We start from the raw sequence: 144,179 nt of genomic DNA, 5'->3' as shown, positions 1-144,179 counted from the left end.
GCGGTACAAACAAATGGATTAATTTCAGATTATTTTACTCTGGATTATTTATTTTAGGGGCACTCGGCAGGGTTGCCCTCTTTCCCATTATTGTTCTGTCTTGCCCTGGAACCATTAGCAGCTGCGATAAGAAAGGAGGATGATTTTCCAGGGGTGGTTGCAAGAGGTGTGGCGCATAAACTTCTGCTTTACGCAGATGATATTTTATTATTTGTCTCTGAACCTACTAGATCTATGCCTTGCCTCCAAAGAATTATTAATTCCTTTTCCAAGTTCTCAGGATACAAAGTCAGTTGGTCTAAATCCGAAGCTTTGGCTCTAACAGTATACTGTCCAGTAGCGGCTTTTCAGCCGGGCGCCTTCCAGTGGCCCAAACAAGGCATTAAGTATTTGGGGATTTTATTACCAGCAAATTTGTCTGATTTAGTTAGTGTTAATTTTGACCCTTTAATAAAAAGGTTTTTGAGCGATGTGGGCAGGTGGGCTTCATTACATTTATCGATGATTGGGAAAGTTAATGTTATTAAAATGAATTGTATTCCAAAATTTAACTACCTGCTACAATCTCTCCCCGTAGATGTCCCCCTCTCTTATTTCAAGCAATTTGATAGCATAGCGAAGTCCTTCATTTGGAATGGTAAACGTCCATATTGCATTTTAATAAGTTACATAGGCTGATAGACAAAGGTGGGCTAGGCCTAAGCAAGATTTTGTTTTATTACTATGCAATCAGTCTCAGATATTTGGCTCATTGGTCACTTCCACCTGAGAGAGGCCCTCCCTGGTTTGTTATTGAACACGCAGTTCTTGCCCCTATTTCGCCATTACAAAGGATCTCTATCAAACTAATCGGAAAAGTTAAGTTACACCCCGTTATTTCGCATTACATTCAGTATGGACTAAAGTGTCCAGATTGTTTAAATTGGACACTTATTTAAATGTTGCCTCGAGCATATGGCAGAACCCAAGATTGTGTATTGGCAAGTCCCCTTTCTGCTGGCCAGAGTGGATTGTGAGGGGGGGTTGCTACACTCGGTGACCTATATGAAAGTGGAGTGTTGAGATCGTTTGAAAACTTGGTCCAACATTTTGGGATCCCCAGACCTCAGTTTTCGATGTGGGGGGGGGGGGATGGCCATATAGAGAACTGGGTTTTGACCTGTGTGATGATCGCCAGGCAGGTTATTTTGAGGGGTTGGAGGTCAGCTGGTGCACCCCCATATCCGGAGTTGTGCACGGAGGCGGGGAGGGTGGCAGCTTATAAGGAGGTGTCATCAGGAAGACGTGGTGGCTTGGATGTGTTTATACGGAAATGGGGCAGGTATTTGGAGTTTTTGGAGGGCTCTCGGGTGGGGTGTGGAGAGAGTAGTATAATATAGTTAGTATGATTATTATGTGTGTATATGTATGTATGTATGTATGTTTGTATATGTATGTATATGTATATTTTTATATATGTATATATGTGTGTCTGTTTGATTTTTATTTCTATATATTTACTTATATTTGACCACAGGGTTGTTTTTTTTTTGGGGGGGGGGGGGTTGTGGGGTTTAAATGTTGATTTATATATATATATATATATATATATATATATATATATATATATATATATATATATATATATATATATATGTGTGTGTTTTGCATTTCATTGTTATTGTATGATTTAATAAAAAAATTGTAATTACAAAAAAATTAAACATAGGGGAATTATAGGGGGATCATCCTTCAACACTAACCTAAGGAGAAACATAGGGGGAACAGACTTTGACACTAACCTAAGGAGAATCATAGGGGAACAGACTTCGACACTAACCTAAAGAGAAACATAGGGGGAACAGACTTCGACACTAACCTAAGGAGAAACATAGGGGGAACAGACTTCGACACTAACCTAAGGAGAAACATAGGGGGAACAGACTTCGACACTAACCTAAGGGGAAACATAGGAGGAACAGATTTAGACACTAACCTAAGGAGAAACATAGAAGGAACAGACTTCGACACTAACCTAAGGAGAAACATAGGAGGAACAGACTAGACACTAACCTAAGTGGAAACATAGGGGGAACAGACTTCAACACTAACCTAAGGGGAAACATAGGGAGAACAGACTTTGACACTAACCTAAGGAGAAACATAGGGGGAACATAGGAGGAACTGATTTCGACACTAACCTAAGGGGAAACTTAGGGGGAACTGACTTCGACACTAACCTTAGGGGAAACATAGGAAGAACAGACTAGACACTAACCTAAGGAGAAACATAGGAGGAACAGACTTCGACACTAACCTAAGGAGAAACATAGGAGGAACAGACTAGACACTAACCTAAGGAGAAACATAGGGGGAACAGACTTCGACACTAACCTAAGGAGAAACATAGGGGGAACATAGGGGGAACTGATTTTGAATGATATAACATATAAAATATTACTTTTTATGTAATTCTATCCCTGTGCAATAATTTTTTATGAAAAATTCAATATTTTTTAAAGCCTTAAAAGTAATCATATAGTCCCATTTTATTATATGATTTCTTGTTAAATATCAATAAATGACTAGTTAAGGTGTAGTAATATGTAGTATCTATAATGAGCATACGTGAACCTTAAGAAGTATGACAATTTGTATGACAATTGCTTACCATAATAATCGCAATTATTTATGAAAAATTACTGTCAACCAAATTTCATAATCATGACAGCCCTAGCTGCAATGCAGTCTGAGTTCTTAAGGTGCTGTGGTGTGAACAACAAGGGGTCTGAGACCACATTAATGTGAAGAGGAACAAAAAAGAAAATGGGTCCTCTTAAGTCCACTTACATTGTGAACAACAAAAGCACTGAGGTAATTTGCGGCTGGTTCCCTTTCTGGTTCACCTTAACTGAACTGGGTTTGGTTAACTTAAATCATACTATATGTGAAACCACCCTAAGTTTTAGATTTGCATATTACTTTGTACTCTATTTCAAAAATGTAAAACAATGCCCTTTTGCTTTTGAGGTAACTTTTGACACCGTTATTTTACTTCACCAAAATAAACTGCCACAAGCTTCGAGTCAAACTGTGATGCACCTACCTGATCTCTGCCTGCATCACCTTGGTCAAAGGATGAACTACACTCTTAAAATAGAATACATATACTTCATGAATTGCCAACTTAAGCCTTCATCAACCAAATAACAAAAAACACTGCATCTAGGCACTTCTGCAGTTAATTCAGGATGGACTTCACAATCTAAAGTCATTAATCTTACAGTTAATATGAAATATATTTGTTTAAACACTGGCCCTTAACACTTAATTAGTTTACTAATTTTAAACCATGACTTGTACTACACATAAATAACTAATACTGGCATTATATTCATGCTGTTTAGCCAGAGGGGAACTGGCCCCCACAGTGAGCCTGGTTTCTTCCAAGGTTATTTTTCTCTATTAACCAACATCTTATGGAGTTTTGTGTTCTTTGCAACAGTCGCCTTTAGCTTGCTCACTTGGGATCTAAATACACATTTTATTTACTAATTTTGTTAAATGAACAATCTACAATCCCATTTTTGTCTAACCACACAATAATGACTCTAAGATATTACAGCTTCATTTTCTGTTAAAGCATAATTTTCTGAAAAGCTGCTTTGAAACGATGTGTGTTGTGAAAAGAGCTATACAAATACAAATGACTTTACCATGTAAAATACATTGCGGTCTATGCTTCTGAATTTATGGACAAAAGCAGCACTCAAATGATTAGTCCATGCCTTCTCATGATGAATAATTATGCAAGTTACTAAACAGGGTGTATAGCTGTGAAATAATATGTCTACATCATATCTAGTGACCTTCAATAATTATTAATTCTGGAAGTCTGGACCAAAAACCCATTTTCTTTAACATTTGGAAAGACAAAACTTTCAATACATCACTGGCTCAATTTGTTATTAATGCACTTCAGTCTGGAAACAAATACTGCATCCATACATATTAACAAAGAATCCTTCAAACACACCTGGTCCATATTTCTTCAATGCTTACAGAACCGATTCCTCCTTCTTTATGTATCAACATACTCCCATGACTATACTGTAACTATGCTGTGCTTCTTTATACAGGAATAGACTACTTGCTTCACCACCCCCCCCCCCCGCTTGCATTGTTTATTTTATTAAGCTGATCTGTTTGTTGCTTGTATTTTGTATTTGCATCATACTTGAGAAAAAAAACAAAAAAAGAGAAAATAAAATTCAACTTTGCATCCCTTTTACTTAACTAATCTGTAAGTAGTATCGACTACTGCAAAGTAGCATTTCTCCAGTAGTAGATGGTTACAATACAACATCAGGAAGGTAAAGCGTATTAAAGTTGTACATGTGCAGTAGAACACAGAGCCATCCTGTCAGTCGCTGTTGTTTCAATCTTCCTTGCGCTCTCTCTCTGACTAGTAATTGTGTTCAGGCTGGTGTTCTGTGTATTGAAGGCATTTTTTAGTCAGTTACCTTATATGAAAGAGGAAGATGTACAACAAGTGTACATGGCTGGGAAGTGTAAGAAGCTGTCACCCTTGAAATTTCCTGATGATGAGATGTCCTTGACCTCATGTATTGATTGAGGTCAATGTTATTCAGAGACACCTCTGAATCATTCAGGTAAGATTCTGCTTTATGCAGCTTGCATGGTTTATAATGTTGTTATCATTAATATTTCTATTTATTAATGTAATTATCAATGTTTGTATTGATGCTAATATGCTAATGGTAATTGTTACAGTTTTGCTGGAGCATCTTTGTGATTAGAAAAGCAGAATAGCTCTATTTGTCTGTGAAAACTCTGTGGGGAAAAAATAGACTATAGCCAGAATCAACCCTCTCAAATTTCTTTTCTACACCACACTAGCAATAACATATGCCAAGGATGTACCATTTTTCCTCAAAATTGGAAAAACAAATATTCTTAAAAAAAAAAAAAAAAACATTTTTAAAAGAACATGGAGATCTAGAGACATTTTGTCAAAGTCTGTTAGCTAGAGGACAAATTAAATTATTCAATTGTAGGGATCGAAGTACCTTAAGCCGGCGCCACACTAGCTGATTTTTCAAGCAATTTTCAGGTGTAAGCTTAATTTACATAATCGCCGGCCAGTAGGAGAGAGGTGAATCGCGCATTAGTGTCTGCCAATGGTTCCAGAATCTGGAAAATCAAAATGGTTAGAAAAAAATCTTTCTGTCGCCAGGGCGGGCTCTTGTGTTCTCATCAAGTGATCAATGAGAACTGACAAGATGTCAAGCTGTTCTGAATATTTTCATCATAGTTGCATCACAAATGCAGATTGTAATCCATTATGATTCAGTCAAAAAGCATTTTTTCTGTGGTTCGTCTACAATAAATTGACTAATGAAATCAGAAAGCAGAGGCACTACAGTCTGTTTTTATGGAAAGTAATTTCTTTATTCACTGAAAGCTGCATTTAGACACACACAATCTTCGGCAAGCCTGGAGGGGATAAATACACAATCACACACATTCACAAGGTAAAGGTACTCCATGAATCAAATTCTAAATCTCTCTATTACAATGACTTGTGTTCATGCGGTACTCATTTTGTTATTTTTGCGAGCTCCACGTGACAGGGAATCAGAGAGAGAGAGTTGTGGTGAGTCAGTATGTCTGTCACACCTTCACCATGCTTAATCGGCAAGTGTGTCATACCTCCACTGAAGAGAGTAATATTTCAGCAATGCATCCTCAGCCAAGACTGAGCTGATTGGAGTCTGCAAGTGTGGTGCTGGCTTAAACAAATCATGTGACAAAATACAAAAGGTTTCTATGTGGTAAATGCATCTTCTAAGAGATGGTGAAATGAATAAAGCGGCACTGGAGCGGTGGGTTCATCTCTCTCTGGTGTGTTATATCTCCTCCAGTGAGTCACTCGGCACCAGACCTCTCTTCTTACCACTGCTCACCTTCAGAAAACCATCTGTGTCTTCACTCTTACCAACACATATCTATTGTGAAAGATTGAAACAATTGAAAAGATGACAAGAACAGTCAACCACTGTAGATTGAATCAGGGAAAATGTTTTGCCATTAAATGATCCAATGTAATGTGAAAAGATATACAATACAAATAAATTCTGTAAAAAAGTATTTCACTTGATATTTTCAAAGTACTTAAATGTACTTAAGTGACCCCCCCCACACACACACACAAAAGATAAACATTTAAAATGAGTTAATTTAGAAGTGATGTTACCTGAGCCTCTTTAACAGTCATGTGACCCAGCTCTTTGTTGCCATGGACACCTTGCATCACCTTCCAGACTCTCTCACCTGGACGCACTCGCTGCACAAAATTAGCTGGGAAGAATCCAACTCTATCACCACATTTACCCTGCACACAAGAGCACAATATGTACATACATATCCCTCTTAAAGGTGCTGTAAGTGATTTTTTTTTTTTATGAAATGACATGAAGAGAACACCTCTATTAGCTGTCAGATATCACTGAAATACAGTAAGTGCCATGAAATATCACACCTGTCTCTATAACAGCCCTAGGCTTGGTAAACAGCAGGGGAAAAGATGTCCACAGGCTGCAGTCTGATCCTTTGTTTAGCAAATTTAGGAGACCATCTGCCTCTCAATCACTGTACGGGTTCACAGGCCAGCACATACAGTACATATGCTCGTATAAGTGCCCATACAGTGCCCTGCTCCTACGAAGCGCACAGGATCAGAAGGCGAAATGCTCGGGGAGACCCTCCGCACACAACAGTCTCTAGTGTGTTTGTGTGTGTGTGTGTGTGTGTGTGTGTGTGTGTGTGTGTGCGCGCGCATGTATCTGAAATGCGGGGTTTTGGAAAGAGGGTCATGACTAATTCAACGGCTACTCTGGTGGAAGTTCCAGAATGGCTAAAATCATTTACAGCACCTTTAATCACCTAAATGTTTAACATTAAGAGAGATTTATTGGTAATTGTTCAGTTTAACTGTGCTGTCTTTTCAATTTGAAAACAGCTACTCCAGGTTTAGGGCACTCTCTGCTTACAAAAGTTACTGAACAGGATGATGTGGACATTCAAGATCATTGCGGAGTGTGAAGGCTGGGTACAAGAAGAGTGGGCAATGATCACCTATTACTCTCTCCTGCCTGACTCCGCAGCTGACTATGAGGCTTTGAAAGCAGAGATTTTAGCGCATATTGGCTTGTCACTCGTCCGAGCAGCACAGCAGTTTCACACCTGGGTGTTTGAACACTGTGAGTCTATTAGAGCCCAGGAATCCAAGCTGGCTCGTATCACTCACTGCTGGCTTCTCTCGGGGCAGGCCACCGCAGAGAATGTAGCTGAAAATGTCCTGGTTGATAAAATGCTCCGAAGCTTGCCCCTCAACTACAGGAAGGCTGGCCGAGGCCACACAGGAGAGAGAATATGGGGAGTGGGCTCTGTCATTTCCCCAAAGGGTCAACCTAGAGCGGCGCAAGCCAGAGAGCACCTCAAGGCCAAAGCGTCTGGGCGCAGCACCAGGACCCTTGGATGAACCCATGTCGACCGACCCATGGGTAGTGGATGAAAAGGTATGGCTGGTCGGCTGCACCCTGCATGAAGACCCTCCTCCCCGTGCCATGACAAAAGAAGTTTGTGTGAATGGCAAACGTGTCACTGCACTCTTGGACTCCAGCAGCTCCATTACCTTAGCTCAACCTGCTGTCCTCCCCACAATTCCGACCCGTGGTTGGCTAGCCATCACCTGTGAGCATGGGTACACTCACTCCTTTCCATCTGTTTAGGTAAGGGTTGCCGCTGAACCTGGAGAGTGGAAGGTAGGATTATAGGAATTGTCCCTGAGCTGCCGGTACCCCGATCCTCGGACAGGATTGGCCCGGTCTGGATGTTCTGATGGACACATTGCTGCAAAGGAGGCCCATGAAGCGGAATCAGGTGTTCTGGAAAAAGAAACCGAAACCACGCCCAGTGCTCCTGGCTTTGGAGACCTCATACTAACCTTTACATCTTTCCAACCTGTTCATACAGATTACGGAAGGGGGTTATTTTGGTAATAATAATAATTATAATAATAATAATTTGTTACATTTATGTAGTGATTTTCTAGACAGTTAAAGCACTTTACATAGTATAGGGGGAATCTCCTCAACCAACACCAGTGTGCAGCATCCACCTGGATGATGTGATGGCAGCCATAGTGCACCAGAATGCCCACCAAACACCAGCTTTTGGTGGAGTGGAGAGTACAATGATGTAGCAACTTCATATTTACTGTATATTGGGGATTATTAGGAAGCCATGATGAAGAGAGGCCACTGGGGTTACACCCCTACTCTTTAACGAAAAGTGCTTGATTTTTAATGACCACAGAGAGTCAGGACCTTGGTTTAACGTCTCATTAGAAGGACTATGCTTTTTTTACAGTATAGTGTCCCCAGCACTGTACTGGGGCATTAAGACCCACACAGACCGCAGGGTGAGCACCCCCTGCTGGCCTCACTAACACCTCTTCCAGCAGCAATTGTAGTTTTCCCCTGAGGTCTTCCATCCAGGTACTAGCTAGGCTCAACCTTGCAGGGTGATATGCTGTTGGTAGGGAACAGTGGGACGACTGCCTCAGACACTGCTGGGCTCAGGTCAAGGAAATCGAAGGTAAACCCCAACAACCGGGCCAACTCCCCTCTCTTTATTTTATAATTAAAAATGATCTCCTCTTTGTGTGGCACCTAGGCAAGGCAATACGATTAAGGAAGGCCATATCAAGAACATTGCTAAAGAGCTGTTTCTCTTGTTCAGCAGGGCTGGGCTACCGAGAAGATCCTCACCGACCAGGGTACTCCGTTCGTCTCTTTGCTGATGGAGGACCTGTGCTCAATGCTAATTGTAAGTTCTTAGCATCTTGGCAGGGACCCAACACGTTTGCTGAGAGGGTGGGTCCTGTGACTTATCATGTCTGCCAGCATGGCCAACGAAGGACGGAGCAGCTGTTTCTCTTGTTCAGCGGGGTTGGGCTACCGAGAAGATCCTCACTGACAAGGGTACTCCGTTCGTCCCTTTGCTGTTGGAGGACCTGTGCTTAATGCTAATTGTAAGGTCTTTGCTTCTTGGCAGAGACCCTACACGTTTGCTGAGAGGGTGGGCCCTGTGACCTATCGTATCTGCCAGCATGGCTAACGAAGGACGGAGCAGCTTTTATCATGTTCACCTCCTTAAAAAGTGGGTTGATACGAATCCTCAGCTCTCTGACTTCATGATGGAGTCCGTGGCCGAGGTCTCCCTAGGAGATAAGCTTTTCCCTGCCCAGAGGTAGCAGCTGATGGAGCTAGTAGAATAACACAGAGATGTGTTTACTTAAGAGCCAGGATGGACCTCCATCACTGAACATGAGATCCTCACGCCATCTGGGGCCATCGTCAGGCAGTGGCCCTACAGAGTACCGAGACGTAACATACCGGTTTTGCAATTATTTTAGGAAACTAAATGACATCTCGAAATTTGATGGATACCCCATGCCCTGGGTCAACAAGCTCATGTACCATCTAGGGAAGGTCCATTTTATGTCAATGCTGAACCTGACAAAGGAGAACTGGCAGGTGCCTCTTAGACCCCGTTTCCACCTGGTATTAAGATGCTAAACGGGGTCTAAACAGTTTTGTGATCGGATAACAAAAACCACATATGCTAATCCATTCTGTATGCATCACAGCAGCAGTGAAGTGCCACCCCTCACCTGTCAATCAACTGCTGCACTAAAACAACAGTTTAAAGTTTGCCGGTAACAAGCGGCTTTAAAAGGAAATAACCATCTGATTGGAAAATTTAAAAAAGCGGATACATACACAATCACAAGAGCTTCATGGATCTTCTTTAGTATGTCTGATATCAACACAGATGACAAGCATGAAAACCTGAAGCTCTTTTAGGCAATCCACTAAAATAATGGATAATTCTGCTTGACGTTGCGTTTGTGCTTGGATTAAATTTCAACCACATCTGGGAAAAACAGCATGCCATTTTTTTCGTGCTTTCTTTGTCTTTTCTGAATTTGTTGTGCTTTATTATCATCCAGTAACACGCTGACATAGTGATTTATGTATGTCGTCATGAAACAGAGACCCTCCCCTCCAAATCCAAACACAGGAAACACATTTAAGTGACCAGGTGTAAACAGCGATGTGTCTCACCTGACCACATGTGATTGGATCACCTGAGATGCATCTTTATACCAGGTGAAAACGGGGCCTTACTCCAGCACCAAAAGAAAAAAACGGCCTTTAATAACCCTACTGGGCACTGGCAGTACTATGTCCTATTGTTTGGACTGCATGGGGCACCTGCCACATTTCAGCAGATGATGGACATCATCTTAAGACCTCACCAACAGTATGCAGTGGCTTACCTAGACGATGTCGTGATTCATTCTGAGACCTGGTAAGACCACCTCCTGTTACTCCGGAAGGTGCTGGGTGACCTCCATAAGTCTGGACTCAATGCCAACCCAAAATCACTATCTACCTAAAATCACGCTAACTTTCTTAACTTTTTAACAAAGTTCCTGATCATGTCAGTGCTTCATTATACAGTATGTTTAAACAGCACAAATCACAATACGATGCAGGCTTTGCAAAGAAATTTTACTGAAAGATCAGGCAGTGCCATCAATTCTGAACCTGACAGAAATGCAGCAACTAAATATCCCATTTCATTAGAATGTTATTGTTGCATCTGTTAATGACTGATGAAGCACACATTAGCGTCTGCCAGTGGGACTCCCTGCTGAGTTAATGGTTCCAGCAATGGAAAAAAAGGTCCAACATGACAGAAAAAATCATTTTGTTGCCGACGTGGGCTCTTGTTTTCTCTTCAAGTGACACATGAGCTTCTTTTACTGAAGAACTGACAAGACATCAAGCTGATCTGAACGTCTTAATCACACTCAGCTGCCTATCATCATAAACGCTGATTGTAATCCATAGTGGTTCTGTCACCAAGCGTTTTTTCCCTACAAAAATGACTAATGAAATCAGAAAGTGGATGCACAACTGTCTGTTTTTATGTGTCACACCCTTTGGCCAAAACAAGTTGTTTTGAGTCTGCCAGTGTGGCACCAGCTTAATTTTACCTACAGTTTGATACAGATTTATCAACCCTTTACATTCACAGTATTTTTAGTCTGGACTATTTTCACTGTTGTCAGCTTTACATTACATTATTTTATCACCAAATCTTGGCTGTATGTAACTATTGGGGAGCAACAGTATGCCAACTTTGTTCAGTTTTTGATTGTTATTTCAGTCGAACAAATGTAGTATGTGAAAATGTTCTTAGTTCGGGGCAATGGAGGAGTCAGGAGACAATGAAGCAGGTTCAAGGTCGGTTCTTTAATTGGCAGTTTTTCTGACACACACGACGGTAACCGTCGTTATAAATAAACAATGTTAAATAAATGTGGCACACTCCCAGATGCTCTGGCTGTTGTGCTTAAGGTCACTCTCTCCTTTCTCTGATGCTCTGGCATGCCTTATAAGTCTCCCTCTGCCATCACTATAATGAGAGACAGGTGTTAGAGATAATTATGAGCCAGGTGACGAGCCTTACCACTCTCTCTCTCCCGCAGACTGACACATGACCACACTCCCCATGCCACATAGTAGTTTGATTGTGTGCTTCATATAAATTGGGACATATAGCTATCAATGACTGCCTCAACTGAATGCTTTTAGAATTCTTTTTGTTGGGCCTCAAGTATTCATATATAAGACAAAGGCAGGCCTACATACAGTCATAAAGCCTAACTACAACAATCGCACCAAAATCAAACAAAAGGATTCCAAAACAGACTACAAATCCCATGAAGGCTTGCTCACTTTACACCTATGTGTGAAATTCTGAAGGATCGACCTCTCAACTCCTATTGGATGAGGCGCACGACAGAACGTGCCCTCAACCATGACATCATCGGGAGTAGAAAAACCTCTGAGATCTTTCCGGGCGTTGCTTCCAGCGACATTACGTGCCGTGCCTAGACGCAGCTCTGCTGCTCTCAGGTATAGCCTCGTTGCACAAGGAAGTAATGTACGACTTGAAACTTTGGCCATACAATCTCCATCTCGCTGGACGAGTTGAGATTTCTCCGTGTTCCACCGAACACGCTAACGGATCCGAAATTGACCGCTGAGCAATCCACGTCTTCACCTGTTTGCCTGCAGAAGTGAAGAAAGAAGATTTCTCTTCCCTCTTCAACCGAGTCGACTTCGCTGTTTTCTCTGCCAGCCTGCCAAGAATCAGCCATCATACCGCCTGCCGACAGAGTGAGGAAACGGCCTCCCATCATCACCCATGCTTCAAGGAACCGAGTCGGAGTCAAACAACAGATTAACTCATTCTGCCCACGTCCTCACGTGATTCAAGTAAGAGGTTTACATCTGGACAGAGATAGATTATTATCGTGTGCAATTCTTGTATATCAAAGTTATTGCTTGTACAGTTTACAGACTGCCGAGTCTGCTCATTGCTTCTAATAATACTCAAGGTATTATTGTAATGTACTGTTATCACAAATGAGATTTGCTGTATTGTAGTCCAACCACATTGGACTGTTGTGTATTTCCGCCATCGCGGGTGAAACCGGCACACTGAGTTTATCCATTAAAGAACCAAAGACCGCGGGACGGTTTACTCTTCTCTCTCTCTCGTGTACTAACTGCACACACACACGACCCCTCACAAACATACACGCACACACATTTGGCTAGTAGATAACTTGGCGATAAAGCTCAACTTTGTCCCTAAGTTATCGTACAAGTGGAGACGTGCTGAACGGGCAGACACAATTAACCAGCCTCTCCCCACCCACATTCGTGGCCATATTCTCTGGCTGGAAACCTCGCATTATGTACTCTCCACGAGAGCCACGTCCGCCATTTTGTGCACGTCACTCCTTACACACGCACACACACACACGCACACAGCCATTCACACACACACACAATACTTTCCTCTCATGTATTATAGGCTTATTAAGTGCTCAGATTCAAGCTTTCATTGTTTTCCTTTTGAATGTCGATGTTCTCCAGACGTTGACTTTCCTAAGAGAACAATCCTATATTGAGACTGCTATACTGTCTGGTTATTAGTCCCTGATTCCAGGGTTGTGCCCAGGCGATATTAATCCTTATTAATATTCTATTGAATTTGATAATTGATGGTTATCTGTGATGATTGTTGATTAAAAGGATTAAAAAGCTAACACTGATTCTAATCAATGTTCTATTGATTTTAATAATTAATAATTATCTTTGATAATTATTAATTATTGCTAATTACCAAACCCGCTCCTGAATGTAGCACACATCATTTTATTCTTGGAAAAAATACAAGATTATAGTGGGGGTGTTTGCGATGCAAAGAAGTTGGCCAATCATAACACAGTGGCCGTGTATGTCTTATAGGGGTAGTACACAGAAACCAAGCTGTCCCTTGTAATTAAACATGCTCAGGGTGCCAACCTGATTCAAGTTTCTGAGTTGGGAAAAGATGTAAACCCTCAACATGGTGGAAGAGAGAATGCTTTCTGTGTCGGTGTCAAAATAAGAGTTCCTCAAGAAATACAGTGCATCCGGAAAGTATTCACAGTGCTTCACTTTTTCCACATTTTGTTATGTTACAGCCTTATTCCAAAATGGATTAAATTCATTATTTTCCTCAAAATTCTACAAACAATACCCCATAATGGCAATGGGAAAGAAGTTTTTTGAAATCTTTGCAAATTTATTAAAAATAAAACAACGAAAAAAATCACATGTACATAAATATTCACAGCCTTTGCTCAATACTTTGTTGAAGCACCTTTGGCACCAATTACAGCCTCAAGTCTTTTTGAGTATGATGCTACAAGCTTGGCACACCTATTTTTGGGCAGTTTCTTCTTCTTCTTTGCAGGACCTCTCAAGCTCCATCAGGTTGGATGGGGAGTGTCGGTGCACAGCCATTTTCAGATCTCTCCAGAGATGTTCAATCGGGTTCAAGTCTGGGCTCTGGCTGGGCCACTCAAGGACATTCACAGAGTAGTCCCGTAGCCACTCCTTTGTTATCTTGGCTGTGTGCTTAGGGTCGTTGTCCTATTGGAAGATGAACCTTCGCCCCAGTCTGAGGTCCAGAGCGCTCTGGAGCAGGTTTTCATCAAGGATGTCTCTGTACATTGCTGCATTCATCTTTCCCTCGATCCTGACTAGTCTCCCAGTTCCTGCCGCTGAAAAACATCCCCACAGCATGATGCTGCCACCACCATGCTTCACTGTAGGGATGGTATTGGCCAGGTGATGAGCGGTGCCTGGTTTCCTCCAGACATGATGCTTGCCATTCAGGCCAAAGAGTTCAATCTTTGTTTCTCATGGTCTGAGAGTCCTTCAGGTGCCTTTTGGCAAACTCCAGGTGGGCTGTCATGTGCCTTTTACAGAGGAGTGGCTTCCGTCTGGCCACTCTACCATACAGGCCTGATTGGTGGAGTGCTGCAGAGATGGTTGTTCTTCTGGAAGATTCTCCTCTCTCCACAGAGAAATGCTGGAGCTCTGTCAGAGTGACCATCGGGTTCTTGGTCACCTCCCTGACTAAGGCCCTTCTCCCCCGATCACTCAGTTTGGCCGGGCGGCCAGCTCTAGGAAGAGTCCTGATGGTTCCAAACTTCTTCCATTTACGGATGATGGAGGCCACTGTGCTCATTGGGACCTTCAATGCTGCAGAAATTTTTCTGTACCCTTCCCCAGATCTGTGCCTCGATACAATCCTGTCTCGGAGGTCTACAGACAAATTCCTTGGACTTCATGGCTTGGTTTGTGCTCTGACATGCACTGTTAACTGTGGGACCTTATATAGACAGGTGTGTGCCTTTCCAAATCATGTCCAATCAACTGAATTTACCACAGGTGGACTCCTATCAAGTTGTAGAAACATCTCAAGGATGATCAGTGGAAACAGGATGCACCTGAGCTCAATTTTGAGTGTCATGGCAAAGGCTGTGAATACTTATGTACATGTGATTTTTTTCGTTTTTTATTTTTAATAAATTTGCAAAGATTTCAAACAGACTTCTTTCACGTTGTCATTATGGGGTATTGTTTGTAGAATTTTGAGGAAAATAATGAATTTTTATCCATTTTGGAATAAGGCTGTAACATAACAAAATGTGGAAAAAGTGAAGCACTGTGAATACTTTCCAGATGCACTGTATATATGAATGGGGAGAGTCACGTGATGCCATGCGAGGATCGGACATGTGAACGGCGAGCTCTGCGCACTTTGCTAGTTTTAATACTTTTTATGACATAAACCGGTGAGATTCGATATACTCTGTTCCATAACTGTTCTAGGAGGACAATATGTCAAAGAATTCAAAATTCTCGGGAGACATTAAAAGACACTTACATGCTCAAGTTGACGCCCCTGAGCAGGCCGCGGGTCTGTGAGTTGATTTGGTTGGAGAGGTGCGGGAAATGCGGTGAGAGATGCTGAATATGTCAGCAATGCTGACGAAGGTCATTGCTGACTTGGAGGATCTTGCTGTGGATACATTGATCGATCACTGCCTTGGAAGCGGAGTTCACTGATGTGGTTACAAGAGTGGGGGATGTCGAGAAATGGATCGATTACCTGGAGTCATCGGAGAGGGAATTGTCTGCTAATCCGCTAGCAACCAAGGTGGATTTGGAGCATGTCTTGGAGAAGTTGGAGGACATGGAAAACCGTAGCCGGCGGAATAACATCCATATCGTTGGAGTCCCGGAGGGAGAAGAGGGACAGTATATGGTGAAATTCCTGGATGGGCTCTTTCCAAATCTGCTTGACATAGCAGGCCATAAGCTGGAAATCGGCCGAGCTCACAGGGTTCCTGCTCGACAATCCACAGAGGGAGACAGGCCCCGATCAATTTTGCCCAATTTCTGAGATCATCCGATAAAGATCTTGTGTTACACGAGGCAAGGAGTAAAGGAAGGCTTTCTTGGAAGAACCACAGCTTTTTCTTGTTCCCAGACTTTGCGAACTCGACAAGAGAGAAACGTTATCAATTCAAGGAATGCAAACTTTTACATCAACGGAAGGTTGCTTTTGCACTGATATTCCCAGCCAAATTGAGAATAGATGCTAAGGATGGCCATAAAACATTCATATGTCCTCAGCAAGTGATGTCCTCCATAAAGTCAATGGAGTAAGTCGTTTGCTTGCACTCATTTTGCAGCCGAGTGGACTGGCACACTGAACACTTGCTTGACTGTTTGAAGAATCAGCGCTTTTTTTGTGCTGGTTCCGCCTATTGGCTGGAGTTTATTTTATTGATTATCTTTTGCTGTGTAATTCTTTCTCACAAAATTTTTATAAAAACACCGGACTTGAGCAATCTGACGGTAAAGTTGTCGACTGGTCCTCAGTGTCCTCTGTGGGCGTGGCTTGGGAGGCATTTAAGGCGGTTCTTAGGGGCCGGATCATACAGTATGCCTCATTCACCAAAACATTCAAAGCACAAGAACTCGTGGAATTGGAAGGGAATATTAAAAGTGCCGAGGCAGATCTGAAGCGTCGAATGTCGCCTAATGGCCTCAGGAAATTGACCCGATTGAAACAGATATAATACTATTTTGTTGCAGAAGGTGGAGTTTTGGCTATTCAGGGCAAGACAGTCATACAAGGCAGGGAAACTTCTGGCTAGATATATATAACAAGAGTCTTTTTCTACCATTCCCTCAGTGAAATCTGCTGGTGGTGAAATATTTACCTAGGCCATTGATATTAATAATGCTTTTAAAGAATTCTATCTCGATCTCTATAGTTCCACATCTTCGTCTACTGGTGAGGATATTAGAAACTTTGTGGAACTATTAGAACTTCCTAAACTGATAACTGAGCAAAGGAATTCTCTTGATTCTGAGATAACCTTGGAGGAGCTTGGTGAGGTAATTAAGGCCTTGCCTATAGGCAAGGCTCCAGAGCCAGACGGTTTGCCACTGAATTATTCTTTTGCTAGAAGTTTATACGGAATTATTATAGAATGGAAAGCTTCCTCCAACCATGACACAAGCCCGGATCAGTCTGATTCTTAAAAAGGACAAAGATCCAAGGGACTGTAAGAGTTACCGTCCAATTTCCCTGATCCAGCTAGACATTAAAATACTTTCAAAAATGTTGGCTAACCGATTAAGTAAAGTTATGACATCTCTTATAGATATAGATCAGGTGGGGTTTATTCAGGGCCGTAACTCTTCTGATAACATTAGGCATTTCATTAATGTCAGGTGGGCAGTGGCAAATGACTCCAGTTGCTGCCATTCACTTGATGCTGAAAAGGCATTTGATATGGTAGAATGGGATTATCTTTTTAAGATTTTGGAAATGTATGGGTTCGGGAATACTTTTACTGGTTGGATTAAGTTACTTTATAGACACTCGGTAGCGGCGGTTCAAAACAATTTAATAATTTCAGATTATTTTACTCTGGATAGGGGCACCCGGTAGGGTTGACCTCTTTCCCATTATTGTTCTGTCTTGCCCTGGAAACATTAGCAGCCGCGATAAGAAAAGAGGATGATTTTCCAGGGGTGGTGGCAGGGGGTATGGTGCATAAGCTTTTGCTTTACACAGATGATATTTTATTATCTGTCTCCGAACCAACTAGACTAGGCCTTACCTCCACAGAATTATTAATTCCTTTTCTAAATTCTCAGGATACAGAGTCAGTTGGTCTAAATCCGAAACTTTGGCTCTGACAGTGTACTGCCCAGTATCGGTTTTTCAGCTGGGCGCATTCTAGTGGCCCAAACAGGGCATTAAAGGGGTCATGAACTGAGAAATCAAAATTCCCTTGATCTTTTGACATATAAGAGATCATTGTACTATAAAAACATCCTGTAAGTTTCAGAACTCAAAACTTTCTCATTAGTCTAAAAACAGCTTATATTGAAGCCAATCTGCCAAAACGACAGGATGTGGAATGTGCCACTTTATTACGTAATAGTGTGGCTAAACACCACTTCCACAGAAGAAGATCAATGCCTGCTTCTACATTACTGCCTGTCTAGCCCCGCCCACCGATTCACGCATGTTGTAGGTAAATAACAAGAGAGGCAAACGCAGGTCTACACAGAAACCAAGCGATAAAGATGGCTCCGAAGACAACACGACGCTGTGCATTGCCAAGTTGTGGAAAAACACAGTCTTTGCATTGCCTTACATCTGATTACAACATTAGGAAAGAGTGGATGACCTTTATTTTTAATGAAGTTCCAGACCGCGTCAGTAAGAACTTGGTCCTTTGTTCACTTCATTTTACCGCGGATTCATTTACAAACAAGGCACAATTCGACGCAGGATTTTCAGAAAGACTGAAACTAAAAGACGATGCTGTGCCAACTATATTGGATCCAACAGTAATGTCGCACCACACAAGTGTGAGTAACTGTTTTTATTACGTGGTCACTATTGCTTTGTCTGTTATTACAGATCGTTTGATTTGTACTGAGTATTATGCGTTTTTAACCTAAATCACAGCAGCGTCCATCTATGAAGGATGTAGGCTGTCAAACATGCAGAAGTTTACATCGGTGGGCACACAGCTGTCCTTTGGAACAAGTTTATTTCAAGCAATTTGTTAGCATAGTGAAGTCCTTCATTTGGAATGGTAAGCATCCCAGATTACATTCCAGTAAGTTACATAGGCCGATTGACAAAGGTGGGCTAGGTCTACCCAAGATTTTGTTTTATTATCATGCATTCAGGCTCAGACATTTGGCTCATTGGTCGCTTCCACCTGAGAGAGCCCTCCCTGGTTTTGTATTGAACAGGAATTTCTTGCCCCTATTTCGCCATTGCAAAGCCTTTCTATAAAACTAACCGGAGAAGTTACACCCTGTTATCTCGCATTTGCACTCGGTATGGACAAAAGTGTCCAGAGTGTTTAATTCGGACATTTATTTAAATGTTGCTTCGAGCATATGGCTGCACCCAAAATTATGTATTAATAAGTCCCCTTTCTGCTGGACAGAATAGATTGGGAGGAAGGTTAATACGCTTGGTGACCTATATGAAAGTGGAGTGTTGAAGTCCTTTGAAAATATGGTTCAACATTTTGGGATTCCCAGGTCTCAATTCTTTAGGTATTTACAGCTGCGCCATCTGATTTGTACTATTTTTGGGAGTAGCATACACCCCGCTAAAGCAGCAGATACTTTGGGAGTGGTGATTACTGCTTTTGGAAAAAGTATTACTCCCTGCTAATTCAGAGTCTGGGGGACGGAGCTTCAGCTTCTCTCAAGAGATTATGGGAGAAAGATTTAAACTTGGTATTGGAGGAGGGAGTGTGGGCTAATATTCTAAAAAATGTCAAGTCTACATCTAGAGATGCAAGGGTGCGCCTTATGCAATTTAAGATTTTACATCGATTCTACTGGACCCTTTCTAGATTGTATAGGCTTAGTCTTAAAGACACGGCCACCTGCTGTTGATGCCAGTCAGAAGATGGGGACACAACCCATGTTTTTTGGTGGTGTGTTAAGATCCAAGAATTTTGGTTGAGGGTTCAGAGTTTTATGTGTGACGTATTGGGCACTCAAATTTCATTTTGCCCCAGACTCTGTATTTTAGGCAATGGGGCGGTCATTAATATATGGGATAAATACATAAAAAATTGGGTCCTAGCCAGTGTTATGATCGGCAGACAGATCATTTTTAGGGATGGAAGTCGGCTGGAGCGCCCTTGTTTCATGAGTGGCACACAGAGATGGGCATTTAAAAGAATGTCATATAGAAGGCTAGGTAACATGGATTTATTTAATAAAAAAAGGGGCAACTATTTAGCCTTTTTATAAGGTTCTCAGGGAGGGGCAGTGGAGGGAGATTTGTAGTTTTAAATGTATGATTTTATTTTTTTTATTTATTCTTAAGTGTTTCCCGTTGTCTGGTTAAATTTTTTTTTTTACATTTTTTATTTTTGTTATTTTTTTTACATGTGTATACTTTCATTTTGTGTTGGACCACTGGATGTTAGTAGTGTGTGGGGGAAGGGTGGAGGTTCACGGGGAGGGACATATAATTTGATATAATTTGATTCTGTGTATGTTCTATTTTTTCAATCCTGTTTTTTGAACCAATAAAATGTTAATATATAAAAAAAATAATTGTTATGTACTTATTAAATATTTTGATTCCAGAAAAAAAAAAAAAGAAAAATACAAGAATGAAACTGGCGTCCAACATTAGGAAGATTAGGCCCTTCCTATGACAGCATGCTACACAACTCCTCGTCCAAGCTCTTGTTCTATCCAGGCTGGACTATTGAAATGTTCTTCTGGCAGGCCTTCCAGCATGTACTGTCAAACCTCTGCAATTAATCCAGAATGCGGCAGCGAGAGTAGTCTTCAACGAGCCAAAGAGAGTGCACGGCACGCCTCTCTTCATCAAATTGCAATGGCTGCCAATGGTTGCTCACGTTAAGTTCAAGGCACTGATGCTTGCTTGTAGAACAACCACTAGCTCCGCACCCCACTATCTAAACTCACAACTTCAGACTTATGTGCCCTCCAGAAGCCTGCATTCTGCTGGTGAATGGCGCCTTGTGGTGCCATCTCATAGAGGCACAAAATCACTGTCCCAGACCTTTACCTTGACTATTCCCCACTGGTGGAATGACCTGCCTAATTCCACCCAAGCAGCTGTATCTTTATCCCAAAAAACAGCATCTTTTTCGTGAACACCTACCCATTCATACTAACGCACTACCTTCATGTCCTTAAAAAAAAAAAAGAAGCCTTTCCTTGCTATCTGTACTGCTCTAAGCTATGTGAGACTTGTATTACAGCACTTATTATATTGTTGCCCCTTTTGTTGGATGAATCGCTTCTGTTGTTAACCTCATTTGAAAGTCACTTTGGATAAAAGTGTCTACTAAATGAATAAATGTAAATGTCCTCCATGTTTTCTCTCCCACAATAAAACACTTGAACGTGAGTGAAATACTTGTAGGATAATTCAGATAGCATGTATGGCAGTATCACTCCACGATCAGAGCGGATTACTACCACACTACAGCTGAGGAACAGAGTTAAACTAACAGCTGTAGCATTACTGTTCATCACTGTAAGGTAATCACTTGCTCAGTCTCTCGCTCTCTCTGTCATTCTCTCTCTCTCTCTCTCTCATACACACATGTCCTTGTTACTCCAATAACTTGTTAGAAACAGAACAAGCTGTCATTACTAGTGTGGTTTTCGAATGAGTAACAGAGGTTTGGGCGTATCTTTCGAACTAGCAACGGCAAATCCTTAATCTGTGGAGTAAGAAAGTAGGTCCACACACAAAAGTGTTTTTTGGGACAGTCCTTTGTTTGTCCCTTCTTATTTATTTACTTGTTCATTGAACTGCTGTATAAAAGTAATATCACAGAATTGCAGTCATGCTGTATTTGTCCATCTATCAGCATGGCTATGGGTTAGGGTTCTGGGTTACTTTCGGCACTTGGCCTACGGCCGAATCACTGCCATGCCGAGAGCTTGACATACAGCACACTTGCTCATATGATACTGCTTTAGCGTGTATTTAGGATACATATAATGTTAGCTGTGAAATTAGCCTTAACAAGACAAAGAAGTCGGCCATTTTATTTCATGAATGTTTAAAAGGTAATTTCCATCAGCAGCATTTCAACCATTGATAGAATTCTATTAAACACAATACAGAATTTGAGATGTGCTGGAAATGACAGTGGTGGGAATTTTCATAACTTTCAGAAGACATTATTCTCCTGTGATGCATGTACATACACTGTTGGACATTGTTAGTAGACAAATTAAATAACCTAGTGAGAGTGTGTAAATTGTTTTAACAAGAAATAAAGTGCCCGAGGTCGAAGAAAAACCCATCTGACATACTATTTCTTAAAAAGATTACTGCTGTGATATTGCTGAGAATAAACTACTTACCTTCCACCACTCTTCATTAGAATCGTCAATCACCTGAACTCTGTCACCTGGACTGTGTTTAAAAGAGACACAAAATTATATATGTATGTGTGTTCCAAACCATCTGACACACATCACATGGACTTGTCTACTTGTGTGTGTATTTGCAGAATTACTGTTCCCTTCCCATTTGTAAAGAATGTGTGGTCTGGTGCTTGGAGACTTGTCACAGACACGCATATACACACACACACATACACATACACACACACAATGGACTCACTGTAATTCGAGGTCATTTTGCTCTTGAGGGAGGAACTTGTAAAGCGCAACATAGGTATGAAAAGAGTGAACTTTAGGAACCTGAATAGAGAACACAGAGAGCGCTTTTAAGGTCTGTTTTCATATATTTGCAGGATGATCAGATCATGAAATTAAGAAATAATGCAAAAGCTAGTGAGGCATGAGTGTTATTTCAGTTTATCTCCATTGAACAATTTGTGCCATAATTGCTGAAAGACTATTACAGATTGAACACAGAAATGTCACTGTACCTTTGATATCTCCTCCAGCTCAGAGTTCACATTCTCAGGAACACACACATCTGTACATTAAACAGACACGGTGTCATAATGTTTGGAACTGTATTACCATATCTCTATTGGAATTTGGTATGGTAGCATAGTTGCTCTCTGTGTTGTGTCTTGCTCTGTTCAATGTTTCTTGTGCCACCATATTTAATGTGCTGCTGTTCTGCAGATCGACTCAAGGATCAATAATTCTTCAATATCACAATTGATCTTTACAATCTAAAATCTAATTAGTAAAATCTAATGCATTAATTTAGGTCTTAAGTTATGATTTAGTATTTACATTTTCATGAAAAATGTGTTTGCCTATGGACCTTAGTTAGAGTAGTGCTATGTTTAATTTTTGATGGGAATGAAAATGAGGCTGTAAGCAATAGAAGTACAGTCTGTTCAATAGGCTGAATGGTTGTTTAAAGTGTTGTTGATCGTTCAGCTGACAAAACATTGAAAATACATCTTTCCAAAAGAACTGTGGTAAACAAATACCTCCAGAAAACCGAGTTGTGAAAATTAGATGTGATCTAGGACCTTTATACAGATTTATAAAGTGTGTGCCATTGTACAGACTATAAGTCTCTGTTTTCATCAGCACAAAATTTAATTTGGCATCTACCCTGACTAAGAGAAACTATCATCTAAAGAATGAAAAACTAGAATAATCTATAGAATACCAATCTTTACAAGGAGTGAGCTCAAAATAAAACAAAAAACAAAATATGTGTTATCTACTATTTAGCTGTGTCATATAAATCTTTCAATTTATAATGATCATTGTGTTGATTCTCTCACAGTTCTCTGTGTTTTCAGTCAGTTTCTCCTCCTCAGATACAAATTCATTCTTCTGCTGAGGCTCCTCTTCATCCTTAAAAACACAAACAATGTTTCACACAATAATGAAATAAAATATGAGATATTCAGGGAAAAAAAGCTATTGTTTAGAAACAGAATTAGACAAACAAATACAATCATACAGAAATGCCTCAATAATGAATCAATTAAGAATTTATTTAAAGAGGTTAAAGTTTAAGCTACCATTCAATATCGAAATGTATTTAATCTGTTGTTGATTAATATTAATATTTAATATAGCTGAGGATCTCTGAGGAGCTTTCCAACGACACATATGGACAAACACATGGTGAGTACTCAGCTGCATTAAAGGTGCACTCAGTTATTTTTTTCTATTTAAAAAGTTTAACTCCTAAAGACATGAATTGTCATTTTGCAATATACGTATTTAGGAAATCATGAGCACTCACATTAAAGGGGTCATGAACTGCCTTTTTTTTTTTTTTTTTACTGTTCTCTGTGGTCCACTTATAATGTTATCAAGATTTTTACATAAAAAAACATCATAATTTAGTTTGAATAGGCGTGGCGGATTGTAGACTTGGAAGTATACGCCCACTGGTATGATTGGCTAACAGTTTTGCATATTTAAAAATTTTCAACGCCCCCGTCAGTACACCTGTGGAATTGTTTTGAAAACTTCCGATGTTGAGAAATGGCAGCTGGTGAAATTCAGCCATACATGTTTGAGCCAGAGTCTGATCCCGAATCAGAAAACAACGAACCTGTACCTCAAATGGCAAGGATACTACAGCCTGCGACAGCATGGTAAATAATCATCTTTATTTATATTTATACTTTATGTATTTGTGAGGTAGTTAGCCTATTACATTATATTAGAGTTTAGCCGAAGACGCTACAGAAAGCTGTTTGTGTCGTTATGTTGTTAACATTGATGCATATTACACGTTTTATATTTCATTGGTTGTTGCATATAAATTTTAGATACTAGGTGTTAATACAGTTATAGCTGACAAAGGATAATTCGTGCTGCTTCATGTAAACTTAGTATAAATGATTGTACCATCGTTTGTCAAGCTGTTGTTCTTATATTCATCGTCCTTAATTTTCATTAAAGTAAAAAACTTTTTCCAAAGGACAGCTGTGTGCCCACCGATGTATACTTCTGCATGTATGTTTGACAGCCTACATCCTTCATAGATGGACTCACACTTGTGTGGTGCGACATTACTGTCGGATCCAATATAGTCAGCACAGCATCGTGTTTTAGTTTCAATCTTTCTGAAAATCCTGCGTCGCATTGTGCCTTGTTTGTAAACGAATCCGCAGTTAAATGAAGTGAACAAAGGACCAAGATCTTACTGACGCGGTCTGGAACTTCATTAAAAATAAAGTATATCCACTCTTTCCTAAAGTTGGGATCAGAAGGAAGGCAATGCAAAGACTGTGTTTTTCCACAACTTGGCTATGCACAGCGTCTTGTTGTCTTCGGAGCCATCTTTATCGTTTGGTTTTCTGCGTAGACCTGTGTTTGCCTCTCTCGTTATTTACCTACTACGTTCGTGAATCGGTGGGCGGGGCTAAACAGGCAGTGATGTAGAAGCAGTCGTTTATCTTCTTCTGCTGAGGTGGTGTTTAGCCACACTATTATGGAATAAAGTGGCACATTCCACATTCTGTGGTTTTGGCAGATTGGCTTCAATATAAGCTGTTTTTAGACTAACGAGAAAGTTTTGAGTTCTGAAACTTACAGGATATTTTTATAGTACAATGACCTCTTATATGTCAAAAGATCAAGGGAATTTTGATTTCTCAGTTCATGACCCCTTTAATGCCCTGTTTGGGCCACTGGAAGGTGCCCGGCTGAAAAGCCGATACCGGGCAGTACGCTAACCCTTTAAAATGAAGACTCCAGTCATATCAGTAACCTTATAAAAGCTGTTTTATTCTACATGGTGAGGGTCCGCACATGGGGGCTGCCATGTTAGAATCACATGACCACCCAAATACTTCTCACTTAATCTCAGTAATCATCCTGTTATTGGACACTTTCACTCATTGATTAAAGTAATCATGGCTTACTGTGAATACTAAATTTCTACAATGGCATCAGAAACTGAAAACTATTGATTTTAAATGATGCAGCATCCAAGCCACTAGGTGTCAGTGTAAGTCCAAGATGATACAAAGACAAAAGTTACTGAGTGTACCTTTAAAGAGACATCAGCATTTCAGATCTGTATTGGTACACACGCATACACACACACACACACACACACACACACACACACATACTCATGGTATATACACACCAGGCTTTGGGTTGGAGATTCACAAAAACTCCCAAAACTGGATTGGCCGGTCTGGGACAGAGAGGTTCCAAAGCGCAGTGTAGCGTACACTGGATCAACCTGAACTCTCGACTCTAACACATCACGCACACACAAAATAATGAGCACTGTACTTACACACTAAATCTATTCACACACATAGGCTTACACAGAACTGCATTCATAGCTGTGAGTAGGTAGAATATATAATATAAACAATCCTTTCCTTGAGAAAAATGCTGTTCTTTATTCTATATTCCAAATCAGACATTGGGCCTCATTCATGAAACTTTTGTAAATATATGAGTAAATTCGGAGTAATTTGTGCATAAAATTCCAAAAACTTTCCACCGGATTCACAAGTGCTTTGAACCCCGTAGATTTGTTAGTAAAACGTGTGTATGTTATTGAATTTCAAACATTCGTAAAGAGGAGGCATGTGCATGTTCATTCACAATTATAATAATTCACGCCCATGAAAACGCGACATAAGGAGCCTTACTTTTTAGCGATTAACATTTTTTATTGATTCAACCATTAAATATAAATAGCAGAACACACATATACAGAATCAATACTACTAATGCTTTTAACATCAATGCAAAACAGTCATAAAATCGTTTTTATGAATGAAGTGCATTCACATCATAAAATGTTGATATAGCAAGCACAATAGCATCTCAAAGAAAATGAGGACTTACTGTCATTGCGTGTTTTTGCTGTCATTGGAGGCTCTTTTGTGAATCAAACAGTCAATAACCAAGTCAATAAAAATGGTTTGACATGACTGTAAAAACAAATTTCAGTTCAAGCCAGCAGGAGGACGTCCAACACCATTAACCTGGTTCATTTCGCAGTGCATCACCAGCATCATCTGTGAAACTTCTCAGGTAAATCATGATGGTAACAGTGAAATACAGTACTAGCAACTGGAAGAATCTTCAGAGAAAAGCTGTAAGATTACAGATTTGCAAGCTATACGACAGTGTGCAGGCTTTTTCTATATTTTCCCCGTTGTATTGTGTACGCACCTGCCCATGACAAGCGTTTATTTAGGGGTTTAACAGCATTAGCACTGACCATACTTTATCAACTAAATGCGATATACCGATGCCTATACTAAATTATGACACCTAAATTATAGAGCTCATATCAAATAATAACAATAATAATAATAATAATAATAATAAAACTGTCCAACCAGTCACGTTAAGAGGGCATTCATTTCTTCAAGAAATATCAAACACTTCTGCTGAAATTTTTTTTGTAATTATACTTTGGAAAAAAAAATAAAAAATTCAAGCAGTAATGAAACATTTCTAATCATGTATAGGCTATGGTTTAAAAAGAAGCCTTTTTTCTTCTAATTTGTTATTTTTTAAGGTTAATTTCACTAATTTTATTATTAGTTAATTTTTCATTACTTATTTAAATACACTTCTATCAAAATGAATTTATGACAATTTGTCTGAAAGAACACAACACGTTTAGATGTCTTACGCACAGTTTACACATGGTTGGGAGCAGGTGTACGTTTCGTTCATTCCAACTAAAGTTTTGAAAATAAGAAATCCAAGAATTTATGTCAGAACGGCTTTACGAACAATTTACACAGATATTCGTTCTGCTTGTGTTCAATAAATTAGGCCCATTGTTTTGCTGGTGTCCCACACATACTGTACCTTGTGTGTTAACCACACATATTCGATCACTGGTCAGTAAAGGTGAGCTCACGTTTCTTTTGAACATACCAGACTGAGAAAAAACACAAAAGAAAAGATTCATCTTACCATAAATATAAATACTTAAGTATACAGTATGCTATACCATACTAGAAACTAAAACCTAAACATATACACAAATCCCACAATGATTATGTTTTTATAGATACTGATTTAACAAGTGTTTTCATAGAGCACTTCCAGTATGTCAGTAAGTAAATTAACTGAATATTGGCTCCTCTCAAGCTTTCTTCCTCAACTACACTATACTTTGTAAGGCTGCTTTGAAACATTATGTACTGTATTGTGAAAAGCACTATTCCTTTGAATTGAATGGAATTGAACTGTAACAACAAGTTTTACTTACAAGGTCACTTGAAATATATGAGTACATGAATACTGTAATATATTTGCATACTGTTATTTGTTAACATACTATCATGTCCCACGAACATACTGTGGTACCTGTAACACTGCATTACCTGTAAGTAATCCTTGTAATTTTTACTTGTATGTGCAGTGTATATATTGACGCATACACTTTTTTATCATAGTTTTACAGACTATCACAAAGGAAACATACCTTGCCTTGACATGGCTGTTGTGAGAGTTCAGAGAGGCACCAAAGATGAACTCCCATCTTACATGTTTTACAGCGCAGTCCCTGTTTAGAGTTGCCTAAAAACAGACATAGGAAAGGGTATATACTGTATATAAGTATATAGGCTTCAAAGTAATTAAACTATTTCATTAAGCATGAGCCTCCTCTGTACTCCACCTCTGCTTTAATGACAATTCTCAACATTGCAAATTCCCACCATCCACCTGCTATTCTCTGCTCTCCTTTTTCTCTCCTCTCTCAGAGGCTGAAATCTCTAAACTTCTCCTCTCTAACCCTCCTACCTCATCAACAAATTTTTCTGCACCAACCCCCTCGGGGGCACCATCATACCCCAAAGGGGCACCAAAAAGTTGACCAGATGCCATTCCTTGCACATTATGCATTTTCAAGGTCCCAATAGCAGTCGTGGAACACTCTTCCCATCAAACGATCGCCTCACACCCCACCCCCGAAAATCCAAGTCTCACTTTAAGAGGCAACAGCAATGCTAAGTTTGGAGTCCCCATACCAGGGAGACAACAACAGAAACACCAGCAAAAAGGTTAAGCTCTTGAGAGCAACCCTTCTCTTCAAGTTTCCTTTATCTGTGTGTTCCAGATTGAAAAAGAACTTCTGCACCAGTATCAGTGCTTCATCTGCATGTTCCAGATTGTAAGGACCCTCTCGGTGCTGTAGGAGATCAGCATTCCTCAGCACTTCATGTTCAAGGCTGTTGAAATTGAATCCAGCTTCTTTCCCACTGAAGACGTCACCTCCACCAAGCTATATCACTATCCAAACTTTTTCCAGAGACATTGGCATTAGTGTATATTTTCAGTCTATGACTTTCTAATGTTATATAGATTACATAATCTGTGTAACAAATCTTTTACAAATAATCTGAGTTATTTGTTAAATTAGATATAAAGTCTTCACCTTATTAGTGTATAAAATAAGTTTATAAAATAACAATAACAGCCATAATCTGCCATAGCTACATCTAACTCAACCACTTGCATCTTTCCATCATATGCACTTTATTTTCTCATACATTTGTAGTCTCCTTTAGCATATTAGTACAATTTAGTAGTTGTTGTTAGTTATTTTGTTTATCTATTTGTAAATAAAATTAATTTTATTACAACTTCATTGTATTACGGATCTTTTTCTTTCTTCTGCTCTAACTTCTGTCCTACTCCAGCAATGAATAGAACTAAGCAGTGCAACACTTCAGAGATTGTATGACAAATTGAATGTTCCTCATTTTGTAAGTTGCTTTGGATAAAAGATTCTGCTAAATGACTAAATGTATATGTAAATGTGTCTTCCTTGTGTTTATAATAGAATAAGAGGCTCTAAATGTTAGGCAGAATTGGGGGCCTGGGTAGCTCAGCAAGTACTGACGCTGACTACCACCCCTGGAGTCACGAGTTCGAATCCAGGGTGTGCTGAGTGACTGCAGCCAGGTCTCCAAAGCAACCAAATTGGCCCGGTTGCTAGGGAGGGTAGAGTCACATGGGGTGACCTCCTCGTGGTCCTGATTAAGTGGTTCTTGCTCTCAATGGGGCACGTGGTAATTGTGCGTGGATCGCCAAGAGTAGCATGAGCCTCCACACGCTGTGAGTCTCCGTGTTGTCATGCATAGCATGATAAGATGTGCGGACTGACTGTCTCAGAAGCGGAGGCAACTGAGAATTGTCCTCCGCCACCCGGATTGAGGTGAGTAACCGCGCCACCACGAGGACCTAGAAAGTAGTGGGAATTGAGCATTCCAAAATTGGGGAGAAAAGGGGATAAAAAAAAATTTAAAAAAAAGGCCGGTAATGCCTCATCTCTGAGCTCGCTCGTGAAGGTTCTTGAGGTTCCTATCTTGGCCACCCCAGAGCCTGCTGCAGCACCTCCGGTGGCTTCTGTTGCTTCAGCACCCCAGTGGCTCCTGTTGTTGCATTTCTCCCTGAAGCCGGTCTTGCCATAACTGAGGCAACATCTGTGGCTGAGTCTGCTCCCCTGTCTGCTCAAGTTCTCCTGTAAGCCCTGCCAGGCCTTAATCCGCTGTCAGTCCCGCCAGACCATTATCTCCTTTCAGCTCTGCCTGGTCCCCTGTACCAGCCAAAGTTTCTCCACCTTAGTCCCCAGCTCTGCTGGCTCCCCCTTGTTCTCCATGTTCTCTGTGGCCTCCAGATCTGCTGGTTCCCCTGTGTTCTCTAGGTCTAATAGCTCCTCTGTGCTTTCCAGACCTGCCACCTTCCCCTTGGGCTTCAGGTTCCCTGTGGTCCCCAGATCCACCTAATGTGTAATATATGTTATTTTCTAATAATGTTTGATATTAGGAAACAAACTGGACTAGTTTACCTTAAAATATTCCTAGATATGATGTAAATTATTCAGAGCCTGATGAAAGGAGTACAATATCTGTGAAGGACTAGGAAACAAATGCTTTTACTAGAAGAACAATCCCAACTCAATAAAGTGGTCTACACATTTACAGTCAAAATATTATAACGAGCCATATAGAAATAAGGTGTTAATTAGCACCTTGAAGTAAAAAATCTGTTGAATTCAGAAGGTTCCAGATGCTTTGATCAAAATTAACTAATATTTAATACAAAGATGAAATGGAACTACGAAATTACATTATGTACATTAATACCTTAATGTAATAAACCAAATTCATGTGTGTGCATGACAGTATACATCGGCCACCACCAAAGACAATTTTTTTCCCCAGGAAAAACCCTGGTTCTCTCTGTTTGGAGTTTGTGTTTTCTGTGCCTGTAAGGTATTCTGAGCATTTGTCAGATTTCTTTCCTGTCAATTTGTTGTTGTTGTTTTGTTTAGGGATGCTCTGATCATTTAACCTTTAATCAGGAGCTTTGTGATAACTGGTTATATGTAAGCTTTCTGCTCTCTGACACTGTTGATTGAATTTCCCTGTTGGTAATATAATTGTTGCCTAGTTTTTGCTGACTAAATATTGTAGGTTGGATAATTGAGAATCAAATAAACACCTAAATATTTTTAAAATTAATTTTTAAATAGGCCTTTAAAACAACTAGGCTTATACAAAATATTCTCTATATTAAGATAGATAGCCCAATAAAGGGCTATCATATTACAATTATCATAAATACCAGTTTCTTACTCAGAAGATGCACATAAACAACCTCTTAATTCGTAATTACAAGTGGGAAACTTGAAGATAATTTTGATACCCGAGTTTCCGAGATGAGAGGAGTCGTAAACTTTCAACATGGCGGAGGAGAGTACATCATGGTTACTTTTGTAAGCTCCGTTCCCTGATGGAGGGAACGAGACGTTGTGTCGATGTAGTGACACTAGGGGTCACTCTTGGGAGCCCGAGACACCTCTGGTCTTTGATAAAAGGCCAATGAAAATTGGTGAGTGGTATTTGCATGCCACTCCCCCGGACATACGGGTATAAAAGGAGCTGGTATGCAACCACTCATTCAGGCTTTATGCTGAGGAGCCGAGACAAGGTCCGGCCATTTCAGCAGGTAGTTCAGCGTTGTGGCAGGAGGGACACAACGTCTCGTTACCTCCATCAGGGAATGGAGGTTACACAAGTAACCATGACGTTCCCTATCTGTCACTAACTCGACGTTGTGTCGATGTAGTAACACTAGGGGTCCCTATACGAAATGCCACAACTGGCTGAACTGTGTTACATGAACTGGCGGTGTGTGGTGGGCAGACCACTGTGTGCCTCATAGCCAGCACACCAGGTCGACACGTAACCTCCCCCAACATAGTTATGAGTGTCGAACGGCCCTTTGGGGACAAGTCGACTACCCAAAAGATAGAGACAGGCTAACCCAGTCGTGTCCTCTTTTCCCCTTCTTTATTTTTCCACTCCCTAAAAAAGAAGGGGGATTATCCGACTGTACTGCCAGGTCTAGTCGGGGGGTGTCCCTCCCAAGGGGAAGACACCACGGAGACCACACCTCGCCCAAAGAGAGGGGGGGATATTTAAGTGGAAAAATACGTCACATGGTCTTTCTGACCATGTGGAGAGTCTTCAAGGTAGATCCTACCCAACGGGGGAGGAGTTACTACAAATATGGAGACTGGGGCAAAGGGGCTCTGCCCAAGGAAGACACAGTTTGCCAACAGGGAAACGAATTAGCGGAAGATATACATCGCATGGGGTTAGCCTTACAGAGAACCGCCACATGCAGAGCACCTACCCCAGAACAGGACTCTTAGTTAGCACGTGTACTGGGCCGGCAGCGAGTCTCTCCGAAAACTCGACTGCCACAGGGCTCGGAGGAAGTCAACCAGGGAACAAAGTTTGTGAACACTACTGGGAATTAATGGCGCACGTCTTCAGCTCAAAAGGAGGTGGAAGGCACTATGTGCAAGCGATACACCCGGCTGGCTATCCCGAGCTTATCCACTTGTGTTGCGTGCTACTACCTGGGATGAAACCGGTTCCACCCGGAGGTTTGCTGCTCTGCAAATGTCTGTTAGAGAGACACCTCTGGCCAGGGCCCAGGAAGCCGCTACACCCCTGGTAGAATGGGCTCATAGCCCTACCGGGGGTGGCATGTCCTGGGCGAGATATGCCATAGTTATGGCATCAATGAGACAGTGGGCGATCCTCTGCTTGGAGACAGCGCTTCCTTTCCGCTGTGCACCAAAGCAGACAAAGAGCTGCTCAGAGATTCTAAAGCTCTGCATGCGACCCAAATAGATGCGTAAAGCGCGCACCGGACACAGCAACGACAGGGCTGGGTCTGCCTCCTCCTCCTGGGGCAGCGCTTGCAGGTTCACCACCTGGTCCCTAAAAGGGGTGGTGGGAACCTTGGGCACATAGCCCGGTTGGGGTCTCAGGATCACGTGAGAGTAACCTGGACCAAACTCCAGGCACGTTTCGCTGACAGAGAACGCTTGCAGGTCACCTACCCTCTTGATGGAAGTGAGCACAGTCAGGAGGGGAGTCTTCAAGGAGAGTGCCTTAAGCTCGGCTGACTGCAAAGGCTCAAAGGGGGCTCAATGTAGACCCTGAAGAACTACAGAGAGGTCCCATGAGGGAATGAGGCGCGGTCTGGAGGGATTCAGCCTCCTGGTGCCTCTTAGGAACCTGATGATCAGGTCATGCTTCCCTAAGGACTTGCCGTCGACTGCGTCGTGGTGTGCTGCTATGGCGGCAACGTACACCCTCAAGGTGGAAGGGGACAGCCTCCCTTCCAACCTCTCCTGCAGGAAGGAAAGCACTGATCCGACTGCGCATCTCTGGGGGTCTTCGCATCGGGAAGAGCACCACTTAGTGAACAGACGCCACTTAAAGCCATACAGGCGCCTCATAGAGGGGGCCCTAGCCTGAGTGATCGTGTCTACCACCGCAGGTCCAGGGGCCAGACATGGAGATTCCAGAGGTCTGGTCACGGGTGCCAGAGGGTGCCCCGTCCCTGAGAAAGAAGGTCCTTTCTCAGGGGAATTTGCCAGGGGGGAGCTGTCGTGAGGAGCGTGAGGTCCGAGAACTACGTCTGGGTGGGCCAGTAGGGTGCTACCAGGACGACCTGCTCCTCCCTGACCTTGCACAGGGTCTGTGCAAGTAGGCTCACTGGGGTAAACGCATATTTGCATAGGCCAAGGGGCCAGCTGTGTGCCAGCGCGTCTATGCCGAGGGGAGCTTTGGTGAGGGCGTACCAGAGCGGGCAGTGGGAGGACTCTTGGGAGGCGAACAGGTCCACCTGTGCCCATCCGAATCGACTCCAAATCAGCTGGACCACCTGAGGGTGGAGCCTCCACTCTCCCCTGAGGGTAACCTGCCATGACAGCACGTCCACTGTAGTGTTGAGGCTGCCCGGGATGTGAGTGGCTCGCAGCTAATTGAAGTGCTGCTGACTCCAGAGGAGGAGACGGTGGGCGAGTTGTGACATACAACGAGAGCGCAGACCCCCTTGGCGGTTGACATATGCTACCGTTGCCATGTTGTCTGTCCGAACTAACACGTGCTTGCCCTGGATCAATGGCCGGAACCTCCGCAGGGCGGGCAGAATTGCCAACAACTTGAGGCAGTTGATGTGCCAATGCAGTCGCGGACCCATCCAGAGGCCCGTTTTGGAGGCGTCTGTCATGACCACGACGCGCCTGGAGACCAGTTCTCAAGGGCTGAAAAGACGGTGACAGACAATTTTAAAGTATATGGACTTTAAGCACTTTTAAAAATTAATGTATTTAATTACTGTCAGTAACAGAATCCAAAGGTAAAAAACAAAAAAAACAAACAAAAAAAACAAGCCAGTAAAACAAAGGGACAGAGAATGCAGCACTGTATATTGCGAGTAATTCACTCGCATATGCAACCAAATTTTGCACTGTGACTAAAAAAAATTTATTAGCCTCTGGCTAGTAAATATTCAGATTTCACTCACCAGTGATTGAGTTGTATAGTGGTGAGGTGAGAAGTGTAGTACCGAGATCCTTTCACTGCATTCCGTGTCTCATGAGCGCCATAATATACCATAGTTGAGCCATAATATGCCATAATTACATTTATATTGCATTTAACAATGTCAACTCTGATTTTTAAACTTTTCCACAAACTGTTTTTAAAACATTCCCCATTTTACAGCATGGATACAGAGAAGTGTATTAATTCTAATCACACATTGCATGGATGAGGTAATGCCTGTACTCTTAAAGAGACAGTTCCACTTTAGCGCTTGTTATGCATATAAATGTAAACTGTAAATCGTACAAATTATGCCACCGTGGATCAGACTTGTTGGTCCAGCACATCCTACAGATACTCAATCAGATTGAGATCTGGGGAATTTGGAGGCCAGGGCAACACCTTGAACTCTTCATCATGTTCCTCAAACCATTCCCGAACAATGTGTGCAGTGTGGCAGGGCACATTATCCTGCTGAAAGAGGCATTGCCATGAAGGGGTGTACCAAGTCTGCAACGATGTTTAGGTAGGTGGCACATGTCAAATTGACGTCCACATGAATGGTTGGACCCAGGGTTTCCAAGCAGAACATTGCCCAGAGCATCACACTCCCTCCACCAGCTTGTCGCCTTCCCACAATTGCATCCTTGTACCATCACTTCCCCAGGTAAACGACACACACATACATGGCCATCCACATGATGTAAAAGAAAACGGGACTCACTGGACCAGACGACCTTCTTCCACTGCTCCAAGGTCCAGTTCAGACGCTCACGTGCCCATTGTAGGTGCTTTCAACAGTGGACAGGGGTCCTCATGGGCACTCTGCGGCTACACAGTCCCATACGAAGCAGGGTGCGATGCACTCTTTGTTGTGATGCATTCCTCCCGTAACCATCATTAAAATGTTCTGTGAACTGTGCCAAAGTAGACCTTCTGTCAATATGGATCAGACGGGATAGCCTTCGTTGCCCTTGTACATCGATTAGCTTTGGTTGCCCAACACCCTGTCGCCGGTTTGTGGTTTGTCCCTACTCGGACAACTGTCGGTAGGTACACACCACTGTTGACTAGGAGCACCCCACAAGCCTTGCCATTTCAGAAATGCTCTGACCTAATCATCTGGCCATAACAATTTGGCCCTTGTTAAATTCGCTCAGGTCTTTACTCCTGCATTCAACACGTTGACTATGAGAAATGTAAGTGCAGCATAGTTCTAGTGGGAAGAATTGCAGCTGTACATCATTGCACCATTAGCTAGGTAACTCCTAGCCAATCATGTGTCAGCCATCGCTTTAAGTCTGCTTACAATCTATCACATTACTGTTTCTGTGTGCCAACACAGCAACCTCCACCACCCCAACGCCACCAGTTGAGTCCCGTCCTGCACGGGGGTAGGCTCCTTGCCCCTGCCTCCTATCTCCGGCAGGATCTGACGGTTCTGAGTTCAACTTCTTCGGGCCGCCAGACGGCGCTTACGCCAAGGAGAGACATTACATTCCTGTTTCATATTCATCAAATAAATGTCATCTTTTTTATTTTTTTATTTGGTTGCTTAGGAAGCCTGACTGGAGTCACTCAGCACGCCCTGGATTCAAACTTGCGACTCCAGGTGTGGTAGTCAGCGTCTTTACTTGCTGAGCTACCCAGGCCCAAATAAATGTCATCTTAAACTTTACTCAAGGCTGCAAGTCTTCCTGATAGAACTGATTGTTCACTTACCACCTAATCTACTCAGATCTTGGCATGTGGCCTTGATAGGAGATTATTAACATTATTTGCTTCACCTGTGAGTGGTCATAATGTTTTGGCTTATCAGTGTAAACTCTTACATACTACAGCGTGTGAAGTCATATATATATAAATTCTATATACACTGATAAGCCAAAACATTATGACCACTCACAGTTGAAGCAAATAACATTGATCATCTCCTAATAAGGCCACATGTCAAGGTCTGAGTAGATAAGATGGTATGCAAACAATCAGTTCTAGTAGTTCTAGGAGGACCAACAGCATATTAGGCAGGTGGTCATAATGTTTTGGCTCATCTGTGTATATGTGTACATGCCCCCTTCTTGGTTTGCTTAAGTTGCATTACACTTGCGTCAAAATTCTGGCGAGTAAAAACTAAAGTTTACCAGTTAATGAAGATTTTTTTTCTCCAATGTGTCCTTAGAGGGTTGGAAATAGTAAGGTACTTAAACATCATTGTTTGAAATTGTTCGAGAGAATTTGTGTGAGTGTGTCTGGTGTTCTAATAAAAAAAGACTTCTGTATAGGATGCACCTGTGTTTTCTCACTAATGAGGAATAATCAATTAGAATATTGAGAAGCACACATGATCTCGTTACAAATCCATGTAATTGTACCGCTACAAATCAATGTAAGTTCAATGTCACTGTCAGCACCTACATGTGCTGTTGGCTTTCATCAAAATTTCAATGTTGATCTAATATACTTATAACACTGAAATTCCGAACTCAACCAAAATGATGATTCGGTGATTGCAACTTTACCTTGCAATCTGGGGCACATCTTTTGCGATATGGGCAATGGGTTTATGTGATTGGCCAAATTATGCAACCACAGATTGAGTCAGGACATGAATATCGGCCAATACCGATCAGTGGCCAATCGATCAGAGAATCCCTAATTTTGTTTTGATGGCTCCCCTGTAGCTTCCAGGTAAGTCACCTAAAATAAATAACTAGCCAATGGTGGTTCTTTTTCCAATGTGTCCATAGAGGGTTAAACACAATGGAGCATTTTTGGCAAGACATTTTATATAGAATAAAAAAAAGAACACCATGTCAATGAAGTCTACTATATCTTACATTCTCTGCTTACCTACAATAATGTTTTTGCACAGATGACAGCTGGTTGGTCGACGGAACACATGCTCCAGGAAGCAGTGCATGAGTAGTGGCCGCAGCTGCAGGGACATGGAGGCAGGGCCTGAGGAGGGATTGGAGCTGATGCAGGGTGAGTGTATAGCAGCACTGTTACTGGGGCATGCAGACCCAGTAAACAGGGATGGGGATGAAGGCAGGGCACCAGAAAAGAGTTCTGATGGCAGACAGGTATCATTCTGAGAGCGCTGGAAGAAGTTCTCCACACTCTTACTCCGCATAAACGTGAGCGAGCGCTTCAGACGCAGCAGCTACAAAAACAAAACAAAAACAAAAACAAAAAACAAGTCATATAAACACATATAAACACGGGTCTTGTAACACTCTGAAATGGTTTACATTGTCTTCTTTAACATTCAGAATAAAAAATTATGGTTTTATATTGTTACCATTTTTATAAATTTAAAAAACAATCCAACTCAGAAGTGCATAAAATGGTCATCTTTTGCCTAAATTGGCAACATAATTGATATTTGTTCTTTGTGAGGCTGTAAATGGATTGGAATTTCAAAGCATTCCCAGATCAAGGAAGCTACATGGATGTGTTACAAAAATTTAAAAATAGCAAGCAACATTATTTGAGTGTAGTTAATAGTTTAAGATCATTTTACATTTGTTTTGTGTTTGTTGTTGTTTCTGAATCCAATAACCTATTTTAGATAATGGATGTGATATTTATTAACTGTAATTCAAATACTTTTTGAATAGTTTGAATCTTTGTGTTATCTCCTATAAATACTTGGCAACACAATTGATATTCATTTGAATTTGCAATTATGAATAATAACCACACAAACTTTAATTTGTCCTTTGTGCATCCAAAAGCACCCAAATACAAGCAGACTAAAATTTTCATATACATAAAGAAGTCAGATTTCAACACATAATCCATTTATCTGGGAGAATCATTTGCTACACTAATATAAAACACAATGTGCTCCTTATCACAACGTCTCTAAGATATTCTGGTCTCTAGATATGGCTCAGGTTCCTCCAGTGTATGAATGGGAATTTTTTTTAAATTTTTATTTTTATTTTTATTTTTTCACTTGAAAAAGGGTTGATTGCTTTCCTCTTCTGCTTGGCTCCAATGTTTGCTGCTGTCCATGGTGCTGAAGCCCAGAAGTCTGCCTTCACATTCCATTTACATGACCTGTTGCAGTTTATGGGAACTTTAGTTGTTATTCAATTAAAAACTCCTTTTGTTTTCCATGGAAGGAAAAAAGCTTGCTGCTGCATCAGTGTTGGGAACTCACTACCTAGCTTCTAACTTAATACAGTAGGCCAGCAAACCGAAGCAGCAATCTCTCTCTCTCTCGTGGGAAGTCCACAGTGAATTGATTCGTTTTGGACAATTTATTTAAGTTTTTATGTTAAAACAAATGATTCACCAATCCGCATATGTAGCTTTGGAAAGTAATGTTGGTGAATCGTTTTGTTTGAATTGTACATACAGTATAAATGAACCAGTTCAAGTAAATTATTCTCCAATTCACTTGAGCCCATGAATAAGTCACTCAGTTTATAAAATATTTATTTAATTGCAGCTGTTTATCACAGTTTTTTTCCCTCCCCTTTTCTCCCCAATCTGGAATGCTCAATTCCCAGTGCGCTCTAAGTCCTCGTGGTGGCGTAGTGACTCTGGGTGGCGGAGGACGAATCTCAGTTGCCTCTGTGTCTGAGACCGTCCATCCATGCATCTTATCACGTGGCTTGTTGAGCGCATTACTGTGGAGACATAACATGTGTGAGGCTTCACGCTATTCTCCGCGGCATCCATGCACAACTCACCACGCGCCCCACCGAGAGCGAGAACCACATTATAGCGACCATGAGGAGGTTAACCCAACGTGACTCTACCCTCCCTAGCAACCGGTCCATTTGGTTGCTTAGGAGACCTGGCTTGAGTCACTCAGCATGCCCTGGATTGGAACTCACGACTGCAGGAGTGGTAGTTAGCGTATTTACTCTGAGCTACCCAGGACCCCACTGTTTTTTTTTTTTTTTTTCAGTTAACATAAAAGTGTTTTATTTGGTATTCAGTATATTGACCAAAACAGGTTCAGTTTAGTATGTATGAATTTATTGGTACAATTTAATGTTGCCAGTGCCACCTAATTGGTTTAATGTCACCATAATTTAAATGTCCTTGTTTTTATGCCAGATAAATTCTGTAAAATTTATAGATTTATAGTAGAAATAAATAATAGGCCTATCAATGCATTTAATTTGCACTATGAACTAACAATGAGCAACTGTATTTTTTATTAACTAACATTAACAAAGATGAATAAATGTTGTAAACAATATATTGTTAATTGTTTGTTCATGATACCTAATGCATTAACTGATGTTAACGAATGGAACCTTATTGTAAATTGTTACCAAAAAGACAATCCAAAAAGTGGCTTTAGAAGTCAATAAATTATTTTTTCCATATTATTGAACATAAGCCTATCATTGGCCAACAGTCCACAGCAATCCATTTAGCAATTTATCTTGATATCTCTGCATTGGGATTTGCACTCCTTCAAACTGTGTTTGCACGCAAGAATGTGTTCTCATCTTATGTTGTCTGCTTTCGGTAAGTGTGGTTTGTTCTCTGTATCAGCTGTGTATACAGTGAGTTTCGCTTACTTCACCCTGGAGAAAACAGGTGGTACTTCAAGCTTGAATTGCTGCAATGGAAGGAATATTCCTTATTACGGTCCGGGGACATGATTAACTGAGTACATTTTTTTTAACACATTATTTTTTTATATAATTAATCGCACTGAATTAAATCGCCAGCTCTAACAAATATACATTACAAAACAACAAACAATACTATAGAAGCAAAGTATATTTCAAGCAGGTGAGACACGGGCGAGCAGGATAAGAGCCAATAGTCCCATAGAGGCCGATAGAGAACATACCACACATACAATGCAGTCCGGAGAAGCACAGGCGACAACACAGTCACAGAGCAGGGGATGCATTACATAGACAGCCCATTTCCACTACCAAATTCTTATGAATGGGCTGTCTTCGTTTATATTGACATTGCTTGACCTGAAATGGAATATACAGTAGGTATTCAACCAGAATGACCCTTAATATTGTGGGGATTAACGAGGCGAAAAAACTTTCAATTCTCACACATGAGACTCATTTGTAAAATGGTATACATATAAATGAATTAATTCACAATATGGGCTAGCCTATCAGCATGGGTTTAGAGTCTTGTCAGTTTTTGGAAGTTATAATTGTTTGAATATGCTGCCTAATGATGCTCATAATGTCTGTGCATATGTAGAAAAAAAATACTCACAAATGATAATTCTCTAATGAAATGTAAATTAATAAATGAAAACAAATAATTCTCTGATGTGTGGGTGTCTTCGTGAACACTGAATGTTGCAGGAAAGTGTTTGTCATGCGTCTCCACTGCAACGTTCAGCCAGCAAATCAATGTTCATTTGTTCTTCTTCTTTTTCTTCCTTTTCTTCTTCTCTTTTATGACAGTTGGCAAAACAAGCTTTACTTGCCTTACTGCCACAGACTGAATGGTTGGCAGAAAGAGATTTGAGGTGTTCGGCTCTGGCCTGTTGAAATTCTATGGTTACAGCACTCCTTAGCGGTTTAGAGCTGCTGATGACTAATTCACGCAGTGATCGCAGTGGTAGAAAGCCTATTCTGGTTGAATACCTACTGTATAATAGGACGCAGATGGTGCAATAACTGGAGAAGAACCTCAGAATTAAATTGTGCTTGACCCAGCTCATTAGTGTTTTGTGTGAACGGTTTCACTAACCCAATTGCCCCTAGACTTGGTGCATGCTTACATGAAAATATAAAAACTTCATGGCCACGCCCACTAACTTTGTGCTTACGACATATCGCAGAGCACTGCGCTTAAGACATAGTGGTCTTAAAATAGGGCCCAAGGTGACAAAGTAAAGTTCTGTTTTTGCTAACTAAATGTTAACTAAATATTGATATTTGTGAGATTAAATTGCATATTGCTAACTAGTTATAGTATAGCTGGAATGTAATTAACTAGATTACAGTACTATCCTACCTCCTTATGAGTACGTTTTATTTTATTTTTACAGTCCCTCTTAGCCCAGCAATGCAAAATGGTCTGCTTTTTATTACAACTGTGAAAGTTGTAGTTAAAGGTTTCTAAATGTGTTTAGGCTATTTTTTTTATATTTTATAGAAAGACTATATACATTAATCTTACCACAGTAATGAGGAGTAGAGGTCGACCAATATATCGCAGAGGCCAATACAATTTTCTGTTTGGCTGATTTGTTTCTTATGGCCACGAGGGCACTGAGAATCACCTGCTTGCACGTGAAGCATCTGAGACATATAAACGACCAATCACAGTTAGTTTTAAATAACTTTTAAATAATATTTTTAAATAATATGTTCAAAAAATGCATGCAGTTACAGTCTCCCGTTACCTTTATAACTCTTTGTGGAGGGGGGAATTCTGGCCAGGAGTGGATTTACGAATTCTGGAATTCTTTCCAGTTTTTTCGACAATACAATGATAAAAAAAAAAAAGCAATATTTACCTACATATATTTTAACAAAACACTTTTTTTTAATGAACAGTGTGCAAAACCTACTACTTCACTCACTAACATTTTGGAATTAAGTTATTTATTATTATTATAACCCACAAATAATTCATTGTTGTCCAGTTTTTCATTATAATAAAGTATGATACAGTATTATTATTACTTTGAGGATTTGTTGTATGTAATAGTAATATATTTCTGTCTTAATTACTTTACTTTCACCTGGAGCTTATATTCTAATGCTGCAGTGTATTGTTCATCATGTTGCAAAAGGCTGTATTTTTTTGTAAGCATCGTAGGCAACATTCGTAACAGTCATAGTAAACATACAAGTCATGGCAGCCCCTCAACACACTAGAGCAGAAGGGGAAAAACATTGTCGTTTATCAAGCGCTAAAACTTTGCTTGGTGCAGAAAAATCTGGAATAATCTTAAACATTGTAACAGTCACCTCTTTGCAACCTGAATTTCAGAACGTTAAATCTTTGTGACAATCTAGATGCAGCGCATGAATGAAACAGAACGCAGGTGTCTCGACGTGCGTTTTTGAAACCTTAAGTTCTTATTAACTTGACACAGTGTCTAAAAATATCCTGCGTGAGACACTGAAGAAACAGCGAGACACGGTGCAGCAGTCAAGGACGTTAGTCCAGCGCATGTTTACATAGGAAAACAATGGAAAAACAGAGCAGACGCACGCAAAAACGCTTTTGATATAAACGGCCCCTAACTCATGGGCGAAACAAGTTCAGATGTCCTGTATATTTTTTCACTGACCCCGAACCCAGCGGACCTCTAACGTGAACCACTCTAAGAGCGCTGACAACAGCGTATCCGCTACCCAGAACAACATGGCTGCGTCCAAAACCAGGAAAATACTGACTCCGCTGTATGCGGAGGTAGGGTGAAAATAAGGTGCTTTTCAAACTGTTTGGAGAACAGAAATGTCCATTTATTCAAAACAAGGCAGCAAGTCATCTGCCTACGTTTTCGGATGCAGCCCATGTCACCCCTCAAGCGGTTTTTGCTGAGATTTCCTACGGGGGCGGGCCGTTATGCGGTCAAGAGCTGGAACTACTTGATACAGTAGCCCTGTGTTCACTTGAAAAACAATTGCACATTTTAGAACGTCATTCAACAGATACCTGGTATAACTAAGTTTATTCAAGTCAAAAATGTTATCATTAATACCTGACAAATTCGGTTATACCTATGCAATGGCGTAGATTTGGTTTGAACATTGAGGGGGACCAAATGTGGGTCTGTGGGGTGGGGGGAGCCTTTAATTACAACACATTACATAATGCATATAACAGTTCAAATTAATACACAGATAAATAAAAATTCTTACCTGCTCATCTGAAATGCCTGTCTGCTTTTCTCACCATGAAAAACAACAAATCATTTCTATGGATGCCTTTAACATCTTCACTGACTCCACATATGACTCATGTGATATATTTCATGTTTTCTAAATTCAAGTTTTGTGTGGGTTACAGACCTACAGACTGAAATTGCACGTTGTCGGCCACTGACTGTCTTGAGAGTTTTATTCCTGCAGGGTGTGCTTGACACTCTGAACACCGAATCCTCTATGCACCCACATTTAAATCTAAGAACACTTTATATGATGATAAAAACTGATAATTGCAAGGATTCATACCTATGAATGAAAATCCACCTCAGCATAATCTATAAAAGCATTTTTCTAGATAAAAACAGGTACCACGTGACTGCCATCTAGTTGGACGATACTAACTCGTACAACGGAGGGGGGACTTCAGTTTTTTGTCTGAATATGACAGACTCACAGCCAGGTATCTCATTCTAAATTATTTTCAGCGCTGATAAAAATATACTGTATAAACAAGGACAGATGCATGATTGGGGGGGACAAATCACCCCCTTCACAGCATTGGGGGTGACGTGTCCCCATCTCCCCCAATTCTACGCCAATGCACAAATGAATGTAATTTTTGTGCACAGTAAACTGCATATAGCGGAATATTCAAGGTAAAGCACAATTGTAGACTTGCTAGCTGACAGTATTTGTGTTTAAATAAATAGTTTTAGCAGTAGCCAAATGTCTTCTTAGTGCGTTTTTTGGTTCAGGTGAGTTCTGAAGCCTAGCCCATCATGAAAGTTCCTTCATAAACGTGTCTTACCTTCATCGGTGAAAGTTACCTTCAAGAAACAATATTGTGTTATACATTGCTATAATGAAAGTGTCTTACCTTCACCGCGGGAGTTCCACTAGTGTCTGCGGTACACGGGCGCTCATGGATCCGCAGCTCGCGGTCCTTCCCGTTACTGCAACTCATCCACGATCCCTCAATACTTCTGACGAGTGAAAATTTAGTAAACAGTTGAGCTGACACTTTAAGTCAATGTTTGTCTCACTTTAATATCAGAAATGACATTGGTCTGTACACATTCATCACAAACACGTCAAAGAAAGCATTTCTCTATACTCTCAGTATCTCACAGAGCACATCCTGACACTGAATATAATGTCATTTCAAGGGAGACTTTAAGTGATCTAGTTTTCATTAGACCACTCCTCCTCGAGCTATTCTTATACCTGCTGCTAAAGCAGGGGTGGGTTAAGTTTTTGGTACAGGGACACATAGTGTTCAATTGGGGAGGGGTGGGGGTTTGGGGGGGGGGGGGGTTTGGTGTTTCTTAAAAAAATTCTAAACATGCTTGAGTGTACCACGTTCTGTTTTCTGAAGGAATTTACAGACAGCGAATGAGTGACACTGAGTACATCCAAAGACTTTCTAGCATGTCAGTCCACTGTCAGTCATCTTTGGAACGCTCTCAGGACAGTCGTGCCAGTGCAGCTCCTATCTACTTTAATGGGAAAAGACCAAAATCTCCTAAACAGTTCGTCAAGATTATGATCAAAGAACATATTTCAAATCAGCAGTAAAATCTGACAACAATGGTATCATAAATTGTGATTCTTTACCTCATATTACAAAAAAAAAAAAAAAAAAAAGCTAATGCACCTGCGCATTGTCCAGCTGATTGACAGGCGATGTCTGTATCTAAAAGGTGATTGGATCTTTTACCTGTAAGGTGGGACTTCCTTTCTACATCCATGGACTGTTGGCTGCCATTGGACATTCCAATTTCTCCCATTCATTTTAACAGAAGTGGCCCATCTCTGCTAAATAATCTCTGATAGATCCTCATTTTCACCTCACAATAATGGTAAAATATAATTGTTCTTTGATATATGATTGTTGGTATGCCTAAATTACTAACATTAAGTCATCTTGCATCTTAGAACTAAACCGTCGCTAGAACTTAATTCATATGCGTGCAATTAATGTTTGCATTTTTGCCAGTATTTATCTAACACTTTGTGTTAACTTTACAAAGTTTGATAGTGAGCTATTACATGAATGCTACCTGGAAAAATAGCCCTGGGCTGCAAGGTCTCGCAGCCCATTAACTTTGACAATAAATGTTTATATACGCTTGAATATGTGGGCCCCACAGCTTAAACAAGGACGCCTCAATAGGGCCCTGTGACTATGAGGGCCCCTTGCCCTCTTATAGGACCCTTTTGCCTTCTTGTTTCTAATAAAAATATTTTGGGCCACTCTTTAACCCCATAATGCCACAAGTATCATATTTGATACATGACTTTCTAAAGCCTTTACATCATCATCAAAACTTAGCTGAAAATTCTGTTATATTCAGTGTACTAGATGTCTACTGCCTCCTGGTGAAAGTTTACATGTTCTTCTGGAAGTAGAAGACCGTGTAATATAATTTCCAATATGGCTACCTTCATATCGTAATGCACTCGTCTTTTGGATGTGAAAACTTTGCTGATTTTGATAAAGTTAAATTAACAGTAATGTTTATTTTGTTACTGATATTTCAAAATTAGTTTTTATTGAATTGAAGCAACATTAAAGATTATGCTTACTTTAAATTTCATTATAGGAAAATCGTGTTGAAAATGTGCATATCAAATATGATACAACAGGCTTTTGAGGTATATGTATATGACATATGTGATCATCTAATGGCTGGACAGGCTCCTGAACACTATTTTTTTCTTATTTGTAACCTCATGCATTCATTCCTCAAGACTGGTCATTACTGAGGTGTGTGTGTGCATGTCAGAGCGCACACACTTACTCACGCACCCCCAAATGCCATTTGGAATCCCAGGCATCCTCTGAACCTTTGCTGCATTGGTAAAAAAACATTAAAAATTTCAGAGCTTGCCTCATTTTTGACCATGAACACAACAGGTGTAACAATGTGAAATAAAACCAATAAAATGTCATGAAAATTGTCAATTTTTTTGTGTGTGTTTTCAGATACCATATGTGAACAAAGTCAAGGAATTTTATCCCAGCTGGATTAAAGGAGCTGTAAGTGATTTTAGCCATTCTAGAATTTCAACAAGCTGAACAGGTCAACACAGACACAAGCAGAAACAGTTGTCGAAAACAACAGCAACAAAATAAAGCCCTCAACTGACAACTGTTATGAGCAACATGGAGTTGTAACATTTTTTGCATACCTTTCCATGAAAAAAACAGAACACAACATAAGGGTTAAAAAAAATAATAATATTGAATTTGATGTGCTGAATTGTAATGTAATACATTTCTTTTGAGCAAGAAGAGGAATTTGTCATGGCCAAATTTTGAAACATTTGGCATCCCTAAAAAGCCCAGGGTGTCCTCTTAAGATACACAGCATTTACTACTGTGACATGTATGGGCTAAGAGAAACTTAAAAAACAAAGGTCCAATACAAAAATGAATTGTTAGGTTCTCAGGAGGATAATGACATTCAAATCCTGATATATATATATATATATATATATATATATATATATATATATGATTGCAAGTGTGATATTGCTTATATACAACAGTTCAATGAACAAGTACATACAAAAAAATAAGGAAAACTGTGTACGGTCATAAAAAAACGCATCTGTACATGAAACTACTTTCTTACGCGACGGATCAGAATCTGCCGTTGTTGGTTCAAACCAAATGATGCGTCCAAGCCTTCGTTAGTAATTTAAAAATATCACTTTAGAACTACATAGTGCTGTTTCTAACATGTTATTGGAGAAACATGGATGGATGGATGTGTGTGTGTGTGTGTGTGTGAGAAAGAGAGAAGGACAGAGATGGAGTGTGTGCGATCACGTGTTGATGATGCTGTAGTGTGTTAGCTTTCTGAAGATAATGTAATTTTGGTCAAATTCATCCTATTATCTCAGTGGAAAAATAGCCATCCAAGCGGGGGGTATTCCTTCCTATTTCGCGGTAGCCGGTGCGGAGTCTTTCACTATAGAAACCGCAATGTCCTCCATTTTGAACAGTATTTCCTCTCCAATGTGGAAACTCCGGTAAGAGGTATGCGCCATGTTTGTGTAATTAATCCATCTGTTGTGTCTCTCAGCTGTGATGAGCCTTAATGCTGAAGTTGTTAGTTTAAAGCCGTTTAAAGCTATTTCCTAGCTTTAGTAGTGTAGTCGTAATACGAGCGATCACGGAGTGCTGTTGAATGTAAACACTGACTGATGCTGAATTGCCTCACATCACCAAATGGCTCATGGTGCACACAAAAATGGTCTTTTGCCTCCACCTGCTGGCTAAAATATGTAATGTCAAAGAATTAAATGAGAAAAGAGAGATAGTTCTTAACACATCTGCACTGCTCTTACACTTTAGTTTGGAACAGCACAAACACAAACAGAGTGATACACACAGTGAAGCGTCCCAGTGCTGATGGTGTGAGACACAAGTAAGGCTTTTAATTAACAAAACTTGCAGCGTTACAGCAACTCAACAGTTTCACAAACAGTCATCAACTTCTCAATGGCTTGTCAGCATCACAATAGCTCTATCAGCATCACAATAATTTTATCAGCAACACCATAACTTTTATCAGTGTCACAGCAGTTCTCTTGTCCCTGACTCTCTCTGACTCCCCATCGGTGGCGTGGTCCTTTTATACCACTCTCCCCAAGTTCACTGCAATTAGAAACAGGTGTTAAACATAATCTGGCTCAGGTGTATGCACCCTTACCACTTTCACTCTCACCGGGCGGACACTCGACCACGCCCCCGCTGCCACATATCCCCACCACCCGACTCGGGCCGGGGAGACATCCGGCCTGCCTACCACTCCCCCCCCATTTCTGGAAAGGAAGTCTGTGACAGCCATCTGCGCTCCCGGTCTGTGGACCACCTTGAACTTAAAAGGCTGAAGAGCCAGATACCAACGGGTGATCCGCACGTTGGTATCCTTCATGCGGTGGAGCCATTGGAGTGGGGCGTGATCTGAGAAGAGGGTGAAGGCCCGCCCCAACAGGTAGTACCGGAGAGTGAGGACCGCCCACTTGATGGCAAGACACTCCTTTTCAACGGTGCTGTACTTCAGCGAGAGCTTGTGTCTAATATACAACACCAGGCGCTCCTCCCCCTCCACCACCTGCGAGAGCACCACCCCTAGCCCTTTGTCTGAAGCGTCCGTCTGTAACACAAAAGGGAGAGAGAAATCAGCTGAATGAAAAAGCTGCCGCCCCCCCCCCCCGCTAAGTGCGGCTTTAACTCGCGTAAACGCCTGCTGACACTGCTGGGTCTGGAGCTCCCTTTTTAGTGAGGTCAGTCAGTGGGCTGGTGACGTCCGAATAATTAGGCACAAACCTCCTATAATAGCCAGCCAGCCCCAGGAACTGTCTCACCCCCTTTTTGGTCTTGGGTCTCGGTCAGGTCGCAATCGCCGCAGTCTTGTCAATTTGGGGACGCACCTGCCCATGGCCCAAGTGGAACTCCAAATACCGTACCTCCACCCGTCCAATTGCGCACTTCTTGGGGTTTGCTGTGAGTCCTGCCCATCGCAGCGACTTCAGAACTACCCTCAGATGCTGCAGATGCCGCTGCCAATCATTACTGTAAATTATGATGTCATCTAAATAGGCAGCAGCGTAAGCCGAATGCGGTCTGAGGATTTGGTCCATGAGATGCTGAAACGTAGCCCCAAACAAACCGAATGGAAGTGTCACAAATTGATGTAAACCAAACGGTGTGGAGAAGGCCATTTTTTCACAGGACATTGGTGTCAAGGGGATCTGCCAATAACCTTTTGTTAAATCCAGTGTTGAATAAAATCAAGCAGTGCCCAACCGATCAAGCAACTCATCAACACGAGGCATTGGGTAGGCGTCAAATTTAAACACCACGTTGACTTATCTATATTCCACACAGAATCGTACTGACCTGTCGCTCTTAGGAACCAGAACAACTGGGCTGGACCAATCACTGTGGGATTCTTCTATTACCCCCATATCGAGCATTGCATCCAATTCTTCCCGAACAATCTTTTTTTTGTGTTCGGGCAGTCGGTAGGGACGGCTATGTACCACTACCCCTGGCTCAGTCTCGATGTGGTGCTGGATGAGGTTAGTAAAACCCGGCAGAGGGGAAAACACATCTGCAAATTCCTGCTGCAACCTGGCAACCTCTGTGACTTTATACGGTGAGAGGTGGTCTCCACAATTGACCGGGGCGATATGATTGGGTTTTGAATTCACCTACGGCCCAAGCTCCGCCCTCTCCGGAATGCCTCCCTCCATAATTTCAGGAGGTTGAGATGGTATATTTGATGTGTCTCTATCGGTTTGCTTCACCTCATAATCAAGATCACGTACTCGATGTGTGACCTCAAATGGTCCTTGCCACTTAGCGAGTAATTTGGAGCTCGATGTGGGGAGTAATACGAGCATTTTATTTCCCAGTGCAAATTCCCGTATCCAAGCACCCCGGTTATACACTCTGTCGTTCTTTTGTTATTAACATTTTTATTGATTCCATACACAAAAACCAATAAACACAATGTAAAATATGGAATCAGTTATATAAATTAAAACCCCTCCCCCCGAACACCCCCCCCCCCCATCCACACAAACACACATTACAGTGGTCTCTTACAACTATAACAAAAAATTAGAAACAAACTAAAAAAATACTTTCAAAAAACAATAGTGCACATACACATCAAACTAAAAATAAAAAATAAAAAAATCCCTCTCCACTGCCCCTCCCCGAGAACCCTCCAAGAAATCCAAATATCCACCCCACTTCCTATTAAACAAATCCCACTTTCCCAACCTTCTGTAAATTGCCTCCTCAAATGCTGCAACCTCACTCATCTCCCCACACCACTCCCAAAACGAGGGTGTCCCAGCCGTCTTCCACCCCCTGAGGATTATTCTCCTTGACACCATAACTCTGGCCAGGACCCAACCTCTCAAGTGACTATCCCCAAAATTAATGACCTCCCCATCACCCAGAATGCAGAGTCTGGGGCAAAATGAAAACCATGTGTCCAACACATCACACATAAATCCCTGAATCTTCAACCAGAATTCCTGTATTTTAACACATCCCCAAAAAACATGGGTTATGTCCCCGTCTTCTGATTGGCATCGCCAACAGGTGGGTGTGTCTTTAAGACCAAGTCTATACAATCTAGAGGGGTCCAATATAATCGATTCAAAATCTTAAATTGCATCAGACGCACCCTTGAATCTCTAGATGCAGACTTGGCATTTTTTAGAATCTTAGCCCACACTCCCTCCTCCAATACCAAATTTAAATCTCTCTCCCATAATCTCTTGAGAGAAGTTGAAGCTCCATCCCCCAGACTCTGAATTAACAGGGAGGAATACACTGATGCTTCATGGCCTTTTCCAAAAGCAGCAATCACCTCTCCCAAAGCACCTGCCGCTTTAGGGGGGTGCGTGCCACTCCCAAAAATAGTGCAGAGTAGGTGGCGAAGCTGTAAATACTTATAAAACTGAGATCTGGGAATGCCAAAATGTTGAACCAAATTTTCAAAAGATCTCAATACTCCACCCTCATATAGGTCACCAAGTGCATTAACCCCCCTCACAATCCAATCTGACCAACAAAAAGGGGACTTATTAATACATAGTTTAGGGTTCTGCCATATGCTCGAGGCAACATTTAAATAAATATCAGAATTAAACACTCTGGACACTTTTGTCCATATCGAGTGCAAATGCAAAATAACGGGATGCGACTTAACCTCTCCGGCTAGTTTAATCGAAAGGCTATGCAGTGGCGAGATAGGGGCAAGAACTTCCTTTTCAATACAAAACCAAGGAGGGGCCCTCTCAGGTGGAAGTGACCAATGAGCCAAATGTCTAAGACCGAATGCATAATAATAAAACAAAATCTTGGGTAGGCCTAGCCCTCCTCTGTCAATTGGCCTATGTAACTTATTGAAATTTAACCTGGGGCGCTTACCATTCCAAATAAAGGACTTCGCTATGCTATCAAATTGCTTGAAATAAGAGAGGGGGACATCTACAGGGAGAGACTGAAGCAGGTAGTTAAATTTTGGAATACAATTCATTTTAATTACATTAACCTTCCCAATCATCGATAAATGTAATGAAGCCCACCTGCTGACATTGCTCGAAAACCTTTTTATTAAAGGGTCAAAATTAACTAACTAAATCAGACAAATTTGCTGGGAATAAAATCCCCAAACACTTAATGCCCTGTTTGGGCCACTGGAAGGCGCCCGGCTGGAAAGCTGTTTCTGGGCAGTATGCTGTCAGCGCCAAAGCTTCGGATTTAGACCAATTGACTTTGTATCCTGAGAACTTGGAAAAGGAATTAATAATTCTGTGGAGGCAAGGCATAGATCTAGTAGGTTCAGAGACAAATAATAAAATATCATCTGCGTAAAGCAGAAGCTTATGCGCTGCACCTCCCGCTGTCACCCCTGGAAAATCATCCTCCTTTCTTATCGCAGCTGCTAATGGTTCCAGGGCAAGACAGAACAATAACGGGGAAAGAGGGCAACCCTGTTGAGTGCCCCTATCCAGAGTAAAATAATCTGAAATTAATCCATTTGTTTGTACCGCTGCTACAGGGTGTTTATAAAGTAACTTAATCCAACCAATAAATGTACTTTTCGGCGTCAAGTGAGATGGAAGCGACCGGAGATTGTTCATTCGCCACTGACCACATGATATTGATGAGACGCCTGATGTTATCAGAAGAGCTATGGCCCCGAATAAATCCCACCTGATCTCTATGTATAAGAGATGTCATAACCTTACTTAATCGGTTAGCCAAAATTTTTGACAATATTTTTACATCTAGTTGGATCAGGGAGATTGGATGGTAACTTTTACACTCGCTTGGATCTTTGTCCTTTTTAAGAATCAGACTGATCCGGGCTTGTGTCATGGTTGGAGGAAGTTTTCCCTTCTTTAATGATCCAGTATAAACTTCTAACAAAAGTGGGGCCAGTTCTGTAGCATAGGATCTAAAAAATTCTGCGGCAAAACCATCTGGCCCCGGAGCCTTGCCAGTAGGTAGGGACTTAATTACCTCGTTAAGCTCCTCCAAATTTATCTCAGAATCAAGAGAGTTTTTTTGCTCAGTCATCAGTTTAGGAAGATCTAATGGTTCCACAAAGTTTCTAATATTTTCATCAGTAGATGAAGACGTGGAACTATAAAGATCAATATAGAATTCTTTAAAAGCATTATTAATATCAATGGCTGAGGTAAATATTTCACCACCAGCAGATTTCACTGAGGGAATGGTAGAAAAAAACTCTCTCTGCTTTATATATCTAGCCAAAAGCTTCCCTGCTTTGTCACCCGACTCAAAGTATGACTGTCTTGCCCTGAATAACCAAAACTCCACTTTCCGTGACAAAATAGTATTATATCTATATTTCAATCAGGTCAATTCTCTGAGGCCATCAGATGACATTCAGCGCTTCAGCTCTGCCTCTGCACTTTTAATATTTCCTTCCAACTCCACAAGTTCTCGTGCTTTGGATTTTTTGATGAATGAGGCATACTGTATGATCCGGCCCCTAAGAACCGCCTTAAGTGCCTCCCAAGCCACGCCCACAGAGGATACTGAGGACCAGTTGGTTTCCATATAAACATTTATTTCAGTCTTTAACATTTGTTGGAAATCAGGATTTTGCAAAAGGGACACATTAAGGCGCCAACTATATGATTTCTTTCTCTCTATGTGTGGCATCACCTCTAAACTCACCAGGGCGTGATCTGAGACTAAAATGTTTCCAATTGAGCAATCAACGACAGAAGAAATAAGGGATTTGGATATAAAAAAAAAAATCTATTCTAGAATAAATCTTATGGACTGATGAAAAAAATGTATAGTCCCTACCAGATGGGTTCAAAAGTCTCCAAATATCCAAAAGACCAAGATTTTTACACATCCTGTAAAGCATCAATGTTGCTCTAGGGGGTTTACACACTTTAGCTTCACTATGATCAAGGACTGAATCCATCAAAAGATTGAAATCTCCTCCCAATATTATATCATGAGGGGTGCCAGCGGTTTGCAACATCCCTTCAAGATCTATAAAAAAGCTCTGATCATCAGCGTTAGGTGCGTAATTATTAGCCAAAATCAGACTTTGCCCTTGAATTTCAGCTAAAACAATAATTACTCTTCCTAATTTATCTTTAATCTGTTTGAGAAATTTGAATTGTAAATGTTTATTAATCAATATAATGACTCCCTTGCTCTTACTTGAGCCAACACTAAAGAAAATATGTCCACCCCATATCTTCCCAAATTTTTCAGCTTCCTGTGGGGAGAGATGTGTTTCTTGAAGAAACACTATATCATATTTCTTACGTTTAAGAAAAGTAATAACCTTCCTTCTTTTTATGGGGTGCCCCAACCCATTTACATTCCATGTGGAGAGAGATAGTACACTCATATTAACATTTGACATTTTGATATAATAAAAATAAAAAATTGTGTGTGAAAAACAAAATTATGAAGACCACATTCCCCATTAGTGAAACAATTAACCCCTGAACATCCCCCGGAACAAAACAAATAGAAAAAAGAAAAACGTGCACATTAACCCCACGCACGACAGCGCCAACCGGCGACAATCCCTCTAAACTCAAAAGGTCCATGAACGCACACGAGTCCCACGACAACTTTGCCATCGGATTGCTCAATTTTGCCTCACAAATTTGTGAGGCAAAATTACATAACAGAAAATACTTTGTGAAATAAACCCAGTTTATAGGAAGAATGAACACAAAAAATGTGTAGATTCATTCACAGAACTGTCTCAAAGGTGTGATCTTCCACAAAACAAATTCCAGCTGATATAAACCCGTTCAGATTCCTCGGACAGACAAACGAATGTTCCGTGAGCCAGCTGTTATGAGTTCAGCGAATGACGTAATCATTCCAATGTCCCATGAAAAAAAAAACTCAACAAAACAAACTCCAGCCAGCAGGAAGAATAAGCACGAAGAACGAACAGATTAATCCACAGCTGTTCCAAAGGAGTGTTATTCAACAGAACAAGCTCCAGCCGCTAGGCGGAGCCAACACAAAAAGAAACAAAACCGGCATCCCGGTTCCCTGGATGGTCGAGTCAATTCACTCGGAGGCTGCATAAAAGTATATACCATGACTTACATAATCCGTCAGCTTTATAAAAGACATCCTTTGTGTGAGCATGTAAATATTTTGCTGTCATCCGTAGTGTCCACTCTCAAACTGGCCGGGAACTTCAATGCAAATGTAATCTTCCATCAATGCAAAAGTTTCTTTAAGGAAAAGTGTTATTCACAAAACAAGATCCAGCAGCACGGTGGAGCCAACGCAAAAAAAAAACAAATTTCACCCAGTTTCCTCAAGAGTTAGGTACAGCGAGTCAGGCCCACTCACATGAGAAACATCCAATGGTTTACTCAGTCATTGATTCTATAAAAGACATTGCCAGTTTTGGACATGTGAATACTTTGCGACAGTTTTTCGTTTCTATTCTCAGTTTGGCAGGAAACATCAGAGCAAACGAGATGTTTTTCTGATGTAAGAGTTTCTTACATTCCTTGAACCGATCGCGTTTCTCTCTTGTCGAACTCGCAAAGTCCGGGAACAAGAAAATATTATGGTTCTTCCAAGAAAGCTTCCCTTTGCTCCTCGCCTGGCGCAACACAAGATCTTTATCGGATGATCTCAGAAATCTGGCCAGAATCGATCTGGGCCTATCTCCCTCAGCAAATCTGTGAGCAGGCACTCTGTGAGCTCGCTCGATTTCCAGCTTGTGGCCTGTTATGTCGAGCAGACTTGGGAAGAGCTCGTCCAGGAATTTCACCATATCTCTGCCCTCCTCATGCTCAGGAATTCCAACAATTCGAACATTATTCCTGCAGCTTCTATTTTCAAGATCTTCAAGCTTTTCAAGGAGATGTTCCAAATCAACTTTGGTCGCGGGCGGATTAGTGGATAATTCTCTCTCCGAAGATTCCAGAAAATCGATTCGTTTTTCAACATCAGACACTCTTGTACCTAACTCAGAGAATTTTATGTCCATCGCCGTGATCGATCGACGTATTACAGCTAGATCCTCCAAGTCAGCAAGAATCTTCGTCAACGTCACCGACATGTTGGACAACTGACGCTGGATCTCCTCTCCCGCCGCGCCATCCATATCGAGTCCCCGGTCTGTAGGCCTGTCGGGGCTTTCATCCTGAACACGTAAGTGTCTTTTAATGTCTCCAGAGCCCGAGGATTTTGACTTGTTTGCCATTTTTTTGCAACAAAAGGCAAATGTGTAACTGGGTGTATCAAAATTATCCATATTATAACATGAAAATAATCGAAAATTCAGCAAAGTGTGCAGAGCTCGTCGCTCACACGTCTGCTCCTTGCATGGCGTCACGTGACTCACCAAAATGATATTTTAACATTTTAAATGTTGTAGTAACTTTTTAGAGGATATACAGACTTACAACAGGTCAGATTATTACAGTATGTTCTATTATATGAATACAGAAATCAATTATTTTAGAAACAATTCTATAAATTTCTGTTAATACTGTATCTGCTTCCTGTTATATAAGCTTAATAGGAGAGATGGCATAATAAAGTCTGATTGCTGACAGCAAGAGAGATCTCCACTATCGCTTCCTTAGAGCACGGTGCTCATAAAATCGCTGTTGTGGAGAGGATGCTTTTACATCTGACTTCAGTAAATGTATATCAAGTCTAGTATAGCTGTCCTTTCTGATAATTTCCTTTACATATTTTTAGTCATCTGCTCTGATATACTGTTGCGTCCTGTGCCTCAATGATAGTCAGACTCAGGTGTTCCTTCAAAGTCCACCACCAGCTTTTTTATGTTTGTGATATTCAGCTGCAGTTGTTTTCTGCAATACAAGACAAAGTCATCCACCAGCTTTTTGTAATCAGAGTGTTCTCCATTTTCAATGCAACATCCAGTTGAAGTTTCGACTGCAAACTTAATGCAAGGAAACTGTTTGTATGTGTATTTCTCCAACTGGATGTTTCATCAAATATTTCATTTTATATGAAGTGAGATAAGACCTGATATAAAAGTAATTGTAACGTTGAGACAGGCTGAAGACAGGAACAGATGATGACGAGTGAACCCAAGTGCAGTACTTATTAACAACGTGAAATCCAAAACAAAACAAACATAAGCAACTTGACAACGTTACACCAAAACAATACTTGACAAAAGACAATGGCAAATATGAGGGCTTAAATACATGAACATGGGTAACCACATGGCAGACAACCAATGATGAGACTAAACTAATGAACATGATAACAAGGCAATGAAACAAAAACAATGATAAAACAGAACTGATAACAAGACTCATAAACATAGACCAATGAAGAGACAGGACTAATAAACATGGTGGAAAATGTTTAAAACACATTCAAACATGACAATAATATTACTGTGATAATTCCTAGTAACAAATAAGTAGGACATCTGTGGTATTTATTTTTTGAAAAACTCTTTTATAATGATCCCCAAGTTATGTTAATGCTGTTATAAATTGTTTTCTAAACTTAGGTATATTCACTACATTTCCATTAACAAAATTTATAACAAATTCATAACAAATTTTCCACCAAAGAAGTTTATTGCTATTATTCTATATTTTTATTCCTTCTGTAAGACTATTTTGAATTTGTAGTGAAAGTCCAATCAGAGGGCAAATTCATTAAATCAGGGCACGAAAAACGTAAAGTAGCATTGGTCACAACAGGCAGGGAGGCAGAAAACCAGATGAAAAAAGCCTTAATTCAGAGACACACAAGGAACATACAAAGCTCCCTGAACAAGTAACAGGAACAGACAGAAAGCAGATGATCTAACACATGATGATCTAGCAAATAGCTAAATAACAGGCAGAGTATAAATTCATAGGGGAAAAGAAGACGCTAGCACAATAATTATGTGGGTGGAGGTGGAAAAGCACAACTATTTATTTTTTTCTAAAATAATTAATTATTGTACTCATATTGTTATAAATACTGTAATAATCGCACCTGTATGAAGTCCGTCTATCCTCTGGGAATTTACTACAACCTTTAGAATGTTAAAATATCATTTTGGTGAATTTTAGTGAATATTTTTCTAAAATAATTGATTACTGTACTTATGTAATTGATCATACTGTAATAGTCAGAATAAGCTTTATTGCCAAGTATGCTTACACATACAAGGAATTTGTCTTGGTGACAGGAGCTTCCAGTGTACAACAATACAAAAACAATACAAAAACAGCAGCAAGACATAGATAATAATAAAAAATAGTTATACGTACATACACACACAGACACACACATACATACATACACATACGTAGTGCAATCTAATACAAATCTGTTATCTGTTATGTACAGTGCAAATGTTTTTTTTTTTTTTTTGGTTTGTTTGTTTGTTTGTTTGTAATCACACCTGTAGTAAGTCCATCTATCCTCTAGGACGTTACTACAACCTTTAGAATATGAAAATATAATTTTGGTATATTTTAGTGAATATTTTTCTAAAATAATTTATTACTGTACTTATATAATTGATCATACTGTAATAATATCACCTGTAGTAAGTCCATGTATCCTCTGGGAAGTTACTACAACCTTTAGATTGTTAAAATATCATTTTGGTGAATTTTAGTGAATATTTTTCTAAAATAATTGATTACTGTACTTATATAATTGATCATACTGTAATAATATCACCTGTAGTAAGTCCATAAATCCTCTGGGAAGTTACTACAACCTTTAGAATGTTAAAATATCATTTTGGTGAATTTTAGTGACTATTTTTCTAAAATAATTGATTACTGTACTTATATAATTGATCATACTGTAATAATCTCACCTGTAGTAAGTCAGTCTATCCTCTGGGAAGTTACTACAACATTCTGAATGTGAAAATGTATTTTACCGGGGTTTTTTTAAAAAAAAAAAATTTTCCCTCTCCATTGCACCTCAATTGAATGAATGAGTGGACATCTCCTATGTTTTAGCGTAGTGGGTGGAGTTTTCAGACGGTCCCTTAAATCTGCTAGGCAGTCAAAGCGCATCGGAGCATTTCAGGCATAATTTTGCAGCCACACCAAACGTTGACTGTTCTGAATCCAATTTTTATGCCCATATATTATGGTTGTACTCCCTTTAAACCAAGTATGCTAATGACATCTTTGTAAGATTGTCGACTGAAGAGAGCGCGAGTAAGCGAAACCGAATATCCAACGACTGTCGAACCTCAAACTAACTTTACCGCGCATGTTTGAAGTTAAAACTTGAGAGTCTTGTAGTGATGTTTGTCAGGTGGTGAGACAGGCCCACTAATCCCCCACGGTTCCGCCGCAGCCCGTTCCTCCGCTCGGGCAGACGCTGCAGCATTATCTGCGGGCTCTGGAGCTACACTTACCGGACGACAAGCTCGAACACACCCGCAAGCTCGTGCAGAAGTTCGGCTGCCCCGGAGGTCTGGGCGAAAAACTGCAGAGAGAACTCATTAAACGAGCGAAGCATTCACACAACTGTGTAAGTTAAGCACAACAGAGAACCGATCTCAATGCCCGCCCGCTTTTCTACTGACTTGAGAACCGAACCGAATCTAACTGACAACATTACAGCACATCGCGGTCTTTGCTTACGACAAGGCTGGAGCACTTGTGTCTAACAGTGTTGCCTTCCATTTAGAAGTGATCATCCCTATGCCCAAGTCCACTGCAGATAAATAAGAAACAAGCCAGTAAAAGATAACAATATTTCAAAGTTTTGAAACATGATACCCTAAATATAAAGAACACTTTCCTGCTGTTCATCCCAAGATACCTCCGAAAAATGTTATTGGTACAATAAGAGACAGAAACTTTAAACTGTTTTTTTAGTTTTGTATTATGGTATTTTGTGATATTTTACAAATAGCTTAATTTCTATTCCGTATTCAATTATGCACTTTTTAAAGTTTAATCCACAATAAACACGCAATTTGCGCACGCCCTCTCCCCCGCCCTCTAACCACTGTGACACACCGTTCACATTAAAAATAAATATGCCACCGCAACATCCCTAATATCAGTTTAACTAATCTCATTCCATAGCTTCATGTCATTCACCCACTCTTTAAACTTTGACAGGTGGGGCACTGTAAAAACAAAACAAAACAAAAACAGACATCATGACTCTATAAAGTATTGGCACTAGGTCTGAAGGAGTAATCAAAATAAAACCGAAATCGCGATATTCAAACCACAAGGGCTGCAATTTAATTTAATACAAAAATAGTCTTTATGTGCTGCTGGCTGCACTTACTGTATGTGCGCAGCTCTGTTCTCTGTACACAAAGGCTAACGAACTGAGCATTTCAAATTTACAATGCTCTAGATTCACTAATTTCACATTAGTATAACCAAATCTAAAGTAACCTTATAACACTGGGGTTTTATGAACAGAAGAGTGGATGAAAGCATTTCTCTGCATTACAAAGACATTGTGAACTCGACCACAAACAGAAATGTCTTCCTTCAAGTGTTCCGCCAAAATAAAGGCTTTAGGGTTTAACCGAAACACATAGCAATGCCGCATGCAAGTTAAGAAATTATTACATAAATATGGTACTGTTTTATAACAACAGTAATAATAACTATTATTATTGTTGTTTGTTAATATTATACAAAAATATATTACCATAAAAAATTCTTAACTTAATAAAAACTTATTATTGGGTTCCAAAAATAATGATGAGAAGTGTGCTGAGACACTATCACAAAGTGAACAGGTACGCGGTGAATAGATACAATGTGAAGATGTTTTTTTTTGTTTTTTTTTCATGTTTCAATGTATGTTTTATTTATTTAGTCTGGTTCTTTTTAAGAGGACACAAGTGTGGACACCCTTTCTTAAACAGTATTTTTATTGGTAGTAGAGCATGTTCGCCCATGACTTAATTGTGGTCAAAAGGAAACAGTTCTCTCTATCGCAGTTCAATTAGAAAATTGCAATATTTTTCAAAATAAATTTTGTCCAAATCATTCAGCCCTAATCGGCACTATGGGCCAAATGCTTTTTTTTTTTGTTTTTTTTATATGCTTAACATCACATCATCACACAAAGAACACAGAACAATGAAAGTAAAACAGGCATCCATTATGAATCGTGGAACACTTCTGCTTTCAGGAAAGCATATTTTTAACCAATGTGGAATTATTTTAGAAGAATTAGAAGCCTTTATTTTATGGCGTCAGAGTGCGGGGTCAGCCAAGATATGTCACCCCTGGAGCAGATAGGGTCAAGGGCCCAACAGTGGCATCTTGGCCGACCTTCTGGTCAGTAACCAAGAGCCTTAACCGCTGAGCCGCCACTGCCCTCTATTTTGAGAGTTGCAGCATGTCAAACCACCAATATCGCCAGGGTTCTCCCCTATAAACAGGGAATAATTTTGAGAGTGTTACTGGTTTTTGGTGAACTTGCAAGCATGCTATGTTTTATTTGAGTGGCTGTGTGTGTGTTCTCCAAATCCTCCAGTTTTTCCCAAACGCGTTGCAAGTCTGTCTTGGTCACTAGCGGGTTAGCAGCTCGTTCCCTCTCCGATGACTCCAGATAATCGATCCGTTTCTCGACGTCCGACAATCTTGCAACCAACTCAGAGAATTTCGCCCTCATGGAAGTGATCGACGTATTACAGCAAGATCCTCCAAGTCTGCAACAACCTTCGTCAGCATTGCCAACACATTCATCAGTTCATGCCGGGTTTCTTTCAGTTCACCGTCCAAATTTAGTCCCCTGCCACTGAGGGGAATCTGCCAGAGCACGTAAGTTTCTTTTATTATCTTAAATCTTTTAATTTTGAATTCTTTGACATATTGTCTTCCCAAAACAATTAAGGATCAGGGTGTATCGAATCTCACCGTTTTGTGACACAAATATTATTAAAACTAGCAAAGTGTGCAGAGCTCGCCGTTCACATGTCCAACCCTCACGTGGCACCCATGAGACCCGAGAATTTTTTATTTTTTGGTGAACTATCCCTTTAATCCTTTTAACTAGTGGTCGACCGATATGGGTTTTTTAATGGCCGATGCCAATACCAGTATCCAGAGAGCAGGGTGGCTGATACAATGCTTATATATCACACAATTTAATATAGTTAATAACAAACATAAAATTGCAACACAAAAAAATAAAATAAATAATAATAATAATATATAATATATATATATATATATATATATATATATATATATATATATATATATATAAACTCTTATTTTGCACTATATTTACTCAGTTTCACACAAAACTAAAAAACATTATTTTATTTTAAATGGTAGATAGCAGTTTCTTCAGATTTCTGTTTAGTCATCAAATTTTAGTAATTTATTTGCACATGAAGAGATTAATATATTAGGAAGAAGGAAATAACAGTACACACAGTAGTCCAGCAACCATGGATGGCAAAAAATACCGCCTGCTTTGATTGTTACTGAATGACCATCATGATTTGTGAATCAGAGGAACCTTTGATCATGATCCTGAAGTTTTTGATTCTGGCTGATAGAATACGCGCTTCACAGGAAGATATTAGATGAGCCCTTGATGGGAAGAAAATGCTGGATTTTCATGAGGTTCGTAAATTACATCTGTTTTAACGAGATATCTGCATATTTGCAGATGGTGTATAATACAAGTTTTATTGATATTTGCCTTTTATCATTAGAAAAGACAGTTAAAAGTTACAGGGAACTGTTGAGAAGAGAGAGGGAGAATGAAACAGGCGAGCACTTTAACATCATGCCGCTGCTCTGATATGCGGACCGTTTAAATGACACTGTGTTGCACACCGGTCTATTATTGTAGTAACACAATGGCATATAACAACAAAATTAACTGTGACTAGTCGTTTACATGTCTCAGTCGCTTCACATGCAAGCAGGCGATTCTCTGCGCCCTCAAGAAACAAATCGGCCAAACGTGAAATCTATCGGCCGATGCAATAATTAAAAAAGTCAGAATATTGGCCGATTTATCGGCCACAACGATATATTGGTCGACCATTACTTTTAACCCCCAATCCTAAATATGTTGTTGCAGCCTAAAGGACCAATAATGATCTATAATTCCCAACTCTGAGCCTAATCCTAAAGCACTACATTATTTCAACCCTGTCACAAACTATGTTTTGTGCCAACCCTGTTACATAAAAAAACCCAATTCGCTTTAATGTCACAGAATTGGAGATCAGTGCAAAAATGTCTAATAACTGTCTAAACTAGGAAGAATCATTGCACCACTCCAAATTGTTTACAGACAATATAAGTTTGAACATAATGAAGAGAAACCTACATTTGTTTGAAATGTGTTGTTGAACAGAAAGTAAGGGACAAAGACAAATTCTGCTCTTTTGTAAAAACAATTGAGTGTGAAACCCACAAAAACTACATGTCATGCAACCTTTTTAATATTCTGCACTTTATACTCCGGGAGAGTGAAGTCATAATGAAACTCATCACTAAAATGATTTCCTCTTCTATTATGAATATTCACTGTTGCCATGTCCGTAGCTGCCCTCACAGAGATCACTGCCATACCAGGCAACTTTCTGTAGAGCGCAACAATGCCCGCCCAGTTTTTCAGCTGAATTTTTTGTGGAAGTATTTTCCCATTCATTTCTTCCATAGAACTCTTTTATGAAGGATTTTATAAAATCCCTAAGGCATGAACCCAACTAACCACAGCATTACAAACTTTGATTTGAAGCAAAAAAAAAAAAGTATTTGATAATCAGACAAAAAGACAAAGGTACAAGACCATGTACTTCGCATCTTTCATGAGGGAATAAACAACAATCCCCTTAAGCACTGTGAATGATATAGTCAAATAATAATGAAATTGTTTTTTATTGCTTTAAAGTTGTTTATTATAAGGACAGAAACAATATATTTTAATTGAATTGCAAAATATTCAGATATAACAGCATATACTATCGATTAACAACCTCAGCGCTCAGTTTGCCGGGGGGCCTGGGTAGCTCAGTGGTAAAATACTCTGGCTACCACCCCTGGAGTTTGCTAGCTCGCTAGTTTGAATCCCAGGGCGTGCTGAGTGACTCCAGTCAGGTCTCCTAAGCAACCAAATTGGCCCAGTTGCTAGGGAGGGTAGAATCACATGGGGTAACCTCCACGTAGTCGCTATAATGTGGTTCGTTCTCGGTGGGGCGCATGGTGAGTTGAGCGTGGTTGGGTGGCGTGAGTGGCGTGAAGCCTCCACACGCGCTATGTCTCCGTGGCAACGCGCTCAACAAGCCATTTGATAAGATGCGCGGGTTGAGGGTCTCAGACGCGGAGGACACTGGGATTCGTCCTCCACCACCCGGACTGAGGCGAATCACTACACGACCATGAGGATTTAAAAGCACATTGGGAATTGGGAATTCCAAATTAGGAGAAAAAGGGAAAAAATCCAACAACAAAAATAAAAAAAAAAATAAAAAAATCAGTTCGCCTATGGAGTAAATTAATGGTATTTACTTTTAGGCTGTTGCACTTTATTGGTCAATGCTGCAAATTTGCATGTCAAAGTTCACCAATCTTTGCACCAATCACACAAAATTTGCATTGGGAAATTTCTTTGCCACCAGAAGCCCATGAGGTGAAATTCCTTGCCGCTCAGATTCCCATTGAGATGACTGTATTTCGACTGCAGAATTTCACCATGCAAAGGTAAGTGTGACTGAGCCTTAAGATATGAGGACACACAACACACAAACAACACCGTTTCATGAGAATGAAACATTCATCTGTCAGACAGACAAAGCTGTAACAGGAAGTTAATGTAGTGTTGGAAGTTGCCAGAATTTTAGGTATTCACAGCAGAAATGTGACTTAAAGTGCTTCTGGAAGACTAACCATCTGTCTGTAGATTTTCATGTTTGTAAAGCTGTCACAACTCTTGACAGGAAAATTAAGGCAGAAGGGATGTGCTTCATAATTTGTGTGTGCGTGTGTGTGTGTGTGTGTGTGTGTGTGTGTGTGTGTGTGTGTGTGTGTAGTTTTTCCAGCTGGATGTGTATAACAGTGATGAAATGCCATTGACCGAGAGTCAGATTCATGCTCAGCTCTTGCGGATTCGCTCACAGTCATGGAAAACTGATAAGGAGCCAATGGGAATTTTGACCAGCGAGCATCGCCACACATGGGGTCAGGCGTACACCCACCTGCTCAAAGGTACAATTGATTGGATCATGAAAATTTGGTGTTTCATACCAGAATTTGCATTCAGAAGGACTGAGGATTTTGTCCATGAGACGCTGAAATGTGGCAGGGCCCCGAACAAACCGAATGGAAGAGTCACAAATTGGTGCAAGCGGAACGGTGTGGAAAAAGCTGTTTTTTCTAAGGAGATTGGAGTTAAAGGTATCTGCCAATAACCCTTTGTGTTAAGTCCAGTGTCGAATAAAATTGAGCTGCGCCCAACCGATCGAGCAACTCTTCAATCCGAAGCATCGAGTACACATCAAATTTGGACACCGCATTCACTTTGCGATAGTCTACACAGAACCGGACTGTCCTGTCACTCTTAGGTACCAGAACCACCGGGCTGGCCCAATCACTGTGCGACTCTATTACGCCCATCTCGAGCATTGCATCCAATTCTTCCTGAACAACCCTTTTTTTGTGTTCAGGAAGGCGATGGGGCGGCTACGAACCACCACCCCCGGGGTGGTCTCGATATGGTGTTCTATGAGGTTCTTGTGACCGGGGAGAGGCAAGAACACGTCCGCGAATTCCGCTTGCAACTTGGCCACGTCTGTGAGCTGCGATGGTGAGAGGTGGTCTCCATATGGGACCGGGGTGAATTAATTAGGTTTGAGAGTCACCTCCAGCCCGAGCTCCACCCTCTCTGGGACTACCGTTGCCAAGGCCACAGGGATCGCCTCCCTTCATAATTTTAGGAGGTTGAGGTGGTAAATTTGACGTGCCCACCCCTGTCCGTTCGCCTAACCTCATAATCGAGATCTCCGACTTGCCGTGTGACCTCAAAGGGCCCTTGCCACTTGGCGAGTAATTTAGAGCTTGAGTTGGGTAGTAATACAAGCACTTTATCTCCCGGTGCGAATTCCCATACTCGAGTGCCCGTCATTCATTCGGCTTAAACGTTCCTGAGCTTGGAGCAAATTCTCCTGTGTTAATTGTTTACTGTTGGGCACTGTTTCCAGATATCGCGTTGCATAGTCAACCAGAACTAATACAAAGCGATGCCTGCGTGCGGTCCGTTCTAATGGCCCTACGAGGTCCATGCCAATTCTTTCGAAGGGGACCTCGATTAGCAGTAGAGGGCACAATGGCGCTTTTGGGGTGGCCGGTGGCCAACTGACATTCACGGCATGCTGCACACCACTTGTGAACGTCCCCATGAATTCCCGGCCAAAAAAACGGGCCATTATTCAGTTAAACGTTTATTTGTGACCTAAATGGCCAGCCATTGGATTAAGGCCCAGGTATACTTCACTTTGCGCATTCTGTTCCGTCTCGCGCACAGTTGTGTGTGCACAGCTTTGAAAATATACCTCACGTGGATGAGCGCGAATGGACGCGTTCGACACATGCGCAGTACAATTGCTTTGTTATACGCTACCAAACGTTAGAGGGCAGCACTGAGTCGTGTCATTTACAGGACATCCGCTCTGAAGGATAAAGAAGAAGAAAAACTGGAGGATCTGCCATTAGAGAAGGCAAGAACAACAGCAACAAAACGATGGATAAGGATATGTTCTTCGATGTTAGGCTGGAGCTGTTGACCATCGATGACTCTCACTTGGTCAAAAGCCATAGCATCGCACGTCACACACCAAGACAACATTTTACAGGATTCATCCACACATATTTCCCTTAAATTCCTAAAATCAGGCCAATTTGTTCCTAAAATCAGTAGATGGGTGAGGCGGGAATTAAACGCGGCCTCTACTCTATGCTTTCCCCCCTACATAGTATCTCAATCGTAACCACCGGATACCTGTGAATATCCCCGTGCACACATTGCACACTCACCCGTTTATTCGTACCCAATGCCCCGCCTTGCACCAAGCGTTGGTGGATAGAGGTTTGGGTACAACTCGAATCCACCAAAGCTTGATATGTATCCACTTTAAACTCACTGGTATCCGATATGTCCCTGCCCGGCAGCAGCCATTTTCGACAGGCATCCTGGAGCTGTTGCGCAAAAGCGAACGGGCAGCCGTGCTTCCCAAACTTCAGGGTCCTGAAGTGTTGGCGGTTCTGCTCAGGACTATGGCCAACCCGTTGCATGAGGGCCTTCTTCAGGTCTCTGTAGTTGAGGAGGCTGGCGGCAGGAAGTTGCTGGGCCACTAGCTGCGCTTCCCCGGAGAGCAATGGTAACAGGCTGGCCGCCCACTGGTCGGGTGGCCATCTCCACACCTCAGCAGTCTTTTCAAACAAGTCGAGGTAGGCCTTGGGATCATCGCTCAGCCCCATCTTGATAAGAGTAACAGGGGTTGTGGGCTCTGGGGTCACAGCTGCAGCCCCCTCTTTGTCGATCAGGCTCCGGAACGCTCTTGCCGATCCTCTGCTTGGGCCTGGAGCAGGAGTTGTAAATGCTGTTCCTGCTCCAGGCATAAATCCATGAGGGCTTGATGTTGGTTCTGCTGGATGCTGGCAAGGGACTGTATTACTTCACCCAGTGGTGAAGCTTCCATGATGACGTTATCCTTCAAATCCCGGGTTTCGGCACCAGTGTAACAATTTTTGTTTTTTCGGGGGAAATGGAGAAGTCAGGAAGCCGTGGAAACAGTCAACATGAGTATATTTATTACTCCTTCAGCGTCAGAAAAGACAAACAAAAAGGGCTCTTCGTGGCCAAATATACACAGAAACAAGTCAATGAGGGTTCACTTCAGTATTAGCGGTCAGACACAGCTGACTCTCTCCTGTGTCTTTCTTCCGACTGATGCACCTGTCGGCCTTTTCAGGTCTCCCTCTGCCATCACTATAACAAGACACAGGTGTTAGTTATAATGACAGCCCAGGTGACGAGCCTTACTGCTCTCCCTCTCCTGCAGACAGATACACGACCACGCCCCCATCCCCACATGGATGTTTTTGAAAGCTGCACCTCTCACCTCCGCAAAAGCAGCTTGCTATATGGGCTAATGTGCTTATTAAACTGCAAAAGACTATGATTAAATTATATAAATATATATAGTCTGCATGTGCTACATGCTTCTCATTTAATAAAGTGCTCCGTTCTTTGTCATTTATACACACACAGAGCGCACATGATGTTAATGATGTGGTTAGTGTATGAGTTGCAATTTCAATTTGATTCATTGTGCTTTTATATATTTATTTATCCCAAATATGTGAAATTCCATGATGTTCCACGTTTTATCGTTAATTTCTTTTTTTATGACTAGATTCCGTGATTCCGTCCATGTTTTCCGCATTGCAGAAATCATAGGGCCCTAAGTAAGGCACATACAATGAAAGTAAACAGGGCCGGTCCATTCTGGAGAGTGATTTTGATCTCACCACAGTGTTTAGTGTAAAAGTCCGCTCTCATATCTGTTCAGCAAGTGCCGTTGTTGAACTCGTTCATGTATTTTGAATTCTCCGCTCTATTCCATGAGGCAGCACTGTGACTGAATTGTAGCGTTCCATCTCTTAAATTATTTGGAGAAACACTCAGGATCTACTAATGTACATGTGTACTGTCCTACCAATCACAACTCAGAGTTTACGCATATACCTCATTTTTGTGACATTGCTTCAACTTTTGTTTTTAAACCAGAAGATCAAAATGGCAAAAAAAAAAAAAAAAAAAGAAAGAAAGAAAAAGAAAAAATAACTACTTTCCCCTTAATAATGAACATAATGAGTGCTATAATTGTTTTTAATGCTGTGCAACCTGTACTTATCTGTTAACATCTCAAAATGTGTTTTGGGGTTTCATGATCCTTTAAGAACCTAGCTATACTTGATTTATACCTGTATCCTTTTTTTTTCTTCAGATAAAATCAATAAAGAGTCTGTGAGACTGATAGAAAAATCGCTCTTCACACTGTGTCTGGACTCGCCAGTTATGAGAATTTATGATGAGAAGTTTAAAAATCTAATTAAAAATTTAATTTATGGATGATATTAACAGTTACTATAGCTAAGCATTGTGTACTTCTGTTTATTTTTTGATGATAGTTTGTTGAAAGTCTGAGAACTTGACATGATTGACTGAATGATTGACAGGTATTCTAGTCGAATGGCAGCACAGATCTTGCATGGGGGTGGGACTTATTCTAACAGTGGAAATCGCTGGTATGACAAGACGCTGCAGGTGAAATATATGACACAGAGAAAGCTGATCTGTCTTTTAAACGCATCTCGGCTGTTCGGCTGACCTAACATACTATGTCTTTGTGCTTCTCGTTCTGCATGTTGAGTTTGTTGTGAATGAGGACGGATCTTGGGGTCTCTTGTACGAGCATGCAATAGCTGAATGTCCTCCTATAGCTACATTACTGGATCATGTACTTCAATACTGGTATTTACAAACACATGCACACATTTAAATAACTGCAACAAGACATGTCTCCTACACATTCATTCTCTATAGGTGCATCCCAAACCTACACTTCTGCACTATTTTGTGTCATTTTGAAGTGTAAGTAGTGCGAGTAGTATGTTTACATGGAAAATGCAACAAAAAGAAGTGTACTACATGTACCCGGATGATGCACTTTTTCAACCGTCAAAACGGATTGTGGAATGTTGGACACTTTGTGCACTCAGCGCATGCGGCTTGCCGTACATAACAGAAGGGGCAGAGTTACCGGCAGCAATGGTGATCTGGCAAAACAATTGTAAATAATGGAGAATATGACAACTAGCGAAACTTCTGTGAAGACAGCACCTTACAAAAGTGAGTTAAACGGTTTACCATCAAATCATGCTGTGTGAATATGTATATTATTGAGATATAAGTGTTGAACTGAGGGTGGATAGTGCACTAAAGCTAGCGGCAACACAACGCTTGGGTTGAAATGTCACTTCCGTCAGCTGTTAAAGGCGAACTTTTCCGTGTAGTAAAAAAACGTTAAGTGTTCCATTTGGGACGATACTACACTTTGAAAATTCATACACTACATGGCTGAGTGCATAGTACATTTTGTAAGTGCATAGTGTATAGTGTGTCATTTTGGACACAGCTTATGAGTGCACTGACAGTGCAGGTCACATGAGGTTTGTGCACTCAAACAAAATTAATGTAAGATTTACGCGTTTCATAAAATTCCATCAAACTGAATTGAGAAACTATTTATTTCATTTTATTAAACATTACACAGTTTAATTTGATGGATTTTTGTTATGAAATTAAAATGCGTAAATCTTAAAAATAGGTTAAAATATTTTTTTGGAGTGTGTTGTAATGGTCATTGATGCTGTATTTCTCTGTCAGTAAGAAATCGGACCGAGTTCGAGCTCCTTTAATTCCTCTGGCCATGCCCAAGAAACTTTACTTCTAAATCAAATCTGAGATCAAATGGGATATAGAAATGGCCAAACAAAACCTGGATATGCGAGTCCAACTGTCTGCCATTGACATTCATATACACTACCGGTCAATGTTTGGACACATACTCATCCTCTAATATTAAGTCAAGTCTTTTATTTGTATTAGTGCTTTTCACAATACACATCATTTTATAGAAGAGGTCGATACCGATTGCCAAAGTGGTGGAAAAAGCAGATAAACGATTAATTGGTTATCTAATCAAAATATGCCAAATATTTTGCCGATAATGATAATTTCAGAAGTAGCTATTTGCACTGATTAATGACGAAAGTGATATATTGGCCAACCTCTTATTTCAAAAGCAGCTTCACAGAAGATTATAATGTTTTAACTGTCTGAAAGCCCACAGTGAACCACAACTTTATAGAAATCTAATGTTTTACTATTTTCCGCATTTTTGAATAACAGTAAAGCTATCAAATTATGAAATAACACATAGTATGGCTATTATGTAGTGGAGGTAGACTGATAGTGGGTTTTGCCGATACTGATAACTGAGTTGGGAAAACAGGCCAATAGCCAATTTATCGGCCAATAGTTTTTAAAATGTATAATATGAATGAAAATTTTCACTTAAGGGAACATAGTGCTGAACTTTAGTAAGTATCACTTCCAATGCCAATACTTGAATACATTTTTTCCCACATTGGTACCTTCTTCAAAGCCTTTGCCTACTGAAATTAATGAAAATAATATAGCTGCAAGCAGCGATGACGGGCCAAAGCACAACTGGTCCATTTCCACCCGTTTGGCTTTCGGAAAACAATGCAGTTGGCATTTGACATTATTCTAAACAATTTTGAAGCAATTTGGGTAAATATAAGAGGACTATTTTAAAGTCTGTTGTAAGAGCCACACTCCCTGCTGCCAGGTGGTGGTGCTATGACCGTGACCCAAAATAGTAAAATCCATGTGATTAGCCCCAAGATTAAACATACATCTCAATTTTGATCTAATTCACACATTACACACAGAAGATATTAGACACATCCTGTTTCCCATTTTTCGGCATTAATTTAATGCCTCGCCATGGCAACACCATTCGATATATCAAAATCTGTTCACAATTTAGCATCTTCAATGTCTTGGCATAATGTTGTCTAAACGTGGTAACAGTCTCATGAATCACCTAGGAGGAGTATTTAAAAGTTCAGACTGCAATATTCAAGAAATCGAAAATGGCCGACTTCCTGTTGGGTGGACCTAATGACTTCAATTATGAAATTTGTCTGGCTTGATGAGAACTATATATGTCCCGATTTTGGTGACTGTAGGTGAAAATATGGGTGCTACAGAGGCCATCTTACATACCCATTTTAAAGGGGTGCTACAGAGCCCCCCCTACACGCCCATGTGTGAACTTTTGGCCAGAAATAATGGCAAAATGTCATGAAGTTTTAAGCATGCCAAGTGCCTCAAAAACACCCAAATATAGGAAGAAAGGCATAATAACAATTAATGCATTGCCATGGCAACAGTATTTAAGATATCAAATATCCCTTTACAAATTTACATCAGCAGTGTCTTAAAATTATTCTAAAGAATTTAAGCAATTCATATAAACAAAAGAGGGCTATTTCAAGTCTGTTAAAAGTGCCATACTTCCTGCTGCCAGTTGGTGGCGCTATGACCGTGACCTATAATAGCCACGTCAATGTGATCAGCCCCCATTACCAAACATACAGCTAAATTTTCATCAAAATCACACAATGCACACAGACGATATAAGGAACTTCCTTGTATCTTTAAAATTTTTAGCCATAAATTTATTGCTGCGACATGGCGACACCGTTCAAAATATAAAAAATCTGTTCGCAATTTAGCATCTACAATATCTTGGCACAAATTTGGTGCCAGTCACACAAACAAGTCGGAAGAAAGTTCAGAGCTTGCGATTGACAGAAAATCCAAAATGGCTGACTTCCTGTTGGGCGGAGCTAATGACTATAATTATGAAAGTTGTCTGGCTTGGTGAAAACTATATACAGTAGTGTCTACAATTTTGGTGACTATAGGTGAAAATGGGGGTGTTACAGAGGCCGTCTTACATGCACATTTTAAAGGGGGTGCTACATTTGGTTGCTTAGGAGACCTGGCTGGAGTCACTTAGCATGCCCTGAATTCGAACTCTCAACTCCAGAGGTGGTAGTTTACTTGTTGAGCTACCCAGACCCCAATTTCAAGTGTTTTTAAGTAATTTTACTTAAACTCTTTTTAGCATGTTAAGTAATCCAAAAGTACCGAAAACCTTGAAAGAATAATAATAATAAATATAGCTGCAAGCAGCGATGACGGGCCCAAGCACCATGGGTCCATTTCCACTCGGTGGCTTTCGGAAACAAAGCATGATGGACACAGCAACAACTCAACATTAATGTAAACTTGGACCCTAAACATACATTGTGTAATAGATATATGCCACCATTCCAGTTTGACTACAACTTCATGTCATTTAATCCACTGCCATGACAACACTATTAAAGCTATCAAGCATCCCTTCAAAATTTTCCATTAGCAGTGTCTAAACAATTTTGAAGCAATTTGGGTAAATGTAAGAGGACTATTTCAAAGTCTGTTGTAAGTGCCACACTTCCTGCTGCCAGTTGGTGGCGCTATGATCGTTACCCACAATAGCCACATCCATGTGATTAACCCCCAAGAAAAAACATACATCTCTATTTTGATCTAAATCACACCATGCATGCAGAAGATACGAGACACTTCCTGTTTCCTTATTTTTGCCATTAATTTAGTGAATCACCATGGCAACACCATTCGATATTTAAAAATCTCAATTCAGAGAATCTGTCTATTTTTAATTGTAATTGTAAATTATTTTGCTAACTGATTAATTTTACATTTTTGCTATAATTTAATACATTTATTGAAAAGAATATGTAGATATAAAGATTATATTGTAATGATTTCATTTACATTTTCATTTATCCTTAAAATGGCTTTAAATTAAATTAACATATGTAATTCAAAGCAATAGGTGTTAAGATAGTCTAAGTAGATTTCAATATGAGCACAGAAGTAATTTAGGCTTGAAATTTCGTTGTAATTCTGTAGCAATAGTTTTCAAATTATTTTATTGTTGCATAAAAAAATAGCGGAAAAATTAAAAAAACTTTGGAAGATATCGCCAAAAGTTCATTTTAAAGTAGCAAAAGTAAAAATTCATGAGTCAGTTTTCATCTCTGTTTTTACTGTTTATTTAAAATGAGGCAAACTTGGTATAATTTTAATCTCCAATCTTTTAGCTAGCATCTTACATAGTCTTTTAATTCTCAGATAGCCAGCAGAAGTGACCAGCCAGGTTTAAATCCCAGTTGCGCCGACGGGGCACATTGTAACACTGCATTACAATGTGCTCCAATTCCAAAAAACTATGTGCAGTTCCATGCAGGCAGATATGTAATTTACATAATTCCCCTCAATGCATGTGTTTTGTCATCAATCCATGCATTATTTCTGTCAGTGCTGTGGCTTTGTTTTGTATTTATTGTCAAGTGTCAAAATTATTGTAAAGTTAATAAATGGCTTCTACTGACATGAAAATTTAGTTTATCTTCTAAGCTTTTTAATTAGATCAGATACAGTTGTTAGAGGGGGGTTTTAAGCTGTTATATGGTCTTGTTTCAATGTGCCCCTCTCCTGTTTCACTTTCTTTTTTTCGAGGTAGACTGCGAAAAAGGTACACGCTGTATTCATGAAACAGGACCACATATGTGTAATAGACACATGTGAAATTAATGTGAACAAAGAAAAATACATCGAACCCCAAGTACATTTACACAAACGTAAGAAAACCAAAAAGTGTGAGTTTGTGCAAAATTCTAATCACATTTTATTACACAACTAATGGGGATTTTAAGTGAATGTTAGGGATTCTTTGTATAAATGCGAGTTTTGTGTCTCATTCTCAGCACACAGGGTGAAGATTAAATGCGAGCTGTGATGTATGTGTTCTGTCTGTGGTGTTTAGAAGGATACACCATTAATATGTAGATTATACAAACAGCTGCCGTATATTAGGAAATGTTGCGACAGCTTCAGACTTTAAGCATTTGTTTTGCCACTGTCAAACATAAAAGAAAGAGATGAGATTCCCATAATAACATAATACATTTGATAACTTCATCTCTGTGTGCTATTGTCGGTCATGAGATATTAAACGTCAGTGGAGAAGTACATAAGTCAGCGCTGATAAAAATGATGTCGCCCACATTTGGTACCTGTAACATAAAATACCTGGGAGGAGTATATAAAATTCCTGAGCATGCTTTTTTCAAACAATCCATAATGGCCAACTTCCTTTTGGGCAGAGCTTATGACTGTCAGCACGAAAGTTGTCCGGCTTGATGAGATCTATATCTGTACAAATATGTGACTGTAGCTCAAAAGGGATGTGCTACAGAGCCCCTTGAACAGGCCCATGTTCTAGGTGGTGCCGCACAGCCCCCCCCCCCCTGCAAGTTTTCCACACCCTAATGGCCAGCGACTCTGATGTGTGTGCAAACTTTCAAGAGTTTTCATGCATTTTATGTACACCAAAAGTACTGAAAACCTTGAAAAGAAGAAGAAGGGGAAAAAAAAACTTCCAACAGGAAGTCGGCCATTTTTTTATTTATTGAATATTGCAGTTTCTGAACTTTTCCTAGGGGATTCATGAGACTGTCACCACATTTAGACAACATTATGCCAAGACTGAATGCAATAAATTAAGGGGGAAAATGTGAAACAGGAATTTCCTCATATCTTCTGTGTGAATTGAATGATTGTGATGAAAATTCAGCTGTATGTTTGGTAATGGGGGCTGATCACATTTATACGGCCATTATGGGTCACGGCCATAGCACCATCAACTGACAACAGGAAGTGTGACACTTTGTGTGACTGAAAAAGTCCTCTTATATTTACCCTCTCAAATGCATGCGGCCACCATTCTTTGTTTTCCTAGAGCCACCAGCTGGTGATGGCGCCATAGTGCTTGAGCCCGTCATCGCTGCTTGCAGATATATTTATTATTATTATTAGGGCCCAAGCACTGAAAGTGCGGCGGCCCTATTGTTCTTCTAAGGATTATTATTTGTATTTGTATTATTATTATTATTCTTTTCAAGGTTTTCAGTAATTTTGGGGTACATAAAATGCGTGAAAACTCTTGAATGTTTGCACACACATCAGAGTCGCTGGCCATTAGGGCGTGACAGAGTTACAAGTGGGGGGTGCAGGAGGGGCTCTGTGGCACCACCTAGAACATGGGCATGTTCGAGGGGCTATGTAGCACATCCCTTTTGAGATACAGTCACCAAACTTTGTACAGATATAGATCTCATCAAGCCGGACAACTTTCGCGCTGACAGTCATAAGATCTGCCCAAAAGGAAGTTGGCCATTTTGGATTGTTTGAAAAATGCATGTTAAGGAATTTGATATACTCCTCCCAGGGATTTCATGTTACAGGTACCAAATGTGGGCGACATCATGCCAAGACATTGACGATGCTAAATTGCGAAGGAATTTTTGATATATCGAACGGTGCTGCCATTGCGAAGCGATAAAATAACGTCAAACAACTGGAATAAGGAAATGTCTCATATCTTCTGCATGCATGGTGTGATTTTACATAAAAATTTAGCCAAATGTTTGGCCTTACAGGCTGACACATCACATTGATGTGGCTATTGTGTGTCACGGCCGTAGTGCCACCAAATGGCGGAAGGAAGTGTGTCACTTTTAACAGACTTTGAAATATCCATATTATGTTAACCTGAATTGCTTCAAACATTTTTAGAATAATGTCAAGACAGTGCAGATTTAAAATTCTGAAGGGATTTGTGATATCTTAAATAGTGTTGCCATGGCAACGTCACATTTATGCGGCTATTATGGGTCACGGCCATAGCACCACCAACTGACAACAGGAAGTGTGACACTTTGTGTGACTTTGAAAAACCCTTTCAAATGCATGCGGCCACCATGCTTTGTTTTCCTAGAGCCACCAGGTGGTGATGGCGGCGTAGGGCTTGGGCCCGTCATTGCTGCTTGCAGATATATTATTATTTTATTTATTTATTATTTTTTTTTTCCTTTTTCTCCCAATTTAGAATGCCCAATTCCCAATGTGCTTTTAAGTCCTCGTGGTCGCGTAGTGATTCGCCTCAGTCTGGGTGGCGGAGGACGAATCCCAGTTGCCTCAGCGTCTGAGACCGTCAACCCACACATCTAATCACGTGGCTTGTTGAGCGCGTTGCCACGGAGACCACGCTCAACTCACCACGCGCCCCACCGAGAACGAACCACATTATAGCGACCACGAGGAGTTTACCCCATGTGACTCTACCCTCCCTAGCAACCGGGCCAATTTGGTTGCTTAGGAGACCTGGCTGGAGTCACTCAGCACGCCCTGGGATTCAAACTAGTGAGCTAGTGAACTCCAGGGGTGGTAGCCAGCGTATTTTACCACTGAGCTACCCAGACCCCCTTGGGTTTACATACTAAACTGTCTGAAAACAAAACAGGGTTCACAAACTGTCTAAATATTTTCACCATGGTCCATTTCTATATATATAATAAAGAGTATAAACTGTGTATAATCGCGTCTTAGTAAGATATGTCAACATTTGAACCACTTCAAAGTTTTTTTTTTTTTTTTACATTTGTATCATTAGATAGTATTTGAGTAAGTTGAAACCCAATACTTATGTTTAAAAGTGTAATTCGGCAATTTCTCTCAAAAAATCCTGTCGTCACTGGCGCGCAATGAATTCTGGGGTAGGCAAGGCCACGAAGGATCCATCTGTTGTATCCTTCATTTCACGGGAAACGAAGGACGCATTTGGAGGCCGCATTTGAAGGAGCCTTCGAATTGGGACAGCCTTTGTCTTGCAGCAGTGACGCAATCGGCCTTCGAATGCGACCTTTGAAGGATGCAGCCTCTGAATTGGGATGCAGATTTAATTCATATCATTTGTTAGATCTCCTCATACTGAACAACTTTGCCTCAAGAACCACTGCTGTCAATCAAATCGTTCATTAAATATTCACGATTATGTAAAAAAAACTACTTTTTTTAACTAGTCCTAGGTTTTTCACTCAATCTCAATAAAACCAATGCAGTACAATTCTCTGGACTCTCTAGGACAATAATTATAAAATACTTTTTTTTTTTAAACTTTACACTTTGGGTAGTGTCATCAGTAAACAGTGTCATTTAGAAAATGGGCATGGTCAAGTGTACAAATAAGCCCATAATTCCTAAACAAAAACTCAGAACTTCGTGAAATTAGGTGAGCACATGCGATGTGTGATTCTAAACAAGCATGCAGAATGTTTTGGAGATCGGTCCATAGGTGGCACTATGAGCTTTAAAAAGCTTTAAAAACCATGTATTTCCTTAGTAAATTGCCTGTATTGGCTGTAAATGGTCTATTCCATCTATGATCTAGGTCAGGGGTGTCAAACTCGGTTCCTGGAGGGCCACAGTCCAGCAGAGTTTAGCTCCAACCCTAATTAAACACACTAATCAAGGTCTTCAGGAGTGCTTGAAGATTACAAGGAGACATTTTGGAGCAGGGCTGGAACTAAACTCTGCAGGGCTGTGGCCCTCCAGGAACTGAGTTTGACACCCCTGATCTAGGTGGTTACATGATTGTTAAATAAAACATAATACCTTTTTACACAGGTGCTTAAAGGCCTTAAACTGCTTGAACTCCGTTAACTGCTGCTCGCAGCTATATTTATTATTATTATTATTATTAATTTTATTACCCATTTATAAAGTATTCATCATGCTGGAAAACTCAAAAAACTTGGCACACACATCAGACCTGCATAAAATCAAAAAGTTATGTAGTGTTTAGGCTTGAGTGTGGTCGAGGAGCTCTACAGCGCCTCCAAACGCAGGCATTGGTTGGGATGAATGTGCTCAGATGTGCACAAGACTTGGTATGGTTACTGCTCTCATCATGTTAGACAAAGTTCACTTGGTTGTATTTGACTCCGCCCAACAGGAAGTCAGCCATGTTGGATGGAATGTGGGATTTTCACATTTTCCCGTGGTGTTTTGAGGGGCTTATGATGGCTGAAAACTTATGAAAGTTTACACATACATTTGTCTTAGGACATCTTTTGATTTGATATTGCAATTCAACATAGACGTGCCTCATCGGTTCCACAGCGCCCCCTAGTTAATAAATGCTTATTACTTTTTCAGAACTCTTGAAACTTGGCACACCTGTCGAAGTCACTAACATTTTGAGTGAGTTTATCACTGTAGTTGCCACAGAGTTTGTCTGATATTCACAAGTTTTGGTGAGGACATTATTCTCACCATGACAGACATATTTCCCATTGGCTTGTATTAGCTCCGCCCAACAGGAAGTCGGCCATTTTGGTTTTGGTTTGTCGGCCAATGCTCTCTCCTAGGGATTTCATGTTACAGATACCAAATGTGCATGACATCATGCCAAGACATTGACGATGCTAAAGAATTGCGAAAGGATTTTTGATATATCGAACGGTGTTGCCATGGTGACGCGATAAAATAACGTCAAAAATTGGAATAAGGAAATGTCTCATCTTCTGCGTGCAGAAAATTAAAAACATCAAAATTGAGCCAAATGTTTGTCCTTGCAGGCTGATCACATTGATGTAGCTATTGTGGGTCACGGTCGTAGTGCCACCAACTGGCAGAAGGAAGTGTGTCGCTTTAAACAGACTTTGAAATATCCTTATTATGTTAACCTGAATTGCTTCAAAAAAAAATTTAGAATAATGTCAAGACAGTGCAGATTTAAAATTCTGAAGGGATTCTTGATATCTTAAATACTGTTGCCATGGCAATGCATTAAATGTCATCATTCCTTTTTGTGCATATTCACATGTTTTGAGGTATTTGGCATGCTTGGTTTTTAAAGTTTATTGTTAATAAACATATGTTTTAATTTTTATATAAATAAAATATAATCAAATTATCAACTGAAATGTAAAAATAATAGAAAACTATGTCATAATGTGTCTATGTAATGAGCGGCAATTACAAGAAATGTCCAATAGAGGGCATCCAAGCTCCATGAATGATTCCCAGAATAACAGAAGATTTTTTTGTGTCCTGTCTATAAGGGATCCCTCTTTCATACGGTATGTATATGAAGTATGTGTAACTACGTTCTTCAGTTAATTATATTTCTCATTTCATGTGTTAAACATCTCCAGTTCTTGAGTTGGAGTTTTCATTTGATCTGTGTATGTTTTGATTGCCGATCCGGTGCTGGAATGTGTTATTTTGAATTTATGATAAATGTTTGTTCTGGCTGTTATCAATGTCGTTTAGTGTCAGCAGTGTTTTCTGCAGCTTGCAGTCTTTTCCAGGAAATAGAAAAGCGAAATATGTCCCCATTGTGATTGCCTTCTCGGCCGTATTGTTTGTGTGTATGTAGAGCGTGTGTTTTGTCTTTATCTCTCTCTCTCGCTCTCTCTCTCTCTTAATCTCTCTCAGGTGTGGGGTAACCAGGTGATCTGATTGTTAATGTGCAGCGCCGGCACGTAGTGTTTTCTTCCTATATAAATCGAGTGTTTCATGGCTCTGTTGTGCCATGGGGGTTCGTGAGCTGTGCCAACTTGGTCACCGGTGCTTCCTGGAGCGGATTTTCCCGCAATTTTTTTTATCTACGTAGTGTTGATATGGCAACAAGTAAACAAATGAAGTTTCGTCTTACCAGCGTGTGTGGAAACATTTAAACCACGTGTGTGACAACTAACCCCACGTTTGATTTTGAGCTCTTTTCCAGTCGAATCCCATAGAAAAATGCAAACAAATGTGTCCCCACTCAATATATACATCAACTGAGGTGCGGATGCAATCTTTGTTAATTAAAACATATAGTTTTATATGGATGGATTAGAACCTTTAACCTCTTATGCAATGGGCGAATTAATTACCACTAGACCACTCAGTCAGTGTAATAAAATGTGATTAGAATTTGAAGTGTTATTAATACAGTAGGAGAGAGCGGGGCACAAACTAACACTTTTTGGTTTTCTTACGTTTGTGTAAATGTACTTGGGGTTCGATGTATTTTTCTTTGTTCACATTAATTTCACATGTGTCTATTACACATATGTGGTCTTGTTTCATGAATACAGCGTGTACTTCTTTCGCAATCTACCTCGAAAAAAAGAAAGTGAAACAGGAGAGGGGCACATTGAAACAAGACCATATAACAGCTTAAAACCCCCCTCTAACAACTGTATCTGATCTAATTAATAAGCTTAGAAGATAAACTAAATTTTCATGTCAGTAGAAGCCATTTATTAACTTTACAATAATTTTGACACTTGACAATCAATACACAACAAAGCCACAGCACTGACCGAAATAATGCATGGATTGGTGATAAAACACACACACGCATTAAGGGGAATTATGTAAATTACATATTTAAATTTAAAGCATGGAATTGCATGTAGTTTTTTGGAATTGGGGCACATTGTAACGCAGTGTTACAACGTGCCCCATCGGCGCAACTGGGATTTAAACCTGGCTGGTTACTTCTGCTGGCTATCTGAGAATTAAAAGACTATGTAAGATGCTAGCTAAAAGAATGGAGATTAAAATTATACCAAGTTTGCCTCATTTTAAATAAACAGTAAAAACAGAGATGAAAATCGATATCTTCCAAAGTTTTCAGAATTTTTCTGCAATTTTTTTATCTGCACAGTGTTGATATGGCAACAAGTAAACAAATGAAGTTTCGTCTCACCAGCGTGTGTGGAAACGTTTAAACCACGTGTGTGACAACTAACCCCGCGTTGGTTTGTGCCTCGCGCTCCCCTAGGCTACAAATTTGAAAATGGCAATATAAGCTGAACACTTGTATGCTGAAAGTGTTCATAAATGTTTTTACTGATATAAAAATGTCAATTATATACAGTAAATATATGCAATATACAGAATATGACAACATGACAAAAATGACAATTTTCATATATGTATCATGTTTTTTTAAAACTTGTGGAATTTAAATGTGTACATAAATGCTCAAATATATGAACTCTAATTGTATTTGTTTGCAGTGGCGATTTCTCAGGGCCAGCAAAGCCTTCTCTGCTGGCATGCCTAATAACCCCCTAACCCTAAAGACAATGTAATAATGGCAACAGGCCTAATTATTGAATCCTCATTTGTGTTTTTAACTTAGATTTATTGTACGTCTTCTTTAAACTCAGATACGTTTTATTGCATTCTCAGAGACAGAAAATTATAATACACAAAAAAATTAAGGATTTTTCAATGCCCACAGCTTTCACTTAAATGTATGCTATTTTTGTGTGCGTTTTTTAATTTTTTTTTATTGCTAACTGCATATTTAGTTATTATGCACTAAAATATTTACATGTAATTGCATTTAAAATGTAATTAGCACAATCACAGAGATATATATTGATGATTTGTGAGTTTTCACTGCAAAACAACCCCAAAAAATGCTGCAAATTTCAATGCAAATTTTGAGAAAAGCAGCAGCAAATTCATCCATTTTTTAATCCCAGCTAGCAAAATTACATGGCCACTTCCTAACTACAACGTAATTTGATGACCAAACTTTAGTTGTGGCAATGTAACTGATTACGTTGCGACAACCGGAAAAGTTAAATTCCTGTATTCGTTAGCACAACGTAACTTTGGAATGTCATGACGACGTTGTGGCAAGGTTGTGGATCAGTAGTGTCACGGGGGCAACAAAGGACCCAAAAGCAGAGATGACGGTTCAATGGTTTTATTAACAAAGTTCTCGATGTCAAGATAAGGCGCACCTGGCGCCGGCTGTAGAAGGCTGAAATCCAGCGAGCCACAATGGGCTAGTGAAGGGTGTGTTCGTATGATAAGTGTGCTTTGTGGAAGTCAGGAACAATCTGAAGAGAGACAGTTGAAGCTGGTGTGGTGCGAAGCAAAGCCCAGATGATATATTCTCCGAGACGTGGGCACAGACCGAGGAATCCTCCTCCACATGAACTGGGCACAGAACTGGTGAGGGCGATGGTAAATAGGAAGGTAACTGCACCTCTACAGAGGGGCAACCAACAGACACACGAGCATGCTCCAACTACACAAGAGAGCACAGTTAACATGACAGTTAACAATAAACGGGCAAATAACGAGCTGACACACAAGGAATAAGTAGGGAGTGCAATCAGAGTGAAGCAGATGGTAACGGGGAGTAAATCATTGCTATGATCAGCATCTCCCCGAGATCGATCACCGTTCCCATGGAAACGCTGATCGCATGCCGGCTCCACCTGTGAGACACGAGGGAGAGAGAAAAACAAACAACAGTGTGAGCCGGCACAAATGCCGGAACCGTGACAAATAGTTTTGTTGGTAACCAGTTGGTATTTTATGCTTTGAATAATTATTCTATTGGCAAACATGCAGTATTCTAACCTAATTTATGTCCTCATTTGCCCAACATTAATTTAGAGGCTATTTAAACAGTGTTGAAAAATGCAACAGTAAAATAATTTGAAAATTATTGCTACAGAATTACAACAAAATGTCAAGCCTAAATTACTTCTGTGCTCATATTAAAATCTACTTAGACTGTCTTAACACTTAATGCCATGAATACATTTGTTAATTTAATTCAAAGCCGGTTTATGGATAAATAAAAATGGTAAATAACTTCATTACAATATAATCTTTAGATCTACACTACCGGTCAAAACTTTTGAAACACTTGACTGAAACGAAATTTCAAGCCTAAATTACTTCTGTGCTCATATTAAAATCTACTTAGACTATCTTAACACCTAATGCTTTGAATTACATATGTTAATTTTATTTAAAGCCATTTTAAGGATAAATGAAAATGTAAATGAAATCATTACAATATTTTTTTTCCAATAAATTGTACAAAATTATAGCAAAAATTTTAAATTAATCCGTTAGCAAAAAAATTAACAATTACAATTAAAAATGGATAGATAGATAGATAGATAGATAGAAAGATTCTCTGTATAGAGATTTTTAAATATCGAATGGTGTTGCCATGGCGATTCACTAAATTAATGGCAAAAATAAGGAAACAGGAAGTGTCTCGTATCTTCTGCATGCATTATGTGATTTAGATCAAAATAGAGTTGTATGTTTTTTCTTGGGGGTTAATCGCATGGATGTGGCTATTGTGTGTCACGGTCATAGCACCACCAACTGGCAGCAGGAAGTGTGGCACTTACAACAGACTTTGAAATAGTCCTCTTACATTTACCCAAATTGCTTCAAAATTGTTTAGACACTGCTAATGGAAAATTTTGAAGGGATGCTTGATAGCTTTAATAGTGTTGTCATGGCAGTGGATTAAATTACATGAAGTAGTAGTCAAACTGGAATGGTGGCATATATTTATTACACACTGTATGTTTAGGGTCCAAGTTTACATTAATGTTGAGTTGTTGCTGTGTCCATCATGCTTTGTTTTCCGAAAGCCACCGAGTGGCAATGGACCCATGGTGCTTGGGCCCGTCATCGCTGCTTGCAGCTATATTTATTATTATTATTATTATTTTCAAGGTTTTCAGTACTTTTGGGGTACATAACATGCGTGAAATCTCTTGAAAGTTTGCACACACATCAGAGTCGTTGGCCATTAGGGCTTGGCAAAGTTGCAGGGGGGCTCTGTAGCACCACCTAGAAGATGGGCATGTTCGGGGGGCTCTATAGCACATCCCTTTCGAGCTACAGTCACCAAACTTTGTACACATATAGATCTTATCAAGCCGGACACCTTTCATTCTGACAGTCATAAGCTCTGCCTAACAGGAAGTTGCCATCTTGGATTGTTTGAAAAATGCATTAAATTTTAAATACTCCTAGGTATGTCATGTTACAGGTACCAAATGTGGGCGACATAATGCCAAGACATTGACGCTGCTTAATTGGGAAAGGATTTTTGATATATCAAACGGTGTTGCCATGGCGACGTGATAAAATAATGTCAGAAAATTGGAATAAGGAAATGTCTCATATCTTCTGCGTGCATGGTGTGATTTACATCAGAATTGAGCACAATGTTTGTCCTTGCAGGCTGATCACATTGATTTGTCTATTGTGGGTCATGGTCGTAGCACCACCAACTGGCGGAAGTGTGTCACTTTTAACAGACTTTGAAATATCCCTATTATATTAACCTGAATTGCTTAAAAAAAAATTTGAATAATGTCAAGACAGTGCAAATTTAAAATTCTGAAGAGAAGGGATCTTAAATACATTAAATGTCATTCCTTTTTGTGTATATTCACATGTTTTGAGGTATTTGGCATGCTTGAATTTTCGAGTTTATTGTTAATATACATATTTCTTATTTTTTATATAAATAAAATATATTAAAAATATCAACTGAAATGTAAAAATACTAGAAAATCAAAGCCATATGTCTAACCCAGATCTAAGTGACAATTACAAGAACTGTCCAATAGAGAACAGCCAAGCTCCCTTGTTGAATGATTCCCAAAATAACACTGAGAAGATTTTTCGTGTCGTGTCTAGAAGGGATCCCTCTTTCTTACATTATGTATGTGTAACTACGTTCTTCAGTTTGCTATATTTCTCATTTCATGTGTTAAACATCTCCAGTTCTTGAGTTGGAGTTTCTGTTTCATCTGATCTGTGTATGCTTTGATTGCCGATCCGGAGCTGGAATGTGTTATTTTGAATTTATGATAAACGTTTGTTGTGGCTGTTATCAGTGTCGTTTAGTGTCAACAGTTTTTTCTGCAGATCACTCTCTTTTCCAGGAAATAGAAAAGCGAAATATGTCCCCCATTGTGATTGCCTTCTCGACCATATTGTGTGTGTATGTAGAGTGTGTGTTTTGTCTTTATCTCTCTCTGTCTCTCTTAATCACTTTCAGGTGTGGGGTAACCAGGTGAGCAGATTGTTAATGGGGAGCACCAGCATGAAGTGTGTTTCCTTCCTATATAAACAGAGTGTTTCATGGCTGGTTTGTGCGATGGGTGTTCGTGAGCTGTGCCATCTTGGTCACCAATGCTCGCGTGCAAATTCCCGCTGCTGGAGCGGAGAGTTTGTGTTTGTCGCTGTCTGAATTTTTGAGTTCACTGAGTTTTTTAAATATTTTTTTCAAATATAGAACGGTCAATAAATGTGTCTGTGTTTCCGCTACTCTCGTCTTCCCGCATCTTTTATTGCATTTTATTTTTAAAGTGTAACACCCATCCACTGACATACAGATGCAATCTTGGTTTATTACAATAAAATTTTATATATGGGTGAATTAGAAACCAGAACCTCTAAAAACTAGATGCAAAAAGTAACCACTAGACCAATCAGTCATGTTCTTGATAAAATTGCTGATATATGTGTTCATCTACTGACTAACAAAATCCCAAGACTGATAGTGGCAGACATAGAGATTAAATTACCATATAATGTGAAATATCTATTTGAGTGATTGAATAGGTCATTAAGAATGACTGTTTATCAAAATAGGTGATTTAAAATAATCTCTTATTGTGCATCAAATAATTAATATTCATGAGTTTCGCAGCACTGCCACCCAAAGTACTGTTTTCCTAGTTTATTTTTATTTAGAACTAACTCTGTGTTAATGTTCCCTTTCAAATGGCTTATTCCAGCTGTTACAAAGTTGATAGGCCTACAGGATTTTATTAGCAGAATAACATTGGATATGCATGTAAAAAAAAAAAAAAAAAATTGCCCTGCATAATGTGGTTTATTCCAGATTGCCAGTTTTATGTCAAGCTAAGGAACATTTAGAATTTGTTGATGTGTTTAATAGACAATGTATTGGTACTCTGGAGATTTTTTTTTTTTTTTATGTTGGTAAATCAGTAGCAAAATTGTTACGTGGTTCCTGTGGAAATGCAGTTGTATCGCAAATTCATGGATATTTATAATTTGATTGTGACTCCAATTAATGAACTAGTACTTGTTGCATTGAAGCTTGGTACCTTAATCCATAAGATCTACGCATGGGCGCTTGCTTTGGTGTTGCCACCCCTCATAGTATATAGTACATAGTACAAATATATGAACTCTAATTGTATTTGTTCGTATTTGGCCATATGCCAGATTTAAATATCAGAAAATGTAAATATTGCAACAGTCCTAATTATTGAATCCTCATTTGTCTTTTTAGTTTACAGATTTATTGTGCATCTATTTTAACCTTAAATAAGTTTTTGCATTACCTAACTGCACCATAATTTGATGACCAAACTTTTATTGTGGCAATGTATTTGATTATGTTGTGACAACCGGAAAAGTGAATTTCCTATATTCGTAGCCATATAACTTTGGACCGGTGCCAGTCCGTCGTTACGAAATTGTGGCAACATCGACGAACAATAGTTCTAAGTATGTGTAACTACGTTCTTCAGTTAACTATGTTTATCAAAAGAATGACAGCTAACGTTAAAGATGCATTTAAGATGGCTAGCAAAATAACAACATCTGTATCTTAGAAGTGACAGCTTGTATTCGGGAGCAATGACGACACAATCCACCCCATGTGGTCCAAATCACTCCGACCCGGTGTGTCGTTCATTTGTGCTGATTTGTGCCATTAAAGGAAACACTGTAACTATTTATCTTTCTTAGAAATAGCATGAAACTTTTCGGGAGCAGTGACATCACTCCAAATCGCTCCGAACCAGTGTTGTTCGTTTGTGCTGATTTGTGCTGTTAAAAGAAACATCATAAAATATTACTTTCTTTGTATTTAATAAGATAGCTTTTGGGAGCCGTGAAATTATTCCAAGTTTTTTCGCAAGTGAACAGCCACAGTATTCTGCTCTGAATACGTTTATTAGTTTTAATTCTGCTAGAAGCTGGCGCAACTTGTGTTGACGGTGTTTGTGTAATTGTATAGTCCTATATATTAGCTAATATTCAAAATATTTGTTTGAAATTTCAGCACAGTGTTTGAAATCATGTTATGTGCCGATGACATGCTTGAATGCATTTGTTTTTGCACTGAAGTTATACGCAGTGCCACAAAAGTGCAAAACGTATGTGTCTCAACACAAAACAAGTTCTTTTTAACTTGACATGGCATCGAAAAACACAAACAAGCCATCAAAGACATCTATCTAGCGCACGTTTACATGGAAATCATTTATAAAACAGTGCAGACGGATGCAAAAACGTGCTCAATGTGAACGGCCCCTCAGTGTAAGACTAGAATTCCGTAGAAAAGTTTGATCACACTTGCCTATTCTTTATGATTTGTTACTGCACATCTTCACCCTGCGTGCTGAGAATGAGACACAAAACCCGCATTTATACAAAGAATCCCTATCATTCACTTAAAATCCACATTAGTTGTGTAATAAAATGTGATTAGAATTGTGTACAGATGGTAACGGGCGAGTAAATCATTGCTGTGATCAGCATCTCCCCAAGATCAATCACCGTTCCCATGGAAACGCTGATGCATGCCGGCTCCACCTGTGAGATACGAGGGAGAGAGAAAAACAAACAACAGTATGAGCCGGCACAAATGCCGGAACCATGACAAATAGTTGTTTGTTGGTAACCAGTTGGTAATTTATGCTTTGAATAATTATTCTACAGGCGAACATGCAGTATTCTAAACTAATTTATGTCCTCGTTTGCCCTATATTAATTTAGAGACTATTTAAACAGTATTACATATACAAATGCAGACTCAAATTTAATGTACTTCATTTATTTTTATAGTGCACAGAGAAAAAAAATGCAACAACAGAATTGCAACGAAATTACAAGCCTAAATGACTTCTGTGCTCATATTAAAATCTACTTAGACTGTCTTAACACCTAATGCCATGAATTACATTTATTAATTTAATTCAAAGCCGGTTTATGGATAAATAAAAATGGTAAATAACTTCATTACAATATAATCTTTAAATCTACTCTACCGGTCAAAACTTTTGAAACACTTGACTGAAATGTTTCTCATGATCTTGAAAATATTTTGATCTGAAGGCGTATGCTTAAATGTTTGAAATTAGTTTTGTAGACAAAAATATAATTGTGCCACCATATTAATTTATTTCATTATAAAACTAAAATTGAATTAAAATTTTTTTTTTTTTTTTTTTTTGAAATTGATGACTTGGACCAAATAATTAAGAAAAGCAGCCAATAAGTGCCCAACATAGATGGGAACTCCTTCAATACTGTTTAAAAAGCATCCCAGGGTGACACCTCAAGAAGTTGAGAAAAAGTCAAGAGTACATGTCTGCAAATTCTAGGCAAAGGGTGACTACTTTGAAGATGCTAAAATATAACACAGTTTTGATTTATTTTGGATTTTTAGTCACAACATAATTCCCATAGTTCCATTTATGTTATTCCATAGTTTTGATGACTTTAATATTATTCTAAAATCTGAAAGAAAAACAAATTATAATAAAGAAGTAAGTGTTTCAGAACTTTTGACCGGTAGTGTACATATTTTTTTCGATAATTAATAGTATTAAATTGTAGCAAAAATACCAAATTAATCAGTTAGCAAAATTGTTTAAATTACAATTAAAAATTGGTATAGATAGATTCTCTGAATGGTGATTCATGAGACTGTCACCACATTTAGACAACATTATGCCAAGACATCGAAGATGTTAAATTGCGAACAGATTTTTAAATATGGAACGGTGTTGCCATGGCAATTCACTAAATTAATGGCAAAAATAGGCAAACAGAAAGTGTCTCATATCTTCTGCGTACATTGTGTGATTTGGATTAAAATTTAGTTGTATATTTTTTTTTTCTTGGGGGCTAATCACATGGAAGTGGCTATTGTGGGTCACAGTCATAGCGCCACCAACTGGCAGCAGGAAGTGTAGCACTTACAACAGACTTTGAAAAAGTTCTCTTACATTTACCCAAATTGCTTAAATTGTTTAGACACTGCTGATGGAAAATTTTGTGAAGTTGTAGTCAAACTGGAATGGTGGCATATATCTATTACTCACTATATGATTAGGGTCCAAGTTTATATTAATGTTGTTGTTGCTGTGTCCACCTTTTCCGAAAGCCAACGGGTGGAAATGGACCCATGGTGCTTGGGCCCGTCATTGCTGCTCGCAACTATATTTATTATTATTATTATTATTATTATTATTATTAATGCATTCACCCATTTATAAGGCATTCATCATGCTTGAAAACTGGCACACACATGACCTGTGTAAAATCAAAAAGTTATATAGCGTTTAAGCTTGGGTGTGGTCGAGGAGCGCCTCCAAACGCAGGCAATGGTTGGGATGAAGTTGCTCAGATGTGCACAAGACTTGGTATGGTTACTGCTCTCATCATGTTAGACAAAGTTCACTTGGTTGTATTTGACTCCGCCCAACAGGAAGTCAGCCATTTTGGATGGAATGTGGGATATCCAAATTTTCCCGCAGTGTTTTGTGGGACTTATGATGGCTGAAAACTTATGAAAGTGTACACATATGCAATTCAGCATAGACATACCTCATCGGTTCCACAGCATCCCATAGTTCGTAAATGCATATTACATGTTTCAAAACTATTGAAACTTGGCACACCCGTCAAAGTTTGGCAAGATTTTGTAATTCTTTTTTTTTTGTAATTTTGTCATTTGTCTTGGGTATGGCCAGTGGACTTCATAGCGCCCCCTGACATTTTGAATGAGTTTATCGCTGTAGTTGCCACAGAATTTGTCTGATATTCACATGTTTTGGTGAGGACATTGTTCTCATCATGACAGACATATCTCCCTTTGGCTTGTATTAGCTCCGCCCAACAGGAAGTCAGCCATTTTGGTTTGTTTGTAAAATGCATGCTCTGGAATTTGAAATACTCCTCTTAGGGGATTTATGTGACAGACACCAAACGTGGTCAACATCATGCCAAGACATTGAAGATGCTAAATTGAGAATGGATTTTTGATATATCGAACAGTGTTGCCAAGGTGAGGCGATACATTTATGGTGAAAAATGAGAAACAGGAAGTGCTCATATCTTCGGCATGCATTGTGTGATTTAGATCAAAATTTTGATTTATATTTGGTATTGGGGGCTGATCACATGGATGTGACTATTGTGGGGCACGGTCATAGTGCCACCAACTGGCAGCAAGAAGTGTGGCACTTTTTACAGACTTTGGAATAGCACTCTCATTTTTACCTGAATTGCTTCAAACTTGTTTAAAATAATGTCAGGACAATGCTGATGTGAAATTGGTAAGGATTTATTGATATCTTTTATAATGTTGCCATGGCAACACATTGCATGTTATTATTCCTTTCTTTATATATTAGGTGTGTTTTGAGGTACTGGTATGCTTAAATTTACATGACATTTTGCACACACATCAGAGTTGTTAACCATTAGGGCTGGGCAAAAGTTCACATGGGGGGGTCATGGGGGGGCTCTGTTTTGCCCCTTTAAAATATGCATTTTGGGATGCTCTGTAGCACTCCTTTTTTCAGCTACAGTCTCTAAACTCGGTACATATATAGATCTCATCAAGCCGGACAACTTCCTGCTGACAGTCTTAAGCTCCGCCCAACAGGAAGTCGGCCAGGAAGTGGGTATAACTTGGTCATGCTTGGTCTGATCAGCTTCAAATTGTGCATGGTTACCAATGGGCCATTCCCAATTACACCAACATGGCAATTACAAGGCAGACTTCAGTTACTTCATACTTCAGCTGTATTCAGTTACACAATTTTATATGTTATAAAAACACGGTTATGTATGTGAAAATGTACAATGAATTGCTTCATGTGTACTGAAATATACTGGCATAACTTGTGCAATGGTAGTGTATTCAGATGTCATTTTCTTGCACACATGATCAATCAATGTTCCATTTTCAATGGTAGGTTCTTTGACACACTGAACATAGCCTAGGTTTGCCATGAATGTAGACATTGTGTGTGTTTTCAATTTATCATGGTTCCAATCACCAATTCAAAAGATATTATCTGACATATTGTTTAATGTATTGCAGAGTTTGGTAATATATTTTTGAAACAAAGATAAGCGATATTGTGGTGGCCTGTAAATAACAACAATGATTATATCAAGTTTGTTGAGTTGACATATTATGCACTCTATGTTAACATTGGAAATGTCCAAAATATTGTAATCAATATTAGTTCTACAGTATATGCCAACACCACCATGTTTTTGGTGTCGAATTGTGTTTAACAGAGGGTTGTCTATACTGTAAGCAAAACAACATGGAGCACTGTGAAAGTGGTAGCCTTCAATGCAAGTGGATGCACTTAATATGTTTGCAGGCAGCCATGTCTCTGTTACAGCTATACAGCTATAATTATAGGATTGGACTGAAGTTGTTAAATCTAGCAAATGGCAGTGTAAACCCTGAACATTTATTAGTGAAATTGAAAAAGAGTTGTTGGTGTTATGTGGTGAAATATTATAAAGTTCAAACTGTGGCATTGTGTTGATACATTCTTGGATGTTGTTTTTGCAATAAATTGCTTTATCTGCAAAATCTTGAATGATCAACCCACTTAAAGTCTTGACTCGACTTAAAGCAACATATGTCTGTCCAGCTGCAAAAATATTTTTTTGTGATATGACTGCTTCATTGACAGTCAATCCTTGCACTTTGTGTACAGTGCAAGCCCATGCCAACTTTAATGGGAACTGCTTATGCAACCCACACTTGCGGTTAACTCACTCTTCCTCTAAAGTAATTGGAGTGGAATTCATGATGTTTCTAGGTGGTAGTGTACGCTTTCTAGTGGTATTCCCAACTTCATCATCATCAAACTGAACAAATATTACATTCACAATTGTGTTGTTTGTATTAAGGGCCATGTCTGTTACAGTACCACAGACACCATTTACAAGCCCATCAGCAATGTCAATATTCTTAATTAACATGACACGTGCACCTTTACCTTATAGCAACTTTTCAGGTAAACAGGTATTAAATACTTTGGAAAAGTGTCCCTTTTTAAGTTGCATTTGTCCAGTTTGTTGATTTTTCTCAAAATCCTGAGCCTCTACACAAATGTGGTCTGTGCAGTATGCAATTATCTGTTGATGTTATGCTCTTCCACTTGTGCATTTGTTGGGAAAATGTGTAAAGTGGAAGAGGTTTGACCAGTTTCCCTACTTTTGAGCATATTTAAGTCATTAAGTGATAGTGGGGAACTCTTGCTACATGTACGTATTCTATTCAATATTTCCAAAAAAGCTGAGTCTTTTTGTCTAACAATGATTGTTAATTCTGACAGTGCAAATGTGCTGTTCCACAAATCCAATGGAGCATTTTGCAAATACAGTGGTTTTCCTCTCACAGGTGGCAATTGGAAAAAATCTCCCACAGCAATTATACTAACTTTACCAAATGGAGAGTAGTCACCTGTCTGCTTTATTTGTCTAAGCCTACCATGGACATAGGCTAGTAGGCTGTGGTTTACCATAGAAATTTCATCTATATTCAGTATATGCAAGTCACCAAATACCACATGCATTTTCTTTACTTTTTCTTCTCCTAAAGGTGTGTCAGGCAGTTTTACATCTGTCCCTATTGAAAATGTACTATGGATGGTCTTGGCACCCAAGTTGAAAGCAGCAATTCCAGCAGGTGTTGTCAATAGAACAGAAACTTTGTCTGGTGCAGTTGCAAATTGGGATAATAATCTGGTAGCTTCATAATGAATAGCTCTGATTAAATGTGACTCCTGCACCCAGTTTGCCCTGACTACAATTTGCGAGGGCCCTACGTCCCCCTGTGGGGGGACCCCTCGTTATTATTCTTTTCAAGGTTTTCAGTAGTTTTGGGGTACATAACATGCGTGAAAACTCTTGAAAGTTTGCACACACATCAGAGTCGTTGGCCATTAGGGCCTGGCAAAGTTGCGGCGGGGGGGGGGGGGCTCTGTAGTGCCACCTAGAAGATGGGCATGTTCGGGGGGATCTGTAGCACATCCCTTTTGAGCTACTGTCACCAAACTTTGTACTCATATAGATCTCATCAAGCCGGACAACTTTCATGCTGACAATCATAAGCTCTGCCTAACAGGAAGTTGCCATCTTGGATTGTTTGAAAAATGCATGCCCTTAAATTTTAAATATTCCTAGGGATGTCATGTTACAGGTACCAAATGTGGGCGACATAATGCCAAGACATTGACGATGCTAAATTGCGAACAGATTTTTTATATATCAAAATATTTTGCCATGGCAACGTTTTAAAGTAACGTAAAAAAATGGGAAAAGGGAAGTGTCTCATATCTTCTGCGTGCATGGTGTGATTTACATCAAAATTGAGCCAAATGTTTGTCCTTACAGGCTGATAACATTTATGTGGCTATTGTGGGTCACGGTCATAGCGCCACAAACCGGCGGAAGGAAGTGTGGCACTTTTAACAGACTTTGAAATATCCCTCTTGTGTTTACCTGAATTGCTTAAAAAAAAAAAAAAAAAAAAACATTTAATAATGTAAAGACAGTGCAGATTTAAAATTCTGAAAAGATTCTTTTTTGTTATTTACACATTTGTATTGATTCCATGCAGAAAATCAAATAGACACAACAGAAAATGCAAAATCAAACCACATGAAATCACAACATTTCCCCCTGAACATTAGCAGCCCCCCCCCCCCCCCCCACCCAACACAAACAAGCACCCTAGTGGTCAAAAGCCAACTGACAAAGACACACAAATAAAACAGCAGAAAATATTTAGAAACATAAAAAAAACTCTAGTCTTTCTCTGCTGCACCTCCCCGAGAGCCTTCCAAAAAGGCTAAATAGCTGCCCCATTTTCCAATGTACATATCCAGGTTGCCTAGCCTTCTACATGCTGCCATCTCAAACGCCACCACCCTGCCCAACTCGGCACACAATTCACGAAATGAGGGCATATCAGTCGACCTCCATCCCTGAGGATTACCCGTCTGCCAATTGTCACGCCGGTCAGGACCCAGCTCTCTATATATCCATCACCCATGTTCAGGACCAAAATACACAGTCTGGGGCAAAATGACCACTACGTCACACATAAAGCTCTGAACCCTCAACCAAAATTCTTGGACCTTAACACATCCCCAAAAAACATGGGTTGTGTCCCCGTCTTCTGATTGACATCGCCAGCAGGTGGGTGTAAATTTAAGACCAAGCCTATACAATCTAGAGGGGGTCCAATAGAATCGATGCAAAATCTTATATTGCATCTGATGCACCCTTGTATCTCTAGATGCAGACTTGACATTTTTTAGAATCCTAGCCCACACTCCCTCCTTCAATACCAAGTTTAAATCTTTCTCCCATAATCTCTTGAGAGAAGTTGAAGCTCCGTCCCCCAGACTTTGAATTAACAGGGATTAATACACTGATGCCTCATGACCTTTTCCAAAAGCAGTAATCACCACTTCCATAGTATCTGCAGTTTTAGGGGGGTGTATGCTACTCCCAGAAATAGTACAAAGCAGGTGGAGCAGCTGTAAATACCTAAAGAACTGAGATCTGGGAATCCTAAAATGTTGAACCATATTTTCAAAAGATCTCAACACTCCACTCTCATATAGGTCACCGAGCATATTAACCTCCCTCACAATCCACTCTGACCAGCAGAAAGGAGACTTATTAATATGTAATTTTGGGTTCAGCCATATGCTCGAGGCAACATTTAAATAAATGTTTGAATTAAACACTCTGGACACTTTTTTCCATACCGCGTGCAAATGCGAGATAACGGGGTGTGACTTAACTTATCCGTTTAGTTTAATAGAAAGGCTTTGCAATGGCAAAATAGGGGCAAGAACTTCCTGTTCAATACAAAACCAGGGAGGGGCTCTCTCAGGTGGAAGCGACCAGTGAGCCAAATGTCTGAGACCAAATGCATAATAATAAAACAAAATCTTGGGTAGGATTAACCCACCATTGTCAATCGGCCTATGTAATTTATTGATATAATCTGGGACGCTTACGATTCCAAATGAAGGACTTAGCTATACTGTCAAATTGCTTGGAAAAAAGAGAAGGGGACATCTACAGGGAGAGAATGTAGCAGGTAGTTGAATTTTGGAATACAATTCATTTTAATAACATTAACCTTCCCAATCATAGATAAATGTAATGAAGCCCACCTGCCCACATCGCTCGAAAACCTTTTTATTAAGGGGTCAAAATTATCTCTAACTAAATCACACAAATTTGCTGGAAATAAGATGCCCAAATACTGGGCCACTGGAAGGCACCCGGCTGAAAAGCCGTTACTGGGCAGTACGCTGTCAGAGCCAAAGCTTCGGATTTAGACCAACTGACTGTATCCTGAGAACTTAGAAAATGAATTAATAATTCTGTGGAGGCAAGACATACAGGTGCATCTCAATAAATTAGAATGTCGTAGAAAAGTTCATTTATTTCAGTAATTCAACTCAAATTGAGAAACTTGTGTATTAAATAATTTCAGTGCACACAGACTGAAGTAGTTTAAGTCTTTGGTTCTTTTAATTGTGATGATTTTGGCTCACATTTAACAAAAACCCACCAATTCACTATCTCAAAAAATTAGAATATGGTGACATGCCAATCAGCTAATCAACTCAAAACACCTGCAAAGGTTTCCTGAGCCTTCAAAATGGTCTCTCAGTTTGGTTCACTAGGCTACACAATCATGGGGAAGACTGCTGATCTGACAGATCAATAATTGACACCCTTCACAAGGAGGGTAAGCCACAAACATTCATTGCCAAAGAAGCTGGCTGTTCACAGAGTGCTGTATCCAAGCATGTTAACAGAAAGTTGAGTGGAAGGAAAAAGTGTGGAAGAAAAAGATGCACAACCAACCGAGAGAACCGCAGCCTTATGATTGTCAAGCAAAATCGATTCAAGAATTTGGGTGAACTTCACAAGGAATGGACTGAGGCTGGGGTCAAGGCATCAAGAGCCACCACACATAGACGTGTCAAGGAATTTGGCTACAGTTGTCGTATTCCTCTTGTTAAGCCACTCCTGAACCACAGACAACGTCAGAGGCGTCTTACCTGGGCTAAGGAGAAGAAGAACTGGACTGTTGCCCAGTGGTCCAAAGTCCTCTTCAGATGAGAGCAAGTTTTGTATTTCATTTGGAAACCAAGGTCCTAGAGTCTGGAGGAAGGGTGGAGAAGCTCATAGCCCAAGTTGCTTGAAGTCCAGTGTTAAGTTTCCACAGTCTGTGATGATTTGGGGTGCAATGTCATCTGCTGGTGTTGGTCCATTGTGTTTTTTGAAAACCAAAGTCACTGCACCCGTTTACCAAGAAATTTTGGAGCACTTCATGCTTCCTTCTGCTGACCAGCTTTTTAAAGATGCTGATTTCATTTTCCAGCAGGATTTGGCACCTGCCCACACTGCCAAAAGCACCAAAAGTTGGTTAAATGACCATGGTGTTGGTGTGCTTGACTGGCCAGCAAACTCACCAGACCTGAACCAAGTCAAGAGGAAAATGAAAAACAAGAGACCAAAAAATGCAGATGAGCTGAAGGCCACTGTCAAAGAAACCTGGGCTTCCATACCACCTCAGCAGTGCCACAAACTGATTACCTCCATGCCACGCCGAATTGAGGCAGTAATTAAAGCAAAAGGAGCCCCTACCAAGTATTGAGTACATATACAGTAAATTAACATACTTTCCAGAAGGCCAACAATTCACTAAAAAAAATTTTTTTATTGGTCTTATGATGTATTCTAATTTATTGAGATAGTGAATTGGTGGGTTTTTGTTAAATGTGAGCCAAAATCATCACAATTAAAAGAACCAAAGACTTAAACTACTTCAGTCTGTGTGCTTTGAATTTATTTAATATACGAGTTTCACAATTTGAGTTGAATTACTGAAATAAATGAACTTTTCCACGACATTCTAATTTATTGAGATGCACCTGTAGATCTAGTGGAGTCGGAGACGAATAATAAAATATAATCTGCGTAAAGCAAAAGGTTATGCACCATACTTCCTGCCACAACCTCTGGAAAATCATCTTTCCTTTCACCTTTCTTATCGCGGCTGCTAACGGTTCCAAGGCAAGACAGAACAATAAGGGGAAAGAGGGCAACCTACCGGGTGCCCCTATCCAGAGTAAAATAATCTGAAATTAATCCATTTGTTTGTACCGCCGCTACTGGGTGTCTATAAAGTAACTTAATCCATCCAAGAAAAGTATTCCCGAAACCGTATATTTCCAAAACCTTAAAAAGATAATCCCATTTTACCATATCAAATGTTTTTCAGCGTCAAGTGAGATGGCAGCGACTGGAGCCTGACCATTCGCCACTGCCCACATGATATTGATGAAACACCTAATGTTATCAGAAGAGTTGCGGCCCCGAATAAACCCCACCTGATCTATATCTATAAGATGTCATAACTTAATCGGTTAGCCAAAATCTTTGACAATATGTTTACGTCTAGCTGGATCAGGGAAATTGGACGGTAACTCTTACACTTGGATCTTTGTCCTTTTTAAGAATCAGAATGATCCAGGCTTGTGTCATGGTTGGTGTAGGGCTTTACTGGTTGTTTAGATCAGTGTTACTATCAGAAATAATTAATAATTATTTCTTTAGATATTAATTAATAATTAAATTAATTAATTTAATCTAACTCATTAAAACCTCATATGGGGCTCCAGTAAATGTAGTGCGCTACGTTTAGGAGCGGGTTTGGTTATTAGCAATAATTAATAATTATCAAAGATAATTATTAATTATTAAAATCAATAGAACATTGATGAGAATCAATGTTAGCTTTTTCTAATCCTTTAAATCAACAATTATCAAAGATAATCGTTAATTGTTAACATCGATGAAACATTAATTAAAAATAACACTAGCTTATTGATCATTCAAATTCAACAATCATCAAAGATAATTATCAATTATCAAAAATCAACAGAATATTAATAAGGATTAACATTGACAGGGCACCACCCTGGAATCAGGGACTAATAACCAGATAGTATAACAGTCTCAATATTAGATTGTTTTCTTAGGAAAATCGACATCTGAAGAATATCGATTTTCGGGAAAAAAACAATGAATGAAGGCTTGAATCCGAGCACTGACATCCCGTCAGCATGACACAGGTGTATGCAAAACAAACCAAAACACTTCTCTTTGTAATATAAACAAAGTTTATTTATGCAGTAATATCAATTAATAATTAATACAATGCAGTCAATAAACTTACAACTACAAACTAAACAGTGATATGATTAGATATGGAAATCAAAATAATCCTATAACACGAGGGTGTGTGTGTGTGAGAGTGTGTGTGTGTGTGTGTAAGGAGGGACGCGCACAAAATGGCGGACGTGACTCTCGTGGAGAGTATGTCACGCGAGACTTCCGACCAGGGAATATGACCGCGAATGTGGGCGGAGAGAAACCAGTCAAGAATGTCTACTAGTTACCGCGTGTATCCGCTTGTACGATAGCTTAGGGACAAAGCTGAGCTTTATCACAAAGCTATCTATTAGCCAAAAATTTGTCCGAGAATGTTTGTGAGGGATGGCGCGCGTGTGTGTGTGTGGTTAGTATGAGACAGAGAGAGAGAGAATTAAGTGACAGCCCCAAAGCAGATTTCGCGATTTTGGGAGAGAAAGCAGCTGTTAGTTTATCACTCAGAGACGCAGTGGACAGCTCGTAAACAGTCCCGCGTTCTTTGATTCTTTAATGGATAAACTCAGTTTACCGGTCTCACCCGAGATGGTGAAAATGCACAACAGTGCAATGTACCACAATACAGCAAATCAAATTCATGATAATTAATACCCTGAGTATTAATAATGAGCGGACATGGCGGTCCGTAAATTGTACAAGCAAAAACCTTGAAACACAAGAATAACACACTATAATATTCTATCTCTGCCCAGACATAACCTCTTACTTGAATCGCATGAGGACGCAGGTAGAATGTGTTTTCCTCCGTCCTTTAACTTTGACCCGGTTCCTTGAGGCTCATGTGATGACGGGAGGCCGTTTCCTCGCTCTGTCGGCGGGCGGTACGGCTGTTGATTCTCGGCGGGCTGGCGGAGAACTCAGAAATGTTGACTTGATTGAAGAGTGAAGAGAAATCTTTAATCTCTTCACTTCTGCAGGCAAACGGATGAAGATGCGGATTGCTCGGCGGTCTCCTTCGGATCCGTTAGAGTGTTCGGTTGAACACAGAGTAATCTTAACTCGTCCAGCGAGATGGAGATTATATGGCCAGTTTCAAGTCGGATGTTACTTCCTTATGCCACGAGACTGCACCTGAGAGCAGCGATGAGCTGCGTCTATACACGGCGAGTAAAGTTGCTGGAAGCAAATCCCGGAAGCATTTCAGAGGTATTTCTACTCCTGGTGATGTCATGGTTGAGGTGCATTCTGTTGTGTGCCTCATCCAACAGGAGTTGAGAGTTTGATCCTTTAGTGAGCAAGGCTTCATGGGATTTGTAGTCTGTTTTGGACTCCCTTTGTTTGATTTTGGCGCGGTTTTTATCAGTAAGATTTACGACTTGATATGTGGGGGGCTGAGTTAGGTTTTACGACTGTAGTAGGCCTGCCTTTGTCTTCTATCTGAATACATGAGGCCCAACATTGGTGGAAGCTTTCCATTCTTTAATGATTCCATATAAACTTTTTTTTGCTCAGTCTTCAGTTTAGGGAGTTCTAATGGTTCCACAAAATTTCTAATATCTAATAAATAAAGTAGACGAAGACGTGGAGCTATAGAGATCAAGATAGAATTCTTTAAAAGCATTATTTTGTTATTAAATTTTTTTATTGATTCATAAATTAACACAAGAAATACAACATCATCTATATAATGAATCAAAAACTTTTAACATTAAACCCCCACTATATCCCCTCCCCCTACCAAACTCTCAAACCACACTGACCCCCCCACGAACACCCCTGTGGTCAATAGAATATAGACACACACACAAAAAACTAAAACAACAACATAAAATAACATACAATAATCAAGTATAATAATAATAAAAAAAAATAAGAAAAAATAAACTTTAAATTACTCCCTTCACCGCCCCACCTCGAGATTCCCTCAAAAATGTTAAATAATTGCCCCATTTCTTATTGTAAGTTTCCCTAACCCCCATCCTAATACTCGACCCCTCCTCGAAGGCAGCCACCCTCCCCATCTCCGCGCACCACTCCGGGAACGAGGGTGCTCCATCCGACTTCCAACTCCTCAAAATAACCTGTCTACCAATCATCACACCGGTCAAAACCCAGTCCTTCATGTGCTTATCTACCAAATCCATGACCTCCCTATCACCCAAAATACAGAGTCTGGGGCAGAACAAGACCTGAGTGCCCAGCACATCACACACAAAACTTTGCACCTTCAGCCAAAATTCTTGGATCTTAAGGCACCCCCAAAAAACATGGATGGTGTCTCCATCTTCAGTATGGCATCGCCAGCAGATGGGTGTGTCCTTAAGACCAAGCCTATACAATCTAGAGGGGGTCCAATAAAATCTATGTAAAATCTTAAATTGCATAAGGCTAGATGCAGACTTTATGTTTTTTAGAATCCTTGCCCACACTCCCTCCTCCAGTACCAAGTTTAAATCTTTCTCCCATAATTTTTTAAGAGAATTTAAAGCTCGGTCCCCCAGACTCTGAATTAACAAGGAGTAATACACTGATGCCTCATGACCCTTCCCAAAAGCAGCAATCACCACTTCCAGAGTATCTGCTGCTCTAGGGGGGTGTATGCTACTCCCAAAAACAGAGCAGAGCAGGTGGCGCAGCTGTAAATACTTATAAAACTGAGATCTGGGAATCCCAAAATGTTGAACCAAATTTTCAAAAGATCTCAATACTCCACCCTCATATAGGTCACCAAGTGCATTATCCCCCCCTCACAATCCAATCTGACCAACAGAAAGGGGACTTATTAATGCATAGTTTAGGGTTCTGCCATATGCTCGAGGCAACATTTAAATAAATATCAGAATTAAACACTCTGGACACTTTTGTCCATATCGAGTGTAAATGCAAAATAACGGGTGCGACTTAACTTCTCCAGCTAGTTAAATTGAAAGGCTTTGCAGTGGCGAGATAGGGGCAAGAACTTCCTTTTCAATACAAAACCAGGGAGGAGCTCTCTCAGGTGGAAGCGGCCAATGAACCAAATGTCTAAGACTGAATGCATAATAATAAAATAAAATCTTGGGTAGGCCTAACCCACCTTTGTCAATCGGCCTATGTAATTTACTGAAATTTAACCTGGGACGCTTACCATTCCAAATGAAGGACTTCACTATGCTATCAAATTGCTTAAAATAAGAGAGAGGGACATCTACAGGGAGAGATTGTAGCAAATAGTTAAATTTTGGAATGCAATTCATTTTAATGACATTAACCTTCCCAATCATCGATAAGTGTAATGAAGCCCACCTGTCCACATCATTCGAAAACCTTTTTATTAAGGGATCAAAATTAACTCTGACTAAATCAGACAAATTTGCTGGGAATAAAATTCCCAAAAACTTAATTCCCTGTTTGGGCCACATGAAGGTGCCCGGCTGGAAAGCCGTTACTGGACAGTACGCTGTCAAAGCCAAAGCTTCGGATTTAGACCAATTGACTCTGTATCCTGAGAATTTGGAAAAGGAGTTAATAATTTTGTGGAGGCAAGGCATGGATCTAGTGGGGTCGGAGACGAGGGGCAGTGGTAGCTCAGTGGTTAAGGCTCTGGGTTACTGATCAGAAGGTCAGGGGTTCAAGCCCCAGCACTGCCAAGATGCCACTGTTGGGCCCTTGAGCAAGGCCCTTGACACTATCTGCTCCAGGGGCTCTGTATCATGGCTGACCCTGCACTCTGACCCCAGCCTAGCTGGGATATGTGAAAAAGAAGAATTTCACTGTATATGTGCAAATGTATAATGTGTGATAAATAAAGAAAATTATAAATTATAAAAATTTAATTAATTATTAATTATTATTATTATAATTAATTAATTATAATTATAAAATATCATCTGCATAAAGCAGAAGCTTATGCGCCACACCTCCCGCAATCACCCCTGGAAAATCATCCTCCTTTCTTATCGCGGCTGCTAATGGTTCCAGGACAAGACAGAACAATAATGGGGAAAGAGGTCAACCCTGCCGGGTGCCCCTATCCAGAGTAAAATAATCTGAAATTAACCCATTTGTTTGTACCGCTGCTACAGGGTGTCTATAAAGTAACTTAATCCAACCAATAAATGTATTCCCGAACCCATACCTTTCCAAAATCTTGAAAAGATAGTCCCATTCTACCATATCAAACGCCTTTTCGGCGTCAAGAGAGATGGCAGCAACCGGAGATTGTTAATTTGCTACTGACCACATGATATTGATGAAACGCCTAATATTATCAGAAGAACTACGGCCTCGAATAAACCCCACCTGATCTATATGTATAAGAGATGTCATAACTTTACTTAATCGATTAGCCAGTATTTTGGACAAAATTTTTACATCTAACTGGATCAGCGAAATTGGGCGGTAACTTTTACACTCGCTTGGATCTTTATCCTTTTTTAGAAACAGACTGATCCGGGCTTGTGTCATGGTTGGCGGAAGCTTTCCAATCTTTAATGAATCAGTATAAACTTCTAACAAAAGTGGCGCCAGTTCTGTAGCATAAGATTTGAAAAACTCAGCAGCAAAGCCGTCAGGCCCTGGAGCCTTGCCTGTAGGCAGGGACTTAATTACCTCATCAAGCTCCTCCAAGTTTATCTCAGAATCAAGAGAGTTTTTTTGCTCATTCGTCAGTTTAGGGAGATCTAATGGTTCCACAAAGTTCCTAATATCTTCATCAGTAGACGAAGACGTGGACCTATAGAGATCAAGATAGAACTCTTTAAAAGCATTATTAATATCAATAGCCGAGGTAAATATTTCACCACAAGCAGATTTCACTGAGGGAATGATAGAAAAAGACTCTCTCTGCTTTATATAGCTAGCCAAACGTTTTCCTGCTTTATCACCTGACTCATCTTTAAAAGCATTATTAATATCAATGGCCGAGGTAAAAATTTCACCACCAGCAGATTTCACTGAGAGAATGGTAGAAAAAGACTCTCTCTGCTTTATATATCTAGCCAGAAGTTTTCCAGCTTTGTCCCCCGACTCAAAGTAAGACTTCCTTGCCCTGAATAGCCAAAACAACACCTTCTGTGACAAAATAGTGTTATATCTATATTTCAATTGGGTCAATTCTCTAAGGCCATCAGATAACATTCGGCACTTCAGCTCTGCCTTGGCACTTTTAATATTCTCTTCCAACTCCACGAGTTCTCGTGCTTTGGATTTTTTGATGAATGAGGCATACTGTATGATCCGACCTCTAAAAACTGCCTTAAGTGCCTCCCAAGCCACGTCCACAGAGGATACTGAGGACCAGTTGGTCTTCATATAAACATTGATTTAACATTTGTTGAAATTCAGGATTTTGCAAAAGGTATACATTAAAGTGCCAACTATATAATTTCTTTTTCTCTGTATGTGGCAACACCTCTAAACTCACCAGGGCGTGATCTGAGACTAAGATGTTTCCAATTGAACAATCAACAACAGATGAAATGAGGGACTTAGATCTATTCTAAAATAAATCTTATGGACTGATGAAAAAAAATTATAGTCCCTACCAGATGGGTTCAAAAGTCTCCAAATATCTGTAAGACCAAGATTTTTACACATCCTGCGAAGCGTCACTGTTGCTCTAGGGGTCTTACGCACTTTTGCTTCACTATGATCAAGGTCTGAGTCCATCAAAAGATTAGTCTTCTCCTACTATTATATCATGAGGGGTGCCAGCGGCTTGCAACATCCCTTCAAGAGCTATAAAAAAAAGCCTTGAGCATTAGGTGTGTAAATATTAGCCAAAATCAACCTTTGTCCCTGAATTTCTGCTAAAACAATAATGACTCTTCCTAATTTAAGGAATATTTGACAAGACATTTGAATTGTAGATGCTTACTTATCAATGTAATGACTCCCCTACTCTTACTTGAGCCAGCACTAAAGAAATCATGTCCACCCCATATCTTCCCAAATGTTTCAGCTTCCTGTGGGGAAAGATGCTTTTTTGAAGAAACACTATATCATATTTTTTACGTTTAAGAAAAGAAATAACCTTCCTTCTTTTTATGGGGTGCCCAAACCCATTAACATTCCATGTGGAGAGAGACAGTCCACTCATATTAACATCTGACATTTTGACATTAGAAAAAATAGATTATGTGTCAAAAATAAAATTATAACGACCACATTCCAACATTAGTGCAACAACAAACCCCACACTTCCCCAGAACAAAACAAACAGAAAAAAGAAAATGTGCACATTAACCCGTGCATAACGGCGCCAACTGGCATCCATCCCTCTAAACTCAAATAGTACATGTATGCCTACGAGAGCCCCTATGATAACTTTGCTGTCGGATCGCTCAAGTCCGGTGCTTTTATACATAACATCCACATAACAGTCCTGAAGGTGTGTTCCTCCACAAAACAAGCTCCAGCTGCTAGTGGAACCAGCACAAAAAAAAAAAAAAGCCGTTCAGTTTCCTCGGGCAGTCCAACAAATGTTCAGTGAACCGGCCCATTCGGCTGTTACCTGAGTGAAACACATGACCTAATCACTCCAGTGTCTTGCAAGAAATATTCTACAAAACAAACTCCAGCCAATAGGAGGCATAAGCACAAAGAATTTGCATATGCATCCACAAACTGTCCCAAAGGAGTGTTATTCCACAAAACAAACTCAAGCTGCTAGGCGGAACCAGCACAAAAAGAAAAAAAAAAAGGCGCTCAGTTCCTTGAACAGTCAAGTGAATGTTCATTGAGTCAGGTCCACTCGCCTGCAACATGAATACAACAAGATGACTTACTACATTGACTTTATGAAGGACATCGCATGCTGTGGGCATGTACATTTTTGCGACCATCCTTAGTATCTATTCTCAATTTGGCCGGGAACATCAGTGCAAAAGTGACCTTCCATTGATGTAAGTTTCTTGCATTCCTTTTATTTTATTTATTTATTTTTTAATTTTATCCCATTTTCTTCCAATTTGGAATGCCTAATTCCCACTACTTAGAAGGTCCTTGTGGTGGCACGGTTACTCACCTCAATCCAGGTGGCAGAGGACAAGTCTCAGTTGCCTCCGCTTCTGAGACCGTCAATCCACGCATCTTATCACATGGCTCGCTGTGCAGGACACCACGGAGACTCACAGCATGTGGAGGCTCATGCTACTCTCCGCGATCCATGCACAACTTACCACGTGCCCCATTGAGAGCAAGAACCCCTAATCATGACCACAAGGAGGTTACCCCATGTGACTCTACCCTCCCTAGCAACGGGGCCAATTTGGTTGCTTAGGAGACCTGGCTGGAGTCACTCAGCATGCCCTGGATTCGAACTCGCGACTCCAGGGGTAGTAGTCAGCGTCAATAGTCACTGAGCTACCCAGGCCCCCCAGTTTCTTGCATTCCTTGAATCAATCACGTTTCTCTCTTGTCGAATTCGCAAAGTCTGGGAACAAGAAAATGCTGTGGTTCTTTCTAGAAAGCCTTCCTTTACTCCTAGCCTTGCATAATACAAGATCTTTAGTAAAACTTGCTCGATTTCCAGCTTATGGCTTGTTATGTCGAGCAGACTCAGAAAGAGCCCATCCAGAAATTTCACCATATCTCGACCTTCTTCGTCTTCAGGAACTCCAACAATTCTGACGTTATTTCGCCGGCTATGATTCTCTAAGTCTTCCAACTTTTCCCAGAGACGCTGCAAATGTACTTTAGTCGCTAGCAGATTAGCAGCTAATTCTCCAGGGACTCCAGATAATCAATCCATTTCTCGACCTCCGCCACTCTTGTAACCATATCAGTGAATTTCGTCTCCATGGCAGTGATCGATCGACATATTACAGCAAGATCCTCCAAGTCAGCAACAACCTTTGCCAGCACTGACGACACATTCAGCAATTCACGCCGAATCTCCTTACCGGCCAAATTGACTCCTTGGTCTGGGGCTTTGTCAGGGGTATCAGTCTTTTAATGTCTCCAGAGCCCGAGGATTTTGAATTCTTTGACATATTGTCTTACTAGAACAGTTATGGATCAGGGTGTATCGAATCTCACCGGTTTATGACATGAAAAGTATTAAAACAAGCAAAGTGCGCAGAGTTCGCTGTTCACACGTCCGAACCTCACATGGCATCACGTGACTCTCCCTGAAGGGATTCTTGATATCTTAAATACTGTTGCCATGGCAACGCATTATATGTCATCATTCCTTTTTATGTGTATTCATGTTTTTGAGGTGCTTGGCATGCTTGAATTTTCATATTTTTTTACACACACATCAGTGTTGTCGGCCATTAGGCCTGAGCAAAGGTTAACACGTGGGCGTGGCTGGGGAGCTCTGTAGTGCCACCTTTTGACAAAAGTGTTGGGGTCAGTTTCTTCTACGGTAAACAAACTTGCTACATATATTGTTCTTATCAAGCCGGACAACTTTCAAAATTACAGTCATTAGCTCCACCCAACAGGAAGTCGGCTATTTTGGATTGAATGTGTATTTTTTGAAAATTGCAGGCCGTGAACTTTTGAATACTCCTCCTAGTGGATTCATGTGACTGCCACCAAACTTAGGCAATATAATGCCAAGACATTCTTTAGAATAATGTCAAGACACTGCTGATGTAAAACTGTAAAGGGATATTTGATATTTTAAATACTGTTGCCATTGCAAGTGAAAGCACTTTTCAAAGTGAAATAAAAAAGCTATAGAAGTCTAAGTTTATTGTAATGAAAATGTACTGCACATACTTTTTATTTTTTATATAAATAAAATATAAGAAAAATATCAACTGAAATGTAAAAATACTAGAAAAATCAAAGCCATATGTCTATCCCAGTTCTGAGTGGCAATAAACTTGAGATGCAGTTCCAGAAAGCCAAGCTCCATTGTTGAATGATTCCCAAACTACCACTACTCAATTCCTTTAGGATTTTGCGGATTGTGTCTAGAAGGGATCCCTCTTTCGTCAACTTCTCGCACATGCGCAGTCTGTTATGTATAGTCTAAGTATGTGTACCTACATATTATGTACTTTCCCACTAAATTACAATATCTCATAACCGACAATAGCACACATAGAGATGAAGTTATCAAATTTATTATGTTAAATATTTATTTTAGAGCTTGAATTGATCATCATGAATGACTTTTTATCAAAGCAGACCATTTAATATAATCTTTACTAGCACTCATCGTTGCTGTGCGACTTCAGAAGCTATTTCATGAGGATGATGTTGTTATTTTGCTAGCCATCTTAAACGGATCTTTAACTTTATTTGTCGTTCTTTTGATAAATGCAGTTAACTGATGAATAGTTACACATACTTAGACATACATAACAGACTGTGCTTGTGCGAGAAGTTAACGAAAGAGGGATCCCTTCTAGACTCGACCGATTTTGCGATCTTGCAAATTAAACTAATCTCAGTATTATTTGCAGTAGCTTGCCGTTTTTAAAATTCCCTAAAATTTTCAGCAAAAAACGCAAATCTGAGGGATTCCCATCACTTTTCTTTATGTTTGACAGTGGCCAAACAAATGCTTGAAAAGCTTGAAGCAGTCGCAACATATCCAAATGCACAGCAGCTAGTGTATCATCTCCATAGTAACAGTGTATCATCTCCTCCACATTGTGCATTCACTATCAAAATCCTTCTAAACTTTCACGGGACCGCAGACAGCACACATACATCACAGCTAGCATGTAATCTTCACCCTGCGTGCTGCGAATGAGAAACAAAAACCCACATTTATACAAAGAATCCCCAACATTCACTTAAAATCCCCATTAGTTGTGTAATAAAATGTGATTAGAATTTGAAATGCTATTAATACAGTAGGCTACGAATCTGAAAATGGCAGAATATGCTGAACACTTGTATGCTGAAAGTGTTCATAAATGTTTTTACTGATATAAAAATGTCAATTATATACAGTAGATATATGCAATATACAGAATATGACAATATGACTATTTTCATATAAGTAACATATTTTTATTTAAACTCTTGTGGAATTTAAATGTGTACACAAATGCTTAAATACTGTATATGAACTCTAACTGTATTTGTTCGTATGTGGCCATATACCAGATTTAAATATCAGACAATTTAATAATGGCAACAGGCCTAATTATTGAATCCTCATTTTTGTTTTTAGCTTACAGATTTATTGTACGTCTGTTTTAAACTCAGATAAGTTTTATTGCATTCTGTGAGGCAGAAAATTTTATTACAAAAATAATTAAGGGTCTTTCAATACCCACAGCTTTCACCTAAATGTATGGTATTTTTGTGTGCATTTTTGTTTTTGTTTTGTTTTGTTGTTGTTTTTTTGGTTGCCAACTGCATATTCAGTTATTATTCACAAAGATATTTACATGTAATTGCACTTACAATGTAATTAACACAATTACAGAGGTATATCATTTTGATTTGTGAGTTTTCACTGCAAAACCCCCAAAAAATGCAGCAAATTGCAACACAAAATTTGAGGAAAGCAGCAGCAAATTCATCCATTTTGTAATCCCAGCTAGCCAAATTACATGGCCATTTCCTAACTAAACCGTAATTTCATGACCAAACTTTTGTTGTGGCAATATAACTGATTACGTTGTGTGACAACTGGAAAAGTGAAATTCCTGGATTCGTTGCCACAGTGTAACTTTGGATCGGTGCCAGTCCATCATGACAAAGTTGTGGCAAGGTCGTGGATCAATAGTGTCACGGGGGGGGGACAAAGGACCCAAAAGCAGAGATGACGGTTCAGTGGTTTTATTAACAAAGTTCTCAATGTCCAGATAAGATGCAAACGGCACCAGCTGCCGCCAGAGCGGCAATAGGTTAGTGAACGTTGTGTTGGTATGATAAGTGTGTGCGTTGTGGAAGTCAGGAACAATCCGAAGAGAGTCCGTTGAAGCTGGTGTGGTGCGAAGCAAAGCCCAGATGATATACACCCCGAGTTGTGGGCAGAGACCGAGGAATCCTCCTCCACATGAACTGGGCACAGAACTGGCAAGGGTGACTGCAAAGAGGAAGGTAACCGCACCTCTACAGACAGGCAACCAACAGGCACATGAGCATGCTCCAACTACACAAGGGAGCACAGTTAACATGACAGTGAACAATAAATGGGCAAAGAACGAGGGGAAACACAAGGAATAAGTAGGGAGTGCAAGAGTGAAGCAGATGGTAACAGGCGATTAAATCATTACCGTGATCAGCGTCTCCCCGAGACCGATCACCGGTCCCATGGAAACGTTGATCGCGTGCCGACTTCACCTGTGAGACACGAGGGAGAGAGAAAAGCAAACAACAGTATGAGCTGGCACAAATGCCGGAACCGTGACAAATAGTTGTTTGTTGGTAACCAGTTGGTAATTTTTGCTTTTAAATAACCTAATTATTGTCCTCATTTGCCCAACATTAATTTAGAGGCTATTTAAACAGTTGTGCGTATGAATAACGAATGCAGACTCAAAGTTAATGTACTTCATTTATTTTGACAGTAAACAGAGAAAAAATGCAACAATAAAAGAAATTGAAACCTATTGCCACAGAATTGCAGGCCTAAATGACTTCTGTGCTCATATTAAAATCTCATTCCTTGAATTACATTTGTTAATTTAATTTAAGCCATTTTAAGGATAAATAAAAATGGCAAATGAATTCATTACAATATAATCTTTAGATCTACATATTTCTTTTCAATAAATAATTAGTTAGCAAGAAAATGTAAAATTACAATTAAAAATTGATAGACAGATAGATAGATAGATAGATTCTCTGAATTCTCTGAACATTTAAATACTCATCCTAGGTGATTCATGAGACTGACACAACATTTAGACAACATTATGCCAATACATCGAAGATGCTAAATTGCGAACAGATTTTCCATGGCGATTCACTAAAGTAATGTCAAAAACAGGGAAACAAGAAGTGTCTCATATCTTCTGCGTGCATTGTGTGATTTATAATAATAATAAACTTTATTTTATAGAGTGCCTTTAAAAGCAGCTTCTCAAAGTGCTGTACACAAAATAAGCAGTACATAGCACAATAAAAAAAATAAAAGTAAACATCAGCAAGCAAATGCTAGTGTAAAAAAGTATGTCTTGAGTTGAGCTTTAAAAATGTCATTGGTCTGAGCTTCCCTAAGTTCTAGAGGAAGAGAGTTCCAAAGGGTAGGAGCATAGACAGAAAAAGCCATCACCCATAGATTTTAAGCGGGTTTGTGGAACATTCAACAAATTAGACTGTGAGGAGCGCAGTCTGCGATTTGGGGTGTAAAGGATTAACAATGCAGATAAATAATGAGGAGCCAAGCTGTGTAATGCTTTGTATGTCAGCATCATAAATTTAAAATCGACACAGAAACTGACCGGGAGCCAGGGCAAGGACTCCAATACAGGAGTAATATGATTGCATGTCCTGGTCCCAGTCAGGATCCTGGCTGCAGAGTTTTGTACATATTGGAGCTTATTGAGTGTAGATTTAGAAACTCCGGCTAAAAGGGCATTACAGTAATCTATCCGAGAGACAACGAATGAGTTTATCAGCTTTTCAGCTACAGAGAAATTTAGCAGAGGGCGCAATCTTGCTAGATTTCTGAGGTGAAAAAAGTATGCTTTAACAGTACTCTGTACAAAGGAGTCAAATGTAAGACTGGTATCAAAAATGACTCCAAGTTTCCTCATTTTACTTTGAGTCTCCAAAACAGAGCCATCAACAAACAGAGACAGTAAACCAGCTTTGAGAATTTGATGACAAGAACCTATAAGCATAACTTCGGTTTTACCACTATTTAGGCAAAGAAAATTATTATTCATCCATGTTTTTATCTCAGAAATACAGTCAGAAAGAAAACAAACATCAAGGTTTTCACCAGATTTTGAGTGTATATAGATTTCGGTATCTTCAACATAAAAGTGATAATGGAGGCCGAGCGATCGCAGCAGATGCCCAAGTGGAGATAAATAAATATTGAAAAGTAAAGGGCCTAAAACTGAGCCCTGAGGAACACCAGTGAGTACAGAACTAATGTCAGACCTGTAACCACCCATAGAAATAAACTGAACGGTCAGTAAAATAGGATTTAAACCAGTTTAAAACTGTCCCAGACACACCAAAAACTCTTTCAAGGCGGGTAAGTAAAAGACCATGATCAACAGTATAGAAGGCGGCTCTAAGATCAAGAAGGATGAGAATGGAAGTTGCTCCAGAATCAGAAGCCATCAACAAGTCATTGGTAACTTTGACCAAAGCCGTTTCAGTACTGTGAAATTTATGAAAACCTGTCTGAAGGGGTTCAAAAAGGTTATCAATTGAAAGATGATTACACAGTTGAGAGGCAACAACACGCTCAAGTATTTCTGCCAAAAACTGAAGATTTGAGATGGGATGAAAATTGTTAAAATCATCCAGGACAGCATTTTCTTTTTTTGGCACAGGTGTTAGAGCAGCAATCTTTAATGCTGCTGGAACAACCCCAGTCTCCAACGAATCATTTATAACACTGAGGATAGCAGGGCAACAAACATCAAATCAAGATTTAAATAAGCTTGTGGGAATAGGATCAAGCAAGCAAGTGGTAGATGTCATGCTAGATACCTCCCTTGTGAGAGCCTCAGGATCAAGCTGAGAGAAATGAGTGAAAGAAACACCAGCAAACCCAGATGGACGAAAGAGTGAAGCAGTATAATCAGATGTGACAGAAATTTGTTTGTGAACATTATCGATTTTAGAATTAAAAAACTGAAGAAAAGAGTTACATAGCTGTTGAGAAACAGGCAAGGTGGTAACAGCATTGACTTGAAGCAGTCTATTTATAGTTTGGAACAAATGTCTGGGATTTCCTTGATTGTTTACAATAGTCTGAGAGAAATACGATGATCTTTCAGTCTTAATTAATGCTCTGTAATCACCCAGAAGATCCTTCCAAGCTTGATAATAAACAGTCAAGCCAGTAAGGCGCCATTTACACTCCATTTTCTGACAAGCAGCCTTTCTAGTATGCAGATTGTCATTATACCAAGGAGCAGAGTGGGTGAAAGTAACCTTACATGACTTTAGGGGAGCAAAATAGTCTAGATTAGTAGCAAGAGCAGAATTTAACTGTAGAACTTTCTCCTCCAACGATGTAGGATGCAGATCACTTAAAGTGGAAACAACAGAATTGGAAAAAACTGTCTGAGTAACAGACTTCCACTTCCGGGATGTTGCTGTTTGGATGGTAGGCTTACATGAATGATACAGTTCCAGATTAAAGAAGACAGCTGAACGATCCAACAGTCCAATGTCAACAGATGAAAACTGCGATACAAACGAGCCGTTAGCAATCACAAGATCCAGGGTATGGCCTTTGTTATGAGTCAAGTCAGTTACAAACTGTGAAAAGTTCAAACAATCAAGTAATGACAGAAATTCCTTAGTCCATCCCAGAGTCTCACTCCGGACCACATGAATGTTAAAGTCCCCCACGATTAAAATTCTGTGGAACTTCATACTCAATGCTGACAAAAAATCAGCAAACTCTGACATAAAAGCTGCATGTGTCTTAGTCTTAGGTGGTTTATAGACTGTAGCAATGATAGTAGATATAGGAGCAGAAATACTCAAGACCAGGCATTCAAATGATGAAAACTGGGGAACGGGCACAGAGCTTATGTTGAACTTCAGGTTGTAAACCACAATAATGCCTCCGCCTCTGCCAGATAACCTCGGGAGATTTAATGCTCCAAAGCCCACTGGAGTGATCTGGTTAAACAGGAGTCCATAATTTTCTTTATGCCAGGTTTCAGTTGAAAACAATAAGTCCAGCTTTTTATCTGTAAGATAATCCGATAAAAGCAGCGCCTTGTTATTCAGGGAGCGGGCATTAAATAATGCGGCATAAGCCAGGCTCAGAAGCGGAGACGGCAATGGTTTAATCTCCATGTGTGGAACCTATGTTAAATTACTGTGATCAACACCAGCATAAAATAGTTTGTTGGTCTTACGTCGACAGGTAGGGACAAAGATGTTAAGAGAGGATGAGACGGCAAACTGCGCTTCAAACCCCGATGGATATATCGTTTAGGATGTAGCAAGCCAGCGTCTTGACAGAGTTCATAGGAGTCTTTAGCTAGGCAGTAAGAGCTCTGTTTTACATTCAGAAGTTGGCGTGCAGTGTACCTTATGGCCATGGTCATTAAGTGCACATACACAGCCGATCCAAGGCTTTGATTCCCCGAAGCGCACCATGAGCTCAAAATCGTAGGATCCACATGCGCAGCCGGACCAAGGCATTGGTTATTCCATGTGGAACACAGAAGTAAAAACAACAGTCCAAAATATATAAAATGGCACCACCAAATCGCAACCGTAGAGGCACTGAAAACAATATAACTTAAATGGAACAAACAAAACAAACAAAACGGTGAGAGGAGCGGCAGCCAAACGTGCCAGCGTACCCTCTAACGATCAAAAAGGCAGCATTTAGATAAAAATGTAGTTGTATGTTTTTTCTTAGGGGCTAATCACATGGATGAGGCTATTGTGGGTCACGGTCATAGCGCCACCAACTTGCAGCAGGAAGTGTGGCACTTACAACAGACTTTGAAAAAGTCCTCTTACATTTACCCAAATTGCTTCAAAATTGTTTAGGCACTGCTGATGGAAAATTTTGAAGGGATGTTTGATAGCTTTAATAGTGTTGTCATGGCAACAGATTAAATTACATGAAGTTGTAGCCATACTGGAATGGTGGCATATATCCATTACACATTGTATGATTATGGTTCAAGTTTACATTAATGTTGAGTTGTTGCTGTGTCCATCGTGCATTGTTTTCCGAAAGCCACCGAGTGGAAATGGACCCATGGTGCTTGGACCCATCATTGCTGCTTGCAGCTATATTTATTATTAATATTATTATTATTATTATTATTATTGTTAGGGCCCAAGCACTAAAAGTGCAGAGGCCCTATTGTTCTTCTAAGGTTTATTAGGGCCCAAGCACTGGAAGTGCGGAGGCCCCTATTGGGGGGGGGGGGCGGCGGCTATGTAGCACATCCCTTTTCAGCTACTGTCACCAAACTTTGTACACATAAAGATCTCATCAAGCCGGACAACCTTCGTGCTGACAGTCATAAGCTCCGCCCAACAGGAAGTTGGCCATTTTGGATATTTTGAAAAATGCATACTCTGGAATTTGAAATATTCCTCCTAGGGAATTCATGTTACAGGCATCAAATGTGGGCGACATCATGCCAAGACATTGACTATGCTAATTACGAATTGATTTTTTATATATCGAATGGTATTGCCATGACAATGCGATAAAGTAATGTCAAAAAATGGGAAAAAGGAAGTGTTGCATATCTTCTGTGTGCATCATGTGATTTACATCAAAATTGAGGCAAATGGTTGTCCTTGTGGGCTGATCACTTTGATGTGGCTATTGTAGGTCACAGTCGTAGCGCCACCAACTGGCGGAAGTGTGGCACTTTTTACAGACTTTGAAATATCCCTCTTATGTTTACCTGAATTGCTTCAAATGTTTCTTAGAATAATGTCAAGACAGTGCAGATTTAAAATGTTGAAGGGATTCTTGATATCTTAAATACTGTTGCCATAGCAACGCATTAATTGTTATTATTCCTTTCTTCCTATATTTGGTTGTTTTTGAGTCACATGGCATGCTTAATGTCATGAAATTTTGCACACACATCGGAGACGTTGACCATTAGTTCTGGGCAAAAGTTCACGCATGGGCGTGTAGGGGGGGCTCTGTACCGCCCCCTTTAAAATGGTTTTGGAACACGGCCTCTGTAGCACCCCCATTTTCACCTACAGTCACCAACATTTGTACATATATACAGTTGTGCTCAAAAGTTTGCATACCCTGGCAGAAATGGTGAATTTTTGGCATTGATTTTGAAAATATGACTGATCATGCAAAAAAACTGTCTTTTATTTAAGGATAGTAATCATATGAAGCCATTTATTATCACATAGTTGTTTGGTTCCTTTTTAAATCATAATGATAACAGAAATCACCCAAATAGCCCTGATCAAAAGTTTACATACCCTTGAATGTTTGGCCTTGTTACAGACACACAAGGTGACACATACAGGTTTAAATGGCAAATAAAGGTTAATTTCCCACACCTGTTGCTTTTTAAATTGCAATTAGTGTCTGTGTATAAATAGTCAATGAGATTGTTAGCTCTCATGTGGATGCACTGAGCAGGCTAGATACTGAGCCATGGGGAGCAGAAAAGAACTGTCAAAATACCTACGAAACAAGGTAATGGAACTTTATAAAGATGGAAAAGGATATAAAAATATATCCAAAGCCTTGAAAATGCCAGTCAGTACTGTTCAATCACTTATTAAGAAGTGGAAAATTCAGGGATCTCTTGATACCAAGCCAAGGTCAGGTAGACCAAGAAAGATTTCAGCCACAACTGCCAGAAGAATTGTTCGGGATACAAAGAAAAACCCACAGGTAACCTCAGGAGAAATACAGGCTGCTCTGGAAAAAAGACAGTGTGGTTGTTTCAAGGAGCACAATACGACGATACTTGAACAAAAATGAGCTGCATGGTTGAGTTGCCAGAAAGAAGCCTTTACTGCACCAATGCCACAAAAAAGCCCGGTTACAGTATGCCCGACAACAACTTGACACGCCTCACAGCTTCTGGCACACTGTAATTTGGAGTCAACAAGGCCTATAGTGAAAAGAATACCATCCTCACTGTGAAGTATGGTGGTGGCTCACTGATGTTTTGGGGGTGTGTGAGCTCTAAAGGCACGGGGAATCTTGTGACAATTGATGGCAAGATGAATGCAGCATGTTATCAGAAAATACTGGCAGACAATTTGCATTCTTCTGCACGAAAGCTGCGCATGGGATGCTCTTGGACTTTCCAGTATGACAATGACCCTAAGCACAAGGCCAAGTTGACCCTCCAGTGGTTACAGCAGAAAAAGGTGAAGGTTCTGGAGTGACCATCTCAGTTTCCTGACCTTAATATCATCGAACCAATCTGGGGAGATCTCAAACGTGCAGTTCATGCAAGATGACCGAAGACTTTGCATGACCTGGAGGCATTTTGACAAGACGAATGGGCAGCTATACCACCTGCAAGAATTTGGGGCCTCATAGACAACTATTACAAAAGACTGCATGCTGTAATTGATGCTAAAGGGGGCAATACACAGTATTATGAACTAAGGGTATGCAAACTTTTGAACAGGGGTCATTTCATTTTATTCTTTGTTGCCATGTTTTGTTTTATGATTGTGCCATTCTGTTATAACCTTAAGTTGAATATGAATCCCATAAGAAATAAAAGAAATGTGTTTTGCCTGCTTACTCATGTTTTCTTTAAAAATGGTACATATATTTACCAATTCTCCAAGGGTATGTAAACTGTAAACAAGCCAGACATCTTTCATAATTATAGTCATTAGGTCTGTCCAACAGGAAGTGCCATTTTGGAGTTATTGCATTCTCTGAACTTTTAAATACTGCTCCTAGGTGATTCATGAGACCACATTTAGACAACATTATGCCAAGACATTGAAGATGCTATATTGCGAACAGATTTTGATATGTCGAATGGTGTTGCCATAGCGAGGCATTAAATTAATGGTGAAAAATGGGATACAGGAAGTGCCTCATATTAGATCAAAATTAAGATGCATGTTTAGTCTTGGGGGCTAATCACATAGATTTGACTATTTTGGATCATGGTCATAGCACATCTACCTGGCAGCAGGAAATGTGGCTCTTACAGCAGACTTTAAAATAGTCCTCTTATAGTTACCCAGATTGCTTCACAATTGTTTAGATTAATGTAAAATGCCAAATGCATGTCAACCTTGCATTGTTTTCCGTAAGCCACCGGGTGGAAATGGACCCATGGTGCTTGGGCCTGTCATCGCTGCTTGTAGCTATATTTATTTTTATTGTAATATCAAATCTATGAATGATGTACAAGAAAGGGAGAGAGAAAAAGGGGTTGAAAAAAAATAAATCAAAAGTCTTGTATTTTTACATTTTAATTTTTTAATGGCATTGTATATATTATATATGTACATGTGCCCTCACATGAACACATTGTATATATATATATATCCATGTGCCCTCTCATTAATATCAAATTTATATTGCAGATTGATATATTTCACCATGCTCTTACATTTCTTTTGTACATAACTACGTCATAACTTAGGAAGCTTGGACAGAGGCTCAGGCAGCATTTTCACATGAGGTTGGTATTAACATGAAATTGATTTACTGCTGATGATTAACTAATGCAACAAAACCTTTTAGGAGTGCTCATGTTTATAACCTGACTGGAACAAATTGGACGCCCCTCAACCCCAGAAACAAACGAATTTATAAGTGACTTCAAAACAGCATATTTAGAGGAAAGGTAAGCAGTTTCTATCCTTGACTTTGTAACACTGTTCCAACTATACGAACAGCTAAATTTAGCATCCTCTCCATTTTGCCGGCAATGCAGTTCTCCAGTGCAGCGATTAGTTACAATCAAATTAATTATCAAACCACCTTTGGTTGTCTTAAATGACTGATTTATTGTTCCATGACAATAATAGTAATGTGTTTTGTATACATACCTTGGTTTTTCTCTGTCGATGTTTTAAATCCGCTATTGAAGAATCCATTCTTCTGCATAGTCCATCACATTGCACAACAAACTCCACATGGAGTAAGTGATAGAGCCCGACCGATATGGGATCTTTGAGAACGATACCGATATTAGAGAGGGAAAATTCACCGATTACCGATATGGTGACCGATATAGCTAATTTTTAAGCTGGAATAAAAACAGATCTTTTCTATGTGGATTGTGCACCGATTTTGCACCGATATGACCATGCAAAGGTACTCAGAAGGCTGCTTTCTTCAATATTTTTATCAAAGAACATTTGACATTATTATTATACATTGTCAACAAATTCTAGAAATGAACACTGAGAAAATAAAGAATAAATAAAAATACAATAAATAGCTTAATAAACATCAGTACTGTTAGTATCAGTCAATTGCTGACCATTAAAATAAAGAATAAATTCAAATAAAACAAATAGTTAAATAAACATCAACAAAGTTTAGTATCAGTCAAATCCTGACCATTAAAGAAATAATAAAAATAAAATAAATAGCTTAATTAACATCAGTACTGTATGTTTAGTATAAGTCAGTTGCTGACCATTTAAATAAAGAATTAATAAAAATACAATAAATAGCTAAATAAACATTACTGTTTAGTATCAGTCAATGGCTGACCATTAAAATAAAGAATAAATAAAAATAAAATAAATAGCTAAATAAACATCAGGGGCCAGTTGCACCAGCTATACGTACATTACAACTTAGCCTAGTTGTGGCGTAAATGGGCACTAAGTCACAATTTACGCTCTACTAAGTATTTGACCGTTGCACCATTAAAATTAGGCTGAACATAACCCTACATATAAATAAAATACAGTGCATCCGGAAAGTATTCACAGCGCTTCACTTTTTCCACATTTTGTTATGTTACAGCCTAATTCCAAAATGGATTAAATTCATTATTTTCCTCAAAATTCAACAAACAATACCCCATAATGACAACGTAAAAGTTTGTTTGAAATCTTTGCAAATTTATTAAAAATAAAAAATGAAAAAAATCACATGTACATAAGTATTCACAGCCTTTGATCAATACTTTGTTGAAGCACCAGTTACAGCCTCAAGTCTTTTTGAGTATGATGCTACAAGCTTGGCACACCTATTTTTGGGCAGTTTCTCCCATTCTTCTTTGCAGGACCTCTCAAGCTCCATCAGGTTGGAGCGTCGGTGCACAGCCATTTTCAGATCTCTCCAGAGATGTTCAATCGTGTTCAAGTCTGGGTTCTGGCTGGGCCGCACAAGGACATTCACAAAGTTGTCATGTAGCCACTCCTTTGTTATCTTGGCTGTGTGCTTAGGGTCGTTGTCCTGTTGGAAGATAAACCTTCGCCCCAGTCTGAGGTTGAGAGCGCTCTGGAGCAGGTTTTCATCAAGGATGTCTCTGTACATTGCTGCATTCATATTTCCCTCGATCCTGACTAGTCTCCCAGTTCCTGCCGCTGAAAAACATCCCCACAGCATGATGCTGCCACCACCATGCTTCACTGTAGGGATGGTATTGGCCAGGTGATGAGCGGTGCCTGGTTTCCTCCAGACATGACACTTGCCATTGCCAAAGAGTTCAATCTTTGTTTCATCAGACCAGAGAATTTTGTTTCTCATGGTCTGAGAGTCCTTCAGGTGCCTTTTGGCAAACTCCAGGCAGGCTGTCATGTGCCTTTTACTGAGGAGTGGCTTCCGTCTGGCCACTCTACCATACAGGCCTGATTGGTGGAGTGCTGCAGAGATGGTTGTTCTTCTGGAAGGTTCTCCTCTCTCCACAGAGAAACGCTGGAGCTCTGTCAGAGTGACCATCGGGTTCTTGGTCACCTCCCTGACTAAGGCCCTTCTCCCCCAATCGCTCAGTTTGGCCAGGCGGCCAGCTCTAGGAAGAGTCCTGGTGGTTCCAAACTTTTTCCATTTACTGGATGATGGAGGCCACTGTGCTCATTGGGACCTTCAATGCTGCAGAAATTTTTCTGTACCCTTCCCCAGATCTGTGCCTCGATGCAATCCTGTCTCGGAGGTCTACAGACAATTCCTTGGACTTCATGGCTTGGTTTGTGCTCTGACATGCACTGTTAACTGTGGGACCTTATATAGACAGGTGTGTGCCTTTCCAAATCATGTCCAATTGACTGAATTTACCACAGGTGGACTCCAATCAAGTTGTAGAAACATCTCAAGGATGATCAGTGGAAACAGGATGCAGCTGAGCTCAATTTTGAGTGTCATGGCAAAGGCAGTGAATACTTATGTACATGTGATTTTTTTTTTTTCCGTTTTTTATTTTTAATAAATTTGCAAAGATTTCAAACAAACTTCTTTCACATTGTTATTATGGGGTATTGTTTGTAGAATTTTGAGGAAAATAATGAATTTAATCCATTTTGGAATAAGGCTGTAACGTAACAAATTGTGGAAAAAGCGAAGCGCTGTGAATACTTTCCGGATACACTGTATATATGGCAGCCTCTGACCAGGAGTAACTGATGGAATAAAAAAGCAGACTCATTTAATGACATCAATGAGCTCATGTTTTGGTTGACAGGCATCAGTCCTTTCGACATATATGATGATGTTGGCATTTACACTCATTTTCATTTACGAGAGAGAAAAAAAAAACGTACTTTTAAGCGGCTCTTCAGCATGAAACCGATCGGTGCCGTTTTTAGGGTGTGTCGCCTGGTATCAAGTTTCAACACATTCAAAATATTTATATAGGATATATCATTTTGTTTTTTTTTTAAACCAAATTCTCCTCCCACTCTCATCAACAACATGTTTCAACTTCCAGCATTTTGGAAAAGAGTTTGTCAAACAGCTCAAACTGAGTCCGAACTCCATCATCCAGTTGGCCATACAACTGGCGTACTACAGGTACAGACGCTTCTAGACATCATCCAGTAACAACAATAAACTTAATGTTTGAATCTTGTTTAAAGTCAACATGAAATCATGATGTACATTTATTTTAATAGACATTCCTTGTCTTACTGTGCAGTTTACCAGTGTATGTTAAATAGAATAGTTTGTTTCTGTGTCAGAGTGCACAGTAAAGTGTGTGCGGCATGTGACATCGCCTCACAGAGGATGTTCAGAGGAGGACGTACAGACTACATTCGTTCTCCAACCAATCACATGCTACGATTCATACAGGCCTTTGATGTTGACACTGTTTCTGTGAGAAATTAATAGACCAAGTGTCACATTTATCAAAAATAATAATTATTAAATGTTCGTGTGTGTGTGTGTTTCAGAGAGATGCAAAGATGCATCTGTTGAAAGAGGCTGTTGATGTGTAGTGTCCTCACAGAGCAGGTGAATATGAGTGTGTATATTCACCACTACATTTGCCAGAATGTGCTATATAGAGCAGAGCTGGACGAAACATAGTGTAGCACACTGCTGTTCAAATAGTTATTTTTGCACATTTTATACTGTTTCACATACTATTTAAAAAAATAATAGTAGGCAGTATAAAGTATTTACTATGCAGTAAACAGCCTTAATCATATACAATGAAAAGGAGACAAGTGGGTGTCCTGGGAGTGTTCAAATCACCATTAGTGTCATATGGATGTGCTTTCATAATTGTTTCTGAATTAAGACTTTCAGACAGCTGATGATCTTTACAGTTGTCACCTCCTGTATAATACATGTAATCTTTTGCTCAGGCACTGCTGGGCAGGGTATTTACCGTCATCTGCTGGTCTTAAACTGCAAGCCATTGAAGAGGGACTGAGTGTGCCCAGGATCTTCATGGATGCTGCATATGGACTGGCCACTCACTGGAAACTCAGAACAGGACAGGTGATAGTGTTGTGTTGACAAGAACTACCTTCATTTTCTATGATCGAATCACAAACTTTAGGGCTGGGTGAGTGGGCGATATAGCTCAAAAATATTTATCTCAATATTTTTCAGCATTTTGACAATATTAAATATATTTCAGTTAGAGCTGTCAAAATTAACACGTTCAAATATATAAATATTTAGTCAAAGCACAAAATTTGGTTGCAAATGCAAGTGATTTCCTCTCATTGTAGAGGGCTGTGCATAAAGTAAAAGATTGATCTTGGGATTCAAGAATCAATATCGAGATTGTTCAAATGAATTTTTCATTTGTATTTTTACCCACCTCTAATATCCAGAGTGGATAGCCAAAGCCTGCCGGTAGATTAATATTGTGGATGATGAGGGTTTCATAGATTTAATGTGCATTGCAATGAATATGCAACCTAAGGGGACTAGTTCTTTTAATTAGTCAAACTCCCACTTAGACTTTGGGAAATGTAGAATATTACTTGAATTGGTGCTATTATTAGTGCATTTCTATCTTTATACTGTGGAAGGCTTTGTTTGGAAAATGTTAATAAAGCATTATTGTTACATATTGTTTTTATTTTTTTTCCTAAGAAGGAACTCAATGCATTTTAACAGGAAAAGAAGTATATGGAGTACATTTTCGGCACTTTAAAAATCTGCAATGAAGGAGGAGACTTTTCCATCTTTCATTTGAACACACAAGAGCAAGCCCCATAGTGATGTCATCTAGTATCGACCATTTTTCTTCTGACATTGCACGCACGATTAAATAGCAGCAGCAACGACAACAAAATCAACAACACCGATAGAGGATGGCTGGATCAGAGCTACACTTTTGTTAGGGCTGTTTTCTGTGTCTTGAGGTTACAGTGTTTACACTGGGTGAATGGGCCATGCGGTGCTACACCCTGAAACCGCAGTGAGAGGAAAGATAAGGCGCTCTGCTTATTTGAACCACGCAGCACATGCTGAACTTATGAATGCTGAAAATGCACAGTAAACCTATTTATCAACACTAACTTTTAAGGCTTTTATGACTCAACGTAAAATACTGTACTTGAACTACTCACCCACTGACTTGATGCAAGTTCACCGCGCAGTAAAAGGCACGATTTCCTCATGTAAATTAGATTTCATTATGGTTAAGTTTGTAATAGACTTCAGTTGCCCACTTTCGATAAACATCTTATTATTTATGTCTGTTATCCATCATTAGATGAGATCAAGTTTAGTATGGAGTGCCACAAGGCTCAGTATTAGGTCCTCTGCTGTTTTAATGTTGTATATGCTTCCTTTAGGAGACATTATCAGGAAACATGGAAATTAGTTTTCACTGTTACATTGATGATACTCCTGCTTTATATTTTCTCCAGACCTGATTAAATTTCAGTTAGCAGAGTGAATTAGTGACATTAAAGACTCGATGGCCAGTAATTCATCCTGTTAAATTCTAACAAAGCAGACATTCTAATTATTGGACCAAAAACATCTAAACATAAGATGCTAAAATATAATTTTTCTGTAAAGGAGGATTCCTTTAGCCTTGAGGGCCTCACTCTTTTTTATTTTTATTATTATTATTATTAAAAAACATTTGAATTACTTTTTTTTATATTGATGAGGTGAGTTGACTGTGCTAAACATGTTATACTAATACATCATGAAAACGTGTTATTAACAAGAATAAAACGCATTATAATATAGATATATAGCTTAATTCTTGTAACAGTGTGGTTTTGTTTATGTTGTTAATGCAAATCACTAATAATAAAGCATTGATTTCATTCCAAGACCAACAGAGCTATAAATGTTTTACTCCTCTTTCATTCATCTTTCTCACAGGTGCCCACCAATACAGACAGCGTGATGTGTTTTGGACCGCTGGTTCCAGATGGGTACGCAATGTGCTACAATCATGATCAAGATAAAGAATAATAGCAAGATCATGTTGTTCAACAACATGAACAACATGACACACACACACACACACTTTATGTGTTATAGGATTATTTTATTTCCATATCTAATCATATCACTGTTTAGTTTGTAGTTGTAAGTCGGAAGTTTATTGACTGCATTGTATTAATTATTAATTGATATTACTGCATAAATAAACTTTGTTTATATTACAAAGAGAAGTGTTTTGGTTTGTTTTGCATACGCCTGTGTCATGCTGACGGGATGTCAGTGCTCGGATTCAAACCTATATTCATTGTTTTTTTTTTCCCGAAAATCGATATTCTTCGGATGTCGATTTTCCTAAGAAAACAATCTAATATTGAGACTGTTTTAATATTCGGTTATTAGTCCCTGATTCCAGGGTGGTGCCCCGTTAATGTTAATCCTTATTAATATTCTATTGATTTTTGATAATTGATAATTATCTTTGATTGAATTTGAATGATCAATAAGCTAGTGTTAATTTTAATGTTTCATCGATGTTAACAATTAACGATTATCTTTGATAAGTGTTGATTTTAAAGGATTAAAAAAAAGCTAACATTGATTCTCATCAATGTTCTATTGATTTTAATAATTAATAATTATCTTTGATAATTATTAATTATTGCTAATAACCAAACTTGCTCCTAAACGTAGCACACTACATTTACTGGAGTCCCATATGAGGTTTTAATGAGTTAGATCCAATTAATTAATTTAAATATTGATTAATAACTACAGAAATAATTATTAATTATTTCTGATAGTAACACTGATCTAAACAACCAGTAAAGCCCTACAATGTGCTCTTCTCCGTCACTGCATTCAACTGCTGTGAGGAAACCAATGCAGAGAAATTGGCCTTCACAGTGTAGCGATTGCTCTGTGATCTGCAGAAGTTATTTCAGCCTGACGCATAGGGACGTCCAGATGATGAATTGAAAATATCAGAAAGTGTTTTAAACCTCCCAGTACAGCATAACTGCCACTCCAGGAAGAGTGATGAAGGGCACATGCACCTGAGAGCATCAGGATTTGTTGAGCGAGTGCTCTTTATGAAAGTCCTTCATGCACTTGGGACATAAGTATAAATGTTTGCAAATGAGACTTGAGAAGCTTGCGTGCCGGTGTTTTGATCGTGTAAAAAGAGCCATAAAAGCTTAAGCGAGTTATCTGAAATTATTAAGTTATGATACCAAACAAAAGACCTTTAACATATAAAATTGTAATATGTTGTACATTTTTGTTAAAGACCTCTGTGATTTTGATTTTGTGTTACGTTATAACCAGTATTGCCATTCGATTTGTTAAGCACTCTTTAAATATGTGCTGTCAGCAGATGCTGTCAAATATTTCAATAGTACAATTGTGTGAAATTGTTTGTTTGCGTAAAACACAGATTGTGTTGCCAAAGTTACATTATTATTACTGTTAAAGCATATGGGAGATGTCTGTTACACTTTGTCAAGAATAAAACTTGTTTTTCATCTGGTGATAAAATATAGTGCGCTTTTGTAAATAATACATATTTGTGCATGTTCAACCACAATTCTCACCATGTAAACTGCATACAGTTGTCCCAAACTTTTAGTTACACTTAAAATGTCAATGTCATTTGATTACATACAAAATATCAAACATCTGCAAACAAATGATGCTAAAGCTTTTCTCAGAATTAACCACTTTTCTGAGTCATTTTTGCAATGACTTCTAAGCAACAAGTATACTACAGTTTGCAACCATTTGCATACTGTCTTAATATTTTTTAAATAATAGAGCACACAAATTACAAATTGACAAATTATAGCAGACTTTGAAAAGACATTTTCAGATTTATTTATTTTTTTTGCATGTCTGAGATAAGGTCACTTGCTAAATTTAATATGTACTGTAGTAGGCAGTATGTATTGTACATTATGCATTCAAAAACCCTCAGGACAAATAGCATTTTTTATTATTCTATTTCTAGTTGTTTTTTAAGCTTTTATTTTGAATTTGAAACAGTAGGGGAATGTGTTTCAGAACATAGCCTGCCTAATACTGCATAAAAATAAATAAATGCCACCAGTGGTTATTTTTACATTGAGTCAATTATTCTTTTTAATAAAGGAGAATAAAAGTAGAGCATAGGGAGCTTTAATAATTTTAAACCAAAGCAGATAGGAGGGTCACGTGATGCCATGCAAGAAGCAGACGTGTGAACGACAAGCTCTGCGCACTTTGCTACATTTTTTATTATTTTCATGTTATTTTCATGGTGAAATTTTGATACCCCCAGTTACACATTTGCTCTTTGAGGCAAATCATTGCAAAGAAGTAAAAATCCTCGGGCTCTGGAGACATTAAAAGACACGTGTTCAGGATGAAAGCCCCGACAGGCCTACAGACCGGGGACTCGATTTGGATAGCGCGACGGGAGAGGTGATCCAGCGTCAGTTGTCCAACATGTCGGTGATGTTGACGAAGGTTCTTGCTGACTTGGAGGATCTCGCTATAATACGTCGATTGATTACGGTGATGGAAATAAAATTCTCTGAGTTAGTTACAAGAGTGACTGATGTTGAGAGACAAATCGATTGTCTGGAATCTTCGGAGAGGGAATTAACTGCTAATCCGCCCACGACCAAAGTTGATTTGGAACATCTCCTTAAAAAGCTTGAAGATCTTGAGGAATAGAAGCCACAGGAATAACGTTTGAATTGTTGGAATTCCTGAGCATGAGGAGGGCAGAGATATGGTGAAATTCCTTGACAAGCTTTTCCCGAGTCTGCTCGACAAAACAGGCCACAAGCTGGAAATCGAGTGAGCTCACAGAGTCCCAGCTCGCAGATTTGCTGAGGGAGATAGTCCCCGATCGATTCTGGCCAGATTTCTGAGATCATCCGATAAAGATCATGTGTTGCGCCAGGCGAGGAGCAAAGGGAAGCTGTCTTGGAAGAACCATAATATTTTCTTGTTCCCAGACTTTGTGAGTTCGACAAGAGAGAAACGCGATCGGTTCAAGGAATGTAAAAAACTCTTACATCAGCAAAAGATCACTTTTGCTCTGATGTTTCCGGCCAAACTGAGAATAGAAACGAAGGACGGTTGCAAAGTATTTACATGTCCCAATAAGGCAATGTCTTTTATTCAGTGGGTGAGTAAACCATTGGGTGCTTCTCATGTGAGTGAGTCGACTCGCTGTACTTACTCTGGCTTTTGAGGAAGCTGGGCATCATTTTGGTTTCTTTTTTCTTTTTGCGTTGGCTCCGCCGAGCAGTTGGAGTTTGTTTTGTGAATAACACTTTTCCTTAAAGAAACTTTTGCATTGACGAAAGATTACTTTTGCATTGAAGTTCCCGGCCAGTTTGAGAGTGGACACTATGGATGACCGCAAAATATCTACATGCTCGCACAAAGGATGTCTTTTATAAAGTTGACGGATTGTGTAAGTCATGGTATATACTTTTATGCGGCCTCCGAGTGAACTGACTCAACCATCCGGGGAACCGGGATGCCTGTTTTGTTTCTTTTTGTATTGGTTCTGCCTAGCGGCAGGAGCTTGTTCTATTGAATTACACTCCTTTGGAACAGCTGTGGATTAATCTGTTCGTTCTTCGTGCTTATTCCTCCTGCTGGCTGGAGTTTGTTTTGTTGAGTATTTTTACGGGACATTGAAATGATTACGTCATCTGCTGAACTCATAACAGCCGACTCACTGATCATTCGTTTGTCTGTCCGAGGAATCTGAACGGTTTTATATCAGTTGGAATTTGTTTTGTGGAAGATCACACCTTTGAGACAGTTCTGTGAATGAATCTACACGTTCTTTGTGTTCATTCTTCCTATTGGCTGGGGTTTATTTTACAAATTATTTTCTGTTATGTAATTTTGCCTCACAACTCTGTGAGGCAAAATTGAGCAATCCAATGGCAAAGTTGTCATGGGGGCCTCGTGGGCGTTCATGGACCTTTTGAGTTTAGAAGGATTGTCGCCGGTTGGCGCTTTCATGTGCGGGGTTAATGCGCATATTTTTCTTTTTTCTGTTTGTTTTGTTCGGGGGGAAGTTCGGGGTTTGATTGTTTCACTAATGGGGAATGTGGTCTTTATAATTTTGTTTTTGACACACAATTTATTTTTTCTACTATATCAAAATGTCAGATGTTAATATGAGTGTACTCTCTCTCTCCACATGGAATGTAAATGGGTTGGGGCACCCCATAAAAAGAAGGAAGGTTATTACTTTTTTTAAATGTAAGAAATATGATATAGTGTTTCTTCAAGAAACACATCTTTCCCTGCAGGAAGCTGAAAAATTTGGGAAGATATGGGGTGGACATGTTTTTTTAAGTGCTGGCTCAAGTAAGAGCAAGGAAGTCATTATATTGATTAATAAACACACAATTCAAATGTCTCTAACAGACTAAAGATAAATTAGGGAGAGTCATTATTGTTTTAGCTGAAATTCAAGGGCAAAGGTTGATTTTGGCTAATATTTACGCACCTAACGCTGATGATCAGGGCTTTTTTATAGATCTTGAAGGGATGTTGCAAACCGCTGCCACCCCTCATGATATAATATTGGTAGGAGACTTTAATCTTTTGATGGACTCAGTCCTTGATCACAGTGAAGCAAAAGTGTGTAAACCCCCTAGAGCAACACTGACGCTTCACAGGATGTGTAAAAATCTTGGTCTTACAGATATTTGGAGACTTTTGAACCTATCTGGTAGATACATTCTTTTCATCAGTCCATAAGATTTATTCTAGAATAGATTTTTTTTTATATCCAAATCCCTCATTTTATCTGTTGTTGATTTGCTCAATTGGAAATATCTTAGTCTCAGATCATGCCCTGGTGAGCTTAGGGGTGTTCCATATACAGAGAAAAAGAAATCATATAGTTGGCGCCTTAAGGACAAATATCCAAGCGATTGTAAAAGTTACTGTCCAATTTCCCTGATCCAGTTAGATGTAAAAATTTTGTAAAAAATTCTGGCTAATCAATTAAGTAAAGTTATGACATCTCTTATACATATAGATCAGGTGGGGTTTATTCGAGGCCATAGCTCTTCTGATAACATTAGGTGTCTCATCAATATCATGTGGTCAGTAGCGAATGAACAATCTCCGGTCGCTGCCATCTCACTTGACGCCGAAAAGGTAGAATGGGATATGGTAGAATGGGATTATCTTTTTAAGATTTTGGAAATGTATGGGTTCGGGAGTACTTTTATTGGTTGGATTAAGCTACTTTATAGACACCCTGTAGTGGCGGTACAAACAAATGGACTTATTTCAGATTATTTTACTCTGGATAGGGGCATCCGGCAGGGTTGCCCTCTTTCCCCATTATTGTTCTGTCTTGCCCTGGAACCATTAGCAGCCACGATAAGAAAGGAGGATGATTTTCCAGGGGTGATTGCGGGAGGTATGGTGCATAAACTTTTGCTTTAGGCAGATGATATTTTATTATTCGTCTCTGACCCTACTAGATCTATGCCTTGCCTTTACAGAATTATTAATTCCTTTTCCAAGTTCTCAGGATACAAAGTCAATTGGTCTAAATCCGAAGCTTTGGCTTTGACAGCGTACTGCCCAATAACGGCTTTTCAGCCGGGCGCTTTCCAGTGGCCCAAACAGGGAATTAAGTATTTGGGAATTTTATTCCCAGCAAATTTGTCTGATTTAGTTAGAGTTAATTTTGACCCCTTAATAAAAAGGTTTTCGAATGATGTGGACAGGTGGGCTTCATTACATTTATCGATGATTGGGAAGGTTAATGTTATTAAAATAAATTAAATTGTATTCCAAAATTCAACTACCTACTACAATCTCTCCCTGTAGATGTCCCTCTCTCTTATTTTAAGCAATTTGATAGTATAGTGAAGTCCTTCATTTGGAATGGAAAGCGTCCCAGGTTACATTGCACCTGAGAGAGCCCCTCCCTGGTTTGGAATTGAACAGAAAGTTATTGCCCCTATTTTACTATTACAAAGCCTTTCTATTAAACTAATTGGAGAAGTTAAGTCGCACCTCATTATTTCGCATCTGCACGCGCTACGGACAAAAGTGTCCAGAGTGTTTAATTCAGACATTTATTTAAATGTTGCCTCAAGCATATGGCTAAACCCAAAGTTGCATATAGGTGAGTCCCCTTTCTGTTGGTCGGAGTGGATTGAGAGGGGTGTTAATACACTCGGTGACCTATATGAGAGTGGTGGGTTGAGATTGTTTGAAAATTTGGTCCAACATTTCAGGATTCCTAGATCTCAGTTCTTCAGGTACTTACAGCTGCGCTACCTGCTTTGTACTATTTTTGGGAGTAGCATACACCCCACTAAAAGGGCAGATACTCGAGAAGTGGTGATAACTGCTTTTGGAAAAGGTCATGAGGCATCAGTGTATTCCTCCCTGTTAATTCAGAGTCTGGGGGATGGAGCTTCAACTTTTCTCAAGAGATTATGGGAGAGAGATTTAAATTTGGTTTTGGAGGAGAGCGTGTGGGCTAAGATTCTAAAAAATGTCAGGTCTACATCTAGTGATTCGAGGGTGTGTCTGACGCAATTTAAGATTTTGAATCGATTATATTGGACCCCTCTAGATTGTATAGACTTGGTCTTAAAGACACACCCACCTGCTGGCGATGCCAATCAGAAGACGGGGACACAACCCATGTTTTTTGGGGATGTGTTAAAACACAGGAATTTTGGTTAAAGATTCAGGGATTTATGTGTGATGTGTTGGACACAAGGTTTTCATTTTTCCCCAGACTCTGCATTTTGGGTGATGGGGAGGTCATACATTTTGGGGATAGCCACTTGAGAGGTTGGGTCCTGGCCAGAGTTATGGTGGCCAGGCGAATAATACTCAGGGGGTGGAAGACGGCTGGGGAACCCTCGTTTCGGGAGTGGTGTGGGGAGATAAGCGAGGTTGTGGCATTTGAGGAGGCAGTATTCAGAAGGTTAGGAAAGTGGGATTTGTTTAAAAGGAAGTGGGTGGATATTTGGATTTTTTGGAGGGTTCTCGGGGAGGGACAGTGGAGAGGGATTTTTGATTTTTAATTTTTAGTTTGATGTGTATGTGCACTCTTGCTTTTTGCAAGTATTTTTATTTTTAGTTTGTTTCTAATTTTTTGCTATAATTGTAAGAGACCACTGTAATGCGTGTTTGTGTCGGGTGGGGGGGATGTTCGGGGGGAAGGGTTTAATTTATATATCTGATTCTGTATTTTATGTTGTGTCTATTGGTTTTTTATGAATGGAATCAATAAAAATGTTAATAACAAAAAACCAAAGCAGAGAAGCTGAATGTTTTGAGGCAGTAACCTTAACACTTTTAACATATACACTGCATCCGAATCCAGTATCCAAATTTAAAAATGGCATAGTCATAATCTCCAAAACTGGTTCCATCGAGAATTTTTAAGGAAATTTTTTTTTTATTTTACTTTATTTATTTATTTATTTTATTAAATGGTCGTGTCTAGAAGGGATCCCTCTCTCGTCAACTTCTCGCGCATGTGCATTCTGTTATGATGCTTTCGCCTGTGTTATTTTGCTCGCATTTCAGCGTATTAATGATGGAAAGCATTAAAAACTTCAATAATATAACATTATTATTATTATCATTATCATAAAGTGACTATTAAGTGTAAATACCTGCCACATAGTGCGGCTATTTGAACTGAAATAGTCTGGGTGGAAACAAAGAAATTAAAGACAAACTGCTCATTAAGTGTCACTGCAATGACTTAGTGTAATAAGACGGTATGAATGTGCTTTTTCTGTGCGGATGACCTGGGTTCTAATCCTCCTTTTGACAAAGTTTTCCCCGTTTCCTGTCTCCACTCTTAATATTATTCTTTAATACTACTTTAATAATAAATAAAAATATAGCCACCGGGGTCTAAGCACATGTGAAGAAATAAACAAAATAATCAGAATTGACAGAAATGATCCAGCGGATGCCAAATAATACAAACTGACTGAATAGATCCTGCCCAAACTAAATTTGTTGAAAATTGGGTACCAAAATTTTGAAGATGTAAAAAGCACATAAAGGCAGCATAAAATTAATCCATACCACTGCAGTGGTTGTGCCTTGATGCCTTCCTACCTTAGAATTCAGCCTGTGGAGGCAGCATTTTGCAGTTTTCAGACAAAACCATATAGAAATGACGCGAGACAGAAATGGGGATAATGGAAAAATAAACACATAATATAATTCCAGACATATGTAAACATATCCCTAAAACAATGTGACAGTTAATCATGTCTGGCAACTTGACAAATATGTTTTCAATATTTTTAGGATATGTAAAAATTAAGGTGACATTTGATTATCTACAATCATTTTGGAAATCACAGATTTATTTGCAAACTAATATTATAAAAGTCAGAAGACATTGTCAGTGTACCACGTTTCTTCAAATAAATTTGTATGCATTCATACACTCATGAAAGCCTTAGACTTAAAAGGATTTCTTATCCTGTGGCTCCCTCTGGTGGTCAAAAAATAGTATTACAGCTTTCATTGGTCAGTTGAAATGGCTGATTATTTAAAATTTTCTGTTAGCCCCCCGTTCATCATAAATCCATGAAATTTAGTATGATTCCTCAGAATGTCCTGGATTGTATCTTCTAGACGATTTAATGGATCAAAATTATATTGATAACTTTTTGCCTGCATGGTCTAGCGCTGACATGGCCAAGTTTGGTGAAGATCTGATAAATGCCGTAGGAGGAGTTCGAAAAAGTAGGGTTTTCCGTAAATTAGAATGGCAGAAACATTTTATAAAATGAAATAAAACTGAGATATACATTTTGTAGGACTTGATGCAAGGATTTAGAGGTAAAATGCATTTTGATTTTAATGTGCTCTGATGCGGAGTAATTAGCAAAAATTTAAATGTTCTTGTTATAGCACCACCTTGTGGCCGATTCTCACAAAACTTGTGTACAAATATCTCAAGTTTTGTAATGGCCAGCCATTCAGATTTGATGTTATTAGCTGCTGAAATTTTATTGGCTGCTGGCGGTGTTTGTTGATTTTTCCAAATGATATTTGAATGATATGTTAGCCTTTGGGCGATAGAAGATGCATACCAATTTTCAACATAATTGATCATACAAGCGCCCCCATAGGCGGAATTTGACACGTCTTGGCGTGCAGCCTCAGAATGTCATGTTGTCTAAGTGTATCAAGTTTCGTTATGTTTGGACTTTTAGTTTGGTTAGATATAGGTCAATTTCGATTACATGGATGACGCCTGGCCAGTTCGTTGGCTTATATGTTCGTAACACTTAGACGAAATAAAATCCTTTTGATAGCATTTTGTCAGGACGTTCCATAGATGATACATACCAAATTTCGTGCAAATCAGACATACGGCATTGAAGGAGTTTTCATGAATTTTCATGAAAATTCAAAATGGCAGACTAATTTTATAGATGGAAATTAAATTGGATATATACGTTTTGTGGACCTTGAATAAAGGATTCAGAGGAAAAATCATTTTGATCCTAACCCTTACGGCCCCAAAGTTATGACCACAAATGCACAGGTGCTTATTATAGCGCCACTTAGTGTCCGACGGGTGTGTGTGTGGGTGCCTAAGTAGTGGGGGGGGGGATTTCTGACCATCCCACCAAGTTTGGTGTCTCTGCAATTTACGGTCTCTGACATCCAAACACTTTTAAGGCAGAAAAAGAATATTTAATAATAATAATAAATATAGCCGCAAGCGGCAATCATCGGGGTCCAAGCACATGTGAAGAAATAAACAATATAATCAGAATTTACAGAAAACATCCAGTGGATTGCCAAATAATACAAATTGACAGAATAGATCCTCCCTAACCTAAATTTACTGAAAATTGTGTACTAAAATTTTGAAGCTGTAAAACACACACAAAGACATCATAAAATTAATCCATACGACACCATTGGTGAATCCATATCTTTTGTAGCAAAATCATTCAAGAGTTATGGCCCAAAAAAGTGAATTTTCTTTTTTTGTCTGAGTCAAATGAACAAAACCGGAAGTCTACTATGTTCTGGTGCAGAGATATATGTTTTGTTACATGGTTGCTATGGTAAACCCATTTGGTTGCTAGGAAGTTACTAAGATGATACTCAAATGGCTCCTTGCTACCTTGAGTCAAATGAATGAAACAGGAAGTCTCTATGATGTTCTGGTGCATAAATATGTGATTTCTTACTTGGTTGCTAGGGTAACCCCATTTGGTTGCTAGGAAGTTACTAAGATGATACTCAAATGGCTCCTTGCTACCTTGAGTCAAATGAATGAAACAGGAAGTCTCTATGATGTTCTGGTGCATAAATATGTGATTTGTTACTTGGTTGCTAGGGTAAACCCATCTGGTTACTAGCAGTTACCAAGGTGATACTCAAAATGCTTCTTGCTACCCTGAGTCCAATGGATGAAAATGGAAGTCTCTACATTGTTCTGTTAGAGATATGTGATGTGTTACTTGGTTGTTGAGGTAACCCCATTTGGTTGCTAGGCAGTTACCAAGGTGATAATTAATAGGCTACTTGCTACCCTGAGTCAAATGAACAAAACCGGAAGTCTCTCTGAAGTTCTGGTGCAGAGATATGTGATTTGTTATGGTTGCTAGGGTAACCCCATCTGGTTTCTAGGAAGTTACCAGGGTAATACTCAAAAGGCTCCTTGCATATATATGTGTTTTTTGTTATTATAAGATTGAATAAAAATGTTAATTACAAAAAGGTTCCTTGCTATCCTGAGTCAAATGAACAAATCTGGAAGACTACGTTTTTCTGGTGCAGAGATATGTGATTTGTTACTTGGTTGCTAGGGTAACCCCATATGGTTGTTAGGCAGTTACCAAGGTAATACTCAAAAGGATCCTTGCTACCCTGAGTTAAATTAACAAAACCGGAAGTCTTTACGATGTTCTGGTATAGAGATATGTGTTTTGTTACATGGTTGCTAGGGTAACCCATCTGGTTGCTAGGAAGTTACCAGGGTAATATTCAAAAGGCTCCTTGCTATCCTGAGTCAAATTAACAAATCCGGAAGACTCTACATTGTTCTGGTGCAGAGATATGTGATTTGTTACTTGGTTGCTAGTGTAACTCCATTTGGTTGCTAGACAGTTACCAAGGTGATAATCAAAAGAATCCTTGCTAATCTGAGTCAAATGAATGAAACCAGAAGTCACTGCGATGTTCTGGTGCAGTGATATGTTTTTGTGACTTGTTTGCTAGGGTAACCCCATCTGGTTGCTAGGCAATTACCAATGTGATACCCAAAAGGCTCCTTGCTACCCTGAGTCAAAATAAAGTAATCGAATATGTCTGATGTTGTGGTGCAGAGATATGTGATTTATTACTTGGTTGCTTGGGTAACCCCATCTGGTTGCTAGGCAGTTACCAAGGTGATACTCAAAAGGCTCTTTCCTACCCTGAGTCAAATGAACGAAGCCGGAAGTCTCTACGATGTTCTGATGCAGAGATATGTGAATTGTTACTTGGTTGCTAGGGTAACTGCATCTGTTTGCTAGGCAGTTGCCAAGGTGATACTCAAAAGGCTCCTTGCTACCCTGAGACAAATTAATGAAACCGGAAGTCACTATGATGTTCTGGTTCAGAGATATGTGATTTGTTACTTGGTTGCTAGGGTAACCCCATCTGGTTGCTAGGCAGTTACCAAGGTGATACTCAAAAGGCTCCTTGCTACCCTGAGTCCAATGAACAAAACCAGAAGTCTTTACGACATTCTGATCCTGTGATCCCCATCTAAGATTTTGAATGGAATTCAATGGGGTTTGGTTACTTGGGTGGTCTAAATGGTTGCTAGGATGTGGCTAAGTAGTTTCCATGATGATTCTTGAAGAATGATTGCTCACCCAAGTAAAATAAGCCAACTGTCATTTCTCTAGGATATTCTGATCCAAAGATATCCCTCTCAGCCATTTTGTCATTAACAGTTTTTAGTGATTCCACACTCAAATCAACACAAACAGCACATGAAAACACGGAATCAACTTTTAACAAAATATACCCCCCTCCCTACCTACCTCCCTCCCTCCGCCCCACCCAACACACATCCCAGTGGTCAGACATGAATAATAACAGACACACATACAAGCAGACAGTCCAAAGAAAATACTCAGACATAAAAAAAAAACACAAAAAAATTGTCCAAAAAGAAAAAGGGTTCCACACATCAATTAATTAAATACACACCATTTAAACTGTCCCTCTCCACTGTTCCTCCCTGGCAACCCTCCAAGAAGGCTAAATAAGTGCCCCACTTCTTCTCAAAGGCACCCAAGCTGCCCAGCCGTCTATGCGACATCTTTTCAAAGGCCGCCACTCATGAAATGAGGGTGCACCAGCCGACTTCCATCCCCCAAGGATCACTTTCCTGCCTATCATTACTCTGGTAAGGACCCAGTTTTTAATATGTGTATTCCCTAAGTTAACCCCCGCCCCATCACCCAAAATACAAAGTCTGGGGCAGAACGAAATCTGAGTGCCCAGGATCTCACAGACATAACTCTGAACCCTGGACCAAAACTCTTGAATCTTAGTACAATACCAAAAAACGTGGGCTATGTCCCCATCCTCTGATTAGCATCGCCAACAGGTGGGTGTATCTTTAAGACCAAGCCTATGCAATCTAGAGGGAGTCCAATAAAAACTATGCAGAATCTTAAATTGAATGAGGCGCATCCTTGCATCCCTAGATATAGTTTTGACATTTCATCCTCCAGAACTAAATTCAAGTCTTTCTCCCATAACTTCTTGAGAGATGTCAAAACCCCATCCCCTAGACTCTGAATTAGCCAGGAATAGTACACTGAAGCCTCGTGACCCTTTCCAAAAGCCGCTAGTACCATCTCAAGAGTGTTTGCAGCTTTAGGGGGCTGCGTCCTACACCCAAAGATGGTACAAAGTAGATGGTGCAGCTGTAAGTACCTGAAGAATTGAGATCTGGGAATCCCAAACCGCTGTATAATATTTTCAAAGGATCTCAATGCTCCATTTTCATACAGGTCACCCAGCGTAGCAACTCCCTTCTCAGCCATTCTGTCCAGCAAAAAGGGGACTTGTTAATACACAATTAAGGTTTAACCAAATACTTGCGGCAACATTTAGGTAAATGTCCGAATTGAGCACGCGGGAAACTTTTGTCCACACTATGCATGTGTGAGATAATGGGATGTGCCTTTACTTCTCTGGGTAGCTTGGAAAGACATTGCAATGGCAAGATAGGAGCAAGGACCTCCTGTTCAATAAAGAGCCAGGGAGGAGCTCTTTCAGGCAGAAGCGACCAATGCGCCAAATGTCTGAGACCAAACGCACAATAGTATATTATTTTGCGGAAACCTAACCCACCTTTGTCAATTAGCCTGTGTAACTTGTTAGAATGCATTCGAGGGCGCATACCATCCCAGATAAAAGATTTAGCAATACTATCAAATTGTTTAAAATAAAAGACGGGAACTTCAATGGGGAGAGACTGTAATAGGTAGTTAAATTTTAGAATACAATTCATTTTTATAACATTAACCTTCCCAATCATAGATAAATATAATGAAGCCCACCTTTCCACATCACTCGAAAACGTTTTAATTAAAGGGTCAGTATTAACTAACTAAATCAGACAAATTTGCTGGGAATAAAATACCCAAATACTTAATGCCCTGTTTGGGCCACTGAAAGGTGCCCGGCTGGAAAGCCGTTACTGGGCAGTATGCTGTCAGAACCAAAGCTTCGGATTTAGACCAATTGACTTTGTATCCTGAGAACTTGGAAAAGGAATGAATAATTCTGTGAAGGACAGGCATAGATCTAGTGGGGTCGGAGACGAATAATAAAATATCATCTGTGTAAAGCAGAAGCTTATGCACCATACCTCCCGCCTCTACCCCTGGAAAATCATCCTCCTTTCTTATCGCAGCTACTAATGGTTCCAGGGCAAGACAGAACAATAATGGGGAAAGAGGGCAACCCTGCCGGGTGCCCCTATCCAGAGTAAAATAATCTGAAATTAGTCCGTTTGTTTGTACCACTGTTAAAGGGTGTCTATAAAGTAACTTAATCCAACCAATGAATGTACTCCCGAACCCATACATTTCTAAAATCTTAAAAAGATAATCCCATTCTACCAGATCAAATGCCTTTTCGGCGTCAAGTGAAATGGCAGCGACCGGAGACTGATCATTCGCTACTGACCACATGATATTAATGAAACGCCTGATGTTATCAGAAGACCTACGGCCCCGAATAAACCCCACCTGATCTATATGTATAAGAGATGTCATAACCTTACTTAAACGATTAGCCAAAATTTTGGACAAAATTTTTATATCTAGCTGGATCAGGGAAATTGGACGGTAACTTTTACACACACACGGATCTTTGTCCTTTTTAAGAATCAGACTGATCCGGGCTTGTGTCATGGTTGGAGGAAGCTTCCCGTTCTTTAATGATTCTGTATAAACTTCTAACAAAAGTGGAGCCAGTTCTGTAGCATAAGATCTAAAAAATTCAGCAGCAAAACCATCTGGCCCCGGAGCTTTGCCTGTAGGTAGGGCCTTAATTACCTCGTCAAGTTCCTCCAAGTTTATCTCAGAATCAAGACAATTTCTTTGCTTAGTCGTCAGTTTAGGAAGTTTTAATGGTTCCACAAAGTTTCTAATATCTTCATCAGTAGACGAAGACATAGAACTATAAAGATCAATATAGAATTCTTTAAAAGCATTATTAATATCAGTGGCTGAAGTAATATTTCACCACCAGCAGATTTCACTGAGGGAATAGTAGAAAAAGACTCTCTCTGCTTTATATATCTAGCCAAAAGCTTCCCTGCTTTGTCCCCTGACTCAAAGTATGACTGTCTTGCCCTGAATAACCAAAACTCCACTTTCCACGACAAAATAGCATTATATCTGTATTTCAATCTAGTCAATTCTCTGAGGCCATCAGACAACATTCTGCGCTTCAGCTCTGCCTCTGCACTTTTAATATTCTCTTCCAACTCCACAAGTTCTCGTGCTTTGGATTTTTTGGTGAATGAGGCATACTGTATGATCCGACCCCTAAGAACTGCCTTAAGTGCAGAGGATACTGAGGATCAGTTGGTCTTCATATAAACATTGATTTCGGTCTTTAACATTTGTTGGAAATCAGGATTTTGCAAAAGGGATACATTAAAGCTCCAACTATATGATCTCTTTTTCGCCGTATGTGGCAACACCTCTAAACTCACCAGGGCGTGATCTGAGACTAAGATGTTTCCAATTGAGCAATCAACAACAGATGAAATGAGGGATTTAGATATAAAAAAAAAAAATCTATTCTAAAATTAATCTTATGGACTGATGAAAAAAATTTATAGTCTCTACCAGATGGGTTCAAAAGTCGCCAAATATCTCCAAGACCAAGATTTTTACACATCCTGAGAAGCGTCAATGTTGCTCTAGGGGGCTTGCACACCTTTGCTTCACTATGATCAAGGACTGAGTCCATCAAAAGATTAAAGTCTCCTCCCAGTATTATATCATGAGGGGTGCCAGCGGCTTGCAACATCCCTTCGAGATCTATATAAAAGCCCTGATCATCAGCGTTAGGTGCCTATATATTAGCCAAAATAAGACTTTGCCCCTGAATTTCTGCTAAAACAATAATGACTCTTCCTAATGTTCCTTTAATCTGTTTGAGACATTTGAATTGTAAATGTTTATTTATCAATATAATGACTCCCCTACTCTTACTTGAGCCAGCACTAAAGAAAACATATCCACCCCATATCTTCACAAATTTTTCAGCTTCCTGCTGGGAAAGATGTGTTTCTTGAAGAAACACTATATCGGGGGGTCACGTGACACCATGCAAGGAGTGGACAGACCGGGGACTCGATTTCGATGGCGCGGCAGGAGAGGTGATCCAGTGTCAGTTGTCCAACATGTCGGTGATGTTGACGAAGATTCTTGCTGACTTGGAGGATCTCGCTGTAATATGTCGATCGATTACGGCGATGGAAACAAGATTATCTGAGTTAGCTACAAGAGTGACTGATGTTGAAAAACGAATCGATTTTCTGGAATCTTCGGAGAGGGAATTAACCGCTAATCCGCCCGCGACCAAAGTTGATTTGGAACATCTCCTTGACAAGATTGAAGATCTTGAGAATAGAAACCGCAGGAATAACGTTCGAATTGTTGGAATTCCTGAGCATGAGGAGGGCAGAGATATGGTGAAATTCCTAGACAAGTTTTTCCCGAGTCTGCTCGACATAACAGGCCACAAGCTGGAAATCGAGTGAGCTCACAGAGTGCCGGCTCGGAGATCTGCTGAGGGAGATAGGCCCAGATCGATTCTGGACAGATTTCTGAGATCATCCGATAAAGATCTTGTGTTGCGCCAGGCGAGGAGCAAAGGGAAGCTGTCTTGGAAGAACCATAATATTTTCTTGTTCCCGGACTTTGCGAGTTCGACAAGAGAGAAACGCGATCGGTTCAAGGAATGCAAGAAACTCTTACATCAGAAAAAGATCTCGTTTGCTCTAATGTTTCTTGCCAAACTGAGAATAGAAATGAAGGTCGGTCGCAAAGTATTCACATGTCCAAATCTGGCAATGTCTTTTATAGAATCAATGTCTGAGTAAACCATTGGATGTTTCTCATGTGAGTGGGCCTGACTCGCTGTACTAACTCTTGAGGAAGCTGGGCAACATTTTAGGTTTTTTGCGTTGGCTCTGCCGTGCGGCTGGAGCTTGTTTTGTGAATAACACTTTCCTTAAAGAAACTTTTGCATTGAAGTTCCCGGACAGATTGAGAGTGGACACTATGGATGGCCGCAAAATATCTACATGCTCACACAAAGGATGTCTTTTATAAAGCTGACGGATTGTGTAAGTCATGGTATATACTTTTATGCGGCCTCCGAGTGAATTGACACGACCACCCGGGGAACCGGGATGCCGGTTTTGTTTTTTTTTGTATTGGTTCCACCTAGCGGCTGGAGCTTGTTCTGTTGAATAACATTCCTTTGGAACAGCTGTTGATTCATCTGTTCGTTCTTCGTGCTTATTCCTCCTGCTGGCTGTGGTTTGTTTTGTTGTTTTTTTTTTTTTTTTTTACGAGACATTGGAATGATTATGTCATCCATTGAACTCATAACAGCCGGCTCACTGAACATTCATTTGTCTGTCCGTGGATTCTGAATGGTTTTATATCAGCTGGAATTTGTTTTGTGGAAGATCACACCTTTGAGACAGTTCTGTGAATGAATCTACATGTTCTTTGTGTTCATTCTTCCTATTGTCTGGTTTTATTTCACAAAGTATTTTCTGTTATGTAATTAAATTGAGCAATCCGATGGCAAAGTTGTCATGGGCTCTCGTGGGCGTTTATGGACCTTTTGAGTTTAGAGGGATTGTCGCCGGTTGGCGCTGTCGTGCGCGGGGTTAATGCACACGTTTTTCTTTTTTATGTTTGTTTTGTTCGGGGGGATGTTCGGGGGTTGATTGTTTCACTAATGGGGAATGTGGTCTTCATAATTTTGTTTTTGGCACACAATTTATTTTTTCTATTATATCAATATGTCAGTTGTTAATATAAGTGTACTATCTCTCTCCACATGGAAGGTGAATGGGTTGGGGCACCCCATAAAAAGAAGGAAGGTTATTTCTTTTCTTAAATGTAAAAAATATGATATAGTGTTTCTTCAAGAAATGCATCTTTCCCCGCAGGAAGCTGAAAAATTTGGGAAGATACGGGGTGGACATGTTTTCTTTAGTTCGGGCTCAAGTAAGAGCAAGGGAGTCATTATATTAGTAAATAAACATTTACAATTCAAATGTCTCAAACAGATTAAAGATAAATTAGGGAGAGTCATTATTGTTTTAGCAGAAATTCAGGGGCAAAGTCTGATTTTGGCTAATATTTATGCACCTAACGCTGATGATCAGGGCTTTTTTATAGATCTTGAAGGGATGTTGCAAACCGCTGGCACCCCTCATGGTATAATATTGTGAGGAGACTTTAATCTTTTGATGGACTCAGTGAAGCAAAAGTGTGTAAATACCCTAGAGCAACATTGACGCTTCACAGGATGTGTAAAAATCTTGGTCATACGGATATTTGGAGACTTTTGAACCCATCTGGTAGGGACTATACATTTTTTTTATCAGTCCATAAGATTTATTCTAGAATAGATCTTTTTTTGATATCCAAATTCCTCATTTCATCTGTTGTTGATTGCTCAATTGGAAATATCTTAGTCTCAGATCATGCCCTGGTGAGTTTAGAGGTGTTGCCATATACAGAGAAAAATAAATCATATAGTTGGCACCTTAATGTGTCCCTTTTGCAAAATCCTGATTTCCAACAAATGATAAAGACTGAAATCAGTGTTTATATGGAGACCAACTGGTCCTCGGTATCCTCTGTGGGCGTGGCTTGGGAGGCACTTAAGGCAGTTCTTAGGGGTCGGATCATACAGTATGCCTCATTCATTCACAAATCCAAAGCACAAGAACTCGTGGAGTTGGAAGAGAATATTAAAAGTGCAGAGGCAGAGCTGAAGCACCGTATGTCAGCTAATGGCCTCAGAGAATTGACCCGATTGAAATATAGATATAATACTATTTTGTCACGGAAAGTGGAGTTTTGGTTATTCAGGGCAAGACAGTCATACTTTGAGTCAGGTGACAAGGTAGGGAAGCTTTTGGCTAGATATATAAAGCAGAGAGAGTCTCTTTCTATCCTTCCCTCTATCAATCTGCTGGTGGTGAAATTGTTACCTCAGCCATTGATATTAATAATGCTTTTAAAGAATTCTACATTGATCTCTATAGTTCCTCGTCTTCGTCTACTGATGAAGATATTAGAAACTTTGTGGAACCATTAGATCTTCCTAAACTGACGATTGAGCAAAAAAACTCTCTTGATTCTGAGATAACCTTGGAGGAGCTTGACTAGGTAATTAAGTCCCTACCTACTGGCAAGGCTCCGGGGCCAGATGGTTTTGCCGCAGAATTTTTTAGATCCTATGCTACAGAACTGGCTCCACTTTTGTTAGAAGTTTATACTGAATCATTAAAGAACGGAAAGCTCCTGCCAACCATGACATAAGCCCGGATCAGTCTGATTCTCAAAAAGGACAAAGATTCAAGTGAGTGTAAAAGTTACCGTCCAATTTCCCTGATCCAGTTAGATGTAAAAATGTTGTCAAAACTTCTGGCTAATCGATTAAGTAAAGTTATGACACCTCTTATACATATAGATCAGGTGGGGTTTATTCAAAAGGCCGTAGCTCTTCTGATAACATTAGGCGTCTCATCAATATCATGTGGTCAGTAGCAAATGAACAATCTTCGGTCGCTGCCATCTCACTTCACGCCGAAAAGGCGTTTGATATGGTAGAATGGGATTATCTTTTTAAGATTTTGGAAATGTATGGGTTTGGGAGTACATTTATTGGTTGGATTAAGTTACTTTATAGACACCCTGTAGCAGCGGTACAAACAAATGGATTCATTTCAGATTATTTTACTCTGGATAGGGGCACTCGGCAGGGTTGCCCTCTTTCCCCTTTATTGTTCTGTCTTGCCCTGGAACCATTAGCAGCCGCGATAAGAAAGGAGGATGATTTTCCAGGGGTGGTTGCGGGAGGTGTGGCGCATAAGCTTTTGCTTTACGCAGATGATATTTTATTATTTGTCTCTGAACCTACTAGATCTATGCCTTGCCTCCACAAAATTATTAATTCCTTTTCCAAGTTCTCAAGATACAAAGTCAATTGGTCTAAATCCGAAGCTTTGGCTCTGAGGCAGCCTACTGTCCAGTAACGGCTTTCCAGCCGGGCGCCTTCCAGTGGCCCAAACAGGGCATTAAGTATTTGGGGATTTTATTCCCAGCAAATTTGTCTGATTTAGTTAGTGTTAATTTTGACCCTTTAATAAAAAGGTTTTCGAGTGATGTGGGCAGGTGGGCTTCATTACATTTATCTATGATTGGGAAGGTTAATATTATTAAAATTAATTGTATTCCAAAATTTAACTACCTGCTACAGTCTCTCCCTGGAGATGTCCCCCTCTCTTATTTCAAGCAATATGATAGCATAGCGAAGTCCTTCATTTGGAATGGTAAACGTCCCAGATAGCATTTTAATAAGTTACATAGGCCGATAGACAAAGGTGGGCTAGGACTACCCAAGATTTTGTTTTATTATTATGCGTTTGGCCTCAGGCATTTAGCTCATTGGTCACTTCCACCTGAAAGAGCCCCTCCCTGGTTTTCTATTGAACAGGAAGTCCTTGCCCCTATTTTGCCGCTGCAAAGTCTTTCTATCAAAGTAACCGGAGAAGTTAAATCACATCCCATATTTCACATTTGCACGTGATTTGGACAAGAGCGGCCAGAGTATTTAATTTGGACATTTATTTAAATGTCGCCTCAAGCATATGGCTGAATCCCAAATTATGTATCAACAAGTCCCCTTTCTGCTGGTCAGAGTGGATTGTGAGGGGGGTTACTACACACGGCGACCTGTATGAGAGTGGAGTGTTGAGATCTTTTGAGAATTTGGTTCATCATTTTGGGATTCCCAGATCTCAGTTCTATAAGTATTTACAGCTGCGCCACATGCTCTGTACTGTTTTTAAAGTGGCAGGTGCTTTGGGAGAGGTGATTGCTGCTTTTGGAAAAGGTCATGAAGCATCAATGTATTACTTCCTGCTAATTCAGAGTTTGGGGGATGGAGCCTTGACTTCTCTCAAGA

General features: G+C 39.6%; 1 protein-coding gene and 1 pseudogene across 5 annotated transcripts; one reads left to right on the top strand and one right to left on the bottom strand.

Annotated features, from left to right (window-relative positions):
• Positions 1 to 5,432: 5,432 nt before the first annotated feature.
• On the bottom strand, positions 5,433 to 44,391 carry LOC127425145 (SH3 and cysteine-rich domain-containing protein 2-like). 5 transcript variants are annotated; one of them, XM_051670832.1, is made up of 13 exons: positions 44,138 to 44,179; positions 43,255 to 43,278; positions 39,970 to 40,010; positions 37,271 to 37,583; positions 27,985 to 28,079; positions 27,363 to 27,435; positions 25,663 to 25,775; positions 23,330 to 23,402; positions 22,505 to 22,554; positions 22,234 to 22,313; positions 21,972 to 22,023; positions 6,257 to 6,394; positions 5,433 to 6,008 (listed from the first exon to the last, which is right to left on the bottom strand). In XM_051670832.1, the coding sequence occupies exons 4-13, from the start codon at positions 37,551 to 37,553 to the stop codon at positions 5,910 to 5,912; spliced, it is 1,056 nt and encodes a 351-aa protein (XP_051526792.1). In that variant the 5' UTR covers positions 37,554 to 37,583; positions 39,970 to 40,010; positions 43,255 to 43,278; positions 44,138 to 44,179; the 3' UTR covers positions 5,433 to 5,909. The 5 variants fall into 5 exon arrangements, with proteins under 5 accessions (XP_051526792.1, XP_051526790.1, XP_051526794.1 ...); XM_051670830.1 differs by lacking the exon at positions 39,970 to 40,010 and having other exon boundaries at positions 44,138 to 44,391; XM_051670834.1 differs by lacking the exon at positions 43,255 to 43,278 and having other exon boundaries at positions 44,138 to 44,391.
• Positions 44,392 to 64,032: 19,641 nt separating this feature from the next.
• LOC127425737 (carnitine O-acetyltransferase-like) lies at positions 64,033 to 124,387 on the top strand (annotated as a pseudogene).
• The last annotated feature ends 19,792 nt before the right edge of the window (positions 124,388 to 144,179 follow it).

This window comes from Myxocyprinus asiaticus, chromosome 34 (genome assembly GCF_019703515.2).
Source record: "Myxocyprinus asiaticus isolate MX2 ecotype Aquarium Trade chromosome 34, UBuf_Myxa_2, whole genome shotgun sequence".
Lineage (NCBI taxonomy): Eukaryota > Metazoa > Chordata > Actinopteri > Cypriniformes > Catostomidae > Myxocyprinus > Myxocyprinus asiaticus.
This window is presented reverse-complemented; position numbering and strand designations above follow the sequence as displayed.

What these genes read in the sequence shown, in the direction of transcription:
- LOC127425145 (XM_051670830.1), bottom strand. Translation starts at nt 44,224, where the DNA reads ATGAGTTGCAGTAACGGGAAGGACCGCGAGCTGCGGATCCATGAGCGC. An exon ending in GTGGAACTCCCGCGGTGAAG is followed by an intron (nt 43,279 to 44,137) that starts GTAAGACACTTT and finishes TGGTGAGAAAAG; the next exon opens with CAGACAGGCATTTCAGATGA. An exon ending in GACTGAAAACACAGAGAACT is followed by an intron (nt 22,555 to 23,329) that starts GTGAGAGAATCA and finishes TTTAATGTACAG; the next exon opens with ATGTGTGTGTTCCTGAGAAT.